The sequence below is a fragment of the Curcuma longa genome, chromosome 3 (genome assembly GCF_044706935.1).
Source record: "Curcuma longa cultivar G26 ecotype Majalengka, Jawa Barat chromosome 3, ITB_CL_G26_1.1, whole genome shotgun sequence".
NCBI classification, from domain to species: domain Eukaryota; kingdom Viridiplantae; phylum Streptophyta; class Magnoliopsida; order Zingiberales; family Zingiberaceae; genus Curcuma; species Curcuma longa.
This window is the reverse complement of record NC_133863.1, coordinates 16,688,937-16,820,177: the sequence shown is the minus strand read 5'-3', so window position 1 is coordinate 16,820,177 and position 131,241 is coordinate 16,688,937. Positions and strand designations below refer to the sequence as shown.

Genomic DNA, 131,241 nt, shown 5'->3' with positions numbered 1-131,241 from the left:
ATATGCTTGATACATCTGGATTGGAGTTAATGTTTCATACATTTGGATGTATTTATGTTTGTGGATGTTTGAATGTGTTTATTTTGTGGTTAAGGTTTAGATGTGTTTGTGGATGTGTTTAGATTGTAGGTCCCTAAGGATGTCCGCATCTCCACAATGGTATGATATTGTCCACTTTGGGCCTAAACCCTCATGGCTTTGTTCTTGGGCTCTGAAAAGCCCTAAACTAGGTGTCACGATAGGGCTTCAAATTAGAATTTATAGATTTTATCGAAAACCCATAATAAATTCAAATAAATGAAGTATAGGGGCCTCGAGTCGTGTTTTTCCAAGGACTAGTAGACAATTGCTTAATTCAAGCTTATCGTGTCGTATTTTTTGGGTTTTCTATGAAAAGAGAGGTTTTGGGGGTTTGGAATGCAATGCGAATGAAAATAAGTAAATGAATGAAAATGCTAAAACAAAATCCTAAAGCAAGTCAAACCTATCGTCTAAACCATGAAACCTACAATCAAAACAATCTAAACTTGCAACTCGATCCTAATGCAATGAGTAAAATTTAAACTAGTTAGAATCTACTGAAATGAAACTAACAATTGAGTTTCCTAAGCTTGGGAGAACTCAAAATCCTACCACTTTCTATTAAGATCAAATTGAATGTTGAAACCAGGCAACCCTAATGAAAGATCCTTGAATTTGATGGGATTATCAATTCAGCAATTCAGCCTTAATATTCCATGCAAAATAACAGGTAAATGCAAAAGCAATCACTAGCTAATGTCGCCTAATCCTCAATCACTGAACAATACATTCAACCGGCACTCAACAATGGCAATGGCACTCAACAGTAACTCAAGCATTCATAAGAATTCAGACTTCAAGGATTTCAGATTCAGGATTTCAGATTCGAACAGTTTAGAAATTTAAGGCTACAAAGTTCAATCAACTACAACTCCAGCATTACTTGAAAACAATCCAATTGCTAATGTTGCTAAGAGAATGGAATTTACGGGGCTTGAAACTGAAAATTCAGATCGCTGAAATCAAAAGTTCAGAAGCACATTCAGAAGCAGATTTTCAGTGACCGAACTCAACTGATACTTTGAAATCAAAGTTAAGAGAATGAGATTCACTTCAAAAGCAACCCACCAAGCATTAGGAATTGATCTATGAAATCTATTTAGCAATCCTAGAACCGATTAACAATACAAAAACAAGATTCAGAAACTTAGAATTTCAGAAATACAGAATAAACGGAAATCAGAAACAAAACACGCATCCATCCCTCTTTTCTTCCTTCGAATCCAATTGCTGGTTGTCAATCAGCTTCATTGATCCATGTGGAGTCTCTACGTGGTCTTCGGGTGGTTTTCTCGCTGCCCAAATGCTGAAGAACCCCGAAGAAACCCTCTTCGGTGCCAACAGACTACTGCGCAACGGCTTTCAGATGGCAAAAACCGGGTCCCGTGCTTCTTCTTGCTCCGATCGGCTTGCTGTCAATTCCTGAATGCGTCGCGCTCCAAGGAGAACCCCTCTAAGGAGTGCGGCGCCGGATGGTTCTGTAGATGGCCGGAATAAGAAGAAACAGGGTCTTTGGCCGGCGAAGAAACCCTCTCCCCCGCGCCAACTCAGCTGCCGAATTATACCCAATCAACCGGCTTCAACCTCCTCTTGGACCAAGGAACGCGATGGAAGAAGTTTGGGAAGAAGGGGACGCCTGTGCTGTTTCGTCGCTGAGCAGGGTGAGTGCGTCGGGGACGATGAACAGTGGCGGAGCCACTGTTCATCCCGAAAACTTTAGCTTTTATACCTTTGATTAACCCATTAATCTCAGCCGTCCGATCTTGATTCAACGGTGCAAACTTGATCTAGGCTTTAGGGCAGTCTAGGGTTTCCAAAAAAATCAGAGATTTTGATCGGGCTCGATCCGAGTCGTTTCCTCCATGTTGGCTTGATCAATTTGATAATTTTGACTCGATTTGACCGCGGTTGAGCTTGAGTTGAGTCCGGTTCGAGCCCTAAAATCAATTAAAATCCAATTAATACCAAAAAATCACCATTAAATCACAAAAATTATATCAAACCTCAAATTAGGCAATATGGGACAAATATGGTTAAATCGATTCAATAAATGATCATTTTCATGTAAAAGCCCAAGAATAAATCGATTTAAAATTAATAAAATCCCAATTCATCAGGCTCTCCCAAAAGGTCTCATTCCAATGGAGATATCTTTCATCCTTTTTAAACCTATGATCTTTTCCATGTGTTTTAGATGTGGGACTATGTTTGCACCCTTGCAACCCAACAATCCCCCTCAAACAAAGGACCACAGGCCCCCCCTCAAACGGAAAGCCTCCGTTTGATGTCCGAATCCTCGACCCACCAGGACTTCCTGCCCCTCGGTCCACCCTGACCTACTAGGACTTCCTGCCCAGTCGCAACCAGGACTTCCTGCCCCTCGGTCCTACCCGACCTACTAGGACTTCCTGCCCAGTCGCAACCAGGACTTCCTGCCTGGTGTTTGGTCCTCTTGATTCAGACACGGGATCATCCACTTCCTTTGTTTAAAGTTCAACCCACATGGTTAGATCTAGATCATGGCTCTTCCAGCGGTTAGTCCGGTGAAGAGCAGCCTTGCTCTGATACCACTTGTAGGTCCCTAAGGATGTCCGCATATCCACAATGGTATGATATTGTCCACTTTGGGCCTAAACCCTCATGGTTTTGTTCTTGGGCTCTCCCCAAAAGGCCTCATTCCAATGGAGATATCTTTCATCCTTTTTAAACCTATGATCTTTTCCATGTGTTTTAGATGTGGGACTATGTTTGCACCCTTGCAACTCAACATAGATGTGTTTGTGGATGTTTGTATTATATTTTTAGATGTGGTTGGAGATATTGTATGTAAACAGGTTTTATATTTTGAAGAAACAAATTAAATCTGTGAATTTTTTTTATTTGCGACGAAATTTGCGACGAATCAAGGTTTCGTTGCCAACTTATCGAAAGTTTCACTGTAGTATCGGAAATTTGGCGACGAAATCATAGATTCGTCGCCAATTTGCGACGAATCAAGACTTTTCATCGCCAATTTGCGACGAACCAACTAGATTCGTCGCAAATTGGCGACGAATCCACGATTTCGTCGCAACATTTGTGAAGCAAAATCTGCCTGTCGGATTGGCGACGAAAAATGATGTTTCATCGCCAATTTGCGACGAAATATGTTTTTTCGTCGCAAAATTGCGACGAAACAACATATTTCGTCGCAAATTGGCGACGAAACATCATTTTTCGTCGTCAATTGGCGACAAAACCTGTTTTTCGTCGCAAATTGGCGACGAAACATCATTTTTCGTCGTCAATTGGCGACAAAACCTGTTTTTCGTCGCAAATTGGCGACGAAAAATAATTTTCGTCGCCAATTATTTTTCGTCGCCAATTTGACCGTCTCGATGTCCGTATGATTTCCCGAAAGTTAGCGACAAATTGGTTTTTCGTCGCAAATTTTGCGACGAAATATTCTTTTGTCGCTAACTTTTGGAACGAATTTACTATTTCGTTGCTATATTTTACGACGAATTTTGCGACGAACTTTATATTCGTCGCTAAGTTTGCGACGAATTTAAAATTTTTTGTCGCCACTAGTTGCGACAGGCTGTTTGCCACGAAAAAAATTTTGTTGCAAAATTCGTCGCAAACTGATTTTGCGACGAAATTTCTTTATTTTTTCGTCGTAAAATTCGTCGCAAATGGCTATTATTTTTGTAGTGAGAGAACGGCCGCCGCGTTGTCGCGGCGAGGAAGACACGCGACGCGAAGAGGAGAACGGCCGCCGCAGCCGCGAATTCGAAAATGAGGTCGCGATCGGATCTGGAAGAACGGCCGCTGCGAATTTGCTGTTTCGCGTCGCGACGAGGAAAAAACAGCGAGTTTCGGCGCGATTTGGGAGAAAAGAATCTAACCCGAACCTGGCTCTGATACCATGTGACGAATATAAGTATTTGGAAGAATAATCAATCCAATAGTTAGAGACAACTATATATAGATAACAGGGCCTAAACCCTAACCCTAATATGTATATGGGCCTTAATATATATGAGCCTTAACACCTTCATCAGGTAAAAATTTAATGGTTCGGACATGATAATTTAGATCGTGGCTAAGATCATCCGAATCTACTTGTTGCAGGCATTTGATGGATTTGGACTAGCAACTCATTCCTGGATCGGTCATCAGCTCCTGCATTTTGTCAGATTGCCAACTGGATTCTCACCATCGATGAAATTTCTAATATGCCTTTTTTTTTGAATTTAAACTTTATAGTTCTCTCATCGAATATTGAGTTACAAAAACAACCCAGTTCATGCAATTTAAACATCCGTCGTCGATGGTAACCTCAATGTTCTGTTTCTCATATATATTTGTTGTTTTTGCTGTTACGTCCAAAGCTAAAGCAATCCATTCCTCTGGTTGTTGATGAACCTCACAATCTGTGCATTGGTGTGTTGATTGGGAAAAATCATGAGTGGTAGACTTGTTTAAATTTGTGTTGATATAAAATTCTGTAAAGTCTGGTTTGCTTATAGAGTCTGATTAAAGTTTAGCAATATTCAAGAGTTTTGATGCAATAATAAAACTGTTGTAGTGTGATTTAGAGAATACTTATTCAAGTCTAGAAAATAATCTTTTATAAAGAGAGATAAAATTGTGTACAATAGATAGATTAATGAGAATTTGGTATATTAGATAGTTTTTTAAAATATTCTAAGTATCAAACTATATATATTTATATATATATATATAGGAATTTGCTCCACTGCGCGCCTCCCCGTCCGCTCCTCATCCGCGACATCTGACGTGGCTGGGATTTCTCGTTCGCTACTGTCCACGGTGGAAACGAAGCTAAATCCCGCCCGACGCCAAAATCGCGCGGCCGATTCGAGCTTTCGAGTTCTCCCCGCCTCAATCCGAGCTTCCTCCCCGCCGTCTGCTCCACGCCGTCTTCTCCACGCCGATTCAGAGTCCCAAAATCGCCTGCACGCTGCCGACAATCGTCGCGATTTTGGGAAGAAGAAATCCTGCTCGCGACGCACCCTGTTCCCAAAATCGCAAGGCCCAGACCCCTGCTCGCCCCATCGCTCCTCTCGCCATCGCGCCCGCCGTCCGGCCCCCTCCTCTCCCCCGTCGCTCCGGTGTCCGTCGTCGCCCTTCGCGCCCGTCATCACCCTGCACGACAGATGCGACGGCAAGGTAAGGTTTTCCTTGGCTAACCCTAAATCGCGTAACATCGACCCCGGCCCATCCCACCGCTTTGCAAGGTAAGGTTTTCCGCCGTCGCCATCGGCTTAATCTCGTCGGGCACATGAAAAGAGAGGAGGGAGTATTAATAATTAATCCTATTTGGGTTTCGATTTGATGAGGAAAGGGTTGTCCATGTGTTGGGTTTAGACCAATGCATAGAAGATGCGCAACGACGCGATCGACTGCGCTCGCGCCGTACGCCCCCTCCTCTCCCTGCCCCGTCTGTAACTTCGATTATGTTTCCTTGATTCGGGCCGGACTTCGCCTCCGGCGCTGATCTCGTCGTTGGTTTTGTGGTGGTGTGTGAAATCAGGCGTTTGAGAAGCACAGGCTGGTGAAGGGCATCACGGACTACATCAAGAAGGAGTTCGATAGCTGTTACGGACAGACTTGGCACTGCATTGTGGGTCGCAGCTTCGGTAACCCACTTTTCCTTTTCATCTCTGCATTTCTCCGATTCGATTTCAGTCATCGGTTTCGTGCTGGATTCCTTTTTTTTTTAAAAAAAAAATTGAAGTTCTTGAGGAGTTCATCGTGTTTTTGTGGTTCAACAGTGTGATTTGGTTTATACATCTGTAGATTGCTATGTTTCTCAACTATACCTTTTTTTAGATAGGAATGAAATAAACTCATTATTCACTGAGATGAAAGAAAGAACAAAAAGGTTTGGTGAACTTTCTTGTTTCTGATTCTACTCAATCATGGCCTGTTGCTATGTTCTAACAGCTCGAACTGATTAGGTTACAGTGGCTGTTCACTTAGACAGTATTGATAAACAATTGTTTGGAACCATTATTGTGATGCAAAGTTGGACATATTGAAGACAATCAATTGAGTTATAGCAAGACTGAATCAGTTTATTAAGATTCTGTAATTGCATAAGCAAGATCTGTGCTATGATAGAGCAAATTAAATTAGTTTATGCAAAGGTTGATATCCAATTTCAAGGTTCGAACAGCCAGAAATGGTGTTTATTGTAGCTCATAGAGTTTGTCATGTTTATTTAGACATAAGAGTGATGGTATCTAAGGTTGTAAACGAGCAAGCCAAGGTGATAGTGTTCTAGCTTGTTTATTATCTTATTGACATTGTTCAAGCTTATCTGTGGAAAAGCTCATCAAGCACAAGCTGAGCTTATACTTTTGCCTAGCTGAATTAGCAACATGGTTGTCCTTAGATATGTTGAAACTCCAAATTGTATAGAATAACAAAAATGACAGATACAAATAGTACTATATTGTTTATAGATTTGAATTAAAGATCAAAGAAATCTAAACCTAATCGAGACTTAGATAAGTTTGTGAATTTCTTTGTTCATGAGCTCTTCATGAACTTTCTTTGTGAATGTAAATGAGTTGAGTTTAATTAATGTTCAAGTGCATATATTTTTATATCGAACAAATATAGCCCAGCTCTTATCAAACCTAGTATCGATTTTGTTCACAAACATCATGTTCATTTACTAATTATCTCCTTGAAATCATGAACTCGAGTGTTCTTGCTAATGTGGCATTTGCTTCGCAGGATCTTATGTAACTCATGAGACCAATCATTTCCTTTATTTTTATGTCGACTCAAAGGCGGTACTGCAATTCAAATCTGGTTAAGTGGAGCACGGATGCTTGCTGCTAATCGATACTTCTAATTCGACGAAGCATGCCTTTAGTCGCCAAGGATGTTCTACACCACCTCTACATCTCCCTCCCTTTAGTTGCCTAGTTGTGTATTTTCAGTTGTAACTACTAAACCAGTGGCAAATATGTATATTAGTAGTTTCAATTGCTACGTAGATGAGTTATGTCTTTTTTCTTGTGAAAATCCTGATTATAAACTATGATTTCAAGTTCCTTCAGGGATGCGATTTTAAAGTAGATGTTTTTGGAGGACCGGAGTCCCTTCAAGGACTAATCGCAAAGCTGAACTTGGTTTAGGATCAGAATTCTGCTGCGGATTGTGTCAATTGGAAAAGAAGGTAATATAAAATCTAAAAACTAACATTTGATGGATTGAGTACCGAAATTGGTCTTGTAAGTATCGAAAATGTCTGATTACCCACCTTGATGGATTGAGTACTAAAATTGGTCCTTTAAGTATCGAAAATGGGCCTTGAAGTACCGAAAATGGTGGGTGAAGTACCAGAAATGGGGTGCTAAGTATCAAAATTGGGTGAAAAAATATCGAAAAGGGCTGATTACCCACCTTGATACGTTGAGTATCAAAATTGGTCCTTTAAGTACCGAAAATGGGCCTTGAAGTACCGAAAATGGTGGGTAAAGTATCGGAAATGGGGTACTAAGTACCAAAATTGGGTGGAAAAGTACCGAAAAGGGCTGATTACCCACCTTGATGGATTGAGTACCGAAATTGATCCTTTAAGTACCGAAAATGGGCCCTGAAATACCGAAAATGGTGGGTGAAGTACCGGAAATGGGGTAATAAGTACCAAAATTGGATGAAAAAGTACTGAAAAGGACTGATTACCCACCTTGATGGGTTGAGTACCGAAATTGGTCCTTTAAGTACCGAAAATAGTGGGTGAACTACCGAAAATGGTGGGTGAAGTACCGGAAATGTAGGTGCTAAGTACCAAATTTGGGTGGAGTACCGAAAAGGGCTGATTACCCACCTTGATACGTTGAGTACCGAAATTGGTCCTTTAAGTACCGAAAATGGGCCATGAAGTACCGAAAATGGTGGGTGAAGTACCGGAAATGGGGTGCTAAGTACCCCATTTTGGCTGAGTACCGAAAAGGGCTGATTACCCACCTTGATGGGTTGAGTACCGAAATTGGTCCTTTAAGTACCGAAAATGAGCCTTGAAGTACCGAAAATGGTGGGTGAAGTACCGGAAATGGGGTGCTAAGTACCAAAATTGGATGGAAAAGTACCGAAAAGGGCTGATTACCCACCTTGATGCGTTGAGTACCGAAATTGGTCCTTTAAGTACCGAAAATGGGCCCTGAAGTACCGAAAATGGTGGGTGAAGTACCGGAAATGGGGTGCTAAGTACCCCATTTTGGCTGAGTACCGAAAAGGGCTGATTACCCACCTTGATGGGTTGAGTACCGAAATTGGTCCTTTAAGTACCGAAAATGGGCCCTGAAGTACCGAAAATGGTGGGTGAAGTACCGGAATGGGATGCTAAGTACCAAAATTGGGTGGAAAAGTACCGAAAAGGGCTGATTACCCACCTTGATGGGTTGAGTACCGAAATTGGTCCTTTAAGTACCGAAAATGGGCCCTGAAGTACCGAAAATGGTGGGTGAAGTACCGAAAATGGGGTGCTAAGTACCAAAATTGGGTGGAAAAGTACCGAAAAGGGCTGATTACTCACCTTGATGGGTTGAGTACCGAAATTGTCCTTTAAGTATTGGTCCATTAAGTACCGAAAATGGTGGGTGAAGTACCGAAAATGGGGTGCTAAGTACCAAAAACAGGCTCGGGTTAGGGTTAGGGTTTGAGGAATCGCGCGATTTTTAAACAGGCTGGGGATTTAAGTCAGTCGACTGAGATGAAGCTGTCACTCGACTGCGTCGATCTCAGTCGACTGGACTGAAACTCCAGTCGAGTCAAAAACATTCTGTATCAAAATTTTTAACGATCAGTCGACTGGAATTTTCAATTCAATCGAGTCACTTACGATCTGTATTGAAGATTTTGTATACCAGTCGACTGTACTGAAAGGTCAGTCGACTCAAAAACATTCTATGCCGAAAGTTCAATGTATCAGTCGACTGAATTACTGAATCAGTCGACTGATATTCTCTATGGTTTCACAAATAGATATTTTTATTTTTAAAAAAATATTTAATGCGACAAAAATCATGATCATCAAAATATCTAAACCATTCCCAATCATATATATCTAATTTAACATTGAAACATCCAGAAAAATTAATCCACAATTGAAAGGTTGCATTGCTCATGTATATTTCATTAAATAGCTATTCTAATTAAACTCGGTTCTTACATCGACAACTATGGCTTCTTTGGGACACGGAAAGTACAGTAGTTGATAGTCCTCTGATACCACAAGTATCGTTGATTACACAAATTAGTTTAGTTTAATGTGCTAGAATCATTGGCAAGTGAGATGGATCGATCCAAGAAAAACTGGTGCAAGAGGCTTTCAATAACTTTCTATGAACAACAGATCATGAGTTGCTAGGAAGCTTCCAAATTTATTAGCAAAGATTGGAAGCTCTAGAAGGTGATGCGATGGCTGAAACTTGAAATCTTCAATGCTAGGCGATGATCAACCATATCTATCTGCAGAAGAGAAAGTAAATTTACAATAAAAAATAAGGAAAAAAGCATGCACATAAGGGCCGAAGGAAAGATGATTACATTACGATTTGGTAATGAAGCTTACATCTAGAATACATACTGCTTCTATTTGGTGGAGGAGCTCCATGATTCTGTGGAAGAAAAAGAAGAATGTATAGGCGTCAGGTGAAATTAAATAAATATAGTTTTTGAAGCAATACACATTATTGTCAATATGAAAGTAATCAAACAACAAACAAGAAACTAAAGCATAGTAACTTTTTAAAATTACTTTCCAATGAAAAAAAAGAAAATGAAATTTACTTGAAAATTGCCGGGATACTCTGGTACAACACTAGAACCTGCTGAAGTTCAACATATCAAATCGTGTGTAAAAAGGTCAACTGCATTTGCATTGGGAAAGAAATCAGAAAAACACCACTTAAATAACCAGTATATGAGTGCTGATAGTATGGCAGAGAAGACCCAACTCCAGAAGGGTATGCGCCTCCAACAGGGTATGCGCCATAGCTAACCAAAACATCAACATTTTTAAAAAAAGGATAGGTTGCTCAGATTGATGAACTTACTGAGGTTAGATGTGCAAACCTTGAGCTGGAAATTGGAAAAGATCTGTCAAGACGGAGATGAGGGTATCCTCTGGTGTCAAAATATAAGGCATCTTCTCCCTACAGCAATAGTAGCATGCCAAGGATATGATCAGAAAAGATCAAGGTGGAATTGCACTATAAAAGAGTAATTACCAGATAAGCGAAGGAACGTTTTGCTCCAGCCACATGTGGATAATCTTGTACCATAGGATCGGTTATGCAAAAAAAAATACAAGTGAAAAGTAACTCATAAAATAATTAGAAGTAATAAAAAAATGTTCATAAAACTAAATGTTAAACTTGAGTGAGAAAATAGGAAAACAAAGCAGCATCATAAGGTTGTCCATATGGGAAGTAGACAAAGTAATAACACTCTCATCCCAGCAGTAGCAACTAGTGGGAAGGTATGATTGGAGCTAATAAGGACTTGCCAGGCAGACTAGGAAAGAAAACATAAGGACTACCAGGCTGAGTCCATTCACAAGATCAACTTAGATCCACTCTAGTTAAACTATTCAGTGAATATTGTATACAAAATTCAACTTTGGTGATTGAAATGATGATATCTTTAGGAATATATAATAGTTTAAAACATAGGTCAAATGAGGTTACAACAACTTTTTAAAAAATAAAGGGTTGTATTAAAATTTGAAATAGTTTACGAGGTCATGGTGCATTTTAGTTAACTAGGTTATTCAACAGAAATTTGAAAAGTAAGATAAACATGTTAGGTAGCACCTACTCGAGTAAAGCATCTATAGACAGTCTATGGAAGGATTCCATGGTAATCGCTATAGCTTGACAACCAATTAAACCTAGTAGTGAGCTCCAATAGATGAAATAAAATGAGAAAACATACATTGAGATAATACAAACATTATTCAAAAGTCCAATCAGTTCTAGAATTAAATAAGTTGAATCAGCCAGAGCAAAAGTACAAGGGAATAGGAACAACAAAGAATACTCTAGTAAATGTAATGGAAACTAATCTAATTGATTTGAATGTTACTAATTTGATACCCTTGCATAAATTTAAAAAGTGTGAATAAATTCATAAATAGACCACAAATAGTTGAGATAAACATTGACGATAACAATTAAGGATCATAGTTGAGATAAATCCATGATTCTGTGGAAGAATCATATAATGCAGTAGTGTTTGTTGGTTTCCAAACAAAGTATTATGGAAGAAACTATGGAACCATACTTACTATAAAAAAAAGGACTTGAAGAAAACGAGCTATAAATTCTTTAATTGAACTTAGAAAGAATGCACAGTGCTACAAAAAGAAATAGCAGGTATTACTTGGCTAATGTTTAACATCTTGGTGTAGTCAAACATCTTTTTTCACACAAGGTGGAGTTTACTTATTCATGTCAAAGTTAACAAAAAAAATAATTCACTGGTATTCTGACTCTTCCATTCCACAAAATGATAATCCAGATCTGGTACGACGCCAAACCAAAATCCTCCTCTTGGAAGCACAGCTAATCCTTAATTCCTTAAGTACCTGCACACATTACAACTTGTTTTCAGGGGGCAATCACACTGTTAGCAGAAAAAAATTACAACTGAATGTTTGACTATTTTTTTTATCATTTATCATTTTTTTTTGTTACAAAATACAAATTTGTCATTGAGAAGCTTCTTTATTACCTTAAAGAAATAGGCACAACTTACATATATGACCTTCGTTTCCTACTTCACTCAATAGATAGAAGCCTAGAACATTTTGGGGGAACAGCAATACATATATGACCTTCGTTTCCTGTGATCTTTAATATTCAATTAGATATGCATATTGATAGTTTAAGTAAATACTGTATTATCATATATTATCAGGATAGGATAAAGCGATTATCAGGAAAAAATTCAATCTATAATGAATAAGATTTACTCACTGCAATTTCTTGTGCTATTCTTTTAGCAATGAAGCGATATGCATATTAATCTATGATGAATAAGAGGGAAATCGACGGTGAATGGATGGCTGAAGGCTCCGGCGTCGTGACCCAGATGAAGGCTCCGACGGCGTGGCTTTATTGATGGCGACGACAACGGCAGTGTCGCGGCGAACAGAGAGATCGGCCAACTTCTTTCGGTGGCGTGGCCCAGCTGACGGCGATGGCAGCATCGCGGTGGCGTGGTCGAGATTAAGCCGATGGCGACGGCGGAAAACCTTACCTCGCAAAGCGGTGGGACGGGTCGAGGTCGATGTTACGCGATTTAGGGTTAGCCAAGGAAAACCTTACCTCGCCGTCGCATCTGTCGTGCAGGGCGATGACGGGCGCGAAGGGCGACGACGGACACCGGAGCGACGAGGGAGAGGGGGCCGGACGGCGGGCGCGATGGCGAGAGGAGCGTTGGGGCGAGCAAGGGTCTGGGCCTCGCGATTTTGGGAACAGGGTGTGTCGCGAGCAGGATTTCTTCTTCCTAAAATCGCGACGATTGCCGGCAGCGTGCAGGCGATTTTGGGACTCTGAATCGACGTGGAGAAGACGGCGTGGAGCAGACGGCGAGGAGGAAGTTCGGATTGAGGCGGGGAGAACTCGAAGCTCGAATCAGCCGCGCGATTTTGGCGTCGGGCGGGATTTAGCTTCGTTTCCACCGTGGACAGTAGCGAACGAGAAATCCCAGCCACGTCAGATGGCGTGGACGAGGAGCGGACGGGGAGGCGCGCAGTTCATGCAATTTAAACATCCGTCGTCGATGGTAACCTCGATGTTCTGTTTCTCATATATATTTGTTGTTTTTGCTGTTACGTCCACAGCTAAAGCAATCCATTCCTCTGGTTGTTGATGAACCTCACAATCTGTGCATTGGTGTGTTGATTGGGAAAAATCATGAGTGGTAGACTTGTTTAAATTTGTGTTGATATAAAATTCTGTAAAGTCTGGTTTGCTTATAGAGTCTGATTAAAGTTTAGCAATATTCAAGAGTTTTGATGCAATAATAAAACTGTTGTGTGATTTAGAGAATACTTATTCAAGTCTAGAAAATAATCTTTTATAAAGAGAGATAAAATTGTGTACAATAGATAGATTAATGAAAATTTGATATATTAGACAAGTTTTTAAAAATATTCTAAGGTATCAGACTATATATATATATATATATATCCTCCTAGAATTATTTGGAAGATTTCTGTATGTCTAGCTCTGCGGAATTCTAGAGATTAGATGATTTTTATGGTAAAAATTAAAAAGGCAGGCTATTTTTAATTATTAGAATCGTTAAAATGACGTTTTTATTATAAAAGTTAAAAGAACATTTTCCATTTATTAGTAGCAACAACTTTATTGTATAAAAATAAATTAATTTAATTTGATTAAAATAATTTATATAGAGAGAGCATATTTATATTTAAAAAAATTATACTTGATTAAAACTATTTGAATATGGTTAAATTTAATTTGATTAATTTTTTAATATGTTATTGTAATTATATAATTAAATAAAAATATTTATATTATTATGATTAGATTTTTATTAGAATAAACTATTTTAGAAAACAAAATGATTAATATAAAGGTAAAAATAATTATTTTGAAGATCTAAATTGATGTGTAATTAATTTATACTTTAAGAGTTGATAAATAAAAAAAAAGGCTCTCTAATTTGAATATTGATTAATAAATAAGAGCTAAGATATCTCATTAAAAAAAATTTAAAAATAATTTTTTAACATATAAAGATAAATCAATCATTTTAATGATGAAAGTTGTTAACAAATTAGTTTGCCTATCACTATTAGTCCCTCGTATAGGTACTACGATATTTCAATATATTTTTTAATAGAATAAAAAATTTAAAATGTTAACCTTCTAAATGAAAAGTCGCTCGTACTTTAAAATTTATTAGATGGATGAATTAGGAGAGAGATCATCCATCATAAGTGATCCGGTATGGATATTTAGAGATGACGTAAAGTTCGGATACGAAAAAGGAGAAGCGGAAAAAAGAGTAAGGATATAATTTAGAATATTTCGACCTCTTTTTCTGACTTTGGTGCGCTTCCATAAAAATCTATCGAGCTCTCTCCGATCTCGTTCCATCTCTTCAAACATGTACCGAGCTCCTGCCCTAACCCTTACACACCCCCAATATCACATGCCGACCTCATGACTTAGTCCTAGCAACACCTGTCGACCTCATGACTTAGTCCCGGCATCATATGCCGACCTCATGACTTGGTCTTTGTATCACATACCACCCTCATGACTTGGTCTCGGCATCACCTACCGACCTCATGACTTGGTCCCTGCATCACGTGCCGACCTCATCCCTGCAGTTGAGACTCACCGCCGGCACGCGACATTTATTGAAGACTTGGTCGTTCCACCTAATAAGGAGAAAATAAAATCAATTCCTCCGCAAAAGCAAGAACAATACAGATAAACAGACAAAGTCCCTCCAAAAAGCGGAACAGGTATGAAAGAGTATTTCTCAAGCGGTTACGAATATCTCGGAGATCAACTGCTATAAAAATGTAACACATGCCCATGATACAGGTACGCATGCATATCTACCCTAATTTCTTCAAGCCTTGAAACTCCTTGCATCGAACCCTAACTTGAGCGTCGGAGTGGCTTGCCGGGACCCAACCTCGATGCCATTCTAACCCTTTTCTTTTTGAGTGTTTTTCAGGACCTCTCTTTCCGGACGATTCTTTTGAAGGAGCATGCACGTTGACCCGTTAGATATACCATATACTGAAAAGACTAGCTCTTTTGTATATAGAGGATTTTTATATGAAATAAAGAATCATGTTTGGTCAAATGATTGCATTAGTGTAAATTTGCAATATGTCCCTTTAGTTTACATTGTAGATAACATGGTGTCTGTGAGACACAGAAGATCATGTTATCAGCTCCTTGTAAATTATAAATTAAGGCTCACAACCAAGATGACTTTGGACAAACCATCGGGAACGGTTGTAGTGTAATTTGGTGTCAGTCTATCTTGACTATAGAATTACACTAGTACACTTTGTGTGTATTGAGTAGGACCACCTGAGGTTGTTCAATTTACACTGACTCATAAATTGAACAAGACCTCTGTTATTATTAAATGCACTCTTAATCCCGATATAATAAACGGGCACATATACTTAGTAATTATCACTTTGATTTACCAATGGGTGAGATCTTTCCGTCAGATCAAATATTCTCGGTAAGTTGGGTGGTGTTACTATTTATATGGTGTGCCGTTAATTATAGAAGGAATCCGTGTCCCAGTATGGGTTGATGATGTCCCCTTGAAGAGCTCATAAGGATTGTCTTGTCAAATCTTGCAAGTGGACTTTGTCCGACAAGATAATAAGGTTGAGTGGTACTATTCAAGGACATAGATGTCAATTATTGAGTTGTCAGTAAACTCATATAATTGATGGACATACGATATCTTAAACACGGGGAGCAATGCATAATTATAATAAGAAGGAACCCATAATGTAATTTGGAAATTGGATTGGTAGTGCAATAATGATCCTCTAGTGGAATGGATCGTTATTGATGGATGTAGGTGTGTATTCGGGTTTGAATACGGGATCCGAAACCCATCAGAAGGCCAGATCCAATACCTCCTCGAGGTCCCTGCTGTAGCCTAAAAACATCTTCAAAAGATGCAACCATTTGGATGAGATTAGTTCTCAGCCGTCGGATGAGATTTAATCTCGACCGTTGGATGAGATTGGTTCTCAACCGCAGGATGAGTTAGTGGATGAGATCAACTTGTATCCATGGGATTAGATCAAGTTGCATCCGTTGGATCGTAGTTAATAAGTTGCATTAAAAGAGATTATATTAGAACCGTTAGATGAGATTAAGTTGCGTCCGATGGACGAGATCTCTTCGGTTTGGTTTTATTTCTCTTTGGATGCAAAACCTGGTTCACGAAGTGAACCGGTTCTCTTCCTTATAGCCCACGCCCAAACCAAGATTGATTGCATCCATTGGATCGGAGCAATCAAGTTGTATTAAAAGAGATTATATTAGAACCGTTAGATGAGGTTAAGTTGCACCCGATGGATGATATCTCTTCGGTTTGGTTTTATTTTCTCTTTAATGTAAAGTTGGTTCACGAAATTAAACCAAATGATCAAGGTGGCCGGCGTCCACTAGAGATCAAGGGTTGGATTTGGTTTAGATGGAGAGGAGGTGGCGGCAAGTGAAAAAGAAAAGGAAAGGGTCTTGGTTTACTCGGTTTAAATCGAACCTTTCTTTTGGCCTATTCTTTTAACCAAGTCCAATTTGATCCTATCTTGTAGGGGGCGGCCAAGAGACTTGGTAAAGTTGTGGAGGCTATATAAGAGAGGAGGAGGAGGCGGCCAAGAGACACAACACAAGTTAGAAAAGAGAGAAGCAAACGATATCGAATCGATCTCCTTACTCTTCCTTTCTCTTCTTCTTTGGCCGGCGCCCCTTTCTCTTCTTCCCCTTCTTCTTTTAGCCTTCTTTTCTTCTCTTGGTGGCCGGAGATCCTCCCTTGGGTGGCTGGCCGAAACTAAGGTGGAAGACAAGAAGAAGGCAAAGGTTTTTCAAGAAGGAGGCAAGGCGATCCAAGCATCATCCGGTGGAGGTTGCAGATCTTTGTTCCTGGAGGTTCGTTGCCCACACAACGTCCGGGAAGAAGATAGGAATACAGCAGAAGATCCTGCGACCTTCTACAAGGTTCTGGTATGATTTAGTTTCTGCATTTTATTATCATAGTAGAACTGTTAGTTTAACCGTAGTTAGTAATTTAGAATCGGCGATCCTGAGTATCAATTGACTTGGTCTACTTTGTAGACTTTGTCAATTGATACAGGCGGGAAAAATTTTTGTCCTGTGGAGTTCTATGCTTTTCAGAGCGGATAGAATTCGGAACATGGGACAGAGATCCGGAACGCCAACACCTGGTATATAATTGAGTTAGTTATTGCAGGACAAATTTATTATAGTGGGCAAGGATTGAATCTCGGTGAAGTCAAGATAATGTCCTCCTCGTAGTGATCAACTATAATTTTTTGATTTATCTCTTCATAAATGGTCGCGAGACCAACTATGTAGGACTACTGGAGTGGCGGATTTCACTTTTTACTACAATGATGACATAATTAGAATATATATATAGAGAGAGAGGGGTGGTTTAATATCATTGTGCAATCATGAGATGTTGTAAACATCACCACTCATAGATGAATGTTATCCTATCATACTTTATATATTCTATGAGCATCTAGTATTAATTTTTTAAATTTATTTTTTAGGATTTAGGGAATTAGGAGTAATCTTTAAATTCTAAAAAAAAGTTGTGAAAAAATATATAACACTAGGTGCTCACGAGTGTGCAAGATATATGTGTTGCCCAGATTCTTCTTTCATTTTTATTTTTTATTAATTTTTTTGATTTGCAGTTAAGTTGTTTAGGATTTTACTTTTAGGATTTAGGAGTTGGGTTATAGTAGTAAGTACAAATAAATTTTCAAAATAGAAAAAAATTTTGAGGTGTTCACGAGGTGTGAGGGGTAAGAGGTGTGGGAAATCCATCTATATATATATAGATATGATATACTGCGCGACTTATTTGCGCGACTCCGTGCGCGACATCTGACGTGGCGAGGAGTTTCACTGTGCATCGTCCACCGTTGGCCGCCCAAACGAAGGAAAACCCTACAAAATCCCGCCTCTCCCAAATCGCGCGGCCAAACCTCAAAATCGCGCCGCTTCCCTCTCCCTCGTCTGCTCTCCACGGCGATTCTGAGATCCCTAAATCGGCCTTTCTGCTCCGCGCCTTTCTGGGGTGCGGAATTTGTTTCCCCGTCACCGTCGGGCCTCCTGCACGCCGCCCGTCCCTCAAACCCTAGCAGGCGTCTCGAGCGACGACGGCGACCGACGATCCTGTCTCCATCGCTGCCGGCGTCGACCCTCCTTTGGCAACTCCGCGGCCGCGCCCGGCGTCGCATCTCCATCGCGGGCGCAGCCGGCTCGGCCCTTCGGTGTCCCTCAAACCCTAGCAGCCGTCTCGAGCGACGACGCTGACCGACGAGGCCGACCGAGGATACTCTCTCCATCGCGGCCGGCGTCGACCCTCCTTTGCCAACTCCGCCTCCGCGGCCGGCGTCGCAGGTCCATCGCGGCCGCAGGCGAGTAGGCCCTCCAGTGATCCTCTCTGCATTGCGCGAGGAAAGCGCGACTGAGGGTCGAGATCCTGCGTCGACTTGTGGATTAATGAAGGTCTTCTCCTCACTTACATCATTAGGGGTTAGGGTTTACTTGTTGCTGGTTGGACTTTGAGGAAGATACAGTGGACTACTTGTTGAAGACAACAAATCGCCATGATATATTCTGAAGACGAAGATTTTCTATCATCTATATGGTCAACGAAGGTTCAATTGTATATCTCATAGTACATTCTGGTTTTATGCATCTATAATTAGTCAGTTGTCATTAATTATCCTTTGGTAGTGAAATTTGTGTAAATATGAGACTAGTGTATACCAACAAAGCATTTACCTTGCTTCATTTGCCTTATGAAATGATTTGTTCTTATAGGGTTCACATTCAATTCGGACATATATCTCTAGACAAAAGAACTCCAAGGATCTAGATGAAGATATTCAGTTCTCTGGAATCAAAGTGTCCGAAGATGAGTTCATTGATGCTGAAGTATCAATCCATCCTAGGCATCTGAAGCTAATGGTTCAGCTTTATCCTTATTTGACTTCACCAGAAACAAGTGGTTCAATTATACTCTGCTATGAAGGATCACCAGGTAATCCTATGAATTTGCAGCAAATAATCTACCTCCCAAAATGTTAATTTCTATTCAGGTTTTGTTTGTATTCTACCAGTCATTTAGAAAGCTTGGTTCATCCTATGAATGGTTGATCACCAGGTAATATGAATTTGATCCACCTCCCAAAATGTTAATTTCTATTCAGAATTAACTGTTTTGTTTGTAGGAGTTCTACCATCGTCATTTAGAAAGTTCATCCTGTGAGCTTCCTAGAATATTTGCCATGGCCTCAGTCACTTGTGTATTCCAATGGTAGGCTATGCTGGTTGACCTGGAGCAGCTAGGATTCTAACATTAACATCTATTATTGACTGTTATGTTTTCTATAGGTTCAAATTCACATGATGTTTATAGACGTCAGATTCAGGAACTTGAGAATCTTATGAATTCCAAGGTAGGTAATAAGAATTCGTCTTACAAATACAATCAGAAAACTATATATAACAAGATTATACAATTTCAGATCAATATTCTTTTTTGACAATGTAGTTGTCCTTTGAAATAATATTTATTTATTTAAGAAAGCTGACCTTGTGCAATCATTGTATTGTAGGTGTAAACTGTTGATAGTGAATCAATATTTGAAAAAACAAACATGATGGTAGGCCCGTTTGGCTACAATGAATTAAGGCAAAATTCCTTTGGGCAGAATGCATTGCGATGAACTCTTTCATCTCTAGTCTTCGTAATGAAGATACATTTGAATCAGGGTTCCTCACCATTAAACAATCCGCCGCCAACACCCTTCCACCAGAAGCCACAACAAGTTCCTGAACAGTATCTTCGGGAACTTCGGGCCAAATTGCTTCAAGCTCTTAAATCAACTTAGTCAAGGTTGAGCCCGAGTTCAAGTGTGGTGCGGTCAGCCGGTTCATCAAGGTAGGTTAAAAGGGCAATTAGGGTTAATGCCGCAAAGGGAGCTCGATCGTGATTTCCCAATCGCGACGCCACTGTTCTTCGTCTCCGCCGCGATCTCAAGCTCGTCGCGCGCGACCACCTTCCGCCGTCATCTCCCCCTCCGATCAACCCTCGAGCTATGGCTGGCGTCCACAGAGATCCACGAGCACCGACAACAACGCAGGGAAGCGACCGTGAGCGATTGTTCCGGCGCGGTTCCTCTTCATCCCTCCGGTTCTTTGGCGGCTGTGAGTGATTGGCTCCAGTTGTTGAAGATCGACAGTACTTCACGGGAGCGGCTATGAGCGATTGTTCCGGCAACCTCGTTGATCCTTCGCATCCACCAGAGTAAGGCACGGGACGCCGTCCGAACTCCGACCATCTTCTCCATTAAAGACGCGAGGTAAGTCACTGCTGGGTTTTCTAATCTGTCTGTGGTTTGCAAGGCTGAGCAGGGGCGAAGTTCGTTGTCTTCCCCGATCTGAGCTCGCCGGAATCGGCCATTTCTGACGGCGCTTGTTCATCCACGTTGGTGTAAGCGGTTCAACATGGTGTCACGCTGTATCTTGGGTGCTGATTGGGGCTGTCCATTCATTTCCACACTTCACCATTTTCCCGTCTCCTCTGTTCTGAACCGAAAGGCAAGGAACGAACTCTAACCCTAGTTTTACCCTAATCTAGCTTTATTTGCTTTATGCTTTGTTTGTTAGCTTCTGTTATAATCAAAACCCCCCATTTTCTTGTTCTTTTAATTGTTGAAGCTTTGTTGAATAATCTATGTTCACAGTGGTTTCGGTTTTGTGATGAAGGACATGTCCTTGGTAGCTGGTTGTAAGATTTTGTACCTGATTGATATCCATGCATCAATTGAGTGGTTGTTATGGAGAATTTGTGTGGATAATATTTTGGTTTTGTTGTTTATTGCTTGAAATGGATGTGTTTACATGAGTTCATGGATTTGTTAGCTTGGTTATTGAATTGATCATGTGAGGTATTGCTTGATGTATAAGGATAGGATTGGTCATTAGTTGTGGATTAAAAGCATGCTACATGTTGAACTTGTGTTGTTTGGAAATGTTGTGAACCAGTTACATGTATTGGGAGTGTGGTCACTTGTGAATAGTTGTTGTAGAATTGATTTGTTATGAATAAGATGTTGTGAAATTATGTTGTGTTGTTCTTTCGCCACATACTTGACAAAAAGGAGCCATCATAAAATAGAAACCCGGCTAACAAAACCTTTAAAGATGGCTAAGTAAGATTGCCTGGCTTGCGAGGAGGCTGGAGCTTTACTAACAAAAGACAAATCAGGGTGACACATTGGAACAAAGTGACAAGAAGAAAGAAAACAAATAACAAAGGTTGGTTCAGGCGGCAAGAGGATTTTAATATGCCAACATTCCTCTTGAGCAAGAACTTAAGATGAAATGATGTTGGAGGTAGACACGTCTGATGAGTCAGACAGTCACTTAAGATGAAATGGTGTTGGAGCTAGAGACATCTGATGAGTCAGACAGTCATTTAAGACTAAATGGTGTTGGAGCTGGAGACATCTGATGAAGTCAGACAGAGTAGATGAAGCATGTTGAGCTGAGAACGGATACTTGCACTTTTTGCTAACAAGGATCAGTGATATAGCTGCATGATTGCAATGAGGCAACAAGGATACCTATCTGTTCTATGCCCTCATCCACCACAACCACCTCTCCATACTCCGCCACCATCAGCAACAAGATCAATTGATCACTAATTATAGAAGTCCTAGCAGGCAACATTGCTACATGAAGTACACAAGATTAGGCTATCGGTGTATTGATATGAGCTGGAACCCATGAAGAGAAGGATATAAGCTAAATGAAAATCTTTGCACTAAAAAATTACATATTTTACCACTGATAATGAAAAATATTAATAACTCCACCTATGGTAAATAAACTCCATCATAAACAGTCCCAAGTTCAGCTAAAGGAGGAAGGTTGCATTAGGTTGTCAGTCAATGTAAAACATAGGCAAATATTATGTATGAATCTATCAAACTATTGTGCTAATATTACGTTATTTCTCGAAAGGAATGCATTAAGACTCAACTGCAACGTCTCAACAAGCGCCACTATATTTCCATAAGAACTTAAATGTAATATTAAATATGCAAAAATTCTCACATACTATGTTGGATAAGATGATAAGTATACCGATTGTCTTATATGTGAAACATATAGCGCAGAAACACTAACTGCAAAGCAATGGAGGTAGTAAATATAATTATTATGATAATATTTTGTATTTACAAGAGATAAAATGTGTACGGGAGAAAGCAAAGATGATACTAAGGTTTTAAGTTATGATGATATACTAGAAATGAGAAATAGAGTAGATATTGTTGTAGATACTTTGTTAAGGGATGAAATAATAAACATAATTAAGAAGAGAGATTTTGGAAAAACCTAGATGAGTTAATATAAAAAATTCTCAAAAAGGAAATCTAAATAAGCATGTAGGAATAAGAAATGAAAAACTATGATAGGGTGCATGGGGGTTATATTTTGGAATAAGAAATGAAGAAAAAAAGTAAATTGGATTTCATGATAACGTACAAACTTATAATAGCTAATACATTTTTCAAGAAGAGAGCCTAGTTACATTTAAAAATGAGAATAATAAATCACAATCGATTTTCTTTTGGTCAGGAAGAGAGATAGAACAATTTATAAATATTGTAAAGTTTTCCCTAGAGAAAACTTAATCACCCAACATAAGTTACTAGAGCTAGATATGTGTCTCAAGGATAGTATTGGTAGAAGGAAAATGTGCATGGCTCCTAATATCAAGTGATTAGAATTAAAGAATGTGAAGTAAAATATCTTTAAAGAGAGGATAGAAGAAAAGTATTAAACAAATACATAGTGACTCGACTACAACATGAAATAAAATGACATCGAAAATGATAACTAAGAGCGTACTCGGTGAGTCAAAAGGAAAACACCACTAATAAAAAATCTTAGTGGTGGAATGAGAAATACAACAGAAAGTGATGAAAAAACAAGTAGCATATAGGTTAAGAATGAAGAAAACTTAAAAAAGTGTGCAATAGCAAAAAAAAGCAATGAGTGAAGCCAAGATTAAAGATCAAGAAAGCAATGAGTGAAGCCAAGATTAAAGCTTTCGTAACACTTGTTAGTTAAAATGAGAAAGAGTGATAGAAAATGATTAAATAGCTTACAAAGTTATATTGAAGACCAAAGAGTATAAAATTGTATGAATTATAGAAGCATGAGTTTGATATGTAATACCATAAAACTTTGAGAAAGAGTGATAGAGATAAAAAAAAATAAGACCAAAGTGAAAACCAATTTGGATTCATGCATAAAAGGTCAACAACAAAAGGTATACATCTTTTTAGACAACTGATTGAAAAGTATCGGGGAAAAAAAATGTACACATGATATTCGTTGATCTAGAAAAAGTTTACAACAAAGTCTCAAGAAAAATTATGTGCAAAATTCTAGAAAAAAATGTTAGCACAACGTATATTGAAATAATTGATATGTATAAGATGTAATGACAAAGGTAAAGACTACAGGCAGATTAGTCGAAGTGTTTCCTATAAAGATAAAGTTATATCATGCATCAATTCTAAGTCTATATCTTTTTATATTAGTCATGGATAAACTCATTGAACACATCCAAAATGCATTACCATGGTACATGTTTATAGATGACATTGTTTTGGTCGTAAGACTTGTGAGAGAATAAATGATAGACTCAAATCTTGGTTGGAAATATCAAAAAAGATTTCAAGCTTAGCAAAGTAAAGATAAAAAATCTTAAATTTGTTTAGCAGTAGCAGATGTAGCAAGACAATTATTAAGATTGAAGATAATAAATTATTTGTAACTAAGAGTTTTAAGTATTTATATTCGTTTTTGCAAAAGGATAAAAGGGTTTATAGAGATGTTTTACATATGATACAATCAGAATGGTTGAAATGGAGGATGACGTATGATATTCTTTGTGATAGTAAGATACTTCTAAAACTTAAAGGGATATTTTATAAAATGACGATTAGACTTATTATGTTATATGGAATTGAATGTTGGACTATGAATCAACATACAAGCTAAAGATGAGAGTTGTAGAGATGAAGATATTAAGGTGGATATATGGACATACGAGAATTAACATATTCAAAAATGAGAACATTAGGAAAAAAATGAGGATTACATCTATTAAGGGAAAACTCGAGTGGTGCCTTTAGATGGTACAAGTTTGTCCTTAGATGACCAATAAATTATTGATTTAATTAGGCAATGTAAGACGATAACAAATATGCATATTAATCGAGAGAGAGGAAAACAAAAAAACCTTAATTAGCAATAATAAATAAAATAAAATTTATTTAAATATAAATGATGATATAGTAGAAGATCAAGATTATTAGCATAGGAAGATCAATATAATTGACCTCACTTAACGAGATAAAGACTTGGTTGTTATTGTAGAAAGAAATATTAATATAGGCTCAATTCATCTCATTGCTCTTTTCGAATAGCAAAATAGTCTTAAATAGAAAGCTACCTAGTTGCAATGCAACAATCTTAGGGTGCGTTTGGTTCAAGTTATGATATATAACCTTGGTTATGTGATTACCAGGTAATCACATAACCAAGGTTATGGGGCATAAAACATAACCAAATGTTGTTTGGTTTACTTTATTTATTTAGAGGGAATAAAACATAACCAGTTTTATATTTATTATATTAACCTTCATTCAATTATATTTTAATATAATTCATTAAATGAATAAGTATAATTTGTTAATTTTATTTTAATAAAATAATTCATTAAAAATAATTATTTTAATAAAAAAAATTCATTAAAATAATAAATATAATTTGTTAATTTTATTTTTTAAATTTTAAAATAAATATATATATTAATAAAATAATTATTTTAATAAAATAATTCATTAAATTAATAAATATAATTCCTTAATTTTATATTTTTAAATTTAAAATAAATTTATATTTATTTTAATAAAATAATTTATTAAAATGATTATTTTAATAAAATGATTATTTTAATAAAATAATTTATTAAATTAATAAAGATAATATGATAATTTTATTTTAATAAAATAATTTATTAAAAATAATTATTTTAATAAAAAAATTTATTAAATTAATAAATATAATTTGTTAATTTTATTTTTTTAATTTAAAAAATATATTTTTAATAAATTAATTATTTTATTATTTTAATAAAATAATTCATTAAATTAATAAATATAATTCATTAATTTTTTTTAAATTTAAAATAAATTATTTTTTAATTTATAAATATTTAAATTAAAATTTATTGAATTAAATAATTTAATTTTAATTAGATTTCATAGTACCTTTTAATTGACTTAGTTTTAAAATCGGAGGGTAATCATGGAAAAAATTTCGTTAACCTCAGGAATCGTAGAAAACTTTAGGCTGCCAAGGTAATCACATTACCGGATTATAACTCATTTGCTGATGTGGCGGTAATGTTGTATTACTTGGGAATCAATCATAACCTGAACCAAACAAGGTTATCAACGATAACCTTGGAGGCTTGGACAGATAACCAAGGTTATCAATGATAACCCCCAACCAAACACCCCCTTAGAGTAAAGGGCATAGGCTTAAGAAACATTACTTTCTTGAAAGTTTAAGCGTAGAGATTATCACATAATCTTTTCTGACTTATAAAATGTTATCACAAAAATAATATATTAAAACTTAGCAGTGTCACTTTTACAAGAGACCTTTTATCGAAGTGGCTTAGAGGCATGCAAGGAAGGGCAGAGGAAGTGGCAGTAGGGAAGGAGTAAGTTGCAACTACTAATATTAGAGACTTCATCCACCCCTTTCACTCATGACAAAGGCCTACTCTTGGAGTTGAAAACCAACACATATTTGCTTAAATGTAAATTTTTAGGAGCATCCATGTCAAGAGCTTAGATCCATGACATCCAAGCCTGAGAACTATAGGTCACAACATGGAGACATTGGAGTAAAGGGACAAGGTGGTGCTGACACGTGAGCTGTGCAGCTACAAAAAGATGTGGAGGAGGAGGAGTTGACGATGGGAACAGTAGCAATGGGAAGGAAGTACAATACAAGATGGATGAAAAATAATGGGATAAATCTTATGTAATAGAACATTCCATATAGAGAGACAAGAGGCTATGTACAGTACATCATGAGAATGTCTTTCTAAAACTAGTGTAGCTTGGATAACAACAAAAAAAATTAAAAGTATAAAAAAAAGTGGTGCTAATGCCTTCATACATTCATGGTAGAATATTTCTCAAAGAGTAAATGAAAGACCAACCTCCTAGACGTTCAGCAACAGCACCAGTAACCATGCCTCCAATCATATCTACCACAAGGACATCTGAATGAGCGCCTACATTAGCCATGCTAAGGAGGAGAGAGAGTGTGTCCACTCGCAAAAATCTAACAGTGAAGAGAATCAAAGTAAAAAACTCAACTAAGAATAATTGGCAACTGTTAGTTGAATATGTGCTAATACAAATGGATAGGCAATGCAAAGAATAATCTTGTGCAAAAAGAAACATTGAACAGATGCAAAAACTGGTAGCAATCATGGAAAAAAACTTCTTCACACAAGCATGGATAGAGCAAATTGCAAATTGAACTTCAGATAATTGTTTAAGTGTGCAAAGAAATAAAATTAAAGTAATATGATCCACAATTCTGTTTTCATTTGATAAATGAAAATCGCTTCACATAAGCTGTTTTTTTTTAAACTAAATGAGACTAACAAAACGAACCATTCTAGAAGAAGAAGCCATGAGAATCCCATTCACTTCCAAAGCAATACAAATTTTTTGAAACTATATAGCAATTTCTATTTTACCTTTGGTTAGGCTACGCCATTGCAAATACTGACTCACATTTTAAGAAATTATTCAAAAAAATTAAAAGTATGATGGGTTGCCCCAATAAATAGATTATTGAATGGGCAAACATGTCCTAAATGTTGGGATTTAAAAGTAGGTTTATTGTAAATTTTGGTAAACAAGGATGACATGAAGAAATCTATATGACGCTACACACCTACGAGGTTGTTTTCTTTTGCATGTCTAGAATTAAACATGTCAAAACGAGTTAACTAGGCCCAGGCATGTGACTCCAGGTTGGCATTGGCTGCCAGGCACAGATGAGAGCCCAGATTAGACATGCCTAAGCCTACTTTAAAAAATAATAATAATATAAAAGTAATAGAAATATTTTTTTAGAAAATATATATATTTGATATTTTATAAATATTTTTAGATATTTTTCTATTTTAAAATTTTTTATTTTTGTATTTTTTTTCTTTATTTTTTTTATTTTTAAGTATCTAAGCCAAGCCTGGCACGCAAGCCGTTCACAACTCAGGATCGAGTGCTTGGCTCAGCACAGTCCAAAATTGGGTGCTTGGCTTAGCTTCAAGCCAAGCCACCACCGTTCGCCTCGCCGCACCGTGGAGGTCGAGCCCAAAATGACACAACTATTGTCATGTTGTATCGGGCACAACTGGTCGTAGCACGTTGAGTCACACACAACCCAACCTATTTTACACTTCTATCTTGAATCCACCTAATTTCCTGTGCTATCAACAATAGTACAAGTCATTCTAAGCGTAGGTATTGGGTATCTCAAAATTAGTAAAAAAAATGGAAAAATAAATAGGACTATTTGCTAATAATTGTATACTCATCAAATAATAATTGAATATAATAAATAAATAAATTAGTAACAATAGTTTAAATATTTAATAATATTTGTTCTTATATTATATTTTTAAATCATTCAAATTATTGTTAGTAATTTTTCTAGTATTTTAATATATTATTGTTTTAAACTATCCTCTTGCCAAAGGCAAGGTAAGATTACAATGGATCCTTTCTTCGGAATGGCGGGATATATTGTTTTAAACTATCCTTACTAGATTAATCAAATATATATATATTATTAAATATATTTGCAATATCAAATTAATAACTATAACTTTTAATAATAATAATAATAATTAATGAATTATAAAATCAGATTCACTACACAATTTTGTTAATTTATTTAATCGTACAAAGCATTAATTGTTTGTTAATTATTTGAAACTATCCTCCTGATTTTAGTGTTACTTATTATTATTTTAGTTAATTTTAAAGTATTAATAAAACCTAATTCTTTAAACCCTATCCTTATGCAATCTTTGAGTCCAAGACTGCTACCTCCACCTCCAGACCATATCTCCCACAAGACCTGACAAGATTAGGTCATCTTCTACCTCCCTTCTTCCTCTATTGACAAGTTAGTGATCCTCAGCCTTCCTCTCTCTTGTTGCACGTGTTTGAAGGTTCATTTTTCTTTCCAAGTTTTATATTAGGCTGCTTTTTGCATTAAAATCACCCTTCAAATGTCTACCAATTCCATCGCTTTCCAGCGTCTTTCCACTCATTCCATGATGTCTTTTCACTTAATCTAATGATTTTTTGTATGATGTCCAAGAAAGTGGACGAATTCATATCAGCCATGGTCAATTCCATTCCAACTCAGTTGGCCAAGTTTTCCAACTATGTAATGCAGTACTCATCTTGAGATAATCAGAACAGTAGAAAAAAGTCAGTCATGAAATGATTGACTTCGCCTAAAAGCAAGATATTCCACATATATATGAAAGAAGTTTACCTGGCTCAGATAATAATTACAGCATGAAACCCCACACAGTCCCACTGTTACAGGCAAATGATTGGGAATTATATGGCTTAGATGAGTAATCATCATAACTGGGTTTTACATTTGCACCAATTGTAGGGCCTATCATGTTAATAAGACAGTGCTATTGGGCAGGCAATTATACATGGCATAATAACAGGTTTAGGCTTAAGCAACAAGCCTGATTAAGTGTTTGATTGGAAAGGACTGCATGTGATGGTGCCACTACCAACTTACTGGGTTTCACAAGCTACCGATATGGAAAACATTGAGCTGCATTGGACAGACCTTAACAAGAACTTCGAGCCCTGGGCAGTGGAGATTGTAATGCCCCCAATATAGTCTCACAATGGAAAGTTGTGGACGCATGAGGGGTTTATAACTTTGGTTTACACATTCTGTGTCAATGGTTGAGATTACAAGTTAAAACTGCCAATGTTGATCCCTAGCCTAAATAAAAAGGATGGCAAAAGTGTTAGACTTTGACAACATAAAATGAGTCTAAGCTCTACAAGCATAGTTCTTGACTGCATGAAATAATTAGAATTCATATAGCTGACCCTGAACAGAAGAGACTAACAAGATTTGTTGTGGGTTGGGTTTATCAAGTTAAGGGGGCGGTTCACTCATTTGGGTGAAGTATTATATTCATAGCAACTAGCCTTTAAATAAGAGCATTAAATATAAGCACTATCAAACAAGGTTAATTTGATGATACACATTCTTGCCAATGGGCTAATGGTGATTATTTTCTTGTTAGATTCCTGAGTTGTTTTCTTTCTACAGTAGATATTAACAGTTATATTAAGACATAAAAAACATGTTCTAAGAAATGTATCCTCAGGAATGTAAGCCCATCAATTGTATAGTTAGACAAGTTACACAATGAGACCTAAGGGCAAAAGGGGTATAGGGATATGAACAGAAAAAACTCTCATTCACACAACTATAAACGATTTAGGATATTTGAGCAAACAAAGCCATTGGCTGATTACTCATTCCAAAAGTTCAAGCAATTATGAAAAGAACCAATCTATATATTTATATTCTCAATAATCTACCTTCATGTGTAGATGAGTAACTAAGTATACTTAGCTAGGCTAAACTCAACTCATGATTTGATGGGATATTATTATTGTCATATGTAGCACCTACAAGACCATCAGTACTAATACTATTTTAATGTTTATAGGTTAACCACTTAATCTAGAAGTTCAAGTTGATCTATATGTTTATATCATTAATGTGAAAATTACTATTGTCATAGCCTTCTGTGGAGTACAATGGAGGCATAAGATTCATGTAGCCAACCCCAAGCAATTTTGTCTAGCATGCCTTGATGATTATGATAATCTATAAGGATATAAATAGTAAAAAGAAAATAAGAAACAAAAGTGGCTCAATTAAATGACTCGTTGTAATTAGAAAGTGTGTGGAGATGAGTAAAGAGTTTGATTATCATGAGTAATATTTTTATTCCTGAAATATGGAAATCCACTTTTAGATAGGCCATAACAACATGATAAGCAGTGATCATGATCTAGAGGTGAAACTATATAGAAGCATTTCTAATGAAGAAACATCACTCCTCTATTCAAGTAAATGCAGAATAAGATTTCTAGTTTAACTACTAGCCAACTAAGTCATGCTAATAACTTTAAATATGTCAAATTTTGCTTTGTAAAAAGGGGGCATGAAGCAAAGCGAGAAAACAAGCAAACAAATAATGTTGATGCCTAAGGCAAAAGCGTGCTGATTAACAAACTGTTGCACTTATCCATTCATAGCGCAGGTAGCACTATTGGAAAAGAAAAAAGTTGAAAGGCAACAAGGTAGCATGCTTCCCTTGAATCAGATTATGATCAAAGATTTGTTGAAGCACCCAATTAAGCAAACACCTAGAGGGGAAATTGTAAAGAAGAAAAGAAATACCCTATTCGAGCAGGAAATTTCTTGAAGTATGTTTCACATATGCTGCATCATAACAAAAGAAAAATAAATTAGTACATATAATTCCGATCCTAGACTCAAGTTGCAATTTAGCAAATGAATCACCTCCGAGCAGATGGTTTCCTTAAGAGTACCTTTGGCGCATATTTCTTTTGTTTCTTGCGTTTGTACTTCTCCTGCATATAAATTGATCAATCTGATCAACTCATAATCTTTTCATATTTAATAAATCTAAGAAGTTTAGTTCTTTACCTGTGAATACACAGTTTTTTTCTCGAATGTTGCACTATTAGAAATAAGAGCTTCAACAATTTCATCACCGGTAGCACCATTTCTACATTAGCAGAAGCAAATGACAGTAACATATAATCGTCAATGTCCATAAATATTAATCAATTACAAGCAAGAAAGTACAGTAAAATTTAATCAATAGGCACTATATCGCACAATCTAAATGTCAATGGCCGCTGTGCATAATGCACCATACTAGGTCAAGCAAATAACAAGGATTGACTAAAGCAAAACTATATGCATGCTACAAAAAAACCGATTAGGCACACAGTCACCAAATAGTTTTGATGAATTGAGATCATGACAAAGAGGATAGAACATGATCATACAAAGAAGAAAATTTCTTGCACCATAGTTTTGATGTTTGTTTCTGGTTTTGAGTCCTACACTATTTCGAAGGAAGAATTTATGATTGAAAACAGTAATTTTCATTGTTTGCTAAAAAATACTGAGTTCATCATCAAAACTAGAACAACAATATCCATGACCAACCCAGACAAAGGAAAAGAAGCCTTTTGGTAAGACTTAGAGGTATCAGAATAGGAAAAATAAAGTCTATAAGCGCATTGCAGATATAAAAAAGGCAAAGTAAACCTTTATGTGATTTCATCATCTGAAGCATGAGGCTAGCAGAAATTGATTACATCAATAGAGTTTATATCATTTGCAACATCTAGTAGCAATTGTATCATGCTGATGGTCAAGAAAGTGGAAATCACACATGCAAGTCATTTACAAATTGAATAATGTGATTGTCTTGTTGTGCTCCATATTTGATCATCTCATTCAGTAAAGATTAAAGACCCCTTGAGCATAGCATGTGTACATCATATTCTGCATTGCTACCTCTTAGCATTAAATTATACAATCAATATTAATCCATGTTGTATGAAAAAGAGTGTATGCCAAGAATCACCCATATAAAGCTTGAAAACTTTTATTCTTTTTAGGAAAAAAATACTATGGCATCTGACTGATCTAAATGAAATTCATCCCTTATTAATTAGCCAAAAAAAATACAAACTGTATACCTAATGTTGATTCTGTCTACAGAAAGGATAGAAAATATAAATAAACAACATATCAGAAAAAAAAAATAGGGATAACTAACCTCCGCATTGCATCTATATCATCACTAGATAAATTTTGGGCAGTATTATTGTCAATTAATAGTCGGTTATCTCTTGAATCTTCAGCTATGCTCTCCTCCTCAATTGCTTGTAGAGCATTATCTGTAAAAAGAATGTCGATTGTGATAAGCTATCATCTTAGACAAGCCAACAAAAACAATCAATTGATTATGTTCACCATGTTGTATTTCTCATAAAGACAACTCGATTGCTATGGCTATGGACATTAATAGCATTTCCAGAAAACATATAAAGGTTAATCATTCTAAAAGGCTTTAGCGCAGAAGTTAATGGCCAAACCATAGGAAACATGGAAAACATCGAACAGTTTATCTAATCAACAATTCCAACTAAAAGAAAACATTATGTTCCATATTTAGTGCATTCTTTGTTTCTAATGCAGTATGACAAATACATGAGTTACTCGGAACTGGAAGAGCTCGAAAGCGTCTTCCAGCAAGACTATGCATTACAACATTACAGCCAATTCCAAGCTTATACTAAATTGGAAGTCGAAACCAAAAGCTAACAAACACAATGTTCGGCAAAGTTGAGCAAAACTAAGATTTTATCAATTGCATCTTTCTTGATTCGAACTCATGTTAATGTGGACCAAAAGTTGCACCAACAAAAATTGTACGTAATCTTTCCATGCCTATGGTCCAGCCTGAATAAAGCCGATTAATAAGTCTGGACCACAGGGGACTTGAAAATTTAAATTCATTGTCCAAATGTAAATTCAAAATACTTTGTTAAGTAACGACTACGGAAAGGCAAAGAAAGTCGTACAACATACAGAAGCGGTAATCAATAAAAGATATAGACATCATTGCAGACGTTTATCCAAGGAAATGGTAGACCTGGCATGATAGTATCATGGAAAAACAAACAAACAATAAACCACAAGACAGGAACCACAGACGCAAGCGGAGAAATCTTGCGCCATCGAGACAAACAAAATCGTTAATTTTTCACACGCACAAACGAGAAAGCCTACCGGAAGCCCCAGAGGTGGAGTGAGAACAACGAGACAGGCACGGTCCACCGGGACCATTCCCAACACGAAACAGAGAGCCAAACGGGCAACCCAACAACGGGCCGAGCGAGCATTTCTTGTTCCCAATTTTAAGAGTCCTGTGGAGCCAAAAACAGAGAAGAGAAAAGATCAGGAATTTGCAAGGACCTTAAGGAAGAAAATGCTAAGGCTAAAGGGACGAATAAGAGTCCTATGGTGCCAAATACAAGGGAGAGAAAAATTGAGGAATTTGCAAGAACCCTAAGGAAGAAAATGCTAAGGGTAAAGAGACGAACGCGGCGGGAGAGAGGCGAGCGAAGACTAGGCGGTCACCGTCGTTGATGTCGAGAAGAACGCTGCAGCCCTCCCAAGTAGTTTTTGGATTTGGCGGAGGAGAAGTAGCCGCTAGGTTCTGGCACTCAGCGGCAGGCGACGGCGACGGCGTCGGCGCTGCGGTCTTGGGCCATGAAGGACGGCAGCGACGGCGGTTCCGCTGGAGTTGAGGTTGCAGTGGAGGTTGGAAAAGGGTTTTAGGAACCGACTGCTTCATGGGTCGTGGGTCGTGGGTCGTGGTTGCTTTTCGGGTTCGATGAACAAAACTCCGATAATTGGGCTAGTTTTCTTTTAATCGTTCTTTTAAATCATTTTAGATCAATTTTTAGAATTTTATCGGAGTCTAAATATTATTGTAGATATTTTTCTAAAATTTTTACCATCACAAACATATTTCAGAGCAGGAATTAATCCTTACAAATAATAAATTATTTTTACCGATTAAACTTACTAAATAATTTTATAATGATAAATTATTTAAGGCCACACGAATGAGTTTTAGACATTTGGCTTTCTTTTTTATTATTTTTTAATCTTTATACATTTAAGTAATTGTCTATAAAAATTTGAATTCAATTATTGCCCAATCATTTTATTTTTTAATAATCTTAATCTCTCCTTAAAAATAAGATAAAAATAAAAAAAAGTATCTAAAAATAATTACATGACTAAAAATAAGAAGAAGAAAAAATAGTACATTTCATATTCATTCAAATTATTTAATATGATTTTAAAAATTTTCTAAACTTTATTAAACCAAAAAATAAAATGTAAAATATGCTACATTTTTATTATAATTAATTTTTTAAAAATTGTATTATATATTTCACTGCTCAACTAAATTTTAATTTAAACCTTAGTTGAATAGAAAATAGAGCTAGTAAAACAAACTAAACCACTAACTTTTTAAAAATGATCAAAAAGTTTTTGAAATTCCAAAATATTCAAAATCATAATTAAATATTAGAAACACTATAAGAGGATTAGTAGAAATATCCTAATGCTTACGTGTTATGATAACTATAAATATCAAGGTTTAAAATCTCGACCCGTGCCGAGGTTTCGGACCGGAACGATACAGTTTCGGTATCGTATCGTATCGTGCCGTGCCGATATAGTTTCGGTACTTTTTTATTTATATATATAGTAATTATTAGATAAATATGTTTATTGTGTATAATTTAAAAATAAATTGTATATTGATTTGATATAAGTTTGATCATTTTAATATTATTAAACAAAAATAAATAAATGTATTTTTCTTTAAAGAAAATTCATCTATCAATAACTCAAATTATAATTGATAATTGATACATCATACATCATACATCATACATCATACATCATAATAAGTTACCTTACTAATACCAAAAGGAGTGACGTGAATCAGATGGAAACATTGGTTCTTGCAACATTCTACTTAGATCAACTCCATAGTTCTCCAACGCCCAGATTAAATAATCATCCCATGACATGCAATATTGATATTGATTTCTCCACATGTCCATCAGCATGTCTCGATTCACCACTGGAAGTTGGACTTGAACTGACACCACTGGAATCGGAACGGGTACAGGCACAGGATAAGGATAAGCATACGCCCCTGAACTCTGATATGATGGATCACCATAAGATGTATCAGAACTATAATAAGAAGGTCGTGAGTATGATGAACTTCGATCAGAATCAATCTCAGCTAAACTCTCCCTCATATCTTGATAATTATGAGCTTCCTTTTGTTTGTCAACTTTAGATCGGCGTCAATACTGAGTCATAATAGTTCTACCTCCATGATCCTCATCTTGAGTTGCATGCGTGTAATCTTGCTCACATGTCCAAGGCTCCGGTGCTGGAGTAGAGGGAACATAAGTTTCACCATCACCAGATGCATCACCACTGTTATCACTTCCATGAGTACTTGCACTGCTATCGACATCACTATCATCATTTCGAATTTCTCGTCGGACTACAGTATCGGAAGGTGATGATGTTTCATCACTGTCATCATGTTCTTGCTCATCAATTGCTTCGAGTGGATTTTCCCTAATTCTCAATTGACCCCTTTCCTTAAAAGTAGAAGTTGTAACTTTTCTTTTCTCTTTAGTAAGAGTTGTAGGAGCTTTACCTTTGCCTTTATCCACAGATTTTGGTTGAGTTTGGGGTTGGGATGTTTGAGAACGTCTGGGTCGAGATCCAGAAAATCGAAAATCTTGATCATCTTCTTCCTCATCGATATCTCCTCTAGTTTGCATATTTTCAATCTGTTGAGTAAGAAATTCAGATGGTCGTGGTGGGTCTCCTGCTTCATCAAGTAATGGATTCTCAGCTTCAACAGCGCTCCACCAATCCATCATTGGATCATTCTCAGTTTGGACAAATCCAATATCAAATGGGTCTACATCACCAGACTCTTGTTCTTCCTTCTCTTCTGTTATGGCTCTTAGTTGAAGACGCATATTATAATGAACATAGACCATCTTCTCCAAACGACGATAAGAAAGACGATTTCGAACTTTCGTATGAATGAGGGAGAAAGTTGTCCAATTTCTTTCACAACCACTTGAAGATGTTGTTTGTGAAAGAATCCGTACTGCAATCTTTTTCAAATTTGGAGTTGATCCTCCAAATTGTAACCACCATTCAGCTGTAAAATAAATAAGAACAAAATTAAAATAATATTTATATTTATTGACAATAATTACTAATGATTTTATTATATTTACCTGCATCCATTTTATATCTGCATGACACAAATCATCACTAAAAGAACCATATGCCTCTCGAAATAATCGACTTTCATTAATCGCCTCAGTAGCTAATTGTCTATTTGATTGTAGTCTTGATATTACATTTCTGAGGGCCGCTAATAGATCTTCATTTGTGCCAAGATTATATCGGTATTGATATGCCGGATTGAGATAATAACCTAAAATAATTAAACATATATAACTATTAATAATAAATATTAAAAATTCTTTTATCATTAAAAAATACGCACCTGCCAAATGAATATATTTTCCCATTTGATTGTCCCATCTTGCAGTGATTATATCAACATAAGGTTGATAGTGGCATTCGTGTAATTTCAGTGCTTGAGAGGGAAAAGAGAGTGGTTGTTCGTATGTGTGTCTACCAGAGGAAAGCACAGTGGGAGTAGGGGTGAAGGAAGCGAAAAGCTAAAACGAAAGATCGGAGAAAGAGAAACCCTAATTCCTCCCCTTCGAATCCACTCTAAATCTCTGCAGTCATCCCCTCACCCGACTCGCCCAACCTTCGAATTGTGAGAAAGCTGGCCCTTGTGCTTCCGCCACGAATCCGCCGCCGGATTCCGGGTTTGGTGCCCCAATGCCGTTCTTTCCTGCCAATGATTCGTTCCTTGTGGAGGATAAGGGTCTTAAAGAGGCTGGTTTGGCTGCTTAGGTTGTCAGTTGGTGTAGATGCTCTAAGCGGAGGGCTCGGAGGGAAGCGGATCGGAGGTTTCGGGAGGTAAAGAATGATAACGAGGGATTCTACTTGTCGGCATCCTGTAGCTTGAATGCGGGAGGTAAGAGTTCATTGATGTTCCTCGTCTCTTGTTTTTGCTTGTTCTGCTGTAGCGTTGAGAGAATTGTCTGTGAAAAAAAAAAGGATTTAGACGTAGTAGGTCACTTACGCTTAGTTTTGTACTTCGATGACCTGACCTGATAATTCATGCATTATACGCTGTTTGCTGATGATTCTTTGTTCCTTGCTGATCAACCTAACAAAACATGTGTTTGTTACGATTGGGCATTATGTGTTGAAAGTTTCACGACAGTTAACAAAAAGGCCGAGGATTCTCTAGATTTGAGTGTTTGCCCCGAAACATTTTTTTTCGTTTCTCCGTCTTAGCGTTATTAATTGCAAGTTCGATCCGCAGGTTGTCGCATTAACGTTGATCCAATCTGGGTGAAGGTCCTAAGCAACTGGTTTTATTACGCATCTATTGAACATTAATATGTGAGGATCTAGAAGCAATTTTGTCTGCAAGAAGAACTAGAAGATTGTAAGATGCCTTCTTCACCTTTGACCAGGCACTGCCCAGTGACAGAGCTCAAAGCACAAAGTGCCCATAAACGGGGCCACAGTTTTGAGAGCAAATATTCTCTCAAGGCCAAGGACGATGATCTATTCCTGTTTAACGAGGTGCAGAACCGTGAAAGAGACAACTTCTTGCTGCACTCCTGTGATGACTTTGATGAATCTATATGTAATATCAATATTCTGCTTTTAATTTCCTGATCTATAGACTTTTTATTCGTTAGATTTCTCATCAGTGTTTAAGTACTGATTTATACAAATTTTTCACTCATCTCAGCAAAATTGAGATATCTTTCGGATTTTAATCTTGGGATCACCATACCAGTTCGAACAGAGAGAAGTGGTCTACTTGATGCAGATGGTGAGAAGAATGATTATGACTGGTATGTTCCCTTATGTAAGAGGCTTTGTTCATTGGCTCGATGACAATGTTAATAGTCACTCCACTATGTTGCAAAGAGACACTTAGGTGCCAAGAATCTGGAATGCACTATTGTTATATTTGTCCTGAGCATGAAGCATGTAATGTGAAGTTTCTGTTGGTTCCTTAGCTGTTATGTATCGAGCTTGTCTTTGTTTGCTATTCGAATATGGTATAAGAAGATAACAGTTTTGTACTTTCTCTTGGAAATTTGACTATATCAAATCATGACTAATAAATTGCTTTCCATTCAGGTTGTTGACTCCTCCTGATACTCCTCTATTTCCTTCATTGGATGATGATGTGTCACAATCTCCAAATGCTTCTAGAGGGAGGACAAGAAGTCAACCTATTCCAATTTCGAATATATCAATGGTATGAATTCCCTTTTCTGACAACATTTCATGTATGGGAAGTTTTCATTTTATCCCCCTTTCTTTCTATTATATTTTTTTGATTATTCTTCTTACAGTCTGCAAGGCCTAAAAGAAGCAGTGAGAGTCCACATAGATTAAGTTCATCTCCTAGATCTAACTATAGTGTCTCCCGTCCAAGAAGTAGGCCGTCCTCGGTTCCTCGCTCGAGCCCACCTCCAATTCTACGACCTGCAACACACTCACGGAAGCCTTCCACACCTCCAACCAAATCACTGCCATCAGCTCAACTGTCTTTGACTCCACCATCACAGAGGATAAGCACTGGTTCCAGTATGCAGAAATTCACTAGTAAAGGGAGCATGTCACCTGTAAAGGCAAATCGTGGGAATTCTGCCTCACCAAAACTGCGAGGATGGCAATCAAATCTTCCTGGTTTCTCCACTGATGTCCCACCTAACCTTCGAACTTCCCTAACAGACCAGTCAGCAACACGTGTCCGTGGTTCATCACCGATATCTGATAATGGAAGGGGGTCTGTGTCAAAATATGGAAGGCGATCAATGTCACCATCTTCTTCTAGAAGTACAATATCACCACGTAACAGTGAAGGAAACAAATTTAGCTCTATTAGCAAGCCATCTGCATCATCTTCCCAGGAAGATGATGCTCAATCACATGCTTCTGCAGGAGTTTTTCCTAATACAGCTACCAGGAAATATCAAAATTTTGCCCACAACAGAGCTCTGGGATTTTCCAAGAAACCTTCAGGATCTCTCTCTGCAAGTTTTGCTCCAAAACGATCCTTTGATTTTGCTCGTAGGCAAACGGTAAAATGCTATACATTGCTTTATTACCATTACAATCTTTTGTTTAGGGGCATGTATGCGCTTGAACACTCTTCAACCCTTGGCCCTCTGAAAATACTGGTAATTTGTTTGAGTTGGATTTTTGTTAAAAATGACTTTTTGTGCTTCAACCATTGCTATACTACTGCTGATTTTGTGAAATTACTCATTGCTAGTATATTCTATATTCATTTCTCTCTCTAAAAACAAACTGAACTACTTTTGTTTGTCAACCTACCAAAATTTTGAGGTTGGTGGAATTGGTAAATCTAATACCTGAAAAGAATGGAGATAGTTGCAAAGGAAATGAATAATAATCCTTTGGGTACACGAGGAACATGCATTTTTGTTATGTATGATTATCAACTATCTTTACTCTTTATCATTTAGAAATTGACACTTGTAATTTGTTCATATGGAGCCATAAGTGTGAACTGATTGTCTACCTGTGTGTTTTTAGCTTCAACGTCAAGTGTAGTTTTCTACTAATTGCATGTCTGTTAACTGCCTTTGTTCTCATGAATTCTTGTTTTGTATATACTTTTTACATACTTCATATTATTATATTTGGAAAACTGTTGTTGTATTGCAAAGCTTTACAGCGACAATAATTGTGAGTTTGAAATAGGAGTCAGTCATCACGATATGAAGTACTCTTACAGAATGTTTCTCATTAGGTACAACTATGTTCGTTGGTGTTAGGATTTAGGAGTTACTTTTATGAGTTATTGGTGTTATAATAGTATATTATGGGTGTAGTTCCACATGAGATATTTTACTAATGCGGTATTATATTGAGTCCTTTATACAATATTTTTCTGTCTCAACTGTTGGAATATATATACATACATATAATTTACACATGCACAATACATACAAGAATATTACATCATGTGTTCATCATCCTTGTGTGCTTCTTTTCTTTTATTTACACTACCTTTGTGTTATTTCAGATTTTCTACCCCTTAAACCTTTGTTAATAAAAAAGAAATATGGTTTTGACTATGTTAGGATGATTTGATGCTTAAATGTTAGTTATATTACTAGCTAAATTGCTTCACATTTTCTCTAAATTGCTTAACAAGGGTTCCCTCCTTTTGTCCTTTCTTCTCTTTTGTACTGTAATATGCTAAAATTTCGGCAATACTGATTTCGATATGGTACCAACATTTTGATGCATGGTGCCACTAGTGAATTAGAGGTAGGACAAAGAAAATGAAGAAGAACAAGAAAAAGAAAAAGAAAAGAAAAAAAGACAATTGTATACTTAAGTTCAAACTTTGTTTTCCATCTACCGTTGTACTATTTTGACATTATCTTGTATGAAGACAAGCTAAAAAAAATAACAATATTATCTCAATACATCTTGACCTGTGTTGTAATATATCAAGGGGTGTTGAGTGTTGCCATTAAATAATATTTATCGACATCATTGACACAATGACATAGGAGACCTTGCATGTCGAATTTTGGCAATTTATTGGAATGATACATTTTGATTGTTTCGTCCGACATGGTACGAGGATTTAAACCATGCTTTAATACACTTCAAAGTTGACCTTATCAGCTATGCTAGCATATAGCTTGCACCGATGAGCTTAGCTAGTTAAACATATTATGATAAAAAAATTAATTATTAAAGTCTAAGTACATGAATACACTGTGAGATCTTTAAGCAATTGGAATATCAATAGAATATTGCAGGACTTGGATGCATCCTTGTGATGGAATAGGTGGCAAGCATAAGAGTTCCTGCAGAAGTTTGAGTATGCATGTTCTCATAATTTATCATGGTTAAACTTGAAAGCTTTGGACATGGAGATAAAGCTCCATTTTTCTACAAATGGGGATATCATAATCATGGAAGGATCATAAGTTGTAGAGCCGTAGGGGATAGGATGCCATGATATCACAACATCAAATACAATCAAGGATAACATATGATTGTATCCTCAGCAACATTTTTCTACTACCAAAGTTATGGTCATGGTGTCACAGCCATGGGTGTAAGTGGGCTGCCTCTGATGGTGGGCAGAGCAAGAAACAAACAACTGATCTGGCTGATGACTTCATATACTGAGGCCTGGCACCTATTTTGCCAAGGTGATGGAGTGGCAGTTGTGGTGCAAGGGAGCTATATCTATTGATGATCCTCCAACGGAGTGAGAGGCAACTGAGCAACCTAGGGCTGCTGACTATCCACCAAGGCCTGGTGTCAGCACAACTTTCTGGGAAGAGTGCTCTTGGGGTTTGAAAGGCTGGGAAGTGCTGAAGACATCAAGGCTGTTCCCTTATCAGACTTTTGTATACAGGATGGACACACAGTTACAGACCACTGAAGCTACTCAATCGGATCCCTGGTCTGCATTGGTACAATGTTCAGGATGTTAGGGCATAGATTGGGTATGCCCATACATGATTGTACACCTTTTTTGGATCATAATTTATTTACCTTATCCAATAAAAAAGATAACATATGATTAAACACCATAAAAAATTGTCAAATTACCATCCAAAGCTAGATTGAATGACTTGCCTAGCCCCAAGGATGACCTTCATAGATATTTGCAAATGGTCACAAATTAAAAAGATTTCATGTTATCACCTAGTGTCATATCAAAAGGTCTACATTACCTATGGATGATTGCATTCTCAATGGGATGTCTAAGTGATTGACAGTATGATAGTATAACGCACAACTCTTCAATTTGAGACAACAAATTTAGGCATGGTGACCAAGGTGGAGGTGTTTACATAGGATAGTGCCTGCAATGTTTGTGAGTTACAAAAGTGTGATTGGATGTTGAATTATGGAACTCCATAAACAACTGCTTATTAATAATGGAGAGCAGGAAGGTGGAGATAGTACAATAGTCAGTGGTGTCATTAGAGTGCAATCATATGATGGCATGGATAACAGAGAGGCAAAGGGATAAGAGAGAAGCTAGTGACTAGATGGAGGGAGGCCACAATCTCCACGCGCTTCCCTCAAATTGATAGCTATAGAGGAGGATCAAGAAGATTTGTTGATAACATGTTAGGATTTATCAAAAAAATACTCTATTATTCAATGAGGATACATTGCCTTGCATAGAGCTCAATGGAGCAATGACATTCATGTAGTTGATTTGAATGAGGCCTTGATAGAGGCATTGCTGAGAGAGGTGGTGTTCAGCACAAGATAAATATGGTGATGCTGTAACTTCTCAGGTATTATCGGCTTTAGCAAAATTCCTAAGGATACAGTGAGTCACCTGTTGGAGTATCTGGTGTAGTTTTAAGAGAGGACTCATTCTCATTCAAAGGTTAATTGAAGAAGAAAATAATAGTATTGAATCGATAAGAGATACTATAGTTTACCTTATAAAGTTTAACAATACAAGGCAAGAATACAGCCTAGTTTAGCAAGGATAGTGTCAAGGATGATATGTTAAAAGAATTTGACAATGAAATTTTTGATTGCTCATCTCATTTTGATTCGTAATTGAATAAAATCAACAATAATTTTTGAATCAGAGATATGATCCTATGTATTTTTATTCTGAATAAACATCAATTTACTCTATATATAATAGTAGAATTTACTCTATTTATGAGAGTATGCTATTAAATAGCTTATTATTTAATTTTACATATTTAGAATCTCAAGAATAAAAGTAGAATTATTTTCTAAGATATTTTATAATTTTAAATTGAACCTTAGACTTACGATTTGAAATTCATCAAAGCTATTCATGACTCAAAATTTGATTTGACGGCCTTGCTACTCTGTCTTATGCACTTATTGCTGTTGTGTTTTTTGGGGGTTAAACATAGTTGTTTCATTTTCTTAGTTCACTGTCATCTTATGCAGTGTAAATTGATTCTTCATATGGCTGAAAGCTTAGAATATTCCACTTATGTTCGGTTCATACTTTCTTTTATGTGTTGGACTATTACAATTTTTACATTTTTTAACTCCCTGAAATCTCTATTTACGAAATCTGTGTAGGATCACCATAGAACTCCTCAAAATATGTTCAGGCCATTGTTGTCAAGTGTTCCTGCCACCACATTTTACTCCGCAAAAACAAGCAACGCGCATGGGTCTATGCTTTCTAGGAATTCTTCACTCACAACCTGCAGTAATGCAACTTCTGAGCATAGGGCACATTTTCCTCTTGATTTGGAGGATGCTGACCATGATCAAAGTGATCTGGCTGGCAAATGGGATAGGACAAAGATGCCTGCATTCCAAGAGGAAGTATTTATCTTAGATAAATTAGATGAGGTAAATGAAGATCCTTGTCACAGCACTTACACTGGAAAATGCCAAACTAGTATTGGGATTTTTGACGAGAGTATGCTCAGCAAAGTTGACTCACAGTTGGATGATTCAATGGCTGATGATGGTGTTGCCGGAAATACTGTTGCTTGTCAAGATGTATCATTTGCTAATGAGATTTTAGATATTTATGCTGGTAAAAAAATGAGCATTTGCTTAAAATGTGGAAAATATTTTAATTTGATGGATATGGATGTTTGTCAAGAATGTTTAGCATCATGTTGTTTGGCAAATTCCAAAGAATCTGAGATTAATGCTACTTCCCAGGAGATCAATTCGATTGGAAGATTATGCATTTGCTTGAAATGTGGAAAAAGCTTCAGGGTCATGGATATGGTTGTGGATGTGTGTCAAGAATGTTATGCAATACATGGGTTGATAGCTTCTGGGACCAGGCAAGTTGCATCCCGGGATGATCCTAATGGCGCACTGCATCATGAGATTCAAAGGGAAATGGGTAAGCCTGCGCTTCATCACAGTAGACCTCATTCTACTCTTAAAGAGCATGGACAAATTAGTGAAAGACCAGCACCTGATTTCTCCATGGATAGTGGAGTACACTTGATGACTCTCAAAAACAAAGAGAATCTTTCTAAACAGGAAGTATTAATGCCAAATGAATTGAATGATCTAGACTCCTATTGTAAAAATGAATCATCACAGTCACTACAAACTCCTTGTCCAAATGACAGGGTTGATAACTCTGAGGGCATGGGTATTGCGATACTTCTAACAGACAGGTCCAGCAGCAGAAAACAGCATCTTGTGCTAGGAAACAACATTTCTCTCACAAATATTCTGTTCATGGAGCCTTCTTATGGAGTTGATGTGAACATCATGAAGCACAGTGTTGGGAATGATAATTCTTTTGCTACTTCCTCAGTTGAACTGGGATCATCTGGACAAAAGGACGTGCTCATTTTGCATCAGTTAAGTAATAGAAAGGATGAGATGGACAATGTGAGGTGTGACAGTCACATTACTGCCCATTCAGATTTGGAAAATTTTCCTGGCACATATAGACCACTTTATACTGAAATTGAAACTGAACAAGTTTCTTCTTGCGTTAATCTGGGTCTTGAAAATAATGTGGAAAATAAATTGAATGCTGAAAAGTCTGAAAATTCTTCTGGATACTCAGGTTTGAGTGGTTTAAAGCATGCATATGCAGAGCAAGCTGCTGTAAGCACAGATGAATCTTGCTATGCTAGTTCAACTTTGGCATCTAGTGGCATGTTGCTGCAGTTGGGTGAAGAAGATACTCTCGAAATGCATGATACATCTATTTCAGGTAATCCAGGTAGAAGCTGTATTTCTTGTCAAAACATGGATGAAGTTTGTTTTCAAAACAGTGGAGGCAATGAGAAAACGGAGAAACTTACTTCTAACCAAGGTGCACCTTTAATTGAAGACAACTATATGGTAACTGATGTTGAAACAAGTAGCTCTCTTATTGTAACCTTAGATCAGCAAAATGAAATAATCAGTTATCAAGATGCACAAATCGATTGTATAACGCCTGAAATGACTATCTGCTTGGAGGCTTTCTTAGAAGATTCCATTTCAAAAACTCTGGTCAAGGATGTGTTGCCTTCTGAATTGGAATCTAAAATTTCCCAGGATTTTTCCGATGGTATGTGGAAACACCTATTAAGTAATTATTATTTGTCATTTAATGACCATGATTAGCTTTTGTTTGACATTTCCAAACCTTATATTCATTGAGGCTTCTAATGATATTTGCTTTTTCTCAGCCGCAAACATGGTTTTTCTTTATGCACATTCACTCTGTGTTTGCTGACTACTTTTATCGGCAAAAACCTGTTTTGTCACATTGTACATAATGTAGATGCTGCAATTTTTTGCTTATCCATATGTTGAATTATTAACCACTGCCAATTTATGTTTTCTCCTACTTTTATTATTTTATCTTGCTTCTCATGTATGTAGTGACTTGATCACGTGGAATGACTGTGTCAGCAAGTTAGCAAAGCACTTTATGTTTGACACATAAATGTTGTTATGGGACATTTTGAGTGAAATTACAGTTCAAGCAAATTATTTCCTAAATGCTTAAATTTTTTTTTTCTATGACAACAAATTATCTTGAATTTTTTGGCACTCATAACATTTGAATCGCTTTCTTTTTAAGTGGATACTATTTTATTTTTACAAATTGCACATACATCCTCACTGTTAGGGGTGTTTGTCTTAATATTTTAGGTTTTGTGTTATATCTGAAGTGTTGTTTACCCCATAAACAATACAATATTGTCCTACTTGCCTTAATTTCTTTATGGTATCAAAGCCACCTGTTTAGGCATAGGGTTCTCTAAAAGTGGTATTACCCTAAGGGGAGGCCATGACCTCCCACTTATCTCTTGATCTTCTCTCTCCCGCCAAGCTTTTTCTCACATCAATGACCTCTTTCCATGGTAGATACATTCCAGCCAAAACATTGCAGTGAGGTCACAGATGCTTATGAGGAGCGCTACCTCCTTGCATCATTATTATAGTGACGTCTTTGCTGATTGAGTCCTTTGCATCCATTGCGACATCTCAAGGACAGCAGGCATTTCCGCCTTTGCTAGCGCTGACCAGAAGCCCTCTGACTTGCAATCTTCAGGGCCAACCTTCAGAATATCAACCTCGACTGTCTCATTTCTGACAAAGTCTTTGCTGGCTACTGCCAGTCTGAAGGATCATATTGAATTCATGAAGCCTCCGTTGAAAGGTGCGCTAGCGAACTTGATGGTGATAAGCACTATTCCTCCCAGTGATCTCTTCTTGGGTCTGGTCTACCGTTGTCGTGTGCACTGTGTACACCTGTGCGAAGAATGTCTTAGTAGCACATAGAAGAGACATCTGTGATTTTATCCTCTACTGCAGCAACAAGGTAGTTCTTCTTGTCTGCCTTGTTTCAGACCTTTTAAAACACACCCTCAAACAATGCTTCAAAGGGTGTACATCCATCCAAATTCTTGATGAAAAATAAAACTGAGAACACAAGGAACTAAGATCACTATCTTCACCATATCTTTGATTTCTACAAGTCTGCCATGCCTACTAGATTTCTCCACTACTTCGTCTACTAGTCCCTTTTCTTCACTTGACTTGCTTTCTTAGCACGATTACTTGGTCCATGTTTGGATGATTTACAACTCTTTTCTTCTTGGTCTCTTTCTTCATCTTTTTCTGACTCCATCTGCAGTTTCACCTTCCTTGAGGCTTTCTTTCTCTGCTCACTGCATTCCTTATCATTTTTGTTCTTAAGAATAAAAATAGTGAGTTTGTCCCTCATGTTTACATCTGAAATAGCCAACAAGCGGCACATTTGAGGGTGATTTTTGTAACTATGAATCTATGTCAGGATTTATTTTAAACTAATGACATTTATCAGAGTAGGATTAGATTTTATAGTTGGAAATACAGTATTTCAGAATTTGCCAAAGTTTTTTCCCATTTTAGGTCTAAGGCTATTTTGGGTATTTAGTTTTAACCAAACTTTATTGACATGGACTTATTTTAAACTAATGGAATATATAGAGTAGTATTAGATTTTATTGTTGGAAATATGGTATTTCAGAATTTTACCAAAGTCTTTTCCGCATCAATTTTAGGTCTTGAGGTGTATCCAAGTGATTATTTCAAACTAATGGATTTATTTTAAACTAATGAATTTATTTCATACATTATTCTAAAATATTAGATAAATAAATAAATTATAAAAAATTTAAAATTTATTGATAGGTGATTAAATTCTAAAGCATTTTCTATGATCTTTAAAGTTAAAGAAAAATATTGTTAATTACAATAAGTTACTGTTTAAGGTAGATAATTCACCAATGACACATGCAATATTTTAAATTTTAAACAATATATATGAAAAAATAAAATTTTAAGTGGCAAGTATATATATCTACACCAACAATCCTATTAATATCAATACCTCTTAAACACTCCTTAAACTAGAGCATAGATAGTATCTATATCCAACTTGTTATATGAACCTGTAGTATTTTGGCATAATGCATTTAGAAGCTTCCCAGCAATCATATGTATTCATTTGATGATTGCCTGTTGTTCCAAATATGTTTTACACAACATAAAATTGTTATGTCATCCTTGTTCTTTCTGGCACTTGCAGAAGAACCAGTTACTATTGAATCTCCTAGGAAACAAGTGCAAAGATGTTTTACTCTGGAAGAAGCAACAGATGCCATTCTCTTTTGCAGTGCTATTGTTCATGATATTGCCAACAAAGCTGCAACAATTGCGGTGGATAAGGATTTGGCTCTTTATGACTCTTCACATCAACTAATTACATTTCTGGGAAGTACTGTTTCCAATCATAAGGATTTCCGAAAAGCATCCAGTGGGCGTACTCCGAGTCCACGTAGAGTTAAAAGGAAAAAGCAAGAAACTGCTGACAAGATGCCATCTGTTGAGCCAACAAACAATGTCCTAAACTCAGAGATCACATCTTACGACAATCAAGTTACACACAGTATAGATAGTGTGAAGCCCCCAAAGCCTGAGTCCAAGTGCAACTGCACAGTGATGTAGGCAGTTCCTTCAGCAAATTTCTCGGCAAATGCAATCTTCGTGTCGTTCTCTTTTGTATAGCACTAGTAGTAAGTTCAATTCTTTGCAGGACATGGTTGTATATTCCAGAGTAGCAGTATGTGCCCTTCCCTTTTTATTTATTCATCCTTACGCAACAAATCTTGTAAAGATAATCTCGTCGGCAGCAGTTCTCGAGAGGAATGTAAAGTTTGTGATAGCTGTTGATTTTTCTTTCTAGTCTGGTTATATGCGGGTGTTGTTGCCACTGTTCTTGAGGGACGTATGTGTGTGGGTTTCTCTCTATATGTTTTGTAAATTTCTGTCATTGGTTAGCTTCTATGGCTTTAATCCATCAACAGAGCTGTAATGCTTATTACATATATTCTTATTCCTTCATTCTGATCTTTCTAACCAGGAAAATATCAAGGCAAAGGTAATTCTTTAGCATAAAAGAAGCAATTCTTTAGAATAATTTTCTGGTTCTCTGATTGAAGATTTGAATTATTAATTAAATGAAGTTTCCATAAGAAACTGGAAGAATTTTGATTTTTTGTTTTTAAATGTACAGGGGTTTCTTCTCAATGTTTTCTTGATTTACACAGCAAGTGAATGCTAGACTATCTGGACATCATTTTCATTAACTTGTATCTTCTTAATCTCGTACCTGCAGGGAGTAATTTCGATAAAATGATACATTGTAATAATTCACAAAATGATACTGCTTTATTTTTTGTTATTATGTATCTCTTTTTGAGTTGATTAATTACAGTTTTGTTTTGGTGAATCTATCTAGCCATTTGAGGGTTTGTGAATAACAAACAATTTTGTATTTATCTTAAGCTTGTATACACAAGATTTTTTTTTTAAATGTTGTTTTATATTTAGCATACAAGAGAAGAAAAAAATTTCATGGAGAGTAAAGGCTACTTTAGTCCAAAGTGAGTGAGCCTAGTGCATTCAGCAATTTATTTTATTATTTCTTTGATAATTCAAGTCTTTAAGTTTTGTGTGAGTTATGTTAAAGATAGTTATGTTAATATTTCTCTTTGATGAGTAAATTTGTAAATTTGAAATATAATTTATATATATTCAAAAGTCAAAATATTATTTCGTTTAGAATTCAAATCTTTAGGTTTTGTTTGATCACGAGCAAGTTGGATCAAATTCAGCTGTTTTCATCGATAATAATACCAAATTAAATTGTCAAGGACTAAGTGTGACTTCTTGTCCTCTCTACAAATGCATAGAGGTCATCCACAAAGCCTACCATTGAAAAACCTGATTAATGCAGAAAAAGAAAACAAAGAATAACTGATTAAGGCCGAAAACCATAGAAGTTCTATAGAAAATTTTGTGGATAAAAAGCATAAATGATCAAATACCACCTGCTGAGAAACATTCAATATTGTGACAGACAACTCAAAGAATCCCAAAAGCACCAAAATCTATGCCCAGGGTACTCATAATAAACAAACAAGTTTTAAGAATGACAAATAGAATTCCCCGCCAATCCCACATTGGTATACACAAACATAAATTTCAAGAAGTAACAAACACTTATACTGTCAAAATCTGATTCTACCATTCTAATATTCTAACAAGCTATAGTTATATTGGAAAGGGGAAGATCGCTTCTCAATCCTTATGACCTTAACATTCCCCTTTTCCTCTTGTTGATCACACAACAAGAATAAGTGAAACTAAGAAAGTCTCCTCGACAATAAGAGTAGCATACAGTCAATCCTCCCCATATGGTCACCAGATCCACCACATAATAATTCACCCCAATATTTTCAAATTGATTGGAACCAGTTATGTCCTCATCATCTCTAAAATTTCCTCCAACAAGGATATCATTGCCACCATATATCTCATGGGCGATCTTAACATCATCTGATACTTTACTTTAGAAGTCATCAAATGGCCTTAAGCATCCATTTTTATATTTAATTTAGAGACTACACCACAACTTACACATCAAGTGAATTTCTGATCTTGAAAAGAATCTTCAGAGTGAAGGTGATGAAACCTCATTGTGTTTAAGGAAAGCTCCTCAAAATCTGCAACCACATCCATTTCAATACATGCTTGAGCAAATGAGAGGCTAGCCTTTTTGCTGTTAATTGATCTAAATAAAGAGGATTTCCCGAGAGCTCAAGATACAAACAAAAGACCTTCATACAAAGGTGCCCATGAATTCTAACCCAGACAGCATAGAAGAGAGAGATACCTTTTCTGAAGATAAGTCCTTGCTCCATTTGCACGATCAACACGCATGGTTCTAAAAGAACTAAGGTCTCCAAGAAGACAACTAAATAGATCTTCCTCATTGGTGAATCAAAATACAAAAAGAAAAAAAAAAAATCTGAGGCAAGAGAGAAGACCTACATATCTCTGAGGCTTCCAAAAGGCTTTGTGGCCTTTCCACAAAATGGCCCGTTGCTAAGAACTTCCAGTGAATCTCCCCTTCTCTCGTCTCTTCCAAAAAAAGATGCACAATTAGCTTCTCTCGTCTCTACATACAATTTTTTTTTAGTACAACCTTGTCTTCACAACAAGCAGGTTCAGGTTGGGAGAATAAGGAGCTTCAGGAACAATCACTTGATCGAGCAGAAGACCCACACCAGAATCCCAAAAGAAGAGCTCATTATTGAACTAACCAAAAGAAGAGAGTAGAGAAGACGATGCTCAGCTCTGAACTCATCTTAACAGATCAAACCTATGAATCTCCACTAGATCACTTAGAGAGTTGATCAAGCAAAACACCACCAAAGAAAGAGAGCTTCTGAAAGGGTCATCCAATCTCTGCTAACTAAGCCACTAGAGTGTCACCCGATGGAACAATGATCATAAACCTTCTCTAGACTCAGCAAGGTCCCTCATAAACAATGGCTCATCACATCACCCAGAGATGATAATTCGATTCATCCAGTGTATGGGTTAACACCTTAGATTCAAATTATCTAGCCTGTTTTAATTTAAAAATAAAATAAATTATTAATTATTGTTGGCACACTATTAGAGAAAATTGATAGCGAATAGATTGCTACTTTTTTATACTTTTCTTGATAACACAATTAATTTGATCAACTGAAGCTAAAAAATATAAGTCATATATTAAAACCTTTCAACACTAGCTTTCACAATGGTGTTCACTAGTTTATGAAAATATTCTATGCTAAATTTCTTGTTTGTGATTTTGTTACGTAAATCTTTTGTTTGTGATTGTTTATACCTAGTGAATATATCAGATAACTATGAATTTTCCAGATAGGATTGAATTTTCCAGTTAATTAAGATGCCATATTTATACAAACCAATGATTCTCATAATGCGACATCTGAGCCTATTGTGTGATGAATCAGATATTGCCAAGTCAGCAAACTTCTTATTACAAAATAGTTAAAACATACCAAGTAGAAGAAATAATTTAATTACTGGAATTCCTAGAACAAAAATTTTGCATATTCATTTAAAAATGTGTGAATACATCTGAGAATAAATTCCTACGGCCTTCCACAACTAACGTAATCAGTGGAGCCAAAGAAGCTTAACTAGACAATACAAAGAAGTACACAGTTAGAAAATCTAAGATAACACACCTGGGGGATCGCACCAACCCAATGAACTAGCACTAAAGATTATTTTGTACCTTTTCCGCATCTTTCTATCCTCATTTCAACAAATTCTTCAAAGCATCAGGTCTTTGTCGTGCAAAACCCGGCTGAAAGGAAGTGATTTGCAATGTCAGGCCCCCACATTAGTACAAACCAGAATTTGTGATATGCAAGCTGCGTCAGTAGGAGAAATCTCACAAATGGACGTAATTATGACAAGGATGATGGTTTTCTTTTTTTTTAAAAAAAAAAAATGCCTCAGAACAGCTGCAGTAGTACCAAACTTGTGTTCCATATATTATGGGACCAGAATGTATTGCACAGCTGTTATCATAAATGATACATGTCAACTGACTAATTGGGGAATTTGTACCTGAAGTAGCATGGAGGGCGTTGGAAGAGCCTCAGCAGCGACATGGCTTCTAGTTTTCCTTCCATTTAAGGCAATAATTGAAGGGCTATTGCCAGTGGTTATGTCCCAGAAGCTTCTCTTTTTAGCAGTGGGAACAGGGGAAGCAAAACGATGGCTTGGGCTCTTCAATTCCTTCTCCGATGTTACAGAGCTCTTTCCTTTACAGGTTTTTGAACTTGTGACAACTCTCTTCTCCCGTTGTCCTTCGAGACCGTACTTTGTTATCAAGTCACGAATAAAATCATCTTTCTGCTTAAGCTGGAGAATATGCTCTTTCTTTAGTTGCTCTATCTCGCTCTTCAAAGCCTTAACAGCCTTCTGTAGTTCTTGGACTACCGTGCTATTTGTCTCTCTTTTCTTGCTTTCTGGTGTGTTGAAGCAGTTGTTAGATAAAATAGATCGCTTGACTTTTTTTTGGGTTGAGCATGGAGTAACAAGCACAGAAGATGGTGCATTGGCAGGTGCAGGTGAAGCTGCCAATGATTGAGCTTGAAGGGTCAGCATCTTTTGCTGGTGGCGAACCAATTGCTGCCGCAGTTCACTGTTCTCTTTTTGCAACTCTAGTACTAGTTTAGCTTGATCTACTCCGGATTCTGGCACGTGAATCTGTTCCTCAACTGGCACACATTCCTGAATCATGACGCAATTTCTCAAGATTGATATACTTCTTAAGCTAGTAAAAGATATTGGTGCTTAGAAGAAGTGCACAACTCAAATTGAGCTCAAACTGTGTCTAACAGTACTGTGCACAATACTTAAGTTGTACTTCAGGAATATGAGTGAGGGACGCAACCATTTAGCGGATGAGTTGATCCACAAGGATGATCTACTGCGCAACTAAATTGTACATATACAACTAGTCTTTCAAGTGAATAAAAAATTAATATCCAAAATTAAGCTACTTGATTAACAGTGACAATTATGTGTATTGCCAATTTGTGATTCGACAAGGGCATGAGCTCAAAGATGAACTTGAAAATGTCCACAATGCGAGTGCATAAACTCTAGTACATGTAAACTCAAATTTGTATAAAACTAAAAGGATCAAAATATGATAAATTGTATGAAGAATGATACTGGACAGAGCCTATGCAAGTTGCTACATAGGCCGTGACAACCATGAGGTTTCCTCCCAAGCACTACTCAAACTAGTACAAAGTACCACATGAACTGAGAGATTTGACCAAAAGTCAAAATCGACAAGGGATTGGCCCCTCACTTGTACATGCGGAGCGCAATTTCATCACTACAATGTTAGTTCAACACTATGCACAATGTTAGTTGGCACTAGTTGGACTCAAACTGAGTTTCACATCTTCAAATTCAAATTCAATTTAAATCAATACATCCCTTCCTTGTGGCTCCTTAGAAAACCTCCATCTTTATAAAAGAGACTCTCTTGTACCATTCTAACTTGTACCAAAGTTAAGTAATCTACTTTTGAGTTTTCTTTTCTTATTTCCTAAAAGACTTCTACAACATTGGAGGTCCGTTGGGTCTCAAAATTTAAATTGCTTCCATTGTGAGATGAAAATCATTATATCAAGGAGACGATTGTTGATACACACAATGGGCACCTGAATAATGACAACATTGTCTTAAAGAGAAAGTCCAACTCACATCTCAACGTTTGACTACTTTCCAACAATATTGTCAAGCCATTCTCCATGTCAAAGAAATAGATCTATCAATCAACCAAGCTAAGTTGTCACCGAGTCAATGAACGCACCACCAAGGAATACCATCTCTGATAGGTTTTCATCTCCTTTATTAGATCTTCAATTAAAGCATGTGGGGTCATCTCTTGTCGTGTCATTACTTTAACAAGATATCGTAATATTTAATATCTTTGTTCCTAATTTAGAGGCAAATAACTATACATGTATACTTAAGTGTGTACTTAGAGATCTACTAATGTTGCTTTGTTGATCATTCTCCTCACATACCTAATCAGCATAATGTACATATAGATCAAGCTTTATCAAAAACATTTTATGAAAATTATAAGGCTTCATTTTCATAGCCAAAGAAGTTAAAGTAGCAAACCTTTGTTTTTATCTCCTTGGCACGATCAGCCCAATGAAGTGTATTCTGCGTTTCACCAAAAGAAAGATTGCTGGGACTTATATTGGCAATCATGACAGTGTTGCAAGGCCCTCCTAAAGAATCCTTGAGAAGTTGGGTGAGCTTTGAATTCCGGTAAGGTATATGCTTCTTTCCCTCCACAAGGGCATTGATGCAACTACTTAAAGCAAGGAGGGAGCGATTGATGTTTGCACCTTCTATGGATCTCTGAGTCCGTTGATCAGTTGCTAGAGCCCTCTCTGAACCAGCTAGATCAATTAGTGAAAGTTTCCCAATACGTTTTATGATGCTACCTGAATCATTGCACTTGTATTCTGCAACAACCTATGAATAAGAGTTCATGATTTTAGAAGCATGCCAATATATCTAAAGAGATTTCCAAAAAAAATGATAAGCACCTCTAGGTCACAGTATTGCATGAATATATCTAAAGAGATTTCCAAAAAAAATGATAAGCACCTGAAGATTGTCTCATTGACTCTAGTTGGTTCAGTGGTCCTATTTTGATTGCCTTGTTGAAGCAATGTCATTACCTGTACATATGAGAACAACGTACAGAAAATAATTATAATGACTAATGTCCCAAGTATTTGCATTAGAATAATTTTAAATAAGGACAGCCAAACTACCTCATCTGTTGTGTAAGCTCTATATTGTGTGAGGCCAGCAGCTACAATTCCCTGAAATATTTTGAAAAGTTTGTTGTCATGTTAAAATAAATAAGAGAGAAAATATGTTGTACTTGCTCATAAGCATTTTTAGATCATTGAGCTAAGGTGTAGTTTTATGAAGTACAAGGAGGGCCAAACTACCTCATTAGTTCTATAATTAGTTTCACTACTCTATGATGTAATTTTATGAAGTACAATGACTAGAGATTCAAATGTCTTCCCAGAGTCAAATAAGAACAACAAAACCAATAAAGAATATATTTCTATTTAAATTTTGGATGTGGAAAATTTTATCCAAAAAACTTGCAATAATGAATATGAGAAATTGAATCACAGCTTGAACTAGATAAAGGAGTTAATAGCCTGAGAGATGGATTGTAACTCGCTAGATAAAATCTAACTGGTCTCTTAAAATCTTCTCCAAGTGAATCCCTGGTTTCCTCCTAATCATGTTACCCAATGAGTACTAAAACTGATGGTGAAGGATGTGAGGATGAGTGAGGTCTTTTGATTGGGTGGATCTTGCCAGAAATAATGAAGAGAAATGTGAAGTGGACTCTACAGGAATTTTTGATTGAACCAAAACAGGGAAAAGGATGTTTATATAACATGTTCTGGAACTGAACCAGTTGGATGAACTGATTGCACTACTGAGAACTAATAAAATCTCCAGTTCTTTGGCTGAGCTGATTTTACAAATTTTGACAGAGAAAAAAAATCAAAGAATTCTCACTGAGAAATGGAGGTAAGGTGGCCACAATCTTACATTAAGCTTTAAACATGCTACAATAAGGTGGAAGGTCTGTACAGTTGAAAAAAATTGCATTTAGATCACAATATATAACTAGAAGAAGAAGCAAGAGCCATCATAGGTTCACAATTAAGCTTTCCTTTATTTTTCTTATGCAAGAAATAGCTTTGTGAGTCAAGTATAATACTGTACAATCTTTAGCCTCTTTGCTGCAAAAAGTCACCAAGTAATAGATTAATCATGCAGAAATACAGCTTGCATTTAAGGTACCTGTTTATCTTCTCTCAAGACTAGTGGTCTACCAGGGGATAACAAATCTCTAACAGTTTCATTGTAAACTTCAAGGTAAGAAAGTTGAACAGAGTGATCCCCATCGTAACTCCGCTGTCTAATCTTGGAAAAGAGATCCTTGATAGCTAGAACCATGACACCAGGATTCTCTATTGTTCCTAGCATTGTGTATGTTTTACCAGCTCCAGTTGCACCGTAGCAGAATACTGAACCATTCCTCCCTTGTAGAACACCTTCCACAAGATCTGAAGTGCTGAATAAATTTACGAGGGTAACATAAAACACTATAGTCAGTCAAAACCAGAAGAATCTGATATTCCTTATCAAAACCTTGAACTAGAGAACAGAAATTTAAGTTAATCACAGAAGTGTAGAGAAAATTAAGACAATATAATTGGCATTCAATTGCTTGGAAAGAAATATTAATGTAGTACGGCATAATATTGCCAATATTTGACATAGCAAAGAATGCTAATAACTTAGCATAAAATGATAAGAGAAACCATGAGTAATTCATAGTAACCATAAAGTAAATCAGATAAGTTGATCACGAAGAATAAACAATTGAAGTCTGACATATATCAATATCATCCTTGGACCACCAATACATAAATTAAGTATTTTTGCTAACAGCCTTTTTTTGGATTGTATTAGTCAATCAACTCCTGAATGGTACCAAGCATATCTTTAGTTTAATTACAAGCTCCCTCCAATGTATTTCCCCATTTAATTGTTTGTTTGCTGGGTTCATTCTTTATTTTTTCGATGAATTACGTCCCTAATTTAATTTTCATGTAAGGGAGAAGTTAGACCATAGAAGTAAAAGTTAGGCTTGTTCCCCAACAGCATATGCTTTTGGATTAGGGTACCAACCAAATCTAGCATTCATTACCAGAGTTTAAACTTAATCTCAAATATAAGTTGTAATTGTCTAAAGAGTTGTGTATGGATCCAATCAATACCACGTCATAACAAACTGTTTGCTGGACAAGATAAGAATCATGTTCAGACATGTGAAATAACTATATAAAAATTTGAGGTAAATAAGCAGTTATATGATAGAGCAATGAGGTTTTACGTAGTGGTGTAGACTTCTTGCTGCGAAGTTAAGTCCGGAAATGAGGCGTCGAAGCAGAAATGTCGTCCTCGGACCCTTTTCAGACGAAGATAATCTGACTCAGACGCAAACTCCGTCAAGTAAACATCTTTCCTATTCACGATCTTGACACAGCACCGTGAGCCAGCATCCTTCTCCTTCTTTGCCATTGGCCGAAGCCGGACGAAGACATTGATCCGGCTCCCTCCCCCCTCCCTACTCTCCTCAGTCTTAAACCGGTTCCCCCTGCTTTCCTGGCTCCCTGTCTCCACTGCTGCGGTCACCCCACACCCTGTCTTGCCTCTCCCGAGCCTCCCTTCTGATTGCATACCGGCGCTGATCAACTCCCGCAATGAGAGCTTCCTGTCTGCCACCTCCGCACCGCCTGGGGTCACTTCTGACACCTTCTTGGGACTGGAAGACGAGAACACGATGATCCTGTTTTGGTCACGGGCCTCGCAGTTCTCCTTCAAGGCCTCAGCTTCCGGGAACACAATGTGGTTCTTGATCTCCGATCTGATCGGCTCTCGATCCTCTGATTCATGAGGTATTTCATTCTCCAGCTTCCACCTGCGGCGGCCGGAGTCCACCAGCTCCACGCTGGGGTGGTGGGAAGCGAGGACGCGTGACTCGATGGATCTGCCCGTCGTCCTTGCGGCCGCATGGCTCCTCTGCTGCTCGTACATGAGAGTGAGCGCCCTCAGCTTGTCTCGCAGGCCGCGGTGCGGATCGCGGAGGAGCCGCGCCCTCTCCGGCTGCCCCTCGCGATCTTGACATGCCGATGCCAACCCATCGCGGCACGCCGAGATTTGCCCCCGGGTGGAAACCGGCATTATCCAATCCCAAGATCTCAAAGCTGACAAAGAAATTAGAGCATTGAATGGAGCAAAATGGTTCTTTGATCGATCTAGCTATCAGAAGATAAATGAGCTAGGGTTTTGCGTGAGCTTGGCCTTTTTGTAACAGTAATCACCGAAGCAATGAAATTGGAGGTGTGGAGAAGACTATAGGATGAGAGGAAGGATCGGGGGCGTTGATTGGGAACATGATGGACGGCTGAGAGACTGGAGGCGAGAGGGATTTTAAAATTGGGCAACGGTCGGAAAGCGTAACGGCACAAAAATATTTGAATCTGACCTAGCAATCAATGGTGCGATTTGGCTTTTACCATGGGCCATCTGTTTGGGGTTTACTTTATGGCCGCGAATAGCAGGAAACATGCGGTCGGTTTAAATTACACATTTGACCTGAAAGGTCTGCTTGGACATTTGGTGCACGTGCTTCGTGTTTTTTTAGTAATTTTATAACTAATATTTTGTTTTTTTCTGAAAAATATTTCATATATTGATCTAGAATTATTATCTATATTATATTAGAATTTTTATTTTTAATATTTTTATGTAAAATACTAGATATAGATTAATATTAAATTGTAAATCTTTTGCACGATGGGCTTAGTTGGCTCAAGCTACCTTAACAATAAAAATATTTTTTTCATCTCTTACTTTTATTGGCGATCAAGATTTTTAATTTCTTGATTATTGTTTTTGGAAGGAACTTAATTGTTCCTTATAGAGAATAATTGTTATCAATTATAAGGATCCTTTAAGAAAAGATCATATCATACCATTACTATTGTCCTTATGTATCAATTTTGACCGTTGAATATTTTGAGAAAATAAACTTTTGTTTCATTAAACATATTTTTTTATTTTTTAAAAAAGTTATAGTCGCTGAAAAGTTTTTATTGATCGAAAGGAAAGCTAAAGTTTTTTCAGATTTGTCCATAAGGTTTGTATAATAAATTCTCTCTTATTCATGAGGTTAGTTACTTTAGAGATACTAATTGAATCAATGGATCAATCATAATTGCGTAAAAACCATGAAATTTCATAATTGTGTAAGCCATCTTTTTTCATCCATCATTGATACTAAATAGTTTTTACATGAAACCAACAAATCATAATTGTGTAAGCCAATTGACTCCCTGAGCATCAATCTTCTACCCTGACTATCTTGACCATCAGTTCTATGACCCTCTAGTTCTCTCAACACAAAAATTTCATCATCCAATAATCCTTGTATTGAAATGAAATTTCAGTTCTATGCATTTTCTTGAATAAAGACTCACTCTTCACTCTATCTGGTTGTCATGCCTTGTTTTAGATTATCATAATGTACTAGTTGTTGCAAAAAAATTGAGAAATTTGCAACCAAAACATAATTGTAAATTTGTTGAGTGCATGCAATTGTATATCCTCATATAGCCATATGAAATGTCTAACTATGTCGCTTTCAATCTGCATTGCTAATAATAAAAAACATGGCTGCACTTGAGTAAATCACTGGTAACTTCGACATTTAGCTGAGGAAATACACTAATACCTTGTGTGCATTGCAATCTATTTCATTTTAATGTTGTTAAAACCGGCATGTAATACACTGAAGTACAAACCAAATAATCTAATTACACTTGCATTTAATTCAAAATAAGAAACAATTTTTATGCCAGCACCGAAAAGATTAACTAATTTTCTAAAAAGAAAAAATGTTCATATTTATGACAATAAGATCTCACTCATTATAAATCTCTCAAATTCAGATGAAGAAAATAACTTCAAGTGCCAGATATCAAATGCATTACCTCATATTTTTCTCCTCTTCCAGAGCTCCTTGGCATCCCACGAAAGGTAATAAAAAACTATTACCACTCATTTCAAAGCTGAAATCAACCTTAAACACAAGTTACCTTGTCATGCCCCTCAAGATTCAGTGCAACTCGATTCCAATACAAATTCTAAATTCAATACTTTTTAGCCAAGAGATCGGTTTGAAACTTTAAACAAACCAGCTTTGTGGCAACATGAAAGAACAAAGCTAAAACAAATGTAGCAGACAAACAAGAACAAAGTGACATAGTGACTTCTAAAACCATTTAAGTCTTAACAAGATTACATGAGCATTTAGAAACTCATAACTTGCCCAACCATCTAGTTCTGAGGTAAGCACAAGAGGAAGCACGTATCTGCATAACAGAGACAGAAAAAGTTGCCATAAATTTATCTCGCCTATGTTATTTCTCCACATGGATAACAGGAATTCCCAGGATGGTTTACAAGAAATTTCAAGATCGAAATCTTTCTCTGTCATGTGGAGAAGAATAATCTATACTTGAACCAATTGGAATAATTCCAAATGGATTGATAGAAGGATGACTTCCATAATAGTGCTGCTTAATGTGCGCCATGTGGACAGTACTGCTCATGCCTGGAATTTGGAATATGTCCTTCGTGTAATTAAACAAATTTGGGTATTCACGCAAGAGTTTCTTGTTGCACTTGAAGTGAACTGTATACACCTGTAAAGAAAGCAAATATATCCTATTAACAACATATTCGATGTCTATCCAGATAGCAGATTTTGTCACTTTTATGAAATCAAATTTAGGGTGTGTTTGGTAGACCAGATAAGGCCTAGACTGCCTGAGAGAGGCCGTGTTGGGCCAGGTGCAGGCAGCACCACCCAAATTGGTCATGTTCTGTGCCCAGCATAAACCCAGGCAGGATCCAAATTTATTTAATTTTTAAATTTATATTTAAAAATTAATGTAAAATTTTAAAATCAGAATAAATATTATTAAAATTGTTTTTTATTAAATAATTCTAAAATATTTGATATATATTTATTGTTAATATTTTATAAAATAAAATGATAAGAATAGAGCCGGTGAGTTGTGCCAATCCCAAGCTTAGCTAGTGGGTTGTGTCAATCCCAATCCCATGTTGGATTAGGTACATCCAAGTTTGGGATCGGCTAGGCTGAGCCTATGGGCTAACCCCCACCCTGCTTAGACCTACTCGACACCTTTGCCATTTGAAAACTATTTTTTTTTTTCAATTTTCACCTCTTATTTTGTTATTATTATTACTATTTTTTACCACAAAGTGTCCCCATTATGGTTTGCAATCTTGTACCGTGTTGGGCGAAACAATCGAAAATTTTTCAATATATTATCGAAACTCAATACAATTCGACATAGACAATGTCTCCTTCCTTCTTCAACCTTCAATTGAGTCTTTCTCGACTAGTTTCCTGTCCTTTATGTCTTCATGCAAATGATACTCCTCCTTAGAGTCTTTCTCGACAAGCTTCCCATCCTTTAGAGCATCAAAGTACCCAAGCTTGGCCTACCTTCACCTACTGCTCATCCAGGTCTTTGAGCCATTGAACCATCATCTACATACATTCCTCGATACCTATCCAATCAAGAATTTCCTACACAATTAATCTACTTGGAGTTTACTCCTCCAAGACTTCTTCATATGCCAAGCACCTCTTGGATTACTGCCAATAGTTGTTGAACTTCTTCCACATCTACTAATGACCTATTGAATTTTTGTCGATACTTGTTGAACTGCTTCCGCATTTGTCAGGGATTCCCTTCTCTACGACTTCTTCATTGCCAAAAACCTCTGCTAACACCTGTTGAACTTTTTTCCTACAAAATCTCCCATCACTTTAACCAACTTTGACTTTTTTTAACCTATAGTTGCTTGCAATTTTTGTTGAGTTCTTAAACACTTATTAGAATAATATATATTAAGTCTAACTTCAACCTTTTGCCAACTACATCAAAATTAACAATACTCAGCAACAATCATTAGAACATGATTGTACTAATAATTCTCCCCTTAAGTCAAGCGGATATGATTGCACCAACAACAAAGATGGTTCAATCAAACAACGCTAAAGTATCTTAAAGAGGCAGAATCCTACAAGGTTGTAATAGCATAACCCCGAGTATAAAAGTACTTCGACTATCTTAGTACATGCTCCCTTAGCCAATTAAGTCTTTGAGCAAGCATGACAAGAATCCTACAAGGTTGTAATAGCATAACCCCGAGTATAAAAGTACTTCGACTATCTTAAGTACATGCTCCCTTAGCCGATTAAGTCTTTGAGCAAGCATGACAAGAATCCAAAGTCCGACATTGGTATTAGTTATTTACCATTCATATATATGCAACAACATGACAGCATCAAAATAACTCCTTGAACAAACATAAAATCAAAGAAAATTACAAGAAAAAATTCATTAATCAGGAATGATAGAAAAGAGGTTTATAGTAGCTAAACAGCATAAGTTAATTATCATTATCCATGATCCATGCATAGTATTGCCAGATAAAATAGCTCAATATGAAACAATAAATTTTCAGCTTATTATAAACAAAGATGGAGCCTAATTGTAATCCATGAATTACATGACTAATTATATACTTTAATCAACACAAACTGGATAAATCTATACAAAAGCCATAAAATATCAGATTCCAACTAATAAGCTTTAGCCCAAAATAAATTTTCAATTACATACCTCATCAAACCTGATCAGAGTAACAAACAAGCGAATATCAGCTTCAGTAAGTGTATTCCCACAAATATACCGTTGCTTGCCAAGGATCTCCTCACATTTGTCTAATGCTTCATATAATTTTTCAACAGCCTATACAACCAGAAAGAACCAACAGACATTTCAAGGAACAGGAAATGAAAAAATACCAGTTCAATTTTGCTAAATTCAATTACCTCATTGTAAGGACCTTGTTTCTTAGCAAAGCCACATTTGTATACCCCATTATTTATTGTGTCATACACCCATTCATTGAACTCATCTATCTTGGTTTGCAAATGAGGGGGGTATAAATCAAGGGTTGGATTATCAGCTATATCATTAAACTCAGTATTTAACATGCGGATTATTTCTGCACTCTCATTGTTCACAATTGTTTTGAGTTTTTTATCCCATAGAACCTGCCAGATAATACAGAATCTAAGCAAGGTAACTTTTCAAGGAAACTAAAAGAATATGGCATGTTTTAATTAAAAGCATACTGGCACAGTATATTTTCCAATGTAATTTGTGCTAGCAAGCTCATAAAGTTCCCTGATACTTTTGGCACCATTAAGAGGATCAGGTTCTGCTCCTGGTTCTTCTGTACTAGAAGAGGGGAAAACCCATCCAAAATGCTCATCATTCTGCTTGGTCCTTTCCCATATTGGCTGTACAGCCTACCAATGCCATTGCTGAAGTGTTATAATGCAATTTCCATAACTGGACACCACCATGTAAAGAAGACTTACTGTGTAACTAATGGCCTTTTCAAGTCCCTTGAGCATCAGAAAAGAAAGACATCTGGATGCCCACGGACATGCATATGATATATATAGGTGATACCTTCCAGCTTCAGATGGAAATTGAGATGTCTTCTCTTTGGAAATGAAATTGCGGAAGGTTGATGGTGTGCGATTGAATGCACCAGATTCTGTCATCTCATCCAATGCTGAACGAGACATCTGAAGAATGTAACTAGCAGATTAAGTTTTGTTAAAGCCATAAGATAATCAGAAAGAAAATGAGTCAGGAAAGAACAATGCAACAGGCAGCAAAAATATGTTTGATAATAAAATAAGCATACCTATCTACCTATCGGTAAGTTGATAAAATCCCTTCAGTTCATAGATCACAAAAGTTACAGTTGAATTAAAAAAATAAAAAAATATCCAACAAATTTCAAAACAAATAAACAAGAACATTTTATATTTTGGTAGTAAAGCATAATAGTATGCCAAGTACACTTAAGAAGCCAACAAACAAATTTCCCTCTACTTGTGGATAACATAATTGATTCAGGTCTAGTCAAATAGCAATATGACCCAGCAAATGTACATGCTTGGCTTGGAGACTCCACTATCAAAGTAAGGATATTTGAAAATGTTCAAGTAGTGTTTTTGAATCAGTCTAAATTCAGTAGTCGGATTCAAGTAAAAAAACCCTGATTAATGATTAATCAAACTATTCCAACGTTTCAACTGCAATTAATTTAGCCCAAAAATTTTAATTTGGTACGAAATCTAACCAATCTTCCAGTCCTAGTTAGTCAAGATAAGTTTACTTTGATCGTATTGATGGTCAATATACCAAATAAACTTCCTGAACCCAGCTCTCTAGTGTTAGCTGATGATATAGTTAGTTGCTTGATACGTTAGGATAAACATATTCAGTTCAGATGGTAACTGGGCATGCTGACTAGGCTAATTCATAAATTTGATGCAGGCATACAACTTGCAAATCACACTAATGAGGCTAACTGGAGTTAATTATTGGCTAGATTCTTCACATAATTAAATATTATTTTTTGGATTTCTGTTTAATTTGTTAATAAGTTAAATTGTTCAATTTGTAGTATCCTAAAGGACCAAAAATTAACTTCTAGTAAATTGGTCTGAATTAAAAAAGATTATAGGCAAAATGGATAGGGTTGCTGATGGGTTAAGATTTTATTGCATTTTATGGATTTAATTTGGATTTCTACATGAAAATAAAATGCTAAATGATATGAATTGATTGTAATTATGAAATATTGTATATTTTGGCAATTACTTCTAATTTCTGTGATTTTACGGTAAATTTTGAGTTAATGAAGCTTGATTGTGTGTAGGGTCCAAATTGAACCATGATTGAGTCAAATTGAGCCAAGTCAAGTCAAAATTGTTGATTCGATGGATTACAAACGTCATGATCAAGATTTGATTGAACCGGAGTCGAATTGGAGCTAAATTGGGCTTGATTTGGGGCTGAACCGGCTTGAAATGGACTGAACCGGCGCTGATTTGGAATTGAACCGGGTCCGAACAGTAACTGAACCGGCGAATTCAAATTCACGTTATAACGAGAAGAAACACTGTAGCTGGGGATCGCGACCACTGTAGCCTCTTCGTCTCCGCGAGCGTGCTTTCTTTTTGTTCGTAGATCTAGAGCGGCGATCGGAATCTTCTCATTTCAAATCGATTTCCTGATCACACGAGAGAGATATTGATCTGAGATCGGAGACAATTGAAGCTTGGATTGCGCGTTGAGGGTTTCATCAGCGTCTCGGCTCCGCTACTAATACCAGCTAATTTCTTCAGATTAAGATCGATCGGAGCAACCAAGATCGTTCATAGGGGTTCCTTGAAGGTTCTTGGGGGTTTCTAAATATCCATTTGCTAACGATTTGAAGGATTTGGCTGGATTTCACTTTTACCTGTTTCAGCTCTGTTTAGAGGAATTCTGAGGGTTTCGGGATTTCTTCTGATTTGGAGTTGATCCAGATTAATCCGAGCTTGGATCGAGATTCTATCTTCTGGGGTTTCTGGTCATTGATCAGATTTTGTTTGACAGCAAGGAGGGATTTGTTTTGAAGGGAAGATCCGAGAACTGATAATTCTGTTTTTACTGATAGCTTCTGTTTGTTTCATTTTGTTTCTGAATTTTGTTGATTAGATTTGCTATAATTCTTGAATTCAGTTCATCTGGTTAATTCCTCATTCTTGTATGGTTTGTTTGGTATATTCATAATCTTTACTTGGCATTGTTCAGTATTTGTTTAGTATAACTGAAAACCTGAGTGTTTACTGTTCAGTATCGTTTCAATTCGTGTAATGGGTCTGAATTGGTTAGGTTTAAGCAATTGTAGTTCTATTAGCTAATTTCATTTGATAGAGCATATTGAATCTTCATTTTGCAAGCTAGATTGGTTCTTTAAAATGCAAATTCCTTGATTTAGTGTACTGTTTCTCTTAGTTACTTCATTGCATTTTATATTTTAGTTTTCTGATTTCATTAACTTGTTAGTGTTTCATACATAGTCTCACATAGTCTCAATGGTTTCAATTCTAGTTTAGCAAATTGCATGTTTTTGTTGTTCATTTACTGATTTGAATTTACATTTTATTTTAAATCATCAAAACAACAAACCCCCATTTATACAAGAAAATCCAAAAAGAACGACATCATAGCTTGATTTAGAACGATTTTCTACTAATCCTTGGAAAATACGACTCGTGGCCCCTATATTACATTTGTTTTGTGAGCTAAGGGTTTTCGATTATAAATTTCAATTTGAGGCTCATTCGTGACATCAATTGTGGGCTTATCAGTTGCACAAACATATAACAACTAATTAACAAATTCAAATTCACTTATTAAACATTTTGAAATTAGATCCTGCTTGGATAAAAAACTGATGTATCCATGGGTAGTTAGCAAGCAAACAAAAAGGCAAACGCATCAAAACTTTTAAAAGACTTGTGTTCTCAGAGGTTGCTGCCATGAGTTGTTGGGATTGCTAAACCATATAACGATTTTGGCTTTCTGAATACTGAAAATCTAAGGCTTTAGCATAATTCTTACAGCTCAGTGGTTATCAGTCAATACTAATCCAAGCCTTACACTTTAGCTCCAACACTGTGAACAAGCTTTGCATCATTGGGTTATTGGTTAGACTGAACATTAAATGATCATAACACCTTTTCTTCTGATATGTAAACTTATATCTTATACAGTACTAATATACAGATTACAAAGAATGGAAGATATTAGCATTGATGCTACATGAACCCTTCACTTCTTGTTCTCTATACTTTCTCACTACATTGGTTAGGCTTTTGATATTTCTTCCAAATAAGGCTTTGGTAACCTTATTAGGATGAGCTGGGTGACTGATGCCAATCATTTGCATTTCCTAAATCCTATACAAGAGGTGAATCAGATAGTGCTTAGATTTTTAGCTGAATTGAGATATTACTTTATGACCGATAATTTTACACTCAACAATTTTTCCCTATTAAACACGAGCATATTAAGCAAAAGGAAGCATTCCTGAAGATGAATCCCCTGTTTCTCTTTCCCTACTGTAATAAGAAGAGGAACAATTTTGCAAGATCACCTTATGAACGAGAGTTATCGGTCATATTAAGATGGATAAGGGGGAATGAGAAATTGTATGCCTTCACAAGCCTTGTTGAAGAAGTTCCCAAATGATTCTTTTGTTGGCTTGAGTCAATCAGTTCACTCTTCATCTCCTCCAAATAATATCAATATTGAAATCAGGATCTTATATTAAGTCACATGATTCACAGATTCAATAACAAAGGATCATCAGGAAATACTCTGAGTAATCAACATAGAATACCAAAACCGCTTTATCGTGGACTGATATATCTGAAGAGGTATCATGAAATTGGATGTGCTGTTCAAATGGTTGAGATTCAACTAGTTGACTTTTAAGCGAGCAGCTAGAAGCTACCTTCGACTTGACAACCCAGTACAGATACAGATCCGATCCAGGTAACAAAGTAATAGCAAAGAAAAAGATGTCCTATAAGTGAACAATGACTTCAATAAGGAATATAAGAAGAAACAGAAGCCATATAAATAAGAATCACAAATCACAACGAACCAGGTGCAGAAAAAGATGGATTTACATCCTGAGTTTCGAAATACACTTGCAACAAATTAACACACACTAAAGAAGAAGCCCTAGTAACTTACATATGCATATCTTAAAACCCTAGCAAAGAATGGGAGGTAAATTGAACGCAAGTAGCTGTTAGATCAGATCGAGATTGCACCTTGCAGGAGGAAGAGAAGGATCGGACGACAATAAAGCGCGACGCAGACGAGACGCAGATCATTCGAAGCCTTTCCGTCTTCTAATAAGCCACTCCATAGACGAGGGATGGTTATGGTCATATGGTGGGTCTCTGGAGGCGGGCGACGTGCGGCGGCCGCCGACTCTTCTCTTCCCTTTATAAATATATTTGCATAATAATATAGAATTATTATTTTATAAATTAAATTTAAAATTTTATATTATGCTAACGCATTGGCTCATTTTATTTTATACACGTGGTAAAAATAAAGAGATTTTAATTGTATATTAGAGTTCTTTGTATTTTGAGGGGAAGGTTGTTATATTTTAGAGGACAATTATCAATAATCACAAACATTTAAATGATACAATATCATCTTAAAGAAATAATCTACTAACAGAAAAAGATGTGTTGACTATTCCAAGGAGTTCATTGGCTGATTGAAAGTTAAGTGACATATGTCGAAGATAACAAAACTAGAGGTGTGCATGGATTCTCCTAGTGATTTGATAAATTCATCATTTGAAAGAGATGTGATAACTACCAACAATAATTTGAAAGTGATATTATCGTTATAGGAAGAAGATGGAGGAGTTCTCTACCATCAATTTCAAGAGGTGACAATAAAAGATGTTGTACTTCTTACCACTTTGAACCTAGTGAAGAAGTTCTTATTGAAGGATGTACCATGATTGAGGATGATCCTTAGATGAAGGTTGCATAAATGGCATGGAAGCAAAATAAACTTCATCTATAGAGATTATATATATCTTCAATAGACTAAAACAATATATAATTTGATGATTACAATCAAGGTTCATTAGAATATTAGATGAGAAATACAAAGCAAAGGATATCGGCTCAATAGTTGAGAGGTTCTTAGACCGCAAGATGATAAATTTCAAGTTTATAATGAGTATAGTTCAAGAATTGCAAGTGATGTTGCAAAACAATTTAAATAAAGGACACGAAGATATGTGAATCCTTGAGGGAACCATCTCAAACGTAAATGTCATAAGATGAGGCTTGAAGATCTAATTGTCCAACTCCTAATAGAAGAGGGCACACTATATCCATAAAAGGACATATTATTTGATAATAATCATATATTTAAATATTAAATATTATTAAAGAAATTTTTAATATATATATAATTTTAAAATTTTTTAATAATAATAATTTTGAATGGTGATTAAACCCTTAATCAACGATTTCAAATCATGAATCTTAATCATTTTAAACAATAAAGATTAAGGATCAATATGCTAGAAACCTTCAATTTGATGCTGATGATTTAAACCGTCGACCTGTCGTCGAGTCTGCATTGCGCCTTCTTTAATGCATGTTCTCAAAGTTTTCCTCTGTCCAGGTAAAAACTGTATGAGGAATATGCATTGTTCATTGTCAGTAGCTTTGTCCACTGCTTTCCCCCTTTCATGTAAAGCCTAAGTCCCTGTTTCTGCCTCTTCTTCTTTTCATCTTCCACTCAGAAATTCTGTCCTAATTATTCTTGAGTCTCAATTGTTTTTGGCATGTCCAGTAAAAGCAACATCTGCATTCATCCTTCAATTGTTTGGTTCACATAACTATTAGATTGTTAGATGGTCATGAATCATTACAAACTGCCAAGAATGATCAAAAAGGGTGTGCATCATCATTGTATTCAGTAATTTTCCAATTGTCATTTTGAGATTAGCTGGGATCTCAGATGAAGCGCAGGGAGATAGCTGGCTACTTGGCTTAAGGTTGCTGTCTTCTTATCTAGCGTTTAGGAGCTATACCTCAACCTCATGCTAATCAATGAACCTCGCGACGATTTAGCTGCTCATTACAAGATGATAAAAGTGCATTTATCTCATAGATTCCAAGCAATTACTCGCATTTTAAAGAAATCTTCAGAGCAGTTTGCCCGTCAATCATTATCAGCCCTGTTCAGAATTTATGAGAATATGTCCTGCGAGATTGGATACTGACGCAGTGATGGGACGCATTTCAATTAACTTCCCACCTTCCACCTCTTCGTCCTCGCAATGTATCAGACGGAGATGCTTTGCAATTATTCCGGCCCCATGCTTCCTGGCTTTTTAGTCGTCCCGTCGGTTCCATCATTGTTCGTAACCAAAAGTCGAAAATGCGCTAGCTGGAGCAATTTGGCCTCTTCTCTTGTGCCTTCTCCCTACTTATTTCCTCTGCTTTTGTTCGACTGGTCTCTCATACCAGTTCTCAGCTTTAAAAAAAAAAATCACTTTTTGGGGCATCTGCGGTGGCCAAGTTCAGAACTTGCACGATGAGGTTGGGCAGCATTCTGCCGGCGTGCTTTATCGTCGCCATTTTGGCCACCGTCGCGCTTCCGACCTCGGCGGACGGCCTTTTCAGGATCCCGTTGACTAAGAGACCGCTGGACAGGACCGACCGACTCGCCGCCCGTCTCTTCCGTGGCGCTGAGGGGGTCGGTGCTCTGGAAACTCGTAAGAACGGCCGTCTGCGAGGGAGTCTCGGGCTCAAGCACGGGCCAGATGGTCCGGACGGGCCGGACGGGCCTGTGGGGCCTGACAGTGGCAACATTGTCTCCCTCAAGAACTACATGAACGCTCAGTACTTTGGCGAGATCGGCATCGGCTCTCCGTCGCAGAACTTTACGGTGGTCTTTGACACAGGAAGCTCCAATTTGTGGGTGCCGTCTTCCAAGTGCTATTTCTCGGTGAGCCATCAACTTCCTAGTCTTTGTAATGCTCACTTGTTGACGTCGGAGGAGGAAGTGATTTTGATTTTGGTCGAACAGGTTGCCTGCTATTTCCATCCCAAATACAAGTCGAGCCAATCTAGCACCTATCAGAAGGACGGTTAGTCCCTGTTTGTTTTTCTTTCTTTTTGCTGGTTAGTATTGCAAGAGACTGCAAGTACTCTTTGTAAAATGTCAGTAACTACTCGAATGATAACAGGTTGTTACTCAATTCCCTTTAAATCAGTCTTCTAAGCCCAAACACTTCATCATGATGGTTTCTAGCAGAATCTGAAAACCCCAGTGAAGCACCTTCTTTCTTTCTTTCTTTCTTTTTTTTTTTTTTGCACATTTTATCTCATACTCCTAATCAGAAGGTTGGCTTAAGTGAATGGCTAATTAACTTAGTATTCTTGATTTAACAAAAAAAAACTTATTGTTTAAGTTGTAACTTCTTGCTAATTTTGTCATCTTACAGACCGTTTGCTAATTTTGTCATCTTACAGAAAAACTTATTGTAATTTTATCTCATACTCCTTTTAATATTTTTTCAAAATGGGAATCCCTTTAGACGATAATGAAAATAAGGGGTGTCCTTCTGATTTTTACCTAAAATGTATCTAACCTACGGAATGTTCTTTTCCTATATTGATGATGTATATTATGATTATATAAACATAAACCATAATTAATATGCACCGTTAACTATTTTAAAGATTGGTTAATACTAGTCCTAAAATGCCTCTTGTAGGTTCACTATTTTATCCCTCAGACTTTCATAAGTATTGGGTGGGGGTAAAACAACAACAGAACTACAAGGGCATTTCGACAATTCTTATGAAAGTGTTAGAAGTAAAATGACAATAATGAAATGAGGCTATTTTCAGAAGTAATAAAAGTCATGGGTAAAGTAAAATTTTCTCAAAGAGTAGAGCTAAGTTTTCCTTTTATAGGAACATTTTCTTTTTTTTTTTCTATATGATAATCAAGTTATATCCTGACTTTAGTGGTGCATCATCTACATTGTACAATAATGAAGATGATGTCATTTCTTGAGGTTTGTATTAGAGTTGTGATAATATTAATTTATTGTATCCATTACCGATTTTTTGGATGCTTAGTAGATAGTTTTCCTTCTTATTATTATTTTTCTTTTTTTTTCTTTCAGTTAACACCTAAACCTATTATTTAAAATCATTTTTCCAGGGAAGTCTGCAAGTATTCACTATGGTACTGGATCGATATCAGGTTTCTTTAGTCAAGATCATGTCACAATTGGTGACATTGTCATCATGGATCAGGTCTATAGTGCTTAGAATTTCAATTTCGAGTTGTTATGCATTTCCTAGTAAATTTCCAATTTTGGTCTGACCGACATATCCTCAATAATCAGATTGGTGCATAGATTCCAATCTGATCTGTTCCCATCTTCTAAAATTACGAAAGCTCCTACTATAGTACAAATTGAGAATGCTGTTCTTTGCTCTTTCAGGCATTTATTGAAGCCACTAAAGAGCCGAGCACAACCTTTTTGATGGCAAAATTTGATGGAATACTAGGGCTTGGATTCCAAGAAATCTCAGTTGACAATGCAGTGCCTTTATGGTATTCATGACATACTTAACTATACTTTGATTATTGAGGATGGTCAAGTTTTCCTTTTAACATATTCCTTTATTTCTTTCTCAACAAGTTACTCTGAAGGTTTTTCTTATGCTTTACTTATTGCTTAACTGAAAGTTGTGTTTTCTCAATCAGCTTAAGATTCTAAATGCAAGTAAACAACACAAAGATACAGTACAAGAAGTTCCCTAAACATAATAGCACGTGTATAACTTAAATAACAATAAAATGAGAACAAACTCCCAAGTGGCACAAGAACTCTAATTCTAATAGCAAATGTCTTAGATTAGCAATAGTAGTGCAATTAGAATCTCCAACTGTAGTAGTTCTAGTAACAGCGATGCTTAGACACCACTAGTGCAAGACTTCAGAAACAATTAGAAAATATTGGCAAATGTTTCACTAAAACAAAATTAGTCATGCATTTAAAAGCAAAAGATTTTATTTTTGAACTTATGCCCATTTTCTTCAGATACATTTGTTCATCAATAGATTTTGATTGGTAGATGGCTAAAGAAATTCTCTTATATTATTTTCCTCTACTACACTCACATACCTAGAGAAGACACAATTCCAAACCATAAATCTCTCTACAAAATTGAACATTAAAATACTTTTACACCAAGTCGTTATTGTTAGTGTTTTCTTGTATCATATACCAGTTTAAGTGAATGGGCAACTTGGGTATTATGACTTTTGCTTTCATGTGAACAAGAAGATGATGTCTACCAATACATTTAACACTAATCCAATGTTTGTGAAGGTTTCTTGAGTGTCACATACCCGGCCTCATGAATCGCGTGCCCAGAAAATGACCTGCTAATTTTCATAAATAAACTTCAATTCTGCTTTAACAGGTATAACATAGTCAATCAAAGTCTTGTAAAAGAGCCAATTTTCTCGTTCTGGTTCAACCGTGATGCAACTGAAGAAGTGGGAGGTGAAGTTGTTTTTGGAGGGACTGATCGACGCCATTACAAAGGCGAACACACATATGTTCCTATAACTCAGAAGGGGTATTGGCAGGTTGATTCCATTTCTTTTTGTAGCAAACAAATTCAGGATATAAGATTCTATCCTTTATTTAAATCCTGAATTTCAAGGTCTTTTGCAGTTTGACATGGAAGATGTCCTTCTTGGTGGTCAAACAACTGGTTGGCCATAAAGTTCTATACACTTTGTTTGTTATTTAATAATATAGTATAGATGTGTCTATTTTTATGCCTCTTGACTTTTTTTTTGTTCTATTTGGATCAGGATTCTGTTCTGGAGGTTGTTCTGCAATTGTTGATTCTGGTACTTCACTGATTGCTGGTCCAACAGTAAGTTTATAAAGAATTACATGTGCAGATAGCGTGCCTCCCTGCTTTTTCTTCTTCTTGTTAAATCCTTTTAACAATTTCATATAAATCTCTTGGTATCACATGTGAAAATGATGTACCTTTATGAGGGTGTGGCAGCCAAGTGTTTTGACTCCTTTTTTAATTCATTGGCAAATTTGACATTCATATGCATGCCAGTATTTGTTTCAATCATGAAAAACACTTTTTCTCATGGTACTTCATACTTTGGATTTCAAAACCCCTGGATTTCAATCATGAGGCGTAATCTAGAAGATGGAATACAACTAGTAGTCTCACTGGATGTTTAGTCAGAAAAAGGTTGAATACATTTTACTCTCAGGTCGGCGCCACTTTAAAACAAACCTTTCGGATTAGGATCCAAATATTATGCAGAAAAGGTACCAATTATTATCTTACTGGAAAATGAAATACTCAATTCACATAATTTGTGTTGGCTCTCAATGCACTTGTAGTAACATGTTCAACTTAGTTTGTGTTGGTCTTTCCTTTCTCAATTTGAAAGTCATAATCCTTTTAATATTTAGTTTTAAATTGATACAGTAGTTAACATTCCCTTTAACAATTTCTCTGCAGACTGTTATTACAGAAATTAACCAGAAAATTGGAGCTGACGGCGTTGCTAACCAACAGTGCAAAACAGTGGTTACACAATATGGTGAAAAGATTATGAATATGTTGGTGAACAAGGTTCTTAAAATTACCCTTCATATTTAAATCTTTAAATAATTATCAATAAATGCTGAAGAGTGAAGCTGTGGTTCGGGTTATAGGAACAACCAGCAAAGATTTGTTCGCAGATTGGTCTCTGTGCTTTTGATGGAAGTCAAGGGGTTAGGTCAGCAATTAGCCAAATGTTATCCGATTTTCATAATATGCTCTGACTAATTTGTTTTCATGTTGTTACTAATAAAAAATTCACAAATTTTTCTTTCATTAGTTTGCAAATCAAAAGCTTTGTTGACAAGAGAGTTGAGAAATTAACTACTTCTGTTAGCGACAATATGTGTGCCTATTGTGAAATGGCAGTCATATGGATGCAAAATCAGCTCAAACTGAACCAATCACTAGAGCAGATGTTGGACTATCTCAATGAGGTGAAGTTGCACGTCACAATTCCTTATCTAGCTTGTTTGTTGTCGTTATAACTTTCAGAATTGGTTTCAGTTATGTGAGCGAATACCGAATCCGATGGGGGAATCAGCTGTCGATTGTGACAGTCTGTCCTCCATGCCTGTTATTTCTTTCAACATCGGTGGAAGGAATTTTGACCTCAAACCTGAACAGGTACATAATGTTCATGACCATTATCTTTTGGGGCAATGATTTTGAAATCCTACAAGTATAGTTCCTGCAATTAAATTCAAAAATGTTTCCACATCTTTCATTCAACATTTTAACACTTCATGATCAAAACATTTTAGTTAGATAAAATGAAAGCCTTTTTGATCCAAGAAATGGAAGCCTCTGACAGTGGGTAGATTTCTTCTGGTCGTATATGAACATGGCACTTGAGTTTTGATTTTGGAAAAGGAAATAGACATGACAGTCAAACTTGGTATCTGACCTCCTTGGATATGGTGAGCTTGCAACTCAAGCAAAAGATGAAATGCCAATTCTTTTTCAAAATTCTACTTCTAGTTCTTTCAATTGACAAAGTCATCTTCATAGTCTATTACTTTTCCCTGCCGGCGTAAAAGAACACAGCAGGCTGCTAGACTGATGAAGAAATAATTTATCTGCATGGATTTCTAGAGCAGCTTGATGAAATTGACAATGTGCAGAAAGACTTCATCACCTGAAACCAACACATTTTTCCTTTTTCTGTATTTGCTTATGTTGGGTTCTCATGGTTGCTTTATGCCACACTCCGCTATACATACAAAAATTGATTGGTGAATATACATTTTATGTGATTCCTTACATCAGTAACATAATGTTGCTTCGGCAAAGCACCTCATACTTTTCTAATAATAGCCATTTGTTCCAATGTTCTTCTATAGATTTTCTAGGAACTTCAGAAATCAGACGTGAACTATCATTTGAAAGCATTGCTTGTTTAGTTTCTCAGTCTATTTTTTCTGAGTTTTTTAAAGCTTCGCAAAACGGAGGCCACAGAACCTTGGAAACCTTGAGAATGGAAAAACAAAAGTGAAGGGGATTTGTAGGAGCTTGCAAATTGGATGACAACCAACTTTCTTGTTGTAGCTCCTATGGCGATCAGATCAATACAATACAGCCTTTAACATGTCGCATTATTGTGTCCTTGATTTTCTCTTCTTAGCCTCTCAAAATTCTCTCTCGCTGCAGTATGTCCTTGAAGTTTCTACTGGAGAATCTAAGCAATGTATCAGTGGATTTACAGCGATCGATGTAACTCAGGGTCCACTTTGGTACGCCACCGTTCCTATGATACCATGCTATACTAATGCTACACTGCAGATCCTCTCTTCTAATGTAGCTTCCCACAACTGCAGGATACTTGGCGATATCTTCATGGGAGTATACCATACTGTGTTCGATTACGGAAAACTCCAAATTGGATTTGCAGAAGCAGCTCGAGGGTAGTTTACAGACTTTCCATATATCTGCCACTAGATCATAGATGTACAAGTATGGCTTTCTGTCCATCTGCGTAAGTTAGCTGGTTTGAATATATATGTGTGTTTCCATATAGCTTGCTTATTGTAATATCAGAGCACACCCGTCTATGCCACCCTGCATGAATTTGGTGAGAGCTATGCTATTACTATGGATATTTTGTTCTTGAGGAATTAATGAACTAATAACTAAGAGAATGGAAAATATATGACACAATGCTGATACTATTGCTCATACTTCTGCATATTTAATCAAAAGATATCATCACATATGTTTATCAAAATAAAAAAAAAACTATAAAAGACCTCGATAGTTTCAACAGATCTAGACAAGGCATAATGTTTCCTGTAGTCTCAAAGTTTAGCTAATTGTTGAGTGACTGGGAACGTGATTTTTCTCAAGCATTTTAAGAACTTTGATCATGGTGGGTCTCTTTGAAGGGTCTGCTTCTAGGCATTGTTCTGCAACGTGAAAGACTGCCTTGGCTTCTTCAACCGAGAAGTTGCTCCCAAGGCAACTGTCCACTGCGTGCTCTTCTCTTTGGCCTTGCACGACATCTCTAACCTAGTGCCACCATCACTCAACAGATTAAAGTAATAAACAAGAAATGAGGTAATGTCGAAGGCCATTCAAACAGAAAATCAATAAGAAAAAAATATGACTGTCACAGATACTTCACCTCGATCGTCATTTAAAAAAAAATTATGACAAGTATAAGTAGAAACCGAAAGCTCCTTTGGAAAATCTACCTAAAAACATTGGTAATTAAGTAAAGGATTAGGAGGAAGACTTTACCCAGGTCACCAACTTTGTGCCCTCCTCTATGAATGATTCATCTGAGGGTCTTTTCCCTGTGAGCAGCTCAAGCAACACCACGCCAAAACTATAAACATCCCCTTTCGTCGTCGCTCTTCCTGTATCGAAATATTCTGAGCAAACAACGTGGCGGATGAGAGCAGTTCGACACTCAAAAATGTTGTGCCAGAATAACAAATTCCCAATGAACTAAACCAACTAAACTACCAGGCGCAAGATACCCAAAAGTCCCGGCGACGACCGTGGATACGTGAGTCTGATCCGCATGCATCAGCGTCGCCAGTCCAAAGTCCGAAACCCTGGCCTCCATGTTTTGGTCGAGCAGTATGTTGCTCGACTTGATATCTCTGTGAATTATGTGAGGTATGCAATCATGGTGCAGGTACGATAGGCCTCTTGCAGCACCAACAGCAATTCTGTGCCTTGCGGCCCAGTCAAGAGGACTCTGTTTGCTCAATTTGCCTGCAATTGCCACAGTTAAACTCCATGAGACAGATCGAGCAAGACAGTTCGAGTTATGCCTGCAATTACCGTGAAGAAAAGAGTCCAAGTTTCCGTTGGGCATCAGCTCGTATATGAGTAGATTAAACTGCGGTGCAACGTAGTATCCATGGAGACAGACGATGTTCCTGTGCTTGATGTCTCCCATGGCGTCCAGCTCCCTTTCGAATCCTCTGTCAGTATCTTTATTCCCTTTGTTTAGCCTCTTCACCGCGAAGGCAGTGTTCTCGTCGACGGTCAGACGGTAGACGGTACCGTAGCCACCGGAACCTATGATGTCCTTGTTCGACAGCTTCATCGTCTTCTTCATGAAAGCTTTTGAGCTCAGAGACTGTGTCGCCGGGGACCTGAAGATCACCATTCTTCCACCTGTTACAGAAGTTTGCTATATTATTGAACTCTACGCGAGGCTCCATGGCTAGTAATAGTGACATATTGTTTACTAACTTGAGAGAGTGTCGTCGATGATGGTACGCTTGCGCGCCCATCGTCTGTAGAGGAGAAAAGAGATGATGATCTTCGACATCACGAATGCGAGACAGCAGATGGTAATGTAGAGTGCAATGACAGGAGAGGAAGCCATGGCTGGAGGACGAATCTAGCAAAATGCTGGATTGAACCTGACGACTTTGCAATAAGGTGCATGGCAGTTGCTAGCGATCGATCATTGGTGGAGAGTAAGTGGCAGGTGCAGAGCAGATATCAGGTACAAAAGTGTACTGAGAAGCCTGTTGAATCATGTGAAGCCTCTGTTTACGTGGTGATCTTGAGACATGAGAGGTGAGATCCGTGAACAATGTGGAAACAAGCTGCACAGGCTTCTCATCGAGTCTCTTTAGATGTTTCAGATTTTATGTTTTTTTGTTCCGGGAATATCCCATGGGGGTCTCTGATTTGACTCGAGTTCGATCCTGGTCCCTCCCGCAAGTCCGGTCAGCCACAACCACAATCTCGATTGACCCGGTTCTCTCCCCTTACTTCAAAAGAGTCGAATCATCCTCTGCCGAATCCTCCTTCGGCCACGGGCCTCGCCGAATCCCCATTCGGCCATAGCCTCCGTCGACTCCTCATTCGGCCACAGCAGCTCAGCTCTGCCCATTCGGCCATAGCCTCCGCCGATGCCTCATTCGGCCACAGCAGCTCAGCTCTGCCCATTCGGCCACAGCCCTTGCCGAATCCTCATTCGGCCAAGGTCCTCGCCGAATCCTCATTCGGCCACATCCCTCGCCGAATCCTCATTCGGCCAAGTTCCTTGCTGAAACCTCATTCGGCCGTAACCTTAGCCGAATCCTCATTCGGCCATATCGCAGCCGAATACCCATTCGGCCATGCTACTAGGCTGAACACCCATTTGTCCATGCTACTAAGCCGAATACCCATCCGGCAGCAGCCTGCCGAATCCTCCATCCGGCAGCAGCCTGCCGAATCCTCCATCCGGCAGCAGCCTGCCGAATCCTCCATCCGGCAGCAGCCTGCCGAATCCTCCTCACTAGGCCGAATCCGAGTCCTCAGCAGGCTCGCCTTACAATGTCCTGGCATGTCCCATCATGTTCTCTGACTGGCCCACGCCCTTCATTTATTATCGCCACCTTCTCTAACACCCACGTGGGCAATGACATGACGGCTACCTACCAGAGATGGGACTCTTGACTATAGTGCTCGAGTGTTCCTGACACCTCATTAATCATGATGGGACACCCTCTTAATGGTGACGTGACAGATACACGCTCATCTCTCCTTAAAAGACCACTCCCGCGGAAGGTAAAAGGGGCCTCATCTCGGAACTCTCTTACTCTCTTTACACGCTCAAGCCTTTACTGTTCATCGTCTTCTTCCTCTCGCCATTGCTAACTTGAGCGTCGGAGTGGTCGCGCCGGGGCACCCCCTGGCCGTCCTACTGACGTTCCCTGTGATCACAGGTCGTTCCTGAAGCTGCTGCGGGTCTTCATCGGCTCCGGCGGAGTCTCAGGCTACTTTGAAGCGGCCATCACCCCAGCGTTATCTACTGTTCAAGGCCAGCAGTCCCGTTGCGATCCAGCTTCAAGGGAGGTCCTGAAGCTCGCACCGCTCTTGCTCTTCTTCCCCATCGGTTCAACGCCTACGGCGAGGAAGGTTCGGTGACGTGTCCAGACGCACTTCTCAACCGGAACATTTTTTTAGGAAAGCAGAGATAAACGAAGATTTTGTGATTGAGTCGATCGAGTAGGAAGCTGATTGTTTCAAAATAGGATGCTGCGTTGGGTTTGAGTCAACGGAAGATTGGCCCAAGCTACCAAAACTTATGGTCTCTGGCTTGTAACGATCATTGGGTAGATTTAGTATTTGCAATTTAGTCGTGAGAAGTAAGATTATTATTTTATCCATTCCAGACAATTGGATGAATAGTAGCCATTCAAAATTACTTATGCCCGTCCAAAAGTTTACGTTCCATCTGAAGAAGCCGTTGAATCTGGATGCCGTAACGTGACTGTTAAGTCGGCCACCGCCACAAGTGAAAGAAATCTTTTTAGCCAGAAACACGTGAATGAATTGAAATATCTTGTCCAAGATCCAAGGAAATATAATAATAATAATATTGATAATATAAAATAATTTAAACGTGTCGATGTCGCTGTCAATCAGGGCATCAAAATTATTAGAGAGATTTATGAAATTAAAAAATCGGGAAAAAAATTTGTTTCGTCGGGAAGATAAGATTTGAGATTTCTAATTTAAAAGTAATAGTGAAAAATTTTAAATTATTTTTTTCTCTCACAATTAATTGAGATCAATAACTTATTTAATAATATTTTTATCATAACAATAATAAAATTTTTATATATTTAATATGGTATATTAAGAACTAAAAAAATCATATTTAGGGCTCAGTGCACAGCCCCATTCTGTTCGTAATGCTATCGGGTGGACGTGTCCCCCCATCGTCCGTTGGTTTACACAGCTTGGCCCCAATCATCCAAAACCTTATCGGCAGTCAAAATCATAAGAATTATTGCAGCATAAAACATGCTTATGTTTGATCCAACAAAGCAGCGAAGCAGGAAGGGGGACAAGAAGCAAAGCCAAATTAGTTGCTATAATGTGGGCATCTGCAATATCGCCGTCGGCGACGCCGCTGCCGACGAAGTCAATTCCGGGGAGCTACGGCCTGCCGGTGTTGGGCCCTCTGAAGGATCGGCTGGACTACTTCTGGTTCCAAGGCGCGGAGACCTTCTTCCGGAGCCGCGTCGCGACGCACAAAAGCACGGTGTTCCGAACCAACATGCCGCCCACCTTCCCCTTCTTTGTCGGAGTCGACCCTCGAGTAGTGACCGTACTCGACTGCTCCTCCTTCTCCGTCCTCTTCGACCGATCCCTCGTCGACAAGCGCAATGTTCTCATCGGCGACTATATGCCTAGCGTTAGCTTCACCGGCGGCACCCGCGTCGTCGTGTACCTCGACCCCTCTGAGCCTGCTCACGCCAGGGTCAAGAGCTTCTGCCTCGACCTCCTCAAGCGGAGTGCCGCCACTTGGGTCTCTTCCTTCCACTCGAACTTCGACGTCATGTTTGATACCATGGAGCGCGAGATCGCCAAGGGCGGATCCGCCTCTGGCCTCGTCCCCCTCCAACAGTTCATCTTCGCCTTCCTTACCCGGAGCATCGTCGGTGCCGATCCATCAGCGTCGCCTGAGATCGCAGCCAAAGGTTTCGCCATGCTCGATACGTGGCTTGCTTTACAGCTGATGCCCACCACTGGCGTCCCAAATTTCCCGCAGCCGCTGCAGGAGATCCTGCTCCACTCCATCCCCTACCCCTCCTTCTTCATCAGCGGCGTCTACCGCAAGCTCTACGAGTTCGTGGAGAAGCACGGGGAGGAGGTGGTGCTACGCGCGAAAACAGAGTATGGCATTGACAAGAAGGATGCCATCAACAACATCCTATTCGTGCTGGGGTTCAACGCCTTCGGTGGCTTCTCCATCTTCCTGCCGACGTTGCTAACCACCGTCGGAACCGACAAGACAGGGCTGCGGGAGCGGCTGCGGGAGGAGGTAAGGAGGGTGATGCAGGGGAGGCCAGGGGAGGCGAGACCAGGTTTCGAGGCGGTGCGGGAGATGGAGCTAGTGCGGGCGACGGTGTACGAGACGCTACGTCTGAACCCGCCGGTACCACTGCAGTACGGGCGAGCGCGGGGCGACTTCACACTGCAATCACACGAGGCGGCGTTCCAGGTGCGCAAGGGCGAGCTACTGTGCGGGTACCAGCCGCTGGTGATGCGGGATCCAGTGGTGTTCGAGGACCCAGAGTCATTCTCGCCGGAGCGGTTCAAAGGCGCCGCCGGGAAGGAGATGCTCAAGTACCTATTCTGGTCGAACGGACCGCAAACAGGGACGCCGACGGCAGATAACAAACAATGCGCCGCAAAGGACTATGTGGTGGAGACGGCGTGTCTGCTGCTAGCGAACATCTTCCTCCGCTACGACGAGTTTGTATGCGCCGACGACGGCTTCACGGTGACAAAGCTAGAGAAGGCGGCTGCCGCCGTTCCTACAGAGTAGGGCAGAGGGCATAGGGGATTAGCGGCGTAATTGAACGACGGAACGGTAAACGACACGGAATGGAGGGGCGTGTAATTTGCTTCAATAAAAGTTACTTACTATTCAATTTCAGCTTTAGCCGTGGAATAAATTGTGTTTTCCAGCTAATGTTCACTTTAAAAAATAATTTATTATATAAAATTTTTTTTATCATTTTAACTATCTCATATAATTAATTTTACGATCGTATGTGTGAAAATAAATAGATGAATAAAAATATTATCAAAATGAAAAAAATATTATCTTAACTTCATCCATCTTTAATTTATTATATACTTAAAATATGCAAAACATGATGACGCGAACAAAAAGCTACGTATTAAGGGGAGCGTCTTGCTTTATCTAATTATTTTAAAAATCATGAACAAATTTTTTTTTAACAACAATCAAAAGATGACGTTCTATTTTTTCAATTAAAATTAGATTAACGTCATGTGTTCAATTAAAGTTAGATAAATATACCATCAAATATAAACTATCCAAATTGCTATTATCCTTGCTCTTTTATAACATTTACTTGTTAGTTTCTATATTTTTAAAAAATAGCAAATAACTTTTTGATATTATAGATACATATTAATTTTTGTAATGAAATTTTTATTACTTATTTTACTCGTTGAAATATTATTTAATCATATTATTAGTCATGCAAGTAAAATTAAAATGATATAAACTTACTATTTATAGAAGCTAGCAATTAGTTTTTGCATATTGTAGAAGCTAGCAATTAGTTTTTGTTACTAGCAATATTATATAAGTTATATTAATATGGTGGATGACTATTGATTCTGTTGATTTTCACATAAATATCAAAAATAATGATGCAATGGATAACTATTCCATTGATTCACATACGAATATCAAAAGTAATCTACTAAAACATATTGATTTGACAAAAGAATATCAAAAAATAGACAATCAAATTTAACGTTTGAGAAAAAAACAACATTGATCGTAAATTATTATTGATTAAAAAAATAAAATCTTAAAACCAACTAAATAATAATTTAAATAAACTTAAGACCCATTACAAAAATAAAAATATCTTCAAAATTCTAATTTACATAATAAAAAATTTAAAATTAAATATCAAGAGATAGACAATCTCGACATTTGGGAAGAAATAATTCACATATTAATATTGATAAAAAATGATGTAGTACCAATTAAATAATAATTTCATTGATTTGCGCATTAATATCAAAATATCCTCAAAATCTTATAAAAAATTAATAAAAAATAAAATTCTCATAAATCAACTAAATAATAATTTAAATAGATTGAAGATGCAAAGATGAAAATATTTATTAAAATTTAATTCAACAAAATTAATAAAAAAATTAAAATTACTCTTCAATCCCCCATCATACATGTTAGCTTTTGAACACTTGATCATAATTGAATTATGTTTATTTGAAATGTAATAAGTATTATGGAGTCCTCATCTTTTATTTTACTCATTGAAATATAATTTTAATTAAATTATTACTCAAATAAATAAAATTAAAATAATATAATATTACTATTATAGAGCTAACAATTAGCTTCTATACAATCAAATGATATTAATCAAATGGTAATTCGGACAATTCATTCACTATGCCTATTTGATGGACGTTCTTTTTTATTTTTTCTCTTTTTTTAATGGAAAACGATAGTTATGCCAACTCTCTTCTCGATATACATTTTTTTATAATTTAAATATTTAAGTTTTTGCTTGATTATGAGGTATCTCTACATTAGTTTTTTTTATTTAAGATAAAAAATAATAAGATTAAATCCCTTCCATTAAATACTATTATATCGAAAGCCTTCCAAAGGTGAAAGGTTTGAATCACAAATCTCTGTGATATTTTAGGCATATAATGACACGAGATCAATTATCATTGGACGACGTTGCTATTTTAGGAGAAAAGTTGTCTGAAATCGTTTTCCCCACGATATGAAGTTGGCTGGACAATCTCGCTCAATTTAGACATGGATTGAAACACAGATTTTATGAAACTCTTTACATATCATATCGTGAGTAGATAAATCGAGAAATTATAGTTAGACGAAAAGGAGAATTTATCTTGACTTTGTCCAGATAAACCTTACCTCTTCTATAATTCTTATCGTAACTAACTTTATGCCTCAGAAACAGAGGTAAATCGAAATTGAAGTTGATCACATAGGAGGTATTTGCTGTTCGCCAATTTTTACCCTCTTCTGCAACTCTGCTACAGATAACCAACTCAATTATGCTCCGGGGGCAACAAACTCCTTCTATATCGAATCTTATGGTGGAAGGTTGCATCCCACATATTGAATTTAAATCTATAATATATGTTTAAGAAAATAAATATAAAAATTTATTTTGTCAAACATCAATCACGAACGAAAGATATGACTAAGTTGTCATTCAGCAATACAAAAGGAAAGATACCTTTTGTATTTGGGGAAAATACACGTCTTTTAGTTGACAAAAAGAAGAAAGATACCTTTTGTTTTGTATTTGGGGAAAATAAACGTGTTTTAGTTGACAAAAAGGAAGATTTTTTTAAAAAAAAAACTTGTTTGATAAATTCCAAAAGCATGGAGGTCCACTTTAGTCAAATGTTCTAGATATTTTGTTAGAAGAAGCAATTGTGTCCATAAAAATGTTAAAATTATCAATTGTTCTATATATATTTTCTTATTGGTTGGAAGACACGACAGTGACCAAAATAAAAAATTAAAAACAATCTCATGTGATGATTTTCTATCAAAAGCATGTTGAATCAAATTTATTAGAATTCATTTAACGTGGGGGTTTAAATAAACTTATGTGATTGATAAAAATTGTTATATGAGTTGTAAAATATTGGGAAAACAATAATAGTAGCTATAATGTGGGCATCTGCCATATCGCCGCCATATCGAGGCGGCGGCGCTGCCGACGAAGTCAATTCCGGGGGGCTACGGCCTGCCATTGTTGGGCCCTCTGAAGGATCGGCTGGACTACTTCTGGTTCCAAGGCCCCGAGACCTTCTTCCGGAGCCGCGTCGCGAAGCACAAAAGCACCGTGTTCCGTACCAACATGCCGCCCACCTTCCCCTTCTTTGTCGGCGTCGACCCTCGAGTAGTGGCCGTACTCGACTGCTCCTCCTTCTCCGTCCTCTTCGACCGATCCCTCGTCGACAAGCGCAATGTTCTCGTCGGCGACTATATGCCTAGCCTTAGCTTCACCGGCGGCACCCGCGTCCTCGTGTACCTAGACCCCTCTGAGCCTGCTCACGCCAGGGTCAAGAGCTTCTGCCTCGACCTCCTCAAGCGGAGTGCCGCCACTTGGGTCTCTTCCTTCCACTCGAACTTCGACGTCATGTTTGATACCATGGAGCGCGAGATCGCCAAAGGCGGATCCGCCTCTGGCCTCGTCCCCCTCCAACAGTGCATCTTCGCCTTCCTTTGCCGGAGCATCGTCGGTGCCGATCCATCAGCGTCGCCTGAGATCGGAGCCAAAGGTTTCGCCAAGCTCGATACGTGGCTTGCTCTACAGGTGATGCCCACCACCAGCGTCCCAAACTTTCCCGCAGCCGCTGCAGGAGATCCTGCTCCACTCCATCCCCTACCCCTCCTTCTTCATCAGCGGCGTCTACCGCAAGCTCTACGAGTTCGTGGAGAAGCACGGGGAGGAGGTGGTGCTACGCGCGAAAATAGAGTATGGCATTGACAAGAAGGATGCCATCAACAACATCCTATTCGTGCTGGGGTTCAACGCCTTCGGTGGCTTCTCCATCTTCCTGCCGACGCTGCTAACCACCGTCGGAACCGACAAGACAGGGCTGCGTGAGCGGCTGCGCGAGGAGGTGAGGAGGGTGATGCAGGGGAGGCCAGGGGAGGCGAGACCAGGTTTCGAGGCGGTGCGGGAGATGGAGCTAGTGCGGGCACAGACGGTGTACGAGACGCTACGTCTGAACCCGCCGGTACCACTACAATATGGACGAGCACGGATCGACTTCACACTGCAATCACACGAGGCGGCGTTCCAGGTGCGCAAGGGCGAGCTACTGTGCGGGTACCAGCCGCTGGTGATGCGGGATCCGGTGGTGTTCGAGGACCCAGAGTCATTCTCGCCGGAGCGGTTCATAGGCGCCGCCGGGAAGGAGATGCTCAAGTACCTATTCTGGTCGAACGGACCGCAGACAGGGACGCCGACGGCAGATAACAAACAATGCGCCGCAAAGGACTATGTGGTGGAGACGGCGTGTCTGCTGCTAGCGAACATCTTCCTCCGCTACGACGAGTTTGTATGCGCCGACGACGGCTTCACGGTGACAAAGCTAGAGAAGGCGGCTGCCGCCGTTCCTATAGAGTAGGGCAGAGGCCAGAGGGGATCGGATCAGCAACGTAGCGGCGCAATTGAACGATGGAACACTAAACGACGAGACAGAATATGGAGGAGGCGTTTAATTTGGTCAATTTCAACGGTAGCCGACGACCGTCGAATAAATTGTGTTTTCCAACAAATGTTATTTTTCACTTTCAAAAAAAAATATTTATTATATACTTAAAACATTTTTTTTAAAAAAAAACACATGGTGCGAACAATAAGCGTCTTGCTCTATCTAATTATTTTAAAAATCTTGTGCAAAATTTTTAATGGAAAAGGACGCGATTGTATGCCTTCTTGTGCAAAATTTAAGATAAAAATAATAAGATTAAATCCCTTCCATTAAATTATATTACACGGACTCGATTGAAAGCCTTTGAAAGGTAGAAGGTTTGAATCTCAAATCTCGATGGCATTTTAGACATATAATGACATGAGATCATTGTATTAGCCTCTGATCATTGGTTTATTGGCGGACAAAAGCTAATTTTATCTTCTCCGGGGTCAACTGCAGTTTATCGATTTATTTCCTTACAGATGATTGTAATCCTTTTACCCTGGGATGGCGGTGTTAAAGAAAGGAAAAGTTGTCTGAAATCCTTTTACCCATGATATGAAGTGTGTGGCTGGACTTAACCTTGCTCAATTTAGACATGGGTTGAAACTCTAGGTAAATGGCCATTCAATTGTGGCCTATTTCTATTACTAACCATTTAATGATGATCACGAAGGGATTGTTATAGAGAGTGGTTTGACCATAGACGTTGAAAATATCTTCAAGTTGTTAAGGTTTGACCATAAAAGATGAGTGGTTGACCTACTTCAAATTTAGAGTGTTGACTTGACTTGGTGAATTACTAGTGTAACAAGGGCAGATTTATTCATGTCATGTATAAGCCAACATCGCTTGTTAGAAAAATGTGTATAATATGGTACAAACTATACAATCTTGATTAGGGCCATTGAGCTGAGAGATTTGATGACAAATGATCAAGCGAACCAAATGAGCCAAGCAAACTGTCTCATATTAGACAACTCAAACGAGTCGAATGGGACGATAGGGTTAAATGAACTAAACTATTTTGTATTCCATTCAGTTTCATTCGACTCAGTTCTTCAACCATCATAGCCTTACATGTCATCTTCTTTCTTATTACACTTCCATTTCATCCTTCCCCATCCTTCCAAACATGAAGCAGCCAAACAGAGGCAGTCAGTCAAATCTAAGTCTTATATCCCACATTCTTTCTTATGATCGATCTCTCCTAAATGCTCAAACATAAAGAAGTTTTACTTCTCATACTTCAACTAAACAGGATTTAGAGTTATGAACAAACATTATAATTATGCAAATGCAGTAATAATTTGACATAATTGCGTGCAGTAGAAACTGCATTGAGCAAGCTTAAAAGAGCAAAAATAGGAGCTTGGAAATTATTAGATCAATTAGGGAAAACAGTATGGTGGTGAGTGGTACAACAACCAGCTGGAAAGCATCAGCTCACTAATTCAAGAGCACAGTTCAGAGACACTAATTCAAGAGCACAGGTCGACAGAGATCGGAAGGTAATCTGCGGCAGAGCTCGACGGAGAAGAGCACAAGGCGGAGCTTGGGGAGGAGATTGCACGAAAGAGGAGAGCAGGCTGCGAAGTTCAGTGGAGAAGAATAAAGGCCGGCGGAGGAGAGCAGGCAGCAGAGCATGCAGAGCAGACATTTAACTGAAAAAGGATCTTAAGCTAATTGGGCAGTTAAGACCGACTGCATGGACTGCGTGACCGAGCTGCTTTCCCATCACCCTCGAGAGTGACGATAAAACACAGCCACTGGGGTTTCCCTCGACATCCATGGCGGCTTCAGCAGGCCTGCCCCCTGCCCTCCCACTTTTGGTGGCCGTCGGCTGTTTTCTCTTTCCGATCTTCGTCGGCGGCGAAACCGAATACATTTCAGCAGTGGGAGACCCCGGGATGCGAAAGGACGGTCTGAGGCTTGCTCTGGAGGCCTGGAACTTCTGCAATGAGGTCGGCGCAGAGGCCCCTGGAATGGGCAGCCCCCGCTTGGCCGATTGCTTCGACATCGGTCGGTCTCCATCGTTTCCCATTTCCCCCACTACTTCTCCTGAACAATCCATTCCAGTCTTCACCTAATGGCGGAATTCGTGTTGCAGGCGATAGCGGAAACGTGTCGCACAGGGTGACCGAGAAAGACAACAAGCTCAGCGTCGGCGATCCCTTCCGCGGAGCTTCGCTCCAATGCATCAGGGATGTCGACCTCTACGCCGTCGAGAAGGAGATCTACCTGGGGACGAAGTGCGAGGTGGACGACGTCCCCGCGCCGTGGCAGTTCTGGATGATCATGCTCAAGAACGGAAATTTGGACACCTCCGCGGGTCTCTGCCCGGAAAACGGCAAGAAGATCGGACCTTTCCCGCCTGAGAAAAGGTTTCCGTGCTTTGGCAAAGGGTGCATGAACCAGCCGCTGGTGTTCCACAACTACACTTCCTTGCAAGGGACCAAGCTCTGGGGCAGGTTCTTTGGGACCTATGATCTCGACGGAGATTCCAAATTGGAGAAGCACGACATATCGTTCTTCTCCGTGACATGGGAGAAAGAAATGGGGAAGGGCGGCTGGTCCTTTCACCACGTTCTCAGAACCACCAAGAAGTACCCATGGCTCATGCTCTACCTGCGATCTGATGCCACAAGGGGGCTCTCTGGGGGCTATCACTATGACACCAGAGGCATGACCAAAATCGTAAGCAATCGAATCGAATCTATTCACCCCTCCTGTCTTCTCCTAAATCTGCAATAACATTTGCTGCTACACGCGTAGATCCCAGAATCTCCGGACTTCAAGGTGAGGCTCACGCTGGAGATCATAAAAGGTGGAGGTCCGAGCAGCCAGTTTTACCTGATGGACATGGGAAGCTGCTGGAAGAACAATGGCGACCCCTGCGACGGCAATGTGACGACCGACGTCACTCGATACAGCGAGATGATACTGAACCCGAACACCAAAGCCTGGTGCCGGCCCGACAGCCTCTACGAGTGCCCACCATACCACACCTTCTCCGATGGCACTCGAGTTCACCGGACTGATACTGCGCGTTTCCCATACAGCGCCTATCACGTCTATTGCTTTCCGGGGAACGCCAAGCACCCGGAGAGTCCCTACAGGTTCTGCGATCCTTACAGCAATCCCCAGCCACAGGAGATACTGCAGATACTGCCTCATCCCGTATGGGGGGAATATGGGTACCCTACAAAGAAGGGAGATGGCTGGGTGGGCGATCCGAGGACTTGGGAGCTTGATGTTGGCAGGATGTCCCAGGCTCTCTATTTTTATCAGGTCAGTGAATTCTCTCAGTTTTGGCCTCTTTGGGTCTCGTTGCTTGTTGGATATCAGGCTGAATGTTCAGTGATTTGGTGTAGGAGCCAGACACACCTCCAGCAAGGAGGAAGTGGACTTCGCTGGATGTTGGAACAGAGATCTATGTCGATGATCATGCAGAGGCTGAGTGGATTCTGAGCGATTTCGATGTAATGATTGTTCCTAAAACTGGGAAACTCAGAGAATCATAGGCATTGCAGCTGCGTTTGAGGTTGAGTCATTTTATATATTATTTGGAATGACTACTGTTTCAGAGCGAACATCGTTATTCGTTTCAACTTGATCTTCTTCTGCTAGACAGTTTTTGTTTGACGAAGAACATGCTTAATAACAGTGATCCACAGTGAAGAAAAAAACAGTTCGATGCAAAAGTTGGCATCGAATGCAAGGACATTGGCTAGCCATCACAATAATGCTACAGTGATCACGAACGATCTCAATAATGGCTACGGAGATCCATAATGAAATGTCAGATTTGGCAGCTTTAAAGAGACAAATGAAGTCATGAAGCTAGCCTTACTGCCCTATTTACTCGGGAGGGATAGATTGGATAAGAACCTACAACTCATTATTCTTGCACTCTACAACTCGATTGACTTCCCTTCTATCCTTGTCATGAATCATCCATTTTTAATCAACACAAAATGAAGTGTGCAAAAATTGAACACATTCATCATTTTCCTCTTCCCTAAACCCATAGGAGCACAATACTTGTGGTGAAATTTCTAAACACTGTTATTTGTTGGCTAAAGAGTGAGAACTTATATTTTCAAAAGAAGACAGACGCATAAAATATTAAATGGTGATTAAAATCTTCACAGAGACTTTGATTAACATATATGTTTGCTAATGAAAATATGTGTTTATTTTATTCTTTCTAAGGCGCGGCGCAATTCAGGAAACTTAACCATGAGATGCTTCGGTTTGTTGCGCGCAAGTAGTCGTCGTCGACGGAGAAGCTTCAGCTACTGCGGTATCTCCGATTCTTTATGAAACAAGGGCAGGCTTGAAGCAGAGGAAGAAGCTTCTTGATCCCAAATTGATAAGCTTTTCTTGGGAATTCAAGCCTGGTGATTAAGAGGATTAATCAGCGTTGTAAGTATCTCCAGTTTTGAAAAGGTTTTGCTGTGGTTAGTTACTGCTCACGTTCGAGGCTGAACTGGGAGTAATGGAGGGTGAAGGTGGAGGAGGGGACGTCCGCGGGCACTGGCGGCCGCCTGCCCTCCTCCACGTAGCAACGCAGCGCCGCGGCCACCAGGTCGCCGACGGTCCAGTTGGTGGGCGCCACCACCTGCACGGGCCCGAGGCTGCGCTGCACCGTCACGTTTACCAGAAGCTTCTCCGGCACCCTCCGCTCCTCCGCCGCCGACGCCTCCACGCCGCGCGCGAGCAGCTCGGGCCTCCGCAGTTGGCGGTTCTCCGGCGGCGAGGTGCGGCCCTTGAATGAGGCCGTGCGGTGCCGAATACGCATGCCCGGCTCTGCGCCCCGCTCCGTTGGGCCTTTGCGGAGGTTCTTGTGCTGCGAGGATGAGGCGGAGGAGGAGAATGGAGCTGGAGCCATCGGCGGGATAAGGCGTCGACGCCTCGTCTACCTCGTTGATTTGATATATCAGTGGAGTTTTTAACGCATTTATATACTTTTTTTTCACTAATATTTCTTTATTTTATTAAATATACATTTTGACATTGTTTATGGATTTTTTTCTACACATTATTTCATTTAATTTCATATTTATTTATTTTTAAGTATTATATATCTTAAATTTGTAATACTCATTAATTATTTATCAAATCAAACCTCTAAAGGATGAGCTTAAATTTAAAATTAGATTAGAAGGAAACTACACATCAGTTAAATTAGATGCTCCTAATTTTAATAGTTGGGTAGACCAAAATAATTGTAGAAGTTGGGGGCGTTGAGATTGAGAATTATTTTAATTGATATAATATGATCCAAATCGAACATGTACAATTATAAAAATCAATAACAAGTTCAAGATTACATTTGATAAAAAAAATATTATTCACGTGTGATAATTTTAGTCATGAAAACATTAATAGTAATTTTTTCAAAAAAAGAACTATTTTATAAAAAATCCATCACAAGTTTATTTGTAACTTTCAAGCTAGTATTTGATATAAAGTTTGTGACAATCAAGATATAATCTAAAAATGCATGTTTTTATCCATTTTAACCTTGTAAATACTCTCAATAATATGATATACTAAGGTATTATTTTTTAAAAATAAAATACTCTAACAAAAATCTACTAATTATAATTAAAAACTGATTAACAGATTAGCCTTTAACTAACATTTAATTTGTAGAACATCGTATGCAAATTAAAGAAAATTCTTTTGAAAAATTTAAAAAATTTAGACCTTATTTTGAAAAGGATCTCCATAATCAATGATCCAATCGAGTTGATTAAACCAAACAGTTGGTTAGAATCGAAAGGCAAGAATTGAATTGAACTAGAAGAGCATGTGCATCTTATTCCAAATCAACATCCAACATTTAATTGACCATCGCAATCATACAATAGATCGGCATGGATCATGTCAACTTCTTGGCCTACCTCGCCGGCCGGTTGAGCCGCCTTGTAAGCCATGATTGGAGGAGAGTGGGTTTAGAACTGATGGGGTTTGGTCAAGTTTGTTTAGTTTGAGTCCAAGAGTTTATAGGTAAAAGGTAATTAAAATTTTGATAAGGAAATTTTTAAAAATATTATTATTTTATTATTATTGTAGCGGCTACTACATATTAAACAATAGCTGTTATAATTATACAGATAAGAAGATTGCTAATACTGAAACAGGGTACTTCAGACATGGATATGACAGAACCTGGTTTAAAAATGGTAGACGATATGTGATGTTGTATCAAGGGGTCGCTAAGTTCTTGCTCGATTGGCCTTTTGGTGGCGTGAGTATCTTTGGTGAGAGATTTACAAACTCTAATGCTTGTAATCTGACCTCAAATGGATAATCTGCAACGCATCCAATTCTAGGACCAGCTCCACTGCACCATTTAGAAGAAAGCTGATGACCCAACTGATAAGAACTTGCTTTCCTTTTTGAATTTATCCTCTCTAGAATGGCTTTCTTAGACACATCAGTTCTTGGACTCTGAAGGCCACCAGATAAAGTTCTTTGGTACTTGACTTGAAGTTGGACAGCCGATTCAGATTCTGCAGTTGGTTCTGAAGCTGCCATCCTTGTTGCTTCTAAAGGCAGAGCTAGTTGAGGAGTTTTAGAAACTTTCATTGATTCAATCACCTGTTCTAGCTGAGGATTATCTGCATCCTCGTAGTAATCTTCGTTGGATGATGACATTATCTGAGGATTAAAAGATTGAGAAGTACAGATCTGTAAACTCCAGCTACACATTTGCGGAACAAGCCAGCACTACCATGCTACATAAAAGGGCATCACAAGTAGCATTACCTCAGTTTCATCCAGATTAACATGGTTTTCCTTGAGGAAGCTTAAAAAGTTGTTGAAGTTCTCCTTGGTCGGTCGGTAATGCCCACTATAAGCCCAAATACGCTGCAAGCCAACCAAACAACCTTAGCATTTAAACAAATAAATGAATTCACATCTTTTGAAAGATGCATGGGAAGTAACTAATTATGATATGGAAGAATTGGTGAACATAAAAAATTATTTATTATTGTTACAGTCCAAGAAGGAGCCCAATTCAGCTCAAAATACCTAGGTAGGTGGGAGTACCTTAGTATTTAAGCTCACTTAAAAAGCCTCACTCAGCAATATGGAAACTAGAAAGGATGGAGTTTTGAACTCCCACTCCTTTCTCTTTAATTCCGTTAACATATCTTCTTTCAGCAGTTTAAATATATAATCCATCACATATCCAGCAACACAAGTTTTGAATGACTTGGCATGAGCATATGGAGAAGATTAAATCATGACAAACTGCAATTGAACTTAATATCATTTACAAGAAAGTGCATATTCTACCTTGAGCATCCCGTTTTCAGCAGTGAATCTCCCAGCTGCTACAGTAACTCCCCCAGCAAGGAAGCTGGAATGGTGAAATATTCCTTTCTTTTTCTGCAATTAAAAGTTATCAGTTATTGACTTGAGAGAAGCATCAGAATGATATTATGACCAACTTCAATACTGCAAATCTGGCTTGAAGACCAGCAAGTTAGATGAGTTACCTGACCAGCATATAATTTGCTGGATGTGCTCATGACAAAAATCCATTTTCCTCCTTTGGCTGCCGAAGTTGTGTCTAAAAGAACTCCGGTTTGTCTGTGCACAATTTTGCCATCTAGTGGAACATATTCATAGTGTTCCCGTTCTTGCTGAAGAATGTTAGATATAAGGGGTTAAGCTTGCAGTTTGGAGCTTCATTTCAGATAAACTAAGCTCCAGGTAATGTTTAATTGTGTTCCATAAACATCAAGTAACATTACTCTGAAAAAAGCTAATATTTAACCGTCTTTCATCAGCTACTAAAATTAGATAACTATTTATCCATCTTCCATCAGCTACTAAAATTAGACAAAATGAAGAAATATTTGTTTGCGTTTTAAATTTATATAACAAGCTTCAGCCTTTCAGCAACTCACGCACAAATGCACCACCCAAATAAGATAGGACATGAGTGCTTTGTGTTATTTGGGATTATTGAGATATTGCCATATCGCATCTATCTTCTGGATAAATCAATTGCACAAGCTCTCTTTGAGTAAAAAATGTTCTCCTACAGGATTAAAGGGAGAGATTCTTACAGGACCAAGATATTTGACACATTGCTTCCTAAGGAATGACCTTGGACACTGTTTAAGATCCAAATCTCTGCCATCGCCAATATCCAACCTGCATAAAAGTATCACATACTATATGAGGTAGGCCATTACAACAATCTGTCTCACTTGAATAGATTATTTACCCTAGATTAAGCATCAATGCAGGGAAAGAATAGAACGATGAAGGACTTATCATTCTTCAACAATATAATGTGTTAGCATACAGCAAATACTCATGGTAAAGATGCTCATCCCTCATGGTAAGCCTCAAGATCTTGAGACTTTGTTCTGCTGGATGAGACACTTTAAACAATATCATATTTTTAAAACGAAAAGATAGTTGTTGGGAAGATGTAAAAGTTTTTAAAGTACAAAAAGAAGATAAATTAAAATAATCAAGAAAAGAGAGAGGATAGGAGGGAGTCTATCACTTACCAGTAGAAGAAAGGCTGACCTGCTTCACTTTTGCGCCATTCTTCATAATAAATATGCAGATTATGGCCATATCGATGTCTTGGATCAATCTAAAGAAATTAAATAATGAGTGAGCAATCAAGAAGAAAATCCATTTACTTAAGCTCAAATTATCTTCCAAGAGATGGATACTGTCAATTAAAAATAAGAAGAAGAAAAAGTTAGACCCATCCCTAAGTCAATATAAAAGATTCCTTGGTTTTAGTTTTCAAAAATAAATAAATAAATAAAATAAAAGGTTCAATAATTAAAGATAAGAACAAAAGGTTCAATAATTAAAGATGACTTTCCAGTCTTCAGTCATCACTCTATATGTGAAGCAAAAAAGGCTAATAGTGTATGAATGTAAGAGCTAGTCGATAATCCACAGCAGAAGAATGAAAATAACAATAAAAGAGAGAAGGAAAATGAAGATTTTGAATACGTACGGCTTCAATCCAGTGTTGAAAAGCGAGTTTGAGGGCTTTAAATTTGGCGTCCTTGGATAAGCCCTGACCAACCTGAAAAAAAAAACCCCAAAATAAAGCTTAATTCAGTTGCTACCGAAATCTAGAGCACAAAAAGGAACGAAAAGGCCAAGGGATATGCAAACGAGCCTTAGAAGCATTCAATTTGATGCGATTCCATCGCGAGACCACTGACTCCTGTTTCACGTGATCGAAGAACGACACCGTACTACGGTTGAGCTGAACAAATTCTATCGCCTGCCACCTTCCAAATTCACCGACAGAAAAATAGCAAAATTTTCATCCTCCATCTTAATCCAAAACCAAAAGAGTAAGCCAAAAAAGGAACTCTTTCTTTAATCTAATTACCATAGCTCTTCGGCGACGACAGCGGAGTCCGCTAGCCTGCGGCGGGTGCGGTAGCTCCTGTATACCTTCTGGAGCTTGGTGGCCGCCGCCGATTCTGGCGGGTTGGAAGAGCGACATCCTCCGTCTTCGGAGACCTCCATCCCCTTCAGGAAGGCCGGATCTTGGCCAGATCCCGGAGACTCGGACTCCTCGGGAAGCGGGAATGCCGGCGGAGCATGATCGAGGCTACCCCGGAGGATGGAGAGTGGCTCCACTTGCATGTCTCAGTGTGGAAGGACAGAGTCGCAGTGGAGACTGTTCTTCTGGAGAGACTGGAGAAGAGTAGTTGAGCTGAGATGATGCCTGTACTTCATATAATTGAAGAGGAAGCTGACAGTGGGTGGAACCATTATTGTTCTTACTCAATTCTTAAATCTACCTGCTGACGCACGGTGGCCCGAGGACGACAACAGCAATGACATCATCTCCATTCTCGATCGATTAAATTCCGAGCATTAAATTATTTTTAAAAAATAAAAAATATACATATTTTTTTATTCAAATAATGAATAAGCTCAAAATAAAATCTACTAATTTCCTTTTTAATTAATACACTAGGATAAACCTCTTCTTTTACTATATATAGTCACCTTGTATTATTCTGAGTGTGCCCTAAAATTCTTAGACCTTTAATCAGATATGCACCAACTTCAAGTTTTAGACGTGTCCTGTGAAAACCTTGCACATTAGAAATAAAATATATATATATTAAATCTAATTTAAATTTTTTGCTATAGTGATCAAAATAATATTTACAAACCTTTTAGAATTCAATCATCATCAAGTTTCTCATTTACTTTTACTTGGTCTTCAGGTATAAGGATTCAAAATAAAACAAGCTCTAAGTAATCTAAATTTTATGTAAGCTACCATAACAATAATATAAGATCGATGGTAAATACACGACACTCTGAACTTATATAATTTTTTTTATCAATTTGATTGAAATTATTTAAAATTAATCAAAAATTAAAATTAATTGGCTGCTGCTATATTATTGTAGTAATATTATGATAATTTTAACTATGTTGAAATAATTTAAATAGTTTTAATCAAGTTGATAAAAAATTAATATAGAAAATTGTTTGATTGATCTAAATTAATATATTTTTTATATTGTAATAATTATTTAATAGTTGTTATATGTACTGGATTCTGGAAGGCATTTTGATATGAGAAATATGGTGAAATATTTTTTACTTTTTTTTTTTAAAAAAATGCCTTTTAAATTACTGAATAATTAGGACCGTTCATTGTTATCCTTATTTTTATATTGAAGGTTAGTCATTATTTATTAATCCACGCCTCTTTATGTGTCTGATATTGCAAATAGAGCGGGCGGTAAATAAATTAAGTTGAGTCAAATTTTAAGATGTTATCAAATAATCAAGTTAAATTTAAAATAAATTAAATTATTAAAATTATTATTTTAATTTAATATTTTTTTATGAACTTGAACTATTTTAAATTAATTCATTTGGATTCTCAATTCAAATTTATTTGATTATTAAAATTTTTACTTATTTAATTGGTTATTAAATTTGATAATTTAAAATTTTTTTATTTATTTTAAAAGTTTATTTATTTAACATGTTAATAAAAATTTTATTAATGAATATGATTTTATTCATAAATATTAATAAATTATATATATATATTAAATAAATATAAATAAATTCTCTCAAGTTGAATATCAAATTTATTTAAGAACTTTTCGATTCATTTACCGGCCAAATTACAAACAGATGGCGACCAAAAGTCAGCTGGAGCTGCTGTCACATGAACAAGCTGTCTGCGACTCTGCCCGTCAATAATATCCCCTGTATGATTTCATTGATATTTCAAATCAGCCAACAACCATGCGAAACTGATGCGAATCCAACAAAAAACAAATCCCATAAACCCATAATATATATATATATATATATATATATATATATATAAAATTAAATGAATTAATAAATCTTTAAATATCACAAAAGAATATCGGACTTTAGATTAAAATAAAATAAATAAAAAATTCCCTTTCATTTATAACTATATATAGGATGATTTAAAAATTCTATAAGATAAAAAAGATCTATATAAACTTAAAGTTAATTATTTGGTACATAATTAATTTGAATTTAAATCATCATTACAATCCAAATAAAAATAAAAATTTAACCTACATATTAAAATTATCCTTACTACATAAAAATAAGACTTAAAAACTAATTGACTTCATCTAAATCTTGAATTAAATTAATTATATTCTTCTTCAAATCCACTTTCATTGTAAGTAATTTTAACTTCAACATCTTCTATTAATTAGCGTATTAAATGCTTCTTTTATATTTTTTTGTTTTAGTCCTAATTGATCAACCTTCATTGATGGATGTATAATACATTATTCAGAGAAGATCTAAAATATGATGAATTTAATTCCCATCCTTAAGTTGTTGGGTCATATATAATTTATTCTCCAACATCTTTAATTTCATCATTCCTTGTCTTCTCGAAAAGATAATTAAATTATAGCAAACTGCTGTTAATTAATTCTTTACTCATCAGAAGATCTACAAGTTTGACTTGGCATTGATCAGTTCAATCTTCACTGGTTCGATTGGAAAAAAAAAATAGATTGAAAGATAGACGATCGAGCTGAAGCTTCTGTTGCCCTTCCTTTCCCAGCTTCTTCGATGGGAAGTTTCTGTCTGTTTTCCTTAACACAGAGAATCAAACACATGGCGAAAAAGTTGCCCAACTTTGACTGACAGCTCTCCTAATTGCCACTCACGTCCACGCTAATTAATTTAGTGCACCAACCGTGGGCATTTTTATATATATTTAACGTTCCTATATAGCTCGAGATAATATATATATATATAAATAAATTTAGCAAGATCCTTTATTTAATACAATCTAATAAATAAAGTGTAAAGTATTTTCTATTGGAAGAGAAGCCGCCAATCGGGAAACCGTATTGAGCTCGCGCATCGAGAGCACTTAAAACTGGAGACCGAGGACCGCGACCGACCTCGTCGGAGCTGGCAATGCTGGTGTTTTTGCTGAGAGCGGCAGCGATGAGACGCCCACTCCCTGTCTTCCTCCTCTTCCTCTTCGCGGCCGTGTGCTGAGCTATCGCTCGATCGCCCGCCGCGGCCTCATGCATGCTCGAGCCCTTTTACGAGACGAGGAGAATGAAGCGCTTGACGCCTGGTAGATGAATGCATGAGACCCTGTTCCTCCCCTTCGCCGAAGATCCTGCCGCGGACGAGCTGAGACGGAATGTGGCGGACCTCCTCTAGGCGAACCTCGAGTCGATCAGTCGACCGCATCAAGCGCCCCATGCATCGATCCCAACAACTACCACTAGCTTCCCCAACACCAACCAGCGGTACCCTACCGGCGCCGTCGTGGGCAACAGCATCCTCCTCCTCAAGGCAGGCCACACTGACCTAATCGACGCACGCCACCTCGTTATCCGCCTCAACAACGCACGCTAGCATCATCGGATACCAGCGGCACGTCGGCGCCAAGACCTCCCTGTTCTTCATCAACAGCAACGTGCTCCACGCCTGCTCCCTGCTCGACGGCTGCTTCACCCCTACGGCGACTTCGTACACATTATGCTCTACATCTGCCACCGGCGCATTTCATCGAATACATGATCTGCTGATGACGGACGGATGGTTCGACGCGTGAAGTACTATGTCTAGAAGAAAGTTAATGGCTGGTTTGTGTCAGAAAGTTAAGCCTGTTCTTTACTCCGTATTTAATTGATTTTTTGATCCTCGTAAAGATTAAATCTTGATCCAATAAATAATTTTTTAAAAGAGAATTAATTTTAATAATTCAATGAAGTTGATCTCGGATAAACAATCACACCTCACCAGAATAATTAATAAAAGATAAACACCAGAAAAAGGAAAATAAAATCAGACTTTTTCATGTAGATTCAGAGCATTGAAGTGGACGAGATGGATATGCTGTGGAAACCTCCTTACTCGATTACCGTCTCCAGATCTCCGGGCCATCGGCGAAGCTCGTGCTCCGGGCCGTCGACGACCCTCAAAGCTTCGGCGGAAGGAAGGGGCGACGCGCCCCGTAGAAGCACGTCGGCTTGGGATACCCGGTTCTCGCTTGTGCTTGCTCTAGTTTCGCAGGCCTCGTCCGTCTCCCGACGGGGTAAGGATACAGAGATTTAGGATCAAAGTCACCGTTTTGGATAAACCGTTGTGTGTGACTGGTCCTTTGTTGTTCGCGGTGGCAGTTTTGGGGGAGTTGGCGACGGAAACCGCGAAGTATGCTTTCCCCCGGAGGAACTTTGAAGCGAGGAATATCGAGGAGGCTCTAATGTCAGGTGTCAGTTCTTTTATGATTTATTCTTCATGTCGTGGCTACTGCGTTTATTCTTGATTTTTAGGCTGTTTCCCCTTACTTTTTTGGGCAGTTCCGGATCTCGAAACCGTCAAATTTAGGGTTCTGAAACGGACGGAGGAATACGAGATTAGAGAAGTCGAGGTAAAGGCCTCTGTTTGGTTCTGAATATGTCATTGCACTATGAACTTTTTGTTTCTTTCACCGAGAGTTTTATCACATGTAGATTGAGTAGGCAGTCAACATCTTACGACAATCTCATGAAGGAAAAGATATCAAAGTTCAGAAATACAATTATTTGTGCGAGTTGAGATAAATTATTTATTTAACTTGAAGGAAGATATCAAGGGATCCAAATGAATTCACATTAGCACAAAAATTTGGTGAACTCGAAATTTTGGAGAGATTGATAACTTTAATTGATTGGACATTTTACCACCTGAAAGTGTGTAATACAAATAGGTTTCCGCCGTTCTATTTCTAAAAGAAATAGGAATTATGTAATCAAAGAACTTTGAAGATTAGAACCAGGATTAGAGTATTTTCATTAGCATTTGTTGTTGGAAGTTCTATATTCATCATCTAAATAGATTTCCACTACGATTTACAAATTTCCTTTTCCATCTTGCGCTGGGAAATCTTCATGGATCTTCTATATAGCTCTCTATTAGGATGACATGTTTGATTACTGGTGAATTCTCTTGTTCTCCAGTTTATCTTGCACCAACAGTTGACAGTAGGATTTCTTGATTCTTTAAAACTTGGTAATTTTCTCATGTGTATCAATGTAACCAATGTGTGTATCCAATAAACAGCCTTATTTCATCGCTGAAACAACAATGCCAGGAAAGACTGGATTTGATTTCAATGGTTCATCGCAATCATTCAATGTCCTGGCATCATACTTATTTGGTAAGGTACAAGCATCATTTACTTTGAAGAAGGAAAAAGAAAAGGAGTTTTCATTTCTTTGCTGTTAGTTTTGATTCTAATCTAGAGTTATGTTTGGGCAGAATATTGCCAATGAACAAATGGAGATGACTACTCCTGTTTATACTCGTAAATCTCAATCTGACGGAGAGACAATGGATATGACAACCCCTGTAATTACCAAAAAGGCAAGTTGCCTTGAGATATTAGGTTTTTTCTCCTAATTGGTGTGTCAATTTCATTTTCTAGTCTATGGTTTGCTGGTAATCTGTATGCAAAATGCAACTGAATTAAGCTTTTTTCGTTGTCCAGTCGGTCAATGGAGATAAATGGACGATGTCATTTGTCATGCCATCCAAATACGATTCTAACTTGCCAATACCAAAAGATCAGTCAGTTAACATCAAAGAAGTGCCAAGGAAAATAATAGCTGTTGCTGCTTTCTCAGGTACGTCATTTTGTTTTCCCTCAAAAAAGGTGTATGATTCTATAAAGAATGGATTGATCATCTCATGTACCTTTTTTTGGGCTACGTCAAACAAATGCCTCACCATTTATAGATTGCTTCGTTCTTATAATCTAAACAAGGACATTAGTAATTTGGCGTTGAAATTATGTAGCTTGCTTCTTTTTCCAAATCATTGTAGGGATTATGAACACATTTTTAGTTGGAAATTTCTTAGATTGTTGTCATGTTGGAAAAGTATTGCTGTATGAGAAATCAATTTCGATTGTATTCATAGATTCCTCAAGTTTGCTTGTACAAGTTGTCTAGCTTCTTATCTAACGATGAATATGATATATTGCAGCGCAAACAAACAATATGCCATTACTCAATATTCATATTATCATGTCTTTCCTTAATTATGTGACCGGGAGTATCATTTTTGGATTATTACTCCCACTTATCAGGTTTCATCACCGACGAAGATGTTAGAAGAAGAGAAACTAAACTGCGTGAGGATTTAAAGAGAGAAACTGACTACCAGGTAAAAGTTGGTGCATCAGTGGAAGTTGCACAGGTACTACAACTTCTTTAACCATTTTTGCTTTACTGGAAGACTAAAATTTTCACAAATACCTTTTTCATTTGAATACTTGTTCCTTGTGCTTTTGCAGTTCAATCCACCATTTACACTTCCTTTTACTCGCAGAAATGAAATAGCAATTGAAGTTGAAAGGAAAATCTAGCGAAGCATTTTTATCTTTTTGAGAAAACAGACATTTGTAAAACACTAATGCACAGTGTATCTTCGCAAATGTAACAAAACCTAACCCTCCTTGTGGGTAAGAATTTACAGTTGTAAGTACCTTACACTTGGATGATAAAAAAAAAGCATGTTCACTTGAAGAGACGATCCTAGAATGAAACTTTGTCCATTAAACTATTAAGAAAAACCATCCCTACAATCTCATGTGTGCTAATTAATTAGCTGGTGCAATTGGAACAGATGTACCCGTATCTTTCATGCATCTCATAGTGCTCCACTGAACTGAATTGGAATCTCACATCGCCACAAAACATGTGTGACCAGACAAATTGGATCATGCCAGATAATGATGTTGGATCGTGTATAGATAGCTTCATTCACAAATGGGATGCTAACTTCCTTGAAACTAACACGTTTTTTCCTTTTACCTTTCGGGAAGGAAAGGAGGTGGGCCCACGTACTGGTTCATATCGATTTGCATGGTGTGGTAATAATCACTCTGCAAGAAAGCTTAAAATATTTATGGCTAGAGGTTAATGCCAATTCATATTTTGCTTGCTCTCGAACCGAATGAGATTTGCACAAGCCATTTATACGTCATTAAAAATCCAAGTCCCATCATGTCAACCTAAAAAGCAGATGTCATTATTATCCGCTCCTCTCTGTAATGTCGTGTTTACTTATTAAGATTTGGACGAGAGAAAGGATAAAAAATAATAGAGTATTGCAGATTGAATATTTTGGTTCATTCTTATCTTACGTCCACTTAAAATTGGACAGAATGAAATTTCCATCCTCTACAAAAGATAAATCTTTGGATCTTCGATTCCAGCGGTCGTGAATTCTCAGCGTCAAACTTGCAGTTGCGACGACAGTCATGAACTTGTGGTGCGACCACCGTGAATTGGAGTTTCCGGCGTCGCATGCAGCGAGTTCGCTGATCATGGCCACTTTCTCTTCTTTCCTTCACCTTTCTTTTCCCTTTCTCTTTTCTTGAGGACATTTTTTGACAATTGATTCTTTTCCCTTCTTCGTCGTCCACCCATCGGAGTTATTGGGGTTGTGTAACCATGTCTCAGCTTGCCCATCAAGATCCATATATAGAAAAAAAGGAAAACAAAAACAAAGCATGACTCCTGGAAAATTCATCTGTGTTTCATATAGACTAACTCATAATTTGTTTCATGGGCTATATAGTTTCCCTTCTCTTCTCGAGAGAGAACGGCAAAGGAACCCCCCTAATACATATGCTTATATATATCTGCTTACGTATAATTAAAACTTAATTAGCAAATTAACTTACAAATCTTTCAGCTAAACCAGTCTATAATCTCTATTCCAAGCAGAAATCATCTCCTTCTGGTATGCTTTGTAAAGTAGGCCTCCACTCTATGGACCTCGCCTTCTCGCCTGGTGCACCACCACTTGCGCCGCTCCGTTCTCTTCGGCCAAAAGATAGCATCCCATCAGGGGAAACACCTCCTTTCCTTAGCATGTCCCGAAACTGTCGCTTGGTTATAACCATCTTGATTCTGATAAATCCATCTTCCGCACCTCTCTCCGAGAGTTGCTTCTCGGGTGGTAGATGCCTCATCGACATGGTTGGATCCAAGTATGTGATCCTCGGAAGTACTGTCTCAGAGATTGCATGCCCAGGGAACATATTCAGCACTTGTTGGGCCTTCCATGGTGATTGGTGCTGAAGTTTCTCACCGTCCGTCTTCATTATTTTGATCACTTTCTTCTCAAGAGCTAGGCAATTCCCCATGCTTGAGAATCAAGAGTGTTGGGCTACTAAGGTTGGAGAGAGGGAGGGAGGGAGATTTCAGTATTTAAAAGGAGAGTTAGGTCAAATGACCCTCTTGTTGTTAGATATTACAAGGAAACCCTGGACGAGGTAACTCACTCGACCACACACTCAAGTCAATTGCATGAGCATCATTAAGAGGGTTGCATGATCTAAGCATTTTGTTATAAAAATGAATGAGAAGCTTTGATTCAGTCCCAGCATGCACAGATTGATCGATATCCTGATCGAGTTCGCTCAGTCGACCCAGATCCTATGGCTTTGCAAGGGTCTTAGCCATCTTTGTTCTATCACAATGAAAGGGTATAAAAACATGGATTTTGTTAGGAATTCATTTAGTCAGTCAGACAATGGCAGCTACTTGCACTTTCTGAGAATCTGTAGGTAAATGCACCATTTGAGTGGAGGGCTGCCATCAACCCCCATTACTTCTCCAGTGTAGATTGTCGGGGTAAGAAGGGTGGTTTGACCACGAGCACTAGGGATTTACTACCCAAATCTATTGTTTGCTTGCGGTTTGACTTATTCCATTTCTCAACTAGCAGCAGTTTTCAAGCATGTTTTGCATTACAAAAATAACATCTTTGTGCTATTTACTTAATTCCTGATGCAGCTACAGCTAAAACACAGTGACAGAATATATATATATTTCCTCTCTTCTCCATTTTTATTAGAAATAGGGAGTGTATCAAAAGTCAGAATGCAATCAATCCTCTGACCAAAAGAACAAAAAGGAGAAAGCAATAATACTCTTCGATACTCTTGTGAGGCACATGAAGCTCATGATTTTGGCAGTAACAGTGCCCACATTCTCATGAGAGAAAACTCAAGATTTTATCATCAGTCACCGCAATTTTACACGCGTGGCTGAGAGCCTCATAGTGGAGCCAGCTGAAATTGACTAACCTAGATTTCACCGATCGATTCGATAGCTTAAGACTCAGTCGATGAATCTCGTGTTTTTCAAAAAAAAAAAACATTTTCATTGTTGTCGAAATCTGTACACAAGGGCAAAGAGTAGTGACTCAGCTCCGTTGTGTCTCTAGAAGGTTTAAAATATATGATTAATTAATTCCCTGCAAGAAAGCTTCCCTTACCTAGAAGAACTGTGAGGTGATTGCTTGCGTACGTGGTGGTATAACTCAAGAACCAACGTGCCGCTTGATTTCTATGTGTGAAAAAGTAGGTTACAGTGGCGTGGCACGAAGGTAAAAGGAAGTAGCAGTGGCGTGTACAAGAGGAAGAAAGGGAGAGATCTTATTTTAAAAGAACTCCATCGATCGTAATGGCAGTGCATTTTCTAATTTGCGACTCCAACTCTGCCTATATCTGTTGTCCTTGTACAGTGTTGCATTTGCAGGATGTGTTGTAGATAGTCTAAAATTTCAATTCACGTTACTTAAGTGATATTGAATGATTAGATGGGTGCCGAAGATTTCTAACAGACCACTCCGCTCAAGTTAATATTGATAAAAGAAGTATTGTTGAAGTTGCCTATGTTAGAGGGTTTATATACTTACAAGTTATCCACGTCGATCTAGCTAGGGATAGACTTTTGTCAGGGCCGAGGAGACCAATTCTAACGATTGCTGATAAAAGATCCCGACATGAGACATCTGGGGGACTAAGTCTACCAACTTCGGAGCTACTCTGTGGCTCGGCTCGGCAGTTGTTGATTATTCTTTATTTTTTTCTGTACGCACAAGCACGAGAAGATTCGGGAAATTAGACCTGACAACCTTGTAACCGCCCTGACTCCTTGACACACCTCGCACGTTTGAGAGATTTTAGTAGTTTTATGTAAAGCGGGGCCAGTGATCGAGATGTGGCATGAAGAGACCATGCGGACCGAGGGGCCACTTAAATGAGTGATTCGTAGAGGATGAGCGATAGAGGAGTTGATTCATCTGAGAACTGAGTTGTCAAGTTGCTAAGCAGTTGAGTGGCTGAGTGATCAAGTGGTGGATTGGTTGAACGGCCGAGAGACCAAGAGATCAGGATGGTCAAGATCAGGATGGTTGCATGGCTGAGACGACAGAAGGGTCGTATGGCTGAGAGGCTAAGTGGCCCAGTGATCAGGTAGTTGAAAAGGGATAAAGATGGAGCGATCGAGAGACCAAGAAGGCTCAGGTCGGAATAGCCAAGTGGCTGAGACAGCTCAGTTTGAGATGCCTGAGTGATGGCTGAGATGGACTCAAATCAGGATGGCCTAATGGGCCGAGACTGACTCAGTGATCGGGAGATCGAGACGGTTTAGATCGGGATGATTGAATGACCGATGACCGATCTGCCCTATAAGAGTAATCAGAATCCCGCCTCATCACATGATATTCTAACGTATGCATTAGTGATGTAGCAGTCAGTGACTACAACTCTCTTTCGAGTGAGATCACGATCGTTATGATGCTGCTTTGTGGCAGGAATCCAAGTTTAAGATTGTAAAAATAAGAGAGAACCATCAAACTTAGACTAGTAGAAGACATTAACTGAGTATGTTCAGTGACTCACATACTCAGCACATCAAATAAACTGTTATGCTGACTGAAAACTTACAGATTAATCTGTCAAATGGCTCGATTGGGTTATTAAGTATATAATAATGTCATATTTAATAGGAATTTAATATTTGGAAACGTTTTCATATTTTACATGCTGATCTAGAACCAGAAGATTATGAAGACTTGTTTCCAGTTGCTCGTAGGCAGTGGGAGCTCATTCTTGACATGGGCTCAGCTTCCTCATGATCCAATCCAAAAATGATCCGGCCCGGCCCACTACCTCAACAAACGCCTGGGTCGGGATTTTTTTGATAGACCTAAAAGAAAGAAGTCTCTGGAAAGGATAATACCGGTTTTATAAACTGTGCGATGCCGTAATGGATTCCCGATTTATTCTCATCCTTATCCGTTTTGTCGACGCGCATAAATAACGGCACCTTCCTTGGAGAGCGAGAAGAGACGAGAATAAATTAATGGCGGCGAGAGCTGCGGCGGCGCGGGTGCCTCGTTTGTGTCCGACGACGATGGAGAAGCTTGCTCGGGCTAGTCCTCGTTACTTCAGCGACGACGCAAAGGCCGCATCCTCAGCGAGGAGGAGCGGGCCGCCGAGAACGTCTACATCCAGGTACGCACCGCACCGACCGAGCAGCTTGTCCAATTCACCTCTTTTCTGCTTTTGGCGTTGGATCTGGCTTTCGATTCATCGGCGCGCGCACTTACCGTGTAGAAAATGGAGAGGGAGCGGCTGGAGAAGTTGAGGCGAAAGGCCGAGAAGGAGAGGCTGGAGGCGGAGAAGGCCAAGCCCGAGAAAGTGAGTACAATTTAGGGCTTCCACTTTCTCCGTCTTAATTTCTTGTTTGAATCTGGTTTCTAATTGGCGATTCTCGGTGAGATTGATCGTTACCACACGGATCAAGGGATCAATCATTTCGATTGACTTACAAAAAAAGTGAAAACTGTGTGGATAATATCGTCTACCAATCTTTCGGTTCCAATTCCTCTGCCTTTATTTTGTTCATCACGGCATGTTCACCTTGAGATTGTGTATGTGCTTGTTGCAGAAAGCCGCGGAACCTCACTAGTTCTGATGCTTTTGATCATCAATCCAGCAGGCACTCGACATATCTATAAGATCAAATGGTCGACTTAGCTTTGTTTCTGAAGAATGTTGAATGATATAGCTGTGTTAAAATCGATGAAATGCTGCTATATTAGCTTCTCTTGCGTGGATGTATGTATGTATCATACTCATCTGTATATTCCTGTACATTAATCTTTTATTTTGTTTTTGTTTTTGGTGAGATGTACTTCTTCTTTCAAGGATGTTGTGAATCCTGCTATTCTACGAAGTTTTCCCTTACATTTTACATGGCAAAGCTGCTTTCCTCAAATTAAAAATGGAAATATTTCTCCTCCATTGCCCTTCTTTTAGGTCTGTAATTTGATAGCATTACCGAAGTTTTGCTACTGCGAATTCGCGATGAGAAGAGCCGTGGCAAGGAAAACGACGCAAAAATGACCGCAGTATGTCTACAAGCTGCACTCCGGCGATTGTCGCCGCCTTCTCCCTTACTCAACGACTCGCTGTGACCTCGCGCGAGTTGAACTCCGGCGCCTCCACCGTGGCCTCCACCTCCGGCATGGGCACCTTTCTTTTCTACGACCACGTAACTCCTTCCAGCTGCAAGAACACAATTCAACCAAATCGTTTAATTGCAGAAGGAAAGGACGAGCAGCGGCACCTGAATCATTGGTTTGAGACTCAACGGCGACGGGGGAGAAAAGGAGGAGGAGCAGCAGCAGAAACAGAGCACATTGTTCTAGTCTGTTCGTGATCATCCGAACAATTAATCACAAGAATTCACCAAAAGTTTCTGCCTCGGTTTTCCTCCGATTCTGCTCTCTTATCTTCTTCCTCTTCTGGCTGCCTCCTAATTTCCAAAAAGCGCGGAGAGACGAACGGAAACGGCCAAATATGGCGTCGGAAGCTCAGAATGGATCCCCAAATTAATACATTTCGTCATAAAAAAGTCTTCTATTTGATCATTCAGTCTCCATCGTTAACGCCAGTGAAGGGAGGCGTATCCTGTGTACCCTCCAAGATAGAATGACCAAGACTTCGTTTTCTGTTGAAGGTTTGGTTGACCTTGTCTCCTCTCCCCTCAAGCTCTGCCCATGGGGACTTCTCGCAGATCCTGCTTGCTTCGAGCTCTCTTCTTCATCTCTTGTTTTGTGTTGGATGTCGATCGAGAAGCTGCTTCACACAGAATCGTCCTGTACCCGCAACCTCAGCAGCAAAACTCCATAGCCAGCGGGGTTTACAGAACGGCATACCACTTTCAACCACCCAGGAACTGGATCAATGGTGCGTGATCGTCTCATAAAGCAATCCACTAATACTTGAGTTGATCTTAAAGATTATCAGTTTTTTTTTTCTGGCATGAATCGATGCACTAATTCGATCGATCTTCGGCAAATGGAGCAGACCCAAATGGTACTCTTCTTCCTCATGCCCTCGATTGGATCTCTTCCTGGTCTTCCCAGATTAACCCTAATTTGAGTCGCCATCGTCAGGGCCGATGTACTTCAATGGCGTCTACCATGTGTTCTACCAGTACAATCCCAACGCGGCGGTGTGGGGCGACATGCACTGGGGCCACTCCGTCTCCGTCGACCTCATCAACTGGGCCCCGCTCCCGCTCGCCCTCGCTCCCACCGCCCCCTACGATGTCAACGGTTGCTTCTCCGGCTCCGCCACCGTCCGCCGTGGCACCCACCCCGCCGTCCTCTACACCGGCGTCAACGCCAACAGCGAGCAGTCCCAGAACCTCGCGCTCCCGGCGAACCTCTCCGACCCGGTCCTCACGAACTGGACCAAGTCGGGGCACAACCCGCTGATGGCCGCCGGCGACGACATCAACGCGACCAACTTTCGCGACCCGACGACGGCCTGGCGGGGCTCAGACGGGCTCTGGCGAGCCGCGGTCGGGGCCCAAATCGGAGCCAACGGCACGGCGCTGTTGTACAGGAGCCGGGATTTCGTGCGGTGGGAGAGGGCGAGCCGGCCGCTGCACTCCTCTAGCGGATCGGGTATGTGGGAGTGTCCGGACTTTTACCCGGTTCCGGTGGTCGGGGCAGAGGGCTTGGACACGCCGCCGGCTGAGGGGGAGGTGAAGCACGTGCTTAAGATGAGCTTGACGGAGACGCAGTCGGATCACTACATGTTGGGGGCGTACGACGCGGCGAGGGATGTGTTCGTGCCGGAGGGAGAAGGCGCCGTGGACGACTACAGGGCGTGGCGGAGGTACGACCACGGCAAGTTTTATGCCTCCAAGACGTTCTTCGACGCGAGGAGGAGGAGGAGGATCCTGTGGGGGTGGTTGAATGAGTCGGACAGCGAGGCCGACGACGTCGCCAAGGGGTGGGCTGGCATTCAGGTCAGTTTTGTCAGAATTCGTTTGATGCATTGATTCAACGTCTCCGGTGCATCGGAGGAATGCCAAGCTCCTCCATTACACTTGTTTATCTTCCTGAATTGATATCACCAACATGTGTATGTGTGTGTATTCAGATAATTCCCAGGACAATTTGGCTCGACAGCAATCGTAGGCAGTTGATTCAGTGGCCTGTCGAAGAGGTCAGATCACTTAGAAAGCATGTGGTTCATTTGCAGAATATGAAGCTCCATGCAGGCCTACGTGAGATCAAAGGAGTAAAAGCTTCACAGGCTAGCACTCATACCTCCTTTTTTATTCGATCTCCAAGTGAATCCTAAACTAGTATCGAGAACCTAATCTTCGAATTCTCAAATAGGCAGATGTAGAGGTTGATTTTGAGCTTCATGATCTAGAGAGAGCACAGACGTTTGATCCTACTCGGGCAATGGATCCTCCTAGGCTCTGTGCTGAGCAAGATGCTTCTGTCCAGGGTGGAATTGGACCATTTGGATTATTGGTCTTAGCTTCCGAAAAGCTGGAGGAACACACGGCAATCTTCTTCAGAGTTTACAAAGATCAAAATGCATATAAGGTCCTCATGTGTTCTGACCAGAGAAGGTAAGTCGTTTGACCTTTACATAGTCAACGGCAACTTGAGATATTAATCTACTGTGTGCTCGATGACGTCGGGAACAGATCGTCAGTATGGCCGGAGCTAGACAAAGCTGTGTACGGAACCTTCTTGGAGATGGACCTTGAGAAAGAATCAAAGATTTCTTTGAGAACTCTAGTGAGTTTCCCATCTTTCTCAGTTTACCATATGGTTGCATTCATACCAAAGTATTTGGATATGAGCTCAGTGAAAAGAGTTGTTCTGAATTATTGTGTGCTAGATTGATCATTCGGTGATCGAGAGTTTTGGAGGAGGAGGGAGAGCATGCATCAGTTCTAGAGTTTATCCTTCGTTCTTCTCGAATGCCAGCGCTCATCTTTACCTCTTCAACAATGGCTCCAGTTCTACTACAGTTTCCGGGCTGAAGGCATGGGACATGGCCAGAGCTCGGTTGAACATACGAGTCGACGAATTGAATATCGAACACTAGATTATCGAGTACACACCGCCATTGGAATTATTATATTGGTACATTAATTGCTGATCATGGAGAATCAAGACCATTATTCTGATAGAATAAAAATTATAAAGCACACTTTTATATTGCTTAATTCATGTGAAATGAGGTATATAGATCTTATCTGCAATCAATGCCCCAACATTTAATCTCAGCCTCCTACAATTAATTCTACCACCCACATCTCTAATGAAGTTCTTGCGTCTTTCAGTGAACTTGAATAAAAGATCTTCACATGGGCCATGCTCCTGTGACCATCTGTTTCATGCCAACTTCAAAGAAACAGAGCCTTTGTTCCATGCAACTCACCTAGTCTTCAAGCCAGACCATTCCTTCCTTGCTTCTCCAGCTGTAGAAGTTATCATCAGACGTTTGTAACTTTAAGCAAGAATTTAATGCCAAAAAAATAAAGACCATCAATTTATCCAGAGAAGCATCAATCTATCTCCATTGGCATCGAGCAGAGACAAATACATGCAGCAAAGCCACGGAATATCACTACAATAAATTGGCAGTAAAGGCGCATTGGCTCCAGTTCCTTATTTTAAGACGCATTTATGACCAATGTCATTGCATCTTTCTCATTTACCTTCACTCTTTTTGTTTTCTGCCTTAGAAATTGAACTACGCTGTTACTCGTTCGATGCAAGGCTCTCCCCTCACAGGAGCGGCGTGGACCTTTTCCCAATTTTTGCTGCCCAAGTTCAATTTTTTGTTCCTCTGTGTCAGTGCATACGAAAGTCAAGAAGAAAATGAAGAGAGGTAGACAGAATTGAATACCGGTTTGTCATTTTGTAACGAAGGAAATTCATGGACGACCGCCAATTTCTTCTTATATAAATTACATTGCAGAGGCCCTCTGCTTTCCCACAGGCATCGCCGAGCAAGGGCCTATTGCTAAAGGTAAGTGCCTCTTCATGCATGCATAGATGTTTACCCTTCCCTTCTATCGCCGTGACTCACTGTTTTGCTTGCTGCGTCACGAAGATGAAGCATCGCTTCCGGAGGAGCCAAAGAGTGGACCTGGACTTGAAGCTCGCGCTGCCGGCGAGGCAGGACACGTCAAGGATCGCCACGGATGACTACGAACCGCCGCCGGAACAGCTGTCGTCGCCGAGCTCATGCTTGTCTCTGGAGACCGAGCATGGCAGCCCCAAGGAGGCGGCGCCGATGGTGCTCGCGGCGTGTCCACGGTGCCTCATGTATGTGATGCTCTGCGGGGCCGGCAGCAAGTGCCCGAGGTGCAAGAGTGACGTCCTTGTCGACTTCCTCCACAGCCAGGGGCAACACCAGTGAGATGAGCAGGAAAATGTAGACTACTCTGTTCTCCACCATATCTCACTAAGTATGATGATGGCGATACACACACACATATGTATGACTAAGTTTCTACTGTGATTGTATGACAAAGTAAATTGAAGAAAAAAAACAAGCTTAAGCTCAAGATTCAAGTGGCTTCTTCATCCGCAAAGGGCTCCAAGTGAGGCAAAATCAATTTAATATTTATTTCCACCTCTCGTCACCTTCTCTTTAATTCCCTCTTCTCTCTTTGTTTGCATCCCTGGGACTGCATTACAGTTTGAAATAACTGCCATTTTGTTGTCAATTGCTGGAACGATCACTGTTGATGAAATCATCAGATGGTCGTGAGACCGACCGTTGAGCTGTAAATGAATAAACTATTAATAAGTCTGGTACACAGTTCTACTAATAATGGGTTCAACTAGTTAGTTAATTTGGATGAATAAATAATTTATCGACAAACTTATTTATTATTATTTTTTTAAAAAAAACTTCAATTGTAGTCATCTTATATGGTCCATCTTGTCTATTTTCAACACTCCTATTTAAGTTCCATTAACACGGGATACCCCAACTTGGTCGGTCAATTCAATGCGATCTAACTCATTTGATTTGTACGTTTTACCTAAATCAATTAGTTCAATCGACTTAACTGACCCATATATTTGTTCTACTTGACTAATTTAACTAGCCTAACTAAGTTGACCATCCTAAATAATTTACCAAGCTTAAATCAAAGAAAAAGAAAGAAAATCCTTGTTAATGGTACCATTATATACATTTAAATCAAAATTCTCTGGATTTAAATTACTGTCGAACTAGAATACATTTAAAAAATGTCATCTAATTATATTAACTTAATTGGCGTAAAGCATTACCAAACTGGTCAAACGCAATCCCTGCTGGAGGATAAGGCCGATGAGCCACAAGTCCACTTATCGTTGAAAAAAAATGAAATAAAATAACGAGCCGAATCAGATCGTGGCTGCAACATTTTGTTTCCAGAATTATTGATAAACAAACTCTTGAAAAAAGCATTTATTATTTTCGAAAAAAAAGGAATTTCACGGCAATTTCGATTCTTTACCAACAAAAACCACGTGATTATTCTGTCACTGTTCGATCAATTCCAGCTCTTCATTTATTTCCTCTGTCACAGTGATTGCTCTCATTTATTTTTAGTCGATGGATTCAATCGGAAAATTATAATCACGCTAATTTTGAAAAAAAAAATCAAGACTTTTTTTTTTGAAAAAAATGTCAAAGCATTGTTATCTTTCTTTTTCTCAAAAAAAAAAAAATCTTGTTTGTGTACAAAATGGTTAAGTAAAAAAAAAACAAAAAGTGTTTTTGAAAACCTGATGGCATCCGGACTTCTTGTTGGCGACGCCGTTGAGAAGAGCCGTCATTGCCGCCGGCGGCGGAAGAGGTGGCGGAGGAAGGCGATGCAGGCATCGAGCGGCTCCACGGCGAGGCCGCAGGTGAGGATGGCCATCGCCCTTCGGAGAGTGCCGTTGCGCCGTCTCCGGCAATAGTATTCGGCTCCGGATGGCGTCGGCTGGAGGTACGCGTGCGCCGCCTGCTTCACGAGGCGGTTCCTGATCCGGATCTCCCCTCCGCCTCCGCCTCCGCCTCCGCCTCCCCCGCCGGAGGTGGACGTCGAGCGGACCTCATCGGGCGATCCCCGCGGCAGGAAGATGAGGTCCCGGAGGCTGGTGTACCCGGCGCCGGGGGCACCGTTGGGGGAGTGGAGACCGACGTCGAGCGGATCGGGGCGGGCCGATGCCTGCAAAGGCCTGCAGGAGTTGTCCCTAGCGGCCGAGGCGCTCGATCTCCAGTGGCGGATGACGAAATCGCCGCCCGCCGACGCCCCCGCCCCCGCCCCCGCCGCTTTCTCGGCGCCGGATTCCCCCACCATCGCGGAGCGGAAGAATGAGAAAGAGAGAGGAGAGAGAAGGCGGCGACAGAACAAAAAGAGGCGATTTCTAAAAATTATCGTTATTTCGATTTAAAATTAATAAATCCCCTTGATTTGACTTAATCCTCCACCTCCCCGTCCGTTCATAAATTTCAGCAATTTTTCGATATTTAATTTTCAAAAAATGTACCTAATTCTCTTTTTTGAATAAACAAACCCTGATAATTACCACCGTTATACCAAAAATTAAATTGCAATTATTTTAATTTTATTGGTGATGCTGTTGTGGGGCCCCAGAAATACGACTCGTACTATAATAATGCAGAGTTGGTGATGATCATTTTACACTTTTGAACTTATTTGGAACATTTATTTTGCCTATCCATCGCATCTAGTTCCACATCTGACCAACGTATACGATTTGAGGATTTAAATTCAGAAGAAATCAGGACCGTCCAATTATTGGATCCGGGTCGTAGTCCACTGTTTGGTTTTGTTCAATTGGCAAAAATCAACAAACACCCTTTAATTATGTTCATTACTATTAAAAGGACATCTTATTTTTAAAAAATATCAAAAGATACTCTATCATTATTTTCATAAAAATATCTTTATTTCAACTACACAGTTATGATCATAATTATTATATATATAAAATATTTTTTATTAACAAAATTACTTGATTAAAATTACTTCAATATTATTATAGCAATTATATCTTGCAACTTATTATATAGTATATTTAACAAGTTAAAATGATTTTAATTAAATTTGAATAATTTTGATCAAATTAATAAAAAAATTCTCAATACTTGATTTATTATTAGACTAAGCTAAAAACATAATATTTAAGATAATCCTCAAATAAAGTATAATATCTCGAATATCTCCCCATCATGCATATCAAGCATTGACTAACTAATGGTCAATTTTTTTTAAAACTTGTTTCCGTGCGTTTGACGAGTATTGCGCAAGTGAGTAATAAAAAAAAAGCATATGAAGCTTTCTGCAAGGCAATTCTATTGATCACCAACTTTCTTCCATTATTTTGTCGGTCAAGTATTCAATTTACATCGAATAATAATTTAATTAGAATGAATAAATAAATTCAAAAAATAAGGTAGCTCACGCTTCGACGTCATTAGTTGTATCAATTGTTCTTCTAAACAATTATGTGGTGGCATCACACAACTTGATTAGCTAGCTATAAGGTTGGAGCTTGATAATATAATTAACTTATTATCAGTCTTCTCGCAACTAGAAATAAAATGTAAATTTTTTTCAATTCAATGATCTTCTTCAAGCTTAGTTAACTTTTACTTTTTATCTACATATTTATTTGTTAATTTCAAAATGAAATTTCTTATGTATTAATTAATATGATGAATTTAACTTATGATTGTTTGATAATATCTCAAATGCTATAGATTAATTAATTCTTTCTATTCATTTACTTTATTTACCTATATATAATGTATCTTGTTTTCTATTCTATACAATTAAATGGATAACAATTAAATTGGATAAGAATGACTATATTTTTTAAATCTCATTTACTGTTTTCGTCCTTTTTGTTTTTCTATTTTAATTTGGCTCCTAAAGAATAAATTAATGAACGGTCCATTGACTGCCCGCCCCTTAGAAATTAAATATTTAACATAAGACTCACATTTTGCCGCTATATTTCCTCGCTGCTTCCCTTCTTAAGCCCTCTGTCTTCTCCGCCACAAGTCCATGGATCCCTCCCCCGACTTCCGGCCATCTCCACGACAAGAGATACAGATCCAAGGCCGGCGCCCAGCGCCTCTCAGTGTTAGAAAGGAGTCCCATAGGATCAAGAAGCCCCCCGTCGCCCCGCCGCCGGCCAACCGCGATCCGGTCGTCATCTACTCCGTCTCCCCCAAAATCATCTACACCGAGCCGAGCGAGTTCATGATGCTGGTCCAGAGACTCACCGGTCCGGACTCCGCTGACGCTCCTCCCCTGCCCCCGCCCGCCGGCGCGCTCTCCCCCGCCGCCCGCATCGCCTCCTTCGAGAGGCCGCCGCCCCGCGCGAGGACCAGCACCGCGGATGTTGAGGTGTACGGAGGCCCGGCGGTGGAGATGCAGAGTCTATTCCCCGGGATCCTGACGCCGATGCCGACGGCGCTTCCGCCGATCTCGCCCGACCTCTTCTCGCCCTCGTTCGACCTCGGCTTCCTGCTCGAATTGAGTCCGGCTTTCGCGAGCGACAGCTTCTTGGCGAGCCCTAGCTACAATTTTCCATCGACTCCTACTGTTCCATCCCCTGGTGCCTTTTGGGATCTCATGAACCAATTCCCAGACTAAAAAAAAAAAAAAAAAAATTGAATCATTTCCCCCCAAACGGATCGCTTCGATGGAAGAAGATGGAAAAGGAACGACCAGTAATCCAAGGACTGCAGCAGATCGGAACCATTCACGGACTTCGAGAGCTACATCTCTTCCATGACTCCGCCGCATTGTTCTCACACAGGTAGGCAATTGATCTCCTCAGTCATTCGATCTCTTTTCCCAAGCAACTTTGGACATTTGCCAATTTTTTGATCTTTTTTTTCTTTCCCATGGCAGCATTTGCTTGAGATTAGGAAGTGAAGTCTGTGCATTAAGACCAAGATGTAATGTTTCCCAATAGTTTCCAAAATACTGTAATGTTCATAGCAAGTCAGCATCTGGTGCCCTTCTTCCAACGCAATAAATCAATTTCAATTTGGCAGATCGTATAGGCCAAATGAATAGTACTGTATGGAATTGATGTAACAAGCAGCGACAGATATTGAATAAATATCTGTTCACCTGAAGAACAATTTCACGGATCTTTGGGCTTTGCGTACAGCCCAATTGCTTGTTTGCCTGAAGAACATAATTACTTATGCGAAAGAGAAATGAATAAATATTTTGTTTATTTATTAGTAAAAAAAAAAGCTGATGTCAATAGAACCGCATGTGTAATAGCCCCTCAAGAATTTATAATAGCCCCTACTATTATTCTTTTATTTTTTTTAAGGTTCTCCAGGTTGCTCCATTTAGATCATGATGTGTAATGGAATTGACTTATCAAAAAATGTCCATTTTAAATTGACATTTTTTAAATATATTTTAAATATAAAATTTTAATTGTAATCCGAAGATTAAATTTTCTCTGATTTTCTTCCGTTTAAGGAGCCACGAGAACCTTTTGCCTTCGCTTAATTACTACGTCTGTATATTAGGAGGAAGAGAGTCCAGAGAAACCAGATTCAATCAAATCTTTGAGCAATGCATGTTCATGGACGATACATGATCATCACTAATCTTTGGGTTGGTATAGTGAGTTCATTATCAGTAATTAATACGGTTTGAAATAGTTGATTTGTATGTTTAATTGTGTTTTATTCTTATCTTATTTTAATCCAGTTGTTCCTGTTTCATAACTCGACATTTAAAAAAAAGTACACTACTGTGGCTTCTTCAATAAGAACTAATAAATATTCAGGTTAGAACTATATAATTTCTCAAATATCAACGAGTTTACCATTCATAGGGCTCTCGTGCCAAATGGCTGAGTGTTTTTTTTTTTTTTTTTTTGAGCTGACCATAAATATGACAAGAAAAGACCTCAAATGTCAGTCCGGAGACAAAATTACAGTTCTCATAAATAAACAAATTGACAGTAGCATTACAACAATCAGACATTTTTAGCTTCAAACCAACTTTTAGGCATCTGGGCGTTTTCCTTCAGGTGTCGATTGGGTGGGTCTTGGTTTTACACAATACTCGGGGCATCTCCAACCCAACTGCACACAGCTCGCGGCCAACGAGTCCTGATGCAGTCAACTAGAGGTGCATGCTGAGGAGGCTGATTGAGCTCTAAAATCCCTGGATCTCTCACATTTCGATCATTGCCTGAGCTACTTACCACATCGGCGAGAAACTCTTCCTGTGTCCATCGAGGTGGAACTACCACGCTCAATTTACAGAGCCTTGGCTTCTGCAGGGGGCTCTCACCACCGACGGTACTGTTGGATACTGATTTTGCAATGCCATTAAAATGGTAGAGATCAAATAGCTTCTTGCCCATTAATCCGGATGAGTCCTTTAAGCCTCCACAATTTTTATCTAATTCTAACAGCGCCTGCCAGAATTCACTCCACACTATGAACCCTGTACTGCAGAGGTGGTCAAACTTTGCAGGAGGAAGGTTGATGTTTGCCTCCCTGAGGACTTGTTGAAATCCTTCCACACCAATAAACCCTCCGCCGCCACTTTGGTCCTGGGCATCAAATGCTTTCCTAATCTTTGACTCTCGCTCTTCCAGCTCATTCTCTTCTTGCACGGCAGGATCGAGAGCAAAAAGAACAGTGTAATGTGACTCACTGCCAACTACCCATATGGGCCATCTAGGGCATTTTAGATGCTGACCAACTTTGCAAAAATTGAGAGATTCCAGAAGTAAAAGGAACCCAATCTCTGGGGTCATTGCTACACCTTTCACGAACAAGCCATCGCCAACATCCATTCGGCCGTCAAATACATTGGACACAGCCTCTCCACAAATCAGCAGATTTACAATTTCCTGTGATAACCAGTTACAAGAATTAGATGGAAATGTATTAGGATTTGTGGATTATAAATTCCTGAAGCACAACTTAGCAATTTTCAGGGGTCACTAAGGTTTTTAAGGGGAAGTGAATGTGATCGTAGTATAGAAAAACAGGGACCCAATTGTTTCAATCTCTCTATTTAGCATGTTAGTATGTGGTTGGAAAACCAAATGCAAAAGCATTACCATGAATAACGGAAGCGAAAGATATCTAAGAATGCAGAGTAAAAAGGTTTAGTAGGAAAGAAGTGGTGGGTGCCAATTACAGGAAAAATATACATCAAGGCAATAAGAGAAACGAGTATTTGATATAATCACTTAAGTAACAAGTTTTCGATGCACTCAGTCAGCAGCAGATTTACTTTGCATTTAACAGAGATTCATATGATTGACCACGACAGTATGGTCCTCACCAGAGGGACACATTTACTCAAAAAGGGAGATTACCTCTGTGCAATGGCAGCATTTGTACAACTATCACAATTTTATAACATCTATCACATTTTTCCCCAGCAAACTATTGCAAACCATCGAATTTTTGCAAAATAAAAATCTTCCAGCATGAGCGGTTGTGAGGAAATGAAATACCTGTGAGGCATGCCCAAATGGAGCTGTGACCAATGGTTGGCTAGGGTCATCTCTATCTGCCTGAATGGACTCCTGGAATAAATAATGAAAGAAGCTTCGGCAACAGGTCTTTCCAAATATCAAATAGGTTCCAAGCACAAACTAAAATACTTATTGTATTTACATATCCAACAATTGTTATTTTAGCAACAAAACTGTGGTTGCACTATCCAGTTATTCAGTTGTGATTCCGATGATGAACATATGATTAGATAAAAAGAATGATATAAAAATTTCATCAGTTTGCAACTATGACTCCTCTCCTAAATATTGGTCCAATATTAAGCAGCCACATAGTTACTACAAAAACCCAGAACCAAAAGATAAAATAAACCTTAGAAGCAAGTCGGCAACTAAAAAAAAGATATGAACATTATGCTTTATGTTTTGTATGATGTCTAACCATGATTAATTTAATAAAATGGAAGGTTAAACCTTCCTATAGGCCAGAGGCAGAAAGCTTTGTCAATGTAAAAAATCTTCTCATTAGTTAAATCGACCAACCAAATTTGTATCTTAGTATAGTACCTACCAAGGTCACTTTTCTGGTCTGATTTGAAACCATCGTGTACCCAGCTTCCAGGTCGTTAATCCTTTTTGTTCTCATACAATGGATCCTCATCTAGTCATCTTACTTGCAGCACTAGGCTACAGTCACTATCATTGCAGTCACTAGGGTACAGGCACAATGTAAAATCCCTATTAGCTAGTAATTCTATATTTAGATCACCAACTCAGCTACACAGTCACTATCATTGCACCTCTATGATGATTGACACAACGATTTCCAAAATTTGCCTATAAGCAGTAAGGACGGCAGTGGGGTCACAAGGGATTTACCTACCCATCCATATTTGTTGTGTCGATTATAGTAGGGATACGGGTGGAGTAAATACAATTTGGTGGGGACACCTATTAGGTGAGAAAACTTGTGACCCTAGTAACAAAGCAATTAAGTTCCTAGTTCATTCATTCGTGAATCTATTAAACATGTGACTCTTAAAACTACAACATAATACTAATCTTTCCAAGAATTAAAATAGCTTCTCCATATAGATAAACTACTAGTTTGTACTTTGATCGTATGGCCACTTTCTAAAGTTTAAGTGTCCAGGAAGAACTCTATTTGTACAATACCTATATTAAATTGGATTGGATGACCATCTATACTCTCTTTAAGTTTAGCCCAATCAAGATACAACATTGATTTTAAACATTGAGTGTCGGTTGCATGTAAATATAGGATTGCATATGAGATAAATGCAATCAACAATAATATGGTTAATTCTCACATTTTTTCCCCAATAAATAAACAAAAGGAAATTCAATGATACTTCATGTCACAAAGGAAAACATGCCGACAATTATGCATACCAGTCCTCTTGAAAGTAGAGCAGATATAAGGAACAACATTGCTCCCATGCGGCTTTGAAACAAAGGAAGTGCTTTTATTAGTTGACGCATTGCAGTTGCTTGTGAACTGTATGTACTAATTCTTAAAATTTTCTGCAAATCTGAAGCAGTTGCAATAGAGAGATCTTTCAGAGCTTTCGCTAACACCTACTTACATGCAGAAACCACAAATAGTGATATAAGATAGCATATGCATGAAAACCAAAAAGACAATAAGGAGATAGTTGAGATGGTCACCTCACTTTGATCACCTTCGGATCCCTCCAGATCATGACAGTCAACTCCAATGGTTGCAACCACAGCCTGTTTACCACTTCCACATAGGAATAATATTTCAGCCATACTGTAAACCAAAGCTCTGGGAAAAAAAAACATGTAATTAGGTCTTCATGTCCAAAATTACTCCATTGAAGAAAAGGGATAACTCATAAGTTAATTATAACTCAGGTTCTTATCAACAGTAATCCAAGAACTTGTCATGCCTTTGGTTAGATTTAGATCAAAAGTTATCTCTGAGAACTAAACATAACAGAACACAGTGAAAAAGGGGTATTAGTTGCTGGTCAAGTCCTAATTGGTTAGTTTCGGCATTTTCACCTTTTCCTGCGGTTTTGATAGGACTATAGATTTCAAGGCAAGACGAATTTATGAAGTTATTCTATAATTCATAATTGACAAATCAATCATGCCTGTCATAAATAGTATATGACCACATATGAATGGCAAAAAAACTCTTCCGGAATTTTGTTCATTAATTTGTTTTCTGGAGTAAATGTGTTCTGCATAAGTGCATAACAGTGCAATCTCATTCTTGTTGCATCATTACCACTCAGTTATCTCCTGCTTGTCAAATATTCTGTCCTTGCTTCTATTTCATCTCACAATTCCTTAACTGTTTCTTCTCCACTTGTTCAATGAAGCAATGCCCTTTAATTTCTTATGCCACCTTACAATGATATTAGAACAATTGATCGTGATGAGACAAACTTTCCATTTCTTTTAAGCATATGAAAAGTGTGTGGTTCTTGCAGAAATCTACTTGGATTAGCAGTATCAACACTGAAGCAGGTATTTCTTCAAAAGAAAAGGGACTATATCACGGAATATAATTAATAGTGTGCTGATAAGATATGTGATCAAAGTTTTGGAATTTGAATAATTTAAGAATTCCCTAAGAAACAATGAGAAGCATTAATCTATGGTGCAAGAGTTACTCTAGGATTCTCTCTTTGATGAGAACAATTCACCATTCAGATAAAGTCACAAGACAAAGAAAAATTCAGATTGAAACATTAATGGAAGATTCAATCACCTTTCCTTTTTGTCGTCAGTAATAGATGCAAAATTGTTGCTTGCTATTTGTGAATCTTGATGAACTTTGTTCTGACCTAGTTCATATAGTGGTGTGTTCACATCCACTTTACCAAAATTGTGCGAGAAAAACAGTAGATACTTCAAAACATAAGCCTGCAAACAAGATCAATTAGAAATTGTGCTTCACTGGAATACTAAAAACAATGTGAAAGATCAGAACTTGCCAAATATATAAACCCAGTCAATATCATGAAATTCCATGTACTAAATTTTCCATCACTATGGCAGAACATATGAGAAGTACAGCCAAAACAGCCCATTAGAAGAATTATAGAATTTCAATAATGCATGAATTTTAGATTGAAAAATGTTTTTAGTTGGAACGTCAAAGGAGGCTACTCTCTACTTCATAATATTAAATATTCAAAGCAGTAAAATCTTGGTCTGTGGCTGGTGATTTTAACAAATCAGTAGAAAAAAATCACAAATCATAAACAATCATATATATATATGATTGTTTATGATTTGTGATTTTTTTCTACTGATTTGTTAAAATCACCAGCCACAGACCAAGATTTTACCAGGGCTGAGCATTCGGTTAAAACCGAACCGAACCGAACCGAATAAACCGAAAACCGAATAAACCGATTTTTTTCAAACCAACCGAACCGACCGAATTTTCCAATAAAAACCGAATAAACCGAACCGATATTTTATCGGTTAATTCGGTTTTTAACCGAATTAACCGAATTAACCGAATTTTTTAAATATTATAAAAATTTTATTAATTAATTAGGGATTTATAAATTTAGTTATTTAAAATTTATAAATTATTTTTTAAAATTTGAATAATTCGGTTTATTCGGTCTATTCGGTTTAACCGAATAATAAACTTTAAAACCGAAACCGAACCGAATTAACCGATTTTTATAGAAAAAATAACCGAATTTCCGAAATAACCGAACCGAATTTTTTAATTCGGTCGGTTCGATCGGTTTATTCGGTTTAACCGAATTGTTGCTCACCCCTAGATTTTACTGCTCATAAAATGAGAAAAATGGAAGTGACAGAAGCCAAAGTAAATGAAAAATACTACCAAGAGGAGATAATAAAAGATTTCAGAGATCAAACATGAAAGAGACATACATAACAAGAAAAAGAGAATAACCTGAATGGTGGCCAAGATACCACAAGGACCTCCCTCCTCTTGAACCAAGCCCATGCAAGTCTCCGGATCAGAGCTAAATCTACAAGCATTAGTTCATACAAAATTAACTACAGAAGAAAGACAAGATAATGCATTGGGTGACCAATTACACTAGAAATGAAAGAAGATTTCATCCATAGTCTGCATCATTTATAGCAACTTGGGATTTTAGTATTTTATAAGTACAAGATAATCTGGACATCTGTAGCTATCATGTTGGGTAATCCTAAGAGAAACAATCTACCAAATTCACCAAGTATAAATAAAATCCAACAAAAATTAAATTTGCATCAAAGAATTTCTCACAAAGGTCTATTTAATATATTAATATTTATGGTACGGCACTGATTTTGCTCCAACAAGTGAAAGTCTTTTATCTTTGACCAATGTTGATTGCTTGAACTTTTACAGACAGTACAGATTTCATTTAAAAAATAGATGAAAATTGCTGATAAGGAAATATATGGTTGTTAAACAGACCTATGGCATATGGTAGGCATAATCCTGCAAACATCCATCCAAAATATTTATAAATCCCACATGTTTAAGACTAGGTGTACCAAAAGAAGGAAGCATCTAGACAGACAGGGATCTATAAATTATCAATAGATTCCAAACAAGAAATACTAAATTGTCAAGAAACCATTTTTTGAGAATGATTTTTAATACTTTACATGGATGCAGAAATTGATAGTACACATTTTCCTTCGAACTTTGGATCTCAAGTGGGTTAAACATAAATTGTAGTATGCCCTGACTTCAGGAGCAAGATAATATCCTAGAATAAAATTTCCTCATTTCTTTACACATGTCTGGAATATTTTTCTCATTTCAGAACTTTCCAAGTGCTTTGTATACATATAAACCTGACTGAATCCTCATTTATCCAAATGAACAATATAGCATATCACTTTGACCCATACATTAACTAAGGCCAAGTGAATCTCCATTAAACATAACACGAGGAACTACAAATCACACAAAATCATTGTCAATGAATTGGTGATTCATGAATAACCTGAAAGTACAAGTTTCTTGTCCCATATGAATTTGTCTACTTCATTACAAGATTGCAGTCAAATGACAACATATCTAGACCAAAAGATGAAAGTATCCATTTTAAAAATTAAAAAATAAATAAATTGTCACATGACAAAAAGGTGTCCTTGAATGAATAAGCAAAGTGCACAGCCCAATCAGCAGCCTTGTCCTACACACAAGATACTCTTATTTTCATCATCTTGAAACAGCTCACATATAACCTATATTACATATGATAATAACCCAAGTGAATTCTTTGTTATTTATATATATATATTGAATTATAATCTCTTTTTCTGCTTCCAGATGAATTCTAAATGAACATCTTAATCACACTTGGTTGCCAGAACCTATCCAATTGCAAGAATCACGAGAATGAAGTGACTGAAGCCATTCCTCCTACTATATAGAGTACAGTTAAGGAAGAGGACTTGGCTTTTGCAGAATGAGTGTAAACAAAAAATAGTCAGCAGAAGAATAAGGTGAATGAGAAAGTATAACTAAAATTCCACCAAATGTGATCATTGGAAGAATCTTCGACATTCTTTTAGAAAAAAGAGAGAATGAATTCTCCACAATCTAATCAACTTGAAATCAGAAATGTCCAGCCTTCCAGTGTTAAAATAGACACCGCAGTTTTGAGTAAATATTATGTGTGCTTATATACCATTTGCATTTACTATAAACAGGTTTGTTTATAGCCGCCATGACAAAGACAATGGACCTAACTCAGCAGCTATTATTTACATATCTTTCAAGAATAATGCTCAACAACTTACTGCAAAGAGAAGTTGAACCATAATCCTAAGTTAGCTGCATAGTGTAATCAAAAGTAGAATTTTCACAAATATCACGAGTCATTTTTAAAGTTAATGTTAAAATAACCATCATAAACTGAAGAAAATGCAGAAGACTGTGAAGTTGTAAGATTATGAATACGACATAGAACCATATCAAAGATACTTTAACAACTTTAAACTTCTATCACATCATTAGCTTAAGTGCTTTAATTTTAATACAACGCCTTGAGTTTGCTAAACTTCCAAAGTCTAACAGCAACAGTGTATATAAGGTCAATGACACTGATATCCATAGCTACAGGCACAACTGACGCATGATGATTCAAAAGATATCCTATGCAGCAAATGAATAAAATTGTCAGAAATGGATAAACTCGCGAGTTAACCTGATTCCCTGGTTACTCCATTGTGCCAGAACATCCCTCGACACGCAATTTCCGAACACCATGAGAAACAGCATCTCGGCATCTGCCAACGAAAGAGCCTCTCCGAAACCAAAACGCATGCCTTCCGCTCCTTTCCCCGACTTCTCTAAATGCGTGCTGCTGGTCTGATCCTTAACGACTGACACCATCGCGCCAGTCCTAGTCCCCCCATCCTCTCCCGCACTCGCGGGCTTTGCAGGGCTGACACTTTTATTTCCAGCAGCCACGGCGGCCCTGATCCTCTTCTCCGCCGCTGACGCCATGAGCTCGCGCTGCAGCCTCCGATTCGTCGCCTCAACCGACTCTTCCGTTATATCCAGCGGTTTGCTCCGCTTCGCCTCCGGAGGCAAGCTCTGCAGGCTCATCCGCAGCGCCATCTGAAGATCCTCGTCCTCGCGATCCACCATGGCCAATTCCGCCCTAATATCCCCTGAAACCGGGAACTAGGGTTTCGATCGGCAGCGTCCCGTCGCTAGATCATGCGTCCAATAAATCAACCGAATCAAATCGCAAGAATAGCTGGAGTTCCAGACTCGATTCCTAGTCGAAATTTTGATGGAACCGGCGGAGATTGCGATTCCACTGCTCCCGTCGAAAAATAATACTATTGTGAGCTCGCGCGATCGGAGATGGATGCAACGCGAAAAGAGAGGGTCAATATCACTTGAAGGGGTCTTCTACGAGATTACCAAAATACCCTCCTCGCTTACCAGGAAACCGATCAGTCACCGTCCAATCTACGAACCTCGCCATTAGATGGCATCAAAAGCGAAGCGTAGCCGTCCGATTATATTAATTATGTTTGTCGATTCTAAAGCGTAAGAAGCTTCATTTATTCCTCTTCTTCAGGCTCCAGCAGGTGCAACTGCTTCTGCATGTTGTTTACGCGCTGAATTGTGATAGTTTTACGCAGATTGTATTTATTTTATTATTTTTTTAAACAACCTTTTTATTAGGTTCATTCATTGCCCGAATTAGTTGTGGAAAAAGATCAAATAGACACGCAATTGAGTTGAGCACGCTTACCAAAACAAATCAATGAATTCGTACTCTATAAATTAAATATGGCATAAATTCAGTCCCATAAAATAGATTTTTGGGGGTCAATTTATAAAAAGAATAATTATTTTCCAAAATATCCTTTTCACTTAATTCATTAATTTTATCTAATCAAACGCAGCCCAAAAATTCTCACTGTAGGAGAAAAAAATGCTCTAGGTCACATCGCCTAGATTGTGAACATTTGCAACTATTAGATCGCAAGCATTTATTGTCATCTATAAGAGCATCTGCACTAGTTAATAGCGTGTTAATAACACCTCTTTATTCTTTCTTCACATGAACGCATTCAATGTTTTGAACGTGTTTATATGGTAGTGGGGTAGGCACCCACCCCACATACATTTTTTTTATTTTTTATTTTTTATTTTTAAATTATTAAATTAGGGTGTTATAACATGTTAGCGTTGCGGATGCTTTAAGCATTTGTTTCACTACAAGAAAATCGGTCTTTAACAACACTCAAAAGACATCGGTTTTATGTCAAAACCGATGTCTTTTACTTTTTAACAACGGTTTTAACAAAAACCGATGTCTTTGAGACATCGGTTAGAACCTACGACAACGATTTTTGGAGGCTACAACAACGGTTTTAAAAACCGATGTCTATGTGCACTTTCAACAACGGTTTTTGAAGACTACGACAACGGTTTAAAAACCGTTGTCTATTTGCGCTTTCAACAACGGTTTTGGAAGCTATAACAACATTTTAAAACCGATGTCTATTTGCGCTTTCAACAACGGTTTTGGAAGCTATAACAACAATTTAAAACCGTTGTATATTTTCGTGGTCTTTGAGAGGTTGATTGGAGACTACGACAACAGTTTTTTGAGAATACAACAACGGTTTTAAACCGTTGTCTATGTGCGCTTTCAACAACGGTTTTTGAAGACTACGACAACGGTTTGAAAACCGTTGTCTATTTGCGCTTTCAACAACGGTTTTGGAAGCTATAACAACATTTTAAAACCGATGTCTATTTGCGCTTTCAACAACGGTTTTTGAAGACTACGACAACGGTTTGAAAACCGTTGTCTATTTTCGTTGTCTTTGAGAGGTTGATTGGAGACTACGACAACAGTTTTTTGAGGATACAACAACGGTTTTAAACCGTTGTCTATGTGCGCTTTCAACAACGGTTTTTGAAGACTACGACAACGGTTTGAAAATCGTTGTCTATTTGCGCTTTCAACAACGGTTTTGGAAGCTATAACAACATTTTAAAACCGATGTCTATTTGCGCTTTCAACAACGGTTTTGGAAGCTATAACAACAATTTAAAACCGTTGTATATTTTTATTTTTTCGCAGCACGTCATTAACGACACACAATTATAGTGCGCTGTTAATAATGGTTTTTATGGTGCACCTAATATATGCGTTGCGGATAATATGTTATATTTTTACAATTAACAGCGCACAAATAATAGTACACTGCGAATATTATTTTTCGTAGCGTGAAAAAATTATACGCTGCGGATAATAACTAATATTTGTAGGTATTGACAGCGCGCATCCATGTATGCTGTTAAAAGAATTAAAAAATATATATCTTAAAAGGGTTATTTGATAAAATCACAAATCGCGCTCTTTCAACCCCCGCGGTGTCTGTCGCGATTCTTCGTCTCGGCTAGGTTTCAACCCCCGTCCTTTCTCCGTCTCGGCTATTTTTCGCAGCATGCACAAATTATACGCTGTGAATATTAAATAATATTTATAAATATTTACAGCGTATATTAAATATATGCTGTTAAAAAAATATCTTTGACAGCATGTATAGAAATACGCTGTTAAAAAATGTTAAATAATATTATTAACAGTGCTCAGGGATATAGCGCTGTTAAAAGCCATTAAAACCTGATAATTCTATTTTAAAACCACGCGATCGCGACTGCCCCCTCACGCTCCTCCGCTCCGCCAACATCTCCACCGAGAAGCTCGCCCGCGCCGTCGTCCGCCATGGCCTCTATCGCTTCCTCCGCCACACCTCCACGACCCTCGACCACTTGGTCCGTGAACCAACCCTCTGTTTCTCGGATTTCCTTTTGGTGACGGCGCTAACCCTAATTTACTTCCTCTCCGATCAGGTGGGGGAGTTCACGGCGATGGTGATGAAGGAAGCGATGGAGGACGCGGGGAGGATGCAGCACGGAGGCTACATCAAGGCCCCCAAAGTGCTCGCCGACATCGTAGAGTCCTTCGCTGCCGCCGTCTACATCGACTGTGATTACAACCTCGAGATCTTCTGGAAGGTAAAATCTCGATAAGATTTTAAGTGCATTTCTCTACCACCTTGGTGTTCAAACCATGCCAAAAAGTTTTCATTGCTTGTCTATGAGATTGACAGTGGGGTCTTTTAAACTTTCAACAGGTTTCAAGAATTCTCATTCTAATAAACTTGGAAGTCCCCAAAGTTATGCACTACGTAATTTTCTCAAAAAATATGATTGCTGCAGTAGTTACTATAAATTCAACAGTAATGAACTCTGAGGTACCAACCTTTAACCGAGAAACTACTATAATTTACAAACACTATGTTTTATTGATAGGATTTGATGAAGTTTCTGTTTTTGATGCAATAGGTCAACCAAAATATGGTTTTTCATGTTGTCACAGGTGCACAGAATTAAGATGTGAAGTTTACAGAGCCAAAATAGGGGGTCTACCAGAATTTATGATTTTCTGGTAGATGATTATGAGTTGATCACGACTACAAATTTCTCAAAGTGGAACATTCCACAGCTTAGGATTTGGAGGTTGTGAGAAATTAAGAACTACTTAAACAAGAAGGTTTCTTCTCAGAGTTTTGTGTCTAATAAGGGCTAGAGGTGAGGTTTTCCACTTTTCACCATCAGTGTTGAGGTAAAGCGAACTGAGAGGTCTTTTGCAAAAGGTGTGAACATTATTTCCATGATTTTCATTATACCTTTGGTGTCATATTATATAGATTGGAATTATCTCTGTAAAGTTAAACCTATGCCGAATCACATCAAATTGTTCATGTCTTTCTTTGAATTTTTGCACCACTCTACTAAGGGGGATTGCGATTTTACCATGTGACTTTGTGCATGAAGCTACTCTTCATTTTACATGCATAAAACTTGGATTTCTAAGTATGTGGTTTGAGGAGCAAGGCAAGTGATACTAAGGCAATCTCCAACCTCATCCAGCAGTATCAGAGCACTTGCATTCTCAAGAATTGGTTTTGTTCTACTTAATAGATGTTTCTTCCTCTTCCTTTACTATTCTAAACTCTGCAAGTGTTTTCAGCACTAATGAAATGCATGAAACTCCCTACTCAGGTGAAATAATACATAAACTAGATTATCTTCCATGGCTGGGTTGGTTACTAACTATGCTGCTAGAACAAGTTCACACAATTCTAGAGGACTTCTACTACACCATGATGCAGCATTTCTTATATGCATTTCATGTTATGACATAGTTTAAGGTATAATGGATGAAGCATGTCATCCATGGCTGGGTTGGTTACTAACATGAAGCACGTCATCCATTATACACTCCCTACTCACTGTTGAAGTTTACAGGTGCACAGAATTGCTGATTTTCTTCCTTCTTATATGCCTTTCATATACAGAATAGTTTGCCGGTTATACATTTTTCTCCTCTAGTTGCTCCTTTCAATATGTGAGAAATTGTTCTACCTTATTTCTTTTGTATTAGACTAACAATAACTAATTTGTTTGTCAAATTAGGTTGCTAGTGGTGGCATTAGAAGCGGTGTTGGAAATTATATTAGTGGTGATAGCAATATTGCAGCTCAGGTAACTATCTTAACACAATATTATACTTTCGTTTATTATTTATAGCATACGCATACTCTATTATAAAATTTATTTAATCATTAATTATTGTTTATTTAATCATTAATCCACAGGAGCAGGCGTTTGGTTATGGTAAGACAAATTTTTTATGTTGCTTTTTTTCATCTAATTAAACCTGACATGACAACATTAGTATTGCCCTTCTGAATCTTCAAGATTTCTATACATATGCTTATATATATTATAAGTTGTGCCAGAGAACAAGGATGATGGTGATTTAGATGAGGACGAAGAGGATGATGATGAACAAGATGGCAAAGACCAGGAAGAGGACGATGGGGCTGAAGGTGATCCTTCTGGAGATGAAAACGCTGAGGGAATGTGTAATATGTTGCAAGAAGAATAATTGTGTTAGTTACTTTTGGTTATTTGTAAATATTGAGGTGATTAAATATATCAGTATTTTTCTATTTGTGATTTGTTGGGTGAATTTATAATATTTTTGTACTCTTGCTCGATCATAATTTACAAATAACATAAAAAAATAAGTGTTATTACAACAGTTTTAGATTCAATGACATTGGTTTGGAAGCGTTGTCGTTAAGTGATATTACATCGGTCGAAAACCGTTGCTAAAATTGATGTTAAACAGATATTACATCGGTTTTACACCGTTGCAGAACCGATGTCGTTGAGTTAAACATATATTACATCGGTTTTACACCGTTGTAAAACCGATGTCCTTGTGATATTACATCGGTCGAAAACCGTTGTTAAAATTGATGTTAAACAGATATTACATCGGTTTTACACCGTTGCGAAACCGATGTCGTTGAGTGATATTACATCGGTTTTACATCGGTTACAAACCGATGTCGTTGAGTTGTATTACATCGGTTACAAACCGATGTCTAAAATGTCAGACCTTTTACAACGCCTTCATAGACATCAGTCGATTTTCTCATAGACATCGGTTTTCCACCGATGTCTATGACTGTTTTTGTTGTAGT

General features: G+C 38.2%; 18 protein-coding genes, 1 long non-coding RNA gene and 4 pseudogenes across 22 annotated transcripts; 10 read left to right on the top strand and 13 right to left on the bottom strand.

The window, feature by feature from the left end:
• The window catches only part of LOC141823791 (uncharacterized), a 14,368-nt pseudogene extending 9,140 nt beyond the window's left edge, over positions 1 to 5,228 (bottom strand).
• A 4,005-nt stretch (positions 5,229 to 9,233) lies between these two features.
• Positions 9,234 to 10,388, bottom strand: LOC141822786 (uncharacterized). The gene is made up of 3 exons (XR_012601356.1): positions 10,338 to 10,388; positions 9,655 to 9,725; positions 9,234 to 9,576 (listed from the first exon to the last, which is right to left on the bottom strand). It is a non-coding gene; the product is annotated as an uncharacterized LOC141822786 (long non-coding RNA).
• Positions 10,389 to 21,387: 10,999 nt separating this feature from the next.
• Positions 21,388 to 33,466, bottom strand: LOC141823790 (uncharacterized; annotated as a pseudogene).
• Positions 33,467 to 34,693: 1,227 nt separating this feature from the next.
• LOC141825727 (uncharacterized) lies at positions 34,694 to 36,394 on the bottom strand (annotated as a pseudogene).
• A 62-nt stretch (positions 36,395 to 36,456) lies between these two features.
• LOC141825493 (uncharacterized) lies at positions 36,457 to 48,161 on the top strand. Its single transcript, XM_074712875.1, has 7 exons — positions 36,457 to 36,876; positions 37,231 to 37,560; positions 37,669 to 37,774; positions 38,067 to 38,187; positions 38,285 to 39,016; positions 43,026 to 44,991; positions 47,506 to 48,161. The coding sequence occupies exons 2-7, from the start codon at positions 37,362 to 37,364 to the stop codon at positions 47,922 to 47,924; spliced, it is 3,543 nt and encodes a 1,180-aa protein (XP_074568976.1). The 5' UTR covers positions 36,457 to 36,876; positions 37,231 to 37,361; the 3' UTR covers positions 47,925 to 48,161.
• A 3,436-nt stretch (positions 48,162 to 51,597) lies between these two features.
• LOC141822767 (kinesin-like protein KIN-8A) lies at positions 51,598 to 57,680 on the bottom strand. The gene is made up of 7 exons (XM_074710096.1): positions 56,830 to 57,680; positions 55,731 to 56,004; positions 54,668 to 54,718; positions 54,437 to 54,571; positions 54,000 to 54,362; positions 51,915 to 52,583; positions 51,598 to 51,648 (listed from the first exon to the last, which is right to left on the bottom strand). The coding sequence occupies exons 1-7, from the start codon at positions 57,678 to 57,680 to the stop codon at positions 51,598 to 51,600; spliced, it is 2,394 nt and encodes a 797-aa protein (XP_074566197.1).
• A 2,069-nt stretch (positions 57,681 to 59,749) lies between these two features.
• Positions 59,750 to 67,448, bottom strand: LOC141824230 (uncharacterized). Of its 3 annotated transcripts, none has more exons than XM_074711476.1 (6): positions 67,303 to 67,448; positions 62,992 to 63,204; positions 62,743 to 62,919; positions 62,437 to 62,661; positions 62,225 to 62,353; positions 59,750 to 60,205 (listed from the first exon to the last, which is right to left on the bottom strand). In XM_074711476.1, exons 1-6 carry the CDS (start codon positions 67,363 to 67,365, stop codon positions 59,972 to 59,974), a joined length of 1,041 nt encoding a protein of 346 aa, XP_074567577.1. In that variant the 5' UTR covers positions 67,366 to 67,448; the 3' UTR covers positions 59,750 to 59,971. The 3 variants fall into 3 exon arrangements, with proteins under 3 accessions (XP_074567577.1, XP_074567578.1, XP_074567579.1); XM_074711477.1 differs by having other exon boundaries at positions 62,992 to 63,217; positions 67,303 to 67,365; XM_074711478.1 differs by lacking the exon at positions 67,303 to 67,448 and adding an exon at positions 67,223 to 67,243.
• Positions 67,449 to 69,525: 2,077 nt separating this feature from the next.
• LOC141823300 (aspartic proteinase oryzasin-1-like) lies at positions 69,526 to 75,799 on the top strand. Its single transcript, XM_074710564.1, has 13 exons — positions 69,526 to 70,024; positions 70,106 to 70,166; positions 71,252 to 71,346; positions 71,538 to 71,650; positions 72,526 to 72,694; positions 72,783 to 72,822; positions 72,926 to 72,990; positions 73,606 to 73,719; positions 73,803 to 73,867; positions 73,970 to 74,126; positions 74,197 to 74,316; positions 75,340 to 75,422; positions 75,507 to 75,799. The coding sequence occupies exons 1-13, from the start codon at positions 69,611 to 69,613 to the stop codon at positions 75,595 to 75,597; spliced, it is 1,587 nt and encodes a 528-aa protein (XP_074566665.1). The 5' UTR covers positions 69,526 to 69,610; the 3' UTR covers positions 75,598 to 75,799.
• A 141-nt stretch (positions 75,800 to 75,940) lies between these two features.
• LOC141825508 (receptor-like serine/threonine-protein kinase At1g78530) lies at positions 75,941 to 77,533 on the bottom strand. Of its 2 annotated transcripts, XM_074712892.1 has the most exons (5): positions 77,395 to 77,533; positions 76,978 to 77,316; positions 76,654 to 76,908; positions 76,426 to 76,559; positions 75,941 to 76,194 (listed from the first exon to the last, which is right to left on the bottom strand). In XM_074712892.1, the coding sequence occupies exons 1-5, from the start codon at positions 77,528 to 77,530 to the stop codon at positions 75,991 to 75,993; spliced, it is 1,068 nt and encodes a 355-aa protein (XP_074568993.1). In that variant the 5' UTR covers positions 77,531 to 77,533; the 3' UTR covers positions 75,941 to 75,990. The 2 variants fall into 2 exon arrangements, with proteins under 2 accessions (XP_074568993.1, XP_074568992.1); XM_074712891.1 differs by having other exon boundaries at positions 76,654 to 77,316.
• Positions 77,534 to 79,968: 2,435 nt separating this feature from the next.
• On the top strand, positions 79,969 to 81,587 carry LOC141825623 (fatty acid hydroperoxide lyase, chloroplastic-like). The gene has a single exon (XM_074713006.1). The coding sequence runs from the start codon at positions 80,024 to 80,026 to the stop codon at positions 81,479 to 81,481; it is 1,458 nt and encodes a 485-aa protein (XP_074569107.1). The 5' UTR covers positions 79,969 to 80,023; the 3' UTR covers positions 81,482 to 81,587.
• A 2,801-nt stretch (positions 81,588 to 84,388) lies between these two features.
• LOC141825182 (linolenate hydroperoxide lyase, chloroplastic-like) lies at positions 84,389 to 85,870 on the top strand. The gene is given in 3 exon segments (XM_074712566.1): positions 84,389 to 84,418; positions 84,420 to 85,064; positions 85,066 to 85,870. Coding segments are annotated over 3 exon segments (1,467 nt in total). The 3' UTR covers positions 85,858 to 85,870.
• A 1,554-nt stretch (positions 85,871 to 87,424) lies between these two features.
• On the top strand, positions 87,425 to 89,469 carry LOC141825270 (uncharacterized). The gene is made up of 4 exons (XM_074712656.1): positions 87,425 to 87,948; positions 88,037 to 88,623; positions 88,702 to 89,217; positions 89,301 to 89,469. Exons 1-4 carry the CDS (start codon positions 87,717 to 87,719, stop codon positions 89,448 to 89,450), a joined length of 1,485 nt encoding a protein of 494 aa, XP_074568757.1. The 5' UTR covers positions 87,425 to 87,716; the 3' UTR covers positions 89,451 to 89,469.
• A 598-nt stretch (positions 89,470 to 90,067) lies between these two features.
• Positions 90,068 to 90,827, bottom strand: LOC141825731 (uncharacterized). Its single transcript, XM_074713117.1, has 2 exons — positions 90,406 to 90,827; positions 90,068 to 90,326 (listed from the first exon to the last, which is right to left on the bottom strand). The coding sequence occupies exons 1-2, from the start codon at positions 90,818 to 90,820 to the stop codon at positions 90,247 to 90,249; spliced, it is 495 nt and encodes a 164-aa protein (XP_074569218.1). The 5' UTR covers positions 90,821 to 90,827; the 3' UTR covers positions 90,068 to 90,246.
• Positions 90,828 to 91,975: 1,148 nt separating this feature from the next.
• Positions 91,976 to 95,661, bottom strand: LOC141823292 (IQ domain-containing protein IQM3-like). The gene is made up of 9 exons (XM_074710556.1): positions 95,327 to 95,661; positions 95,108 to 95,222; positions 94,940 to 95,011; positions 94,473 to 94,561; positions 94,020 to 94,107; positions 93,444 to 93,590; positions 93,241 to 93,333; positions 92,707 to 92,808; positions 91,976 to 92,598 (listed from the first exon to the last, which is right to left on the bottom strand). Exons 1-9 carry the CDS (start codon positions 95,584 to 95,586, stop codon positions 92,143 to 92,145), a joined length of 1,422 nt encoding a protein of 473 aa, XP_074566657.1. The 5' UTR covers positions 95,587 to 95,661; the 3' UTR covers positions 91,976 to 92,142.
• A 3,666-nt stretch (positions 95,662 to 99,327) lies between these two features.
• On the top strand, positions 99,328 to 102,005 carry LOC141823293 (heme-binding-like protein At3g10130, chloroplastic). The gene is made up of 8 exons (XM_074710557.1): positions 99,328 to 99,535; positions 99,621 to 99,710; positions 99,801 to 99,871; positions 100,543 to 100,644; positions 100,741 to 100,845; positions 100,970 to 101,105; positions 101,570 to 101,679; positions 101,777 to 102,005. The coding sequence occupies exons 1-8, from the start codon at positions 99,328 to 99,330 to the stop codon at positions 101,846 to 101,848; spliced, it is 894 nt and encodes a 297-aa protein (XP_074566658.1). The 3' UTR covers positions 101,849 to 102,005.
• Positions 102,006 to 103,201: 1,196 nt separating this feature from the next.
• On the bottom strand, positions 103,202 to 103,636 carry LOC141823789 (uncharacterized). The gene has a single exon (XM_074711024.1). The coding sequence runs from the start codon at positions 103,634 to 103,636 to the stop codon at positions 103,202 to 103,204; it is 435 nt and encodes a 144-aa protein (XP_074567125.1).
• A 2,982-nt stretch (positions 103,637 to 106,618) lies between these two features.
• Positions 106,619 to 107,474, top strand: LOC141824817 (uncharacterized; annotated as a pseudogene).
• Positions 107,475 to 107,564: 90 nt separating this feature from the next.
• LOC141823788 (uncharacterized) lies at positions 107,565 to 108,012 on the bottom strand. The gene is made up of 2 exons (XM_074711023.1): positions 107,916 to 108,012; positions 107,565 to 107,854 (listed from the first exon to the last, which is right to left on the bottom strand). The coding sequence occupies exons 1-2, from the start codon at positions 108,010 to 108,012 to the stop codon at positions 107,565 to 107,567; spliced, it is 387 nt and encodes a 128-aa protein (XP_074567124.1).
• Positions 108,013 to 108,268: 256 nt separating this feature from the next.
• On the top strand, positions 108,269 to 111,132 carry LOC141824819 (beta-fructofuranosidase, insoluble isoenzyme 4-like). The gene is made up of 7 exons (XM_074712151.1): positions 108,269 to 108,538; positions 108,659 to 108,667; positions 108,748 to 109,610; positions 109,745 to 109,900; positions 109,987 to 110,228; positions 110,307 to 110,400; positions 110,504 to 111,132. Exons 1-7 carry the CDS (start codon positions 108,349 to 108,351, stop codon positions 110,711 to 110,713), a joined length of 1,764 nt encoding a protein of 587 aa, XP_074568252.1. The 5' UTR covers positions 108,269 to 108,348; the 3' UTR covers positions 110,714 to 111,132.
• A 48-nt stretch (positions 111,133 to 111,180) lies between these two features.
• LOC141825701 (protein GL2-INTERACTING REPRESSOR 1-like) lies at positions 111,181 to 112,309 on the top strand. The gene is made up of 4 exons (XM_074713086.1): positions 111,181 to 111,254; positions 111,357 to 111,502; positions 111,593 to 111,643; positions 111,728 to 112,309. Exon 4 carries the CDS (start codon positions 111,728 to 111,730, stop codon positions 112,034 to 112,036), a length of 309 nt encoding a protein of 102 aa, XP_074569187.1. The 5' UTR covers positions 111,181 to 111,254; positions 111,357 to 111,502; positions 111,593 to 111,643; the 3' UTR covers positions 112,037 to 112,309.
• Positions 112,310 to 113,357: 1,048 nt separating this feature from the next.
• Positions 113,358 to 113,960, bottom strand: LOC141822705 (uncharacterized). The gene has a single exon (XM_074710040.1). It carries the CDS (start codon positions 113,958 to 113,960, stop codon positions 113,448 to 113,450), a length of 513 nt encoding a protein of 170 aa, XP_074566141.1. The 3' UTR covers positions 113,358 to 113,447.
• A 1,733-nt stretch (positions 113,961 to 115,693) lies between these two features.
• Positions 115,694 to 116,367, top strand: LOC141825382 (protein MKS1-like). The gene has a single exon (XM_074712766.1). The coding sequence runs from the start codon at positions 115,695 to 115,697 to the stop codon at positions 116,286 to 116,288; it is 594 nt and encodes a 197-aa protein (XP_074568867.1). The 5' UTR covers position 115,694; the 3' UTR covers positions 116,289 to 116,367.
• A 1,192-nt stretch (positions 116,368 to 117,559) lies between these two features.
• LOC141824873 (uncharacterized) lies at positions 117,560 to 126,002 on the bottom strand. The gene is made up of 7 exons (XM_074712206.1): positions 125,349 to 126,002; positions 123,083 to 123,161; positions 121,913 to 122,067; positions 120,838 to 120,958; positions 120,562 to 120,747; positions 119,149 to 119,220; positions 117,560 to 118,533 (listed from the first exon to the last, which is right to left on the bottom strand). Exons 1-7 carry the CDS (start codon positions 125,792 to 125,794, stop codon positions 117,724 to 117,726), a joined length of 1,869 nt encoding a protein of 622 aa, XP_074568307.1. The 5' UTR covers positions 125,795 to 126,002; the 3' UTR covers positions 117,560 to 117,723.
• Positions 126,003 to 131,241: the final 5,239 nt, after the last annotated feature.

Coding starts and splice junctions, on each gene's coding strand:
- LOC141825493 (XM_074712875.1), top strand. CDS start 37,362: ATGCCTTCTTCACCTTTGACCAGGCACTGCCCAGTGACAGAGCTCAAA. Junction 37,561..37,668: donor TGACTTTGATGAATCTATAT/GTAATATCAATA, acceptor CACTCATCTCAG/CAAAATTGAGATATCTTTCG. Junction 44,992..47,505: donor TTCCCAGGATTTTTCCGATG/GTATGTGGAAAC, acceptor TGGCACTTGCAG/AAGAACCAGTTACTATTGAA.
- LOC141822767 (XM_074710096.1), bottom strand. CDS start 57,680: ATGCCGGTTTCCACCCGGGGGCAAATCTCGGCGTGCCGCGATGGGTTG. Junction 54,719..55,730: donor TCTTGAGAGAAGATAAACAG/GTACCTTAAATG, acceptor AAAATATTTCAG/GGAATTGTAGCTGCTGGCCT. Junction 52,584..53,999: donor CCAAGGAGATAAAAACAAAG/GTTTGCTACTTT, acceptor GTCATGATTCAG/GAATGTGTGCCAGTTGAGGA.
- LOC141824230 (XM_074711476.1), bottom strand. CDS start 67,365: ATGATCTGCGTCTCGTCTGCGTCGCGCTTTATTGTCGTCCGATCCTTC. Junction 62,920..62,991: donor AAAAGGCCATTAGTTACACA/GTAAGTCTTCTT, acceptor TGGCATTGGTAG/GCTGTACAGCCAATATGGGA. Junction 60,206..62,224: donor CTCTGATCAGGTTTGATGAG/GTATGTAATTGA, acceptor CTTTCTTTACAG/GTGTATACAGTTCACTTCAA.
- LOC141823300 (XM_074710564.1), top strand. CDS start 69,611: ATGAGGTTGGGCAGCATTCTGCCGGCGTGCTTTATCGTCGCCATTTTG. Junction 70,025..70,105: donor CTTCCAAGTGCTATTTCTCG/GTGAGCCATCAA, acceptor TTGGTCGAACAG/GTTGCCTGCTATTTCCATCC. Junction 70,167..71,251: donor TAGCACCTATCAGAAGGACG/GTTAGTCCCTGT, acceptor TCATTTTTCCAG/GGAAGTCTGCAAGTATTCAC.
- LOC141825508 (XM_074712891.1), bottom strand. CDS start 77,530: ATGGCTTCCTCTCCTGTCATTGCACTCTACATTACCATCTGCTGTCTC. Junction 77,317..77,394: donor CATCGACGACACTCTCTCAA/GTTAGTAAACAA, acceptor CTTCTGTAACAG/GTGGAAGAATGGTGATCTTC. Junction 76,195..76,425: donor GCACAAAGTTGGTGACCTGG/GTAAAGTCTTCC, acceptor TGGTGGCACTAG/GTTAGAGATGTCGTGCAAGG.
- LOC141825623 (XM_074713006.1), top strand. CDS start 80,024: ATGTGGGCATCTGCAATATCGCCGTCGGCGACGCCGCTGCCGACGAAG.
- LOC141825270 (XM_074712656.1), top strand. CDS start 87,717: ATGGCGGCTTCAGCAGGCCTGCCCCCTGCCCTCCCACTTTTGGTGGCC. Junction 88,624..88,701: donor CCAGAGGCATGACCAAAATC/GTAAGCAATCGA, acceptor CTACACGCGTAG/ATCCCAGAATCTCCGGACTT. Junction 89,218..89,300: donor AGGCTCTCTATTTTTATCAG/GTCAGTGAATTC, acceptor GATTTGGTGTAG/GAGCCAGACACACCTCCAGC.
- LOC141825731 (XM_074713117.1), bottom strand. CDS start 90,820: ATGGCTCCAGCTCCATTCTCCTCCTCCGCCTCATCCTCGCAGCACAAG. Junction 90,327..90,405: donor CTCCCAGTTCAGCCTCGAAC/GTGAGCAGTAAC, acceptor CTTAATCACCAG/GCTTGAATTCCCAAGAAAAG.
- LOC141823292 (XM_074710556.1), bottom strand. CDS start 95,586: ATGCAAGTGGAGCCACTCTCCATCCTCCGGGGTAGCCTCGATCATGCT. Junction 95,223..95,326: donor GTCGTCGCCGAAGAGCTATG/GTAATTAGATTA, acceptor TGAATTTGGAAG/GTGGCAGGCGATAGAATTTG. Junction 92,809..93,240: donor CTGAAAACGGGATGCTCAAG/GTAGAATATGCA, acceptor GTTGGCTTGCAG/CGTATTTGGGCTTATAGTGG.
- LOC141823293 (XM_074710557.1), top strand. CDS start 99,328: ATGGATATGCTGTGGAAACCTCCTTACTCGATTACCGTCTCCAGATCT. Junction 99,711..99,800: donor CGAGGAGGCTCTAATGTCAG/GTGTCAGTTCTT, acceptor TTTTTTGGGCAG/TTCCGGATCTCGAAACCGTC. Junction 101,106..101,569: donor AGCTGTTGCTGCTTTCTCAG/GTACGTCATTTT, acceptor CCCACTTATCAG/GTTTCATCACCGACGAAGAT.
- LOC141823789 (XM_074711024.1), bottom strand. CDS start 103,636: ATGGGGAATTGCCTAGCTCTTGAGAAGAAAGTGATCAAAATAATGAAG.
- LOC141823788 (XM_074711023.1), bottom strand. CDS start 108,012: ATGATCACGAACAGACTAGAACAATGTGCTCTGTTTCTGCTGCTGCTC. Junction 107,855..107,915: donor GTCTCAAACCAATGATTCAG/GTGCCGCTGCTC, acceptor GTGTTCTTGCAG/CTGGAAGGAGTTACGTGGTC.
- LOC141824819 (XM_074712151.1), top strand. CDS start 108,349: ATGGGGACTTCTCGCAGATCCTGCTTGCTTCGAGCTCTCTTCTTCATC. Junction 109,611..109,744: donor AGGGGTGGGCTGGCATTCAG/GTCAGTTTTGTC, acceptor GTGTGTATTCAG/ATAATTCCCAGGACAATTTG. Junction 109,901..109,986: donor AAGGAGTAAAAGCTTCACAG/GCTAGCACTCAT, acceptor ATTCTCAAATAG/GCAGATGTAGAGGTTGATTT.
- LOC141825701 (XM_074713086.1), top strand. CDS start 111,728: ATGAAGCATCGCTTCCGGAGGAGCCAAAGAGTGGACCTGGACTTGAAG.
- LOC141822705 (XM_074710040.1), bottom strand. CDS start 113,960: ATGGTGGGGGAATCCGGCGCCGAGAAAGCGGCGGGGGCGGGGGCGGGG.
- LOC141825382 (XM_074712766.1), top strand. CDS start 115,695: ATGGATCCCTCCCCCGACTTCCGGCCATCTCCACGACAAGAGATACAG.
- LOC141824873 (XM_074712206.1), bottom strand. CDS start 125,794: ATGGTGGATCGCGAGGACGAGGATCTTCAGATGGCGCTGCGGATGAGC. Junction 122,068..123,082: donor GTATCTTGGCCACCATTCAG/GTTATTCTCTTT, acceptor TCTTGTTTGCAG/GCTTATGTTTTGAAGTATCT. Junction 118,534..119,148: donor CATTTGGGCATGCCTCACAG/GTATTTCATTTC, acceptor TGGTTATCACAG/GAAATTGTAAATCTGCTGAT.